The following is a 123256-nucleotide window of genomic DNA, read 5'->3' as shown; positions in this document are numbered from 1 at the left end:
ATAAAATGGGCAAAGTTGGAATCACTGAACCCAACAGTGAGCTGTACGTTGGAAATTCCCAAATCGGATGCAGTTGTGCCCTGTGCCGATGGCTCGGAAGTGCGGTAGCCAGTGTCACTGTGAGCACACTGCGTCGTGCCCGGGGGGAAACAACAGCCGTCAAAAAATACGTAGCGGTGCTGTGACCTGTAAGGGCAGAACCAAAACTTTGTTTTTGTCCTGAGATGCTCGAAACTATATCGGGAAACGTCTTTAATCCTGTGAAAACGCGAGGGAAGGCAGGGTGAGAGAATTTCTTTTCTCTTGTTGCGGAGTGACCTCGTCTGGCAGAGGCCTGGAATGGTGGTGGGCTGCCCTGGGACCCCTGCCCGTGCGTCGCAGCGGGCCCCTGGGGCCTGGAGGTGTTGGAAGCTGTGATGGAAGGTGTGATCCTCCTGTCTTTTGTGGTTTTGCAGTTCTTCTATGTCCGTATTTTCGCGGCAGCCAGATGCTATTGCAACACCGGTGGTGTTTTCTTGTTTGCCGCCCGGCGAATAGGGAGGGAGACGGAGGCAAGAGGGAGGGAAAATTGTTTAAAAAAATCACCCTTCTGTGCAAATGTCCTGATGGTTATTCTTTAACCACGTATTACTGATTCTGGCGGTAAACTCGAGGGGCTCCAGGCACCACCCAGGGGTTCTGGCCCCTGGTTTGGGAAGAATGAGCACAAGAGGGCACCATCCACACGACAGTCCGACCAGTATGAGCTCTGTGTTGGGCCGGGGAGAGGATCACGGACCAGTTATCTTTGAGTTGTCTTCTAACTGTGAAGGAGTCGAAATAACTCTTTAAAATGGCATATTTGGGAGGGTTCCGGACTCATTAGCTGCATTCGTTTCATTAACGGTGGGATTGTAAGGATGAAAATGCCGCAAAATAAGTAGCACGTTCTTCTATCTGTAACAGCGCTCAAAGAACTGGAGGTGATCAAAAAAATCACTTTGGTTTCACAAAGTAAAATATACACAGTTTGCACAATGCTTCATCTGTAACCCCTGTCCTTACAACCATTAGGAGTTATCAATAACAGGTAATTATCTTCCCCTTCGTTAGGGAACTCCGACAGAAGGCTGCCTTCTAAAAATATTTCCCGCTTCCCAATTCCCTTCAGGAGAAGTTACAGCCTGACTCGTCAGCCTGTTGTGGTTTTCCGAGCGCACGGGGTGGGTGTGATGGATTCTGAGAACTCCGAGCTGGTGAGAGCCGATTTCCAGCGGGATTCTGGCAGCTGAGCTCATCAAACTCGGGAAGTTTGGAATTTTAAAGAATGTCATGTGTCTTCGTCTGTAGTCTCAGAGATACTCTCTCTCCTGCGTGATGGGAAGTGCAGGATGGAGCAGCCGGAAGCGAGGTTCTACTTTTTGGAGGCTGGCAGACAGATGGCACTTGGTCCAGCGTCCTCTCCTCCTGCCAGCGGAGAGGCTCGCCACCAGCAAGCGCTGCTTTAGGGAACAAGCCGGGCAGTGTGCGGTGCCTGAAAGGCCTTATTCATGGAGCAGCCTGGAGGAGCATGGACGACATCGTCTGGTATGCGTTAGCTTTGTGAAATTACTGCTCCAAATTCCTTACACACACACACACACACACACACACAAAGTAAGTCGCTTTTCTAAATGAACTGGCCACAAGGTTGAGTTGCTGGTCTGTCGCGTTCGGGACTCGCGCGCTGCTGAGGCCACCGGCACAATGTTTTGGGGAGTGTGTTCTTGATAGTCTGGTGAAAATATGATGCTACATCAGAATTTGCCTCTTAGGCAGTGAAAATTCAGCCTCCCTGGATCCCCCCCAAGCGATTGGGGGATGCTTTATTTGTGGCACAGTCCTTCTGTATTAATGGGGGCCCCATCAAATTCCTGGGTGCACGTGATAAAAATCCCCTGGGGGGCTGTCTGGCCAAAAACCACTTGGGTAATCTGCTGAGCACTGCTCTGCTCACTGAGGCGATAGTAAATGCAGCAAAATCTTTTTTCACAGATATCTTTCAGGTTCTTAGTAACTTCTACAAACAGCATTTCGTTTTAGGAGTCCAAAACCTTCACAGCAGTACTTTTCTCTCCAAGGTGTTCGCTTGTTTTCATCTCCTGCCCCCAGCCCCGCTTTCTTTCCTGGTCTTACATATCCATAGAAAAGTAGAGCTGGTCTTGTGGGAATTGCTCTAGTACCGGAGATTCTGGGGTTTGATGATTTGTTTTCATTTTTCTTTTCCAAGCCAAAACATTCTGCATTTATCACAGTTTGTTTCAAGTTTCTTTGTAATTTCTTTACCATCATCCACCTTACTGTGTTTTCTGGCCAACACTCTTCTCATCCTACTACATTTACTAAATATAGAGGATGATTTCTTGAATTTACTCGATTTATAAGTAATAATAGTAATTAATGACATTTTTTGGGCTGGAGTAACCCCTGTAGGTCGCAGTGAAGGATCAGTCCTGTAGGTAACTGGTTCCATAAGGCAGCTGTATGCTCAACTGGTTCAGTCACTGCAACGGGGTGTCCCCAGGAGACCTGTAGCCACTTTCCTATCATATTTCCAAGCTCTCTGGTGCAGGGGCTAATTATTGGGAAAATGGAGCTGTGGCTGGAGTAACGTTGTACCGTGGTTAATTGTAGCAATTCCTGACCTGCGGTTGCTCTAAATTAGACGGGAGCCAGTCCCCACGGCACAGCGCGGCTGCGGCTCGAAATCTGGGCCATAACACGCGTGTGCTAAAATCGGATAATCAGAATCATACGCGTAGGGACCGCTGGTTTCTGGGAGGTGTTTCTCCTCTCCCGTGGCTGGGAACAGCGTTCCAAAAATGAGTGCGTCTCGTGAGCCGTGTGTTGCTTTGCAGCATTAAGCAAGAACTGATTCTGGCAGCAGGATGCGAGGCCGGACGCTGAACGACGACGCAGTAATGGAAATACTTTATGGAAAAGGATTACACGTGCTGCTCTCCGGCACAGCTCGAGGGATCAGGTTAATTATCGGCCTCTGTTGAGAAGTGCCACATGCTGAGTTATCAATCTGTCGTTCTGGGTAGCCGGGGTTTGGAGCGTCAGCGCTGTTTCCTGTTGTACCCGGGAGTTTCTTGGCAGCGCCTTATTCTCCTCCCAGTTGGGACTTACGACACCTGTTTCATCCACTCTAATGACGCCCCAGTTCGGGGCTGTACGGCTGCAGGCCATGGCTATTGGTTCTCGCTGAATTGACTTGCTTTCTCCCGCAGTCCTGAGGCCAGGACAGCGGCGTTCGTACAAAAAGAACAACGTATTTGTGCAGGAACGGAGCACGCAAACAGAATCCCAAAAACTGGGTCAAAAAGGGTTCGGTTCCGTGAGTGTGATGAACTTCTTGCAGAATCCTTTCTCAAACCGTCTGGCACCCCTCTCCCCTCCTCCTCCTCCTCCCCTCTGCTTTCATGTTTTCCAGGGATGCGAAAACTCGGGTGTGTGAACAACCAGAAATGGCTGCAGTTGTAGTCAACAGTCACAAAACTTTTGTTAGTGTGAAGTTGAGGTTCACAAATACACCAATTCCTTCAAGTTCAAGGCTGTATTTAGCACGAATCCAGCAGTGCCAACAGTTTTCTCGCCAGTCTGTGACCGTAAACAAACCCGTTTTCATTCACTCTGTCTTTAAGAGCAGCAAAAACTGGAGATAGTCGCTCGGCGTGGCCCGTGCAGCCCCATCCCCGCGTCCGTTGTGAAGAGGAAGAAACATTTTTCAGGAGATGTCCTTGAATCTGGCTCTTCCTTTCTCCTTTGTCCACTAGCGTCCACATTTAATTAATTTCCCAGGCGTGTCGCAAAGTCCATCTGTTTTCTACGGGCTCTTGGGAGAGCGGCGTATCAAAGTGAGCGTTGCCGGTTTTCACCATGGCGTTAGGGCTGTTGCCCTGGCGTCGTGTGAACGCAGGGTGATTCTCATGGTTGTTTGGGACACGCAGCGGTCAAACCCCTCTGAGCTTTAAGGGAAAGCGTGATTCTGGGGCTTTGTGGAAGGCACAAGAGGCAAAAAGCGTTCTGACAAAACAATCAGATTTCTTTTTAAACCCCATATTATCCTTGGAACCTGACTTGAGATTTTTGAACTTTTAAGGCTTTTTGGGGCTGTTCAGCCTGGAGAAGAGAAGGCTCCGGGGTGATCTTATAGCAGCTTTCCAGTACTTAAAGGGGGCCTACAGGAAAGCTGGAGAGGGACTTTTTACAAGGGTGTGTAGTGACTGGACAAGGGGCAATGGATTTAAACTGGAAGAGGGGAGATTTCGATGGGATCTAAGGAAGAAATTCTTCCCTCTGAGGGTGGTGAGGCACTGGGACAGGTTGCCCAGAGAAGCTGTGGCTGCCCCATCCCTGGCAGTGTTCCAGGCCAGGTTGGATGAGGCTTTGAGCAACCTGGTGTAGTGGAGGGTGTCCCTGCCCATGGCAGGGGGGTTGGAACTACGTGATCTTTGAGGTCCCTTCCAACCCAAAGGGTTCCATGATTCTATGATTCTATGATTCATTGTATCCCAGTACATTTCCTGTGGGTCCCACAGCAGGAGCAAAGCTTGGCACGTTGCAACGTTTATCGCTCACTAAGACTGGTTCTGGGGTTTGAGGCAGAGCTGTCGTTTTGCTGTTATTTAAGAAGGTGACATTTACTGAATGCTTTCCAACCGGTTAAGAAAGATTGTTCCTGTCCAGAGGAGCTCCCAAAATTAGGAGTATAATCTCTTTTACAAAAGCACTTTCCTGTTCTCCCTGCTTCTGGGCAGAGGGGGAATGCAGTTGGAGGTGGCTGCTGCTCACTTGGGTCAAACCTGTGTTTTGACCCCACACCAGTATGTTCACACCTGTGGACAGGTGACTTTCAAACCTACATTGACAGCAAACGTTTTAAAGAAAGCATGCGTAATGAAAAGTAGAAAAATCACCTGCTCACAGTACTGGGATCGTTCTTTTTGTGTATTTCCATTGTTGTTTTTGGGATAGTCACAAAATCAACGTTCCCTTCTGACAGGAGAGGCCGACTGTCTCTCAGTGACAGTCCTGGCTGGAGCGAGGAAGTGTGAAAGACAGAGAGAAGGAGAAAGGAGAGAGGAAAACAGGAATAGATCAGGAAAACTCAGTTCTAAGTCTCTAAGCCTTACACAGGTGTCATTTGCAAAACTTTAGTTTTTATCGTGTAAACACACTGTTGTAAAATACTTCATTAAAAAGAAAATTTGAAAAAGGAGGAGAAAAAAATGAGCGATACAAAAATGCATATCTCTGCTTAAAATCAAACCCATGAAATACTGTCACCTAGACCTTAGAATCTGTGTGGCCAGCATATATTCCAACGCAAAACCTGTCTCGGAGCTGCAGACAGGACATACCTAACAAAAACCAGCTGGAACTGTGATACCATCATAAGAGGGCAGAGCAAGACAACTTTTCATTCACCTTCCCATAAACTCCATGCAGGAAGGGCAAAGAGCAGATGGATGGCAAAGTTTTCCGTGCTAAAATACGTTCCTGTAACCCCCCCGGAAGGCACAGGATGGGCTTCAGACTGAGCAAGTTTTCAGCCTGATATAATTTTGCCCACAAGCAGTGGGACCACAGCGACGTTACTCTGCGCTGGGTCACTTCATCCTTACGCCCTGGGAGCGTCGGGCGAGGGAAGAGTATGGTCAGGGCGGCTCAGGCTTCCAGTTCAGCACAGCGCTGCGTGCACGGAGCCTGCTTCTGCTGGGGCGGGAGGATGAGGAGTGACAGCAGGGACTGGCTGGGTCTCACGCCCTGAGTAACATCCGACACGGGAAATTTATAATGTGCCAGTCTTGGCCCGGCTGAGCTGCGGCTACCAGAGCTGTGCCGGAGCGGCCGTGGGCTAATAAGGCAATGGCATGCGTTCTGTTGACGGCTGCGTCGGGAGCACTCCATACTTAGTCACGGTCAGACCAGATCGTTCTCAGCTCTCCTTTATCTCACAGAACATTCTTCATGTCTTATTCCTGCGTGCGCGGTCACAAATGATGCCAGGCGTGCTGCTTTTAGAAGGGCTCTTCCCACTTTTCTTAGGCATCTCCCAGCTCTTGATCCTATCCGATCCATTTGTTCCGGAGGCACCATCAGCTTCTTTAAGGACTGAGAAAAATAGTTTCTAACGATTTATGTATGAACCTTGGGCATGTGAAACACGGGTTTAGTTTCCATGAATTCTCGTCCTCTGTAACAGACCGCGTGCGGGATTGCATGCAGGACACACCAGCTTATCCCCTCCGAGGTGAGACATCTTTAATCCAAGGCTCTCTCTAATACCGAGGGAATGAGATTGACCCTCCTAGAGCCACAGAAGGAAGTCTCGATGTAAGCATGATAGAAGAGGCAACACATAGAGGCAGACATACCATCCTCAGAGAATTGGAAATAAATACTGAGATCGGCTTATTAACCAGAAATATTGGTGCATTGTCAGCTTAACGATAACCAGTTTCTTTGGAGGCATCGTAGCTAAAGAGGGTAATATATCTGTGATGCAATCCAGTTATATCCGATTTTTTTTGTTCGAAAGTTGATACCAAAACCTACTGATGGGACACAGAGATTGAATTAACAGAGAACTAATCAAATCAAATGAATAAAAAATGAAAATTATTTTTCTTTTTAAAAAGTGAGTCAAAAAGAACAACTCAAAATTGAGGAAATGGAAATGCTTCAGCTCAGCATTTCTGGCAGCATCCCATAAATGACCAAAAAAAAGAGAAGGCAAACTTGCCAGAAGGCAAGAGAGGAACTGCAACAGAAAGAGGAGGAAACAAACCAACAAACCTACATTGCAGCACGCAAGAACTTACTCAAACTATGCAAATGTGTTTTAAAACGAGAAATCCGGCACAAAAGGCCTGAATGACAAGTGCCCTGTGAGATGTAAAATGCTCTGTGCAAGTTGTGGCTCACTAGGAATATTAAAAGCAGATAGGTAGAAAAATGAAAAGCAGTTTTGTTAAGTGTAGGAAGAAATCGGAGGTAGAAAATGCGAGAAATCAGTGGTTTGAGTCTGACAGAGCTCGGTGTTTGCGTGACGATAAAACGCTGCTGGCAGGGAAGCGGCTGCTGGTTTGATGTGGCTGGCACCGTGCCGTCGGTGAGACACACCGGTCTCACTGTCGAGAAAGAAAACTCCGGCTTGTTTAGAGGCACGGCTGTGATATCAGCAATGGCAAAGGTAGAGTTTTCCTAAATAACGTGACTCCAGCTGCTGCAGATTTCCCACTAAAAGTCGCAAGACTTCAGATAGTGCTGACAACACATCGGTGGCGTAGCTGAGAAGGAATCCAGCTTTCCTGATCTGTTCCTGATCCCTGCTGCTGCCTCCCAAGAAACCGTATCTTTTCTTTCCTCTGACTTGCTTCTCAGAAACCTGGAAGGAAAACTCCAGGAGGAGTAGCCCTTCCGTTTCCTTCTGGTGTCATTTCCTTACATCTCCAGTAATATAAATAATCTTGTAAGTGATATAAAACATTTCCAAAAAACATACGTCGAAAGCATGAAGCACTCGAGATCCTCTGCCCAAACAAACTCCTTCCTTCCCTCCCTCTCCCCATTTCGGTGAGCGCTCAGGCAGCCTCGTCATTTGGATAATGAGAGGGTGCCAGATGGCTGGAAATATGTTCACAATCCTTCTTACCCAGTTCCCTTCTCTCTGGCACCCTCCTTGCTCTACCCTGTCGCAAGCACCTGGTCTGCTCCGATTTGAAGAGTCTCCCTTCTACTCTCTTGATCTAAGTCGGCACCTCTAGTTTTTATTTTCCCTTTTAATGAAACAGGAAGTTCTTCGGGACCGTTTTGTACCAGGTAATTCTTCCTCACAATCACCTTCACCACGGCTTAATGAATAACGTGTCTCCTCCTGTCCCGCAGCCATTCCTGTACATGAGCATCCACCCCCTTTTTGCAGGAACTGCTGTCGTTGAGCATATGAAGATCCAGATCACCCGCAGTGAACCGCAAGGGCAGAGCAGCTCCTTCCTATTTTGAGAGCAGAGATGTCATGCTCGCCCTTTGCCGAGGGGCAAACGGCACAGGAATGAGGTGATTCATCCCAAGCCATGCACTGAGGAACTGCCGGAGTCAGCATTTGAGCGACAGTGGTCCCTCTGCCCGGCCTCTGCGCCTCATGGTCACTGAATTGCACTTTTGTATCGGAAGGTGACTCTGATCCTAGTATTTCATAGCTCAGGACTGCCCAAGTCTTGGGGTTTCAGCCCATAAGATGACTTCCTGTTTATTCTCCCACACCTCTGCTGTTGGAGGGGACCCAAAACCCCGAGCAGCCCTAGGAAAGCTGGATCGGGAGCACGCCCGCCTGCGGACTGTAAGTCACGACAGCCACCTTGGTCAACCAGGTCAACCAAGCAGCAGAGTGGGGCCAGCACCAGGCAGAGGAGAGGCTGGTGCCACGCAGCTGCCAACCCAACAGCTCGGGAGGCCAGAGCCACGCTTACCCCTGGAAACCAGTGCAGGGTGGGCTTCTGGGGAAGCAGAACTGGTAGCCGTGAAGCACAGAGGCCTGCTGCCTCGTGCTGCCCTGCTTTATTAAATATAATTTATTATATGTTTATTAAGGTTCAGCTGAAATGACAAGAATTTCTGTATGATGAGAGTTTCATGTGACCAAGTATCTTCCTTTTTGCCTCTGAATTCATGAAGATTGTTCTTAAAAACAATTATATCATGATTTAAGTTGGGCGATTTTTCTTTGTGATGGAAACAGTTCTAAACTGCTAAGCAGCAAGAAAAGGGTGGAAAACTGTACAGGAGGCACTGCAAAAGGGGAAGTTGGTTTTAAGGCATCTTAAAATACAAACAGTGACGTTCCTAAAACTAAACAAGGTCACAAGCTGGCTGAGGGTCTGAGGAAAGCTACAACAGCAAAAAATTTTGGGTCACTAGAAGGGGGACTGGATTGTCAGGGGAAAACCGTTGAGAGATGACGCATGTATGTTTTTTTAGTTTTTTTAAAGGCACCCACTTGAGCTGTCACCCACATTTTGTGTAACAAGGCATTGTCAACTCCATTCCATGCAGCAGCCGCTCCACTTCGCTGAAGAAGTGGGAGAGGCTGGCCCCTGCTCTCTGGTCTGTTTGGTTCCCCTCTTAAAGAGTTCAAGTCTAATCCTTGTGGTAGGAGCTCGTGACCACATTGATGAGTGGGCACCCATGGTGTTCTTCTTCCCTACCTTTGCTAACGATTCCAAGGAAAACCTTCCCCAGCTCTACAACTCAGATTCTCCCCTAATAAAAAGTAATCTTTTCTACTCTTTTACTCATAAAAAAGTCAACGTTTAGTCACATAATTCATATGAAAATCTTAGATAAGTACAACATCTTATGCTGAAATTGTACTAGGAATTATGCTGGTTTGTCTACGTTTTCCCATGGTTTGCTGTTCCTTTCGGTGGTAGTGCACTCCAGGGCCAGGTGACAGCCATCTGGATGGATTCTTTGGTTCTGTGAAGCAGATTTGAGTTGACAAACATTATTGAATTACCCATGCACACCGGAAGAGAATGCTGTCTTTGGTTAAAAAATGGATTATAAGAAAATAAGACTTCCGTATGAAAAGTGCAAAGGGTCAGCGACAGGGTGACGAAGGCTCACCAAACGAGATGGGCAGGTCAATAGACACTGGTGGGAGTAACTCCAGAGACAGGCCCACAAAGAGATAAGAAAGCAGGAATCATGGGAAAGATACACCAGCGATAGTGAAGGGCAAATCAGCAGCTGTTTGTAATTAATCTGGGAGTCCCCAAAAGTCGGCGCGATGCCGAGTTGCACGCAGAAACATTGTGTTGTGGAACGAGCTGCTGAGTCTTGTCCACCTCAAGTCTGATCACGTCTTTCTTTTTCGTTCCTGTCCCGGGAAGCAAGAGGGCAGATTTAGATCAGATCTAAGGAAGAAATTCTTCCCTCTGAGGGTGGTGAGGCACTGGGACAGGTTGCCCAGAGAAGCTGTGGCTGCCCCATCCCTGGAAGTGTTCCAGGCCAGGCTGGATGGGGCTTGGAGCAACCTGGTGTAGTGGAGGGTGTCCCTGCCCATGGCAGGGGTGTTGGCACTGGATGATCTTTGAGGTCCCTTCCAACCCAAACCATTCCAGGATTTTGTGATTCTGTGGTTGGTGTTCTGGTGTGGCCCAGGAGATATGACAAACCAACTGGTTGGTCCAGTCACACATGAGTTTGTTGAGGAGAGCCAGCGTCTGCTGCAGGACGGGCAGTGGTGTCGAAAAGCTGCCTGGTCTCATTCCAGGCTGCGATCCCCGCGGCGATCAATAAGCAGAGTTCGTACCCGATGACAGGTCTCTGTTCAAGACTACATTTCTGGAGAAATTAACTTTGCTGTTACATAACAGCTGAGGAGGCTGCTGCTACAAACCATTATTTTCCCGGCAGCGTGCAGCCAGGTTTATCCGTGACTTTGCCTCTTGCTGACTGGCTGGTGGGTTAACTCTTCGCTGCGAGTAGGGAGGAAGCAGATGGCAGAAGGCGAATTTGCTTAGCTTGCTTGAACGAGGAGGCAGATAAACTGATTTTCCTTATGATATATTTGACATACAGAGGCCAAATGCTATATGTACGAGCCGGGCTTCTTGTTTACAGAACTCTACCATTTTGCTTTCCTGCCAAGAGATATCAACCTTAAAAAGTGACCCTGTGACCTAGGCAGGATCAGAAAGCAAGTGGCCAAGAGCAGGCATTCAAACCATGTTTTTCCAAGAACCTGCATGATTTTGAACGCCGTCTCCTGATTTCTGGGAAGCATGACTCCCAGATTGGACTGCAAAAAAAGGTAGACAGTGCTGAGATTATATATAGCAGCAAGTGGGTTGGAAGGAAGAACGCTTGGCTCACAGGAAGTGGGAGGCTGTTCTGAAGAAATCAAATGACTTCTCTTGCAGCATAAACAGTAATGAAACCAGGCTCGCCTCCCAGCTGCTGGCTCTAACCTTTAGGCAATGCTGCTTCTCCATCTTGTATGTCCAGGCTCTCTCAGCACTCTGCATCGTCAGCATTTTCATAGAATCATAGAATCCTGGAATGGTTTGGGTTGGAAGGGACCTCAAAGATCAGCCAGTTCCAACCCCCCTGCCATGGGCAGGGACACCTTCCACTACACCAGGTTGCTCCAAGCCTCATCCAACCTGGCCTTGAACACTTCCAGGGATGGGGCAGCCACAGCTTCTCTGGGCAACCTGTGCCAGTGCCTCACCACCCTCAAAGGGAAAAATCTCTTCCTTATATCTAATCTAAATCTGCCCTCTTTCAGTTTAAAGCCATTGCCCCTTGTCCTATCACTACATGCCCTTGTAAAAAGTCCCTCTCCATCTTTCCTGTAGGGCCCCTTTAAGTACTGGAAGGCTGCAATAAGATCACCCCGGAGCCTTCTCTTCTCCAGGCTGAACAGCCCCAATTCTCTCAGCCTGTCTCCATAGCAGAGGTGCTCCAGCCCTCGGATCATCTTCGTGGCCTCCTCTGGCCCCGCTCCGGTAGCTCCATGTCCTTCTTGTGTTGGGAAGTTGTCCTTCTTGTTGTCCTTCTTGTGTTGTGTTTTCCTCCCTGCTGAGACTTGTCTGGGCATCACAACAATAGTCACGAAAGAAGGAAAGCCCCTGCCACTGGCCTGCGAGGGTTAGGTTTGGTGTGCTCTGTTTGATTCCTTGCTCTCTGCTCTTCCTCCCTGCTCACACACAAAACATCCATGGCTTGGGGAGCAAGCTGACTCACCAAGCACACTGAGGCACGCAGGATCCCGTGTGTTCCAGAGGGCTGAGGCCACCCTGAAGGACACAGCCTGCCCAGAGGGTATCCTGTTTTAAAGGATCCAAGACATCTGATCGGCTAGCCAAGGGGAGTATCTTTAGGGTGATGCTGTATGATCACATGGCTGTGAAGGACAGGAGGACAAAGCCATTAGGCAGGTTCCCAAGTTCTCAATTGTGTCTGCCTCACCACCTCGCTCAGATATGTGCTTATTGTGTCCCTCAGGCCACTGTATCTCCGCACCCCACGAGCCATCTCACGAGGAATCTCAAGGGAAGTCACAGTCCTGTGGCTTCCACTCACAGCACCCATCGTCACCCTCACGCTGATTTTCTTCCAGTCGATCAAGACCCCTTGCTGGTTCTCTTAGGCTTGTGCGATTGGCAGGCACAGAGCACAAGTTGAGCAGATTTTTGCAGAAAAAGGTTAAAGATAGTGCTCTTCAGGCTCTCCATGGGTGGAAAGCATCATTCTGCCACCTGATAGCCAAAGGCTGCCTGCATCCTTCAAAATAATAATTGCCTTCTAGGGCATTTGCATTTTTCCTCTTTAGATAGTTACGCTGTGTGTTTGCCATGACTAAGTCCATCTGTTGAGAGTTTAGTCCTTTAAATAATTATGTCCCCGTCTCTGCTGGCTAGTTCCAGTTAATGCCAGTCCTTTGCATCCTGTTCAATATCAGAGTGTGAGCCACCAATTCTTACAGCTCTGAATAATGCTCTCTGTCTGCCTGCCGTGCGTGTATGAACTCTTTATTCGAACCACAGAGCTAGGAAATGTCTCCGTTCTGCCAGCCTGAAGGGAAGGGGTTTGGGAGAAGCCGTAATCATTCATACGCATCACTCCCAAGCCACCAGTGTCATGAGGGTCTGATCTCCAGCACTTTGAACTCTGGCTTGTCTGACCTCTCCCAAACATTCCAAAAAGCTGCAAAGATTATTTTTATTTTTAAAACTGTCTACCCTCTGAGCAGGGAAGAGTTGTTGCAAAACAGGGCAAATCAGAGCAGAAGAGTTGTTTAAAACATTAAAAATTAATGCAGAGAAAGCTCACTGTGGTTTTCAGTCCCTCAGGTACATTTTACAAAGTCAAACAACACGGATATGTCTGAAAATACACCAGATGATTTGCCATTCTTTTGCCGTGCTGATAGAAACATTTCCGAAAAGTATAACTCACAGCTGCAATTTTCAACCTTTTCCATCCCAGATGTCATGTTAAAGAGCAGACGTGTCAAAACACCACCTCTGACCTCACACGGAGGGAAGGGATGCCCGTGCCAGCGTGGAGGGATGCTCCGAGACTTATTAGGAACTCCCACGAACAGCTCTTCCAGTTAACGGGCTGTGCCTTAACGCGAACGTGTCGTGCATCCCCTGCTTCTTTATCAATCCCACCGCATCCTTTTGTAGGAGGATTATTATCTTCAGACAGACAGGGGAAACTGGGACACAGAGATCCAATTTCTTGGGCATAGTTGCCAAGGAATTAATAACGGAGAAGCTGCTGGCTCTGGGCTGTGTTCCTGGGGCTTGGTTTCACCCCAGTGGACCGGAAGCATTTTGGAAATGCCGACTGCTCCGTGCTTGCTGCACAATTCGCACCGTGCGATCCAGTTCCTGAAAATAAACACTTGATGGCAGGAGCTGGGCTTCCAGGTTTGTCAATACATCTCTTGTTACAGCTTCCACTCGCCCTTTTAGCATCTGCTGTTCCTGAATCACTTGGGATATATAAAAGTATACACATAAAATATATGTTTACATGGATGCATATATAGATCTGCTTTTCCTTCCCTAATGTGATCGTCTATCCCAGCTGCCATTTCCTGGCAGTCAGAGGAGGACCGCTTTGGTTTGTGCTCCAAAAGAAATGTGAAAAAGAGATGCAGAAACCCCAGGATTCTCCCAGATCCTCTCCAGGGAATAAAAGAAGAGAAGGAATCTGAGAAAGGGAAGAGTGGGGAAACACGGGAGTCTGTCTGACATGTGCCATGGATATCAAGCATCCAGAAGTCAAAATCAAAGCCCGGGAGTTGCCCGCAGCTGGCTTCAGCTTCCCGCGATCCTCTGCTTTTGCCAAAACTCAGACAGGACAGGCGTCTCCCGGAGCTTTGGCACGTGGAGATGGCCAAAGGTGACGTTAGCAGAGTGAGGGACTCTGTGCTCAGCGGTGTTGCCCAGCGGTTCTGATGCCTCTGCCTTTGCTGGGGGGTTCTCCTCCACCTGCACCTCCTGCAACACAGCTGGGAAGTTCAAAACCAACAAAGCCTTAGCCAGGACTCAGGCAGACGGCAGGGACGGGAGCAGAGTCCACGGAGCGGGCGGCTCGGCCGGGGACGCTCAGCGGCTGTGGCCTGATGTCATTCAGGATGGGCAAAGAGAGGATTATCCCAACCGGTAACACGGCACCGTGTGGTGCGCTGCCACGGGAGCGATTTCCCCGGAGATGAAGGAAACTGCGAGACAAAACTGACAGCCAAAGATTTCACATGGAAAGAGACAAATGAAAGTGGATGAGTCTGTAAAAAGGCTGCATTAAGTTGCCAAAGAGCCGTAATTCCTCCTTCAAGAGAGTCCATCTGGCACAGACTCAGTGCAAAGACGGCAATCGGAACGAAAAAGCAATATGTAACAAATAAAAATGAGGAGATGGAGGGATTGAGAGCAATTAATATGAGTTAGTTTTATAAAGTGCGTGAAATGCAGAAGGAAAAAAGGCAAGTTAAGACAGAAACCCCTGGCTGTCAGTTTTAAGGACAAAATAAGGTCTATTTAAAATGGTATTTAGAGGAAAGAAATCCCAGTAACAGTCCAGGACTTTTACTAGATGGAGGCACTGACAGGCTTCATAATTATGCAGAAAAAGCCAGAAATTTTGAATAAATACTTCTCCTTGGAGTTCAGAAAGAATCAAGAATGACATGCCAGAATCATACAACGATGATGTGCTGTTTTCCAGTTCATTAGTAACGGATAGCAGCAAGTAGGAAAAATTGTTTAAAACATCCAGTCTACAAAGCTTACACAAAGTGTCCCCAAAGAGGAGACCTTTGGCCAGTGAATATTAACTGTTAAATATGGGGATTTGGGGACGTTTTTAGAATGAAAAATACCTGTTCTGCCCTAATATTTGGAAAAGATCAAGCGGAATTGCCCCGGCGAGGCTTAACGAGCCTTAACGAGCCCAGAGCCCTGGCAGTAATTGAGGCAGCAGAAATTCCTAAACCTGGAGGCCAAGAATGTGGGAAGATTTGATGATTCGTAACAGCAATTCCGCAAGTGACAGGAATCTTCCTGCTTTGGGTTCCAAGGTGTCTCTTCAGGCGGCCAAATTTGGGAAGCAGAGCCTCACGCTTCCCTCTAAAGCGTCTTGTCGTGATCTGGTTTGGATTTAAGACACCGAACTGATGGGCTTTGGGTCTCCTCCAGAGCAGCAATTCCTGCGTTCCTATTAATTAGCGCTGTAATTAGCGCTGTAATTTGCTCTCAGATGAGGGGTGCTCTGTCTCGGGAGAGCTGGGGCTGCGTACCGGCTCTTACCTGCAGAATAATTCATCCTGTTAGAGCTTATAAAGGGATTAAACATCCCGTGGATGGTCTGGCTGACTGGCAGCTCGTTTGGAAGGTGTAGAGAGACTGCAGGAAGGGTAGGGCTGTTGGTAACACCGTCCCCTTTCAGCCTCCAGAGTCCTTCCTGCTCTCTGCCCACAGTGCACCCCCCCGATTGTGCAGCACACCCGAGGGCTTCAGGGTGGCAGCTCGGTCAGATCTGGTTTTAGCTCCTGCGGCAGTGCTGAGGTCGTGGGTAGAAATGGGTTGTGAGTGAGGTTTGGTTTGCCGTTACTTATACAAGAAGGACACGGAGCTGCTGGAGCGGGGCCAGAGGAGGCCACAGAGATGATGCGAGGGCTGGAGCACCTCTGCTATGGAGACAGGCTGGGAGAGTTGGGGCTGTTCAGCCTGGAGAAGAGAAGGCTCCGGGGAGACCTTCCAGCACCTTCTAGTACCTAAAGGGGCTACAGGAAAGCTGGAGAGGGGCCTTGGACAAGGGCATGTAGTGACAGGACACGGGGCAATGGATTTAAACTGAAAGAGGGGAGATTTAGATTAGATCTAAGGAAGAAATTCTTCCCTCTGAGGGTGGTGAGGCACTGGCACAGGTTGCCCAGAGAAGCTGTGGCTGCCCCATCCCTGGAAGTGTTCCAGGCCAGGCTGGATGGGGCTTGGAGCAACCTGGTGTAGTGGAGGGTGTCCCTGCCCATGGTGGGGGGGTTGGAACTGGATGATCTCTGAGGTCCCTTCCAACCCAAACCATTATGTGATTCTATGATTCTACTTATCCAGGAGTTTTTCTTTGCTGTCTTCGGAGTGATTCCGTGGTGTGGTCACTCGCCTAAAGGTTTGAGCCTTTTCTTTGCCATTAATTTTCGTGACGTTACACACTTCGTACCCCAGAAGTGACACAGCAGAATCTTACATTGTCATTATCATTCAAAAGCCTTTTCTGAGCACTGGACTCTTTTTTGAGAGACTGGATTTAAAACGTTCAGTGGTTCTCTTAGCTTTTATGGCATTCCTTTCCTGGACACTCATTTCCATACGGACACACATTATCGCTTAACTGCTGTCTGTCGTGGCTGTGAGCTGCTGTATTAAGTTCTGCCTCTGCTCTCTTTCTTTTGCATGACAAAAAAAAGACACTGTGTAAAAATAAATAAGGCTGCGCAGCATTATTCCTAGATGGAATAACGAACCTGCCTGCTTTTTCACGTGGAAATATTAGTAAAAATGTGGATCCTAACCCAATCGCCACTTTCAATCACCTGTGATGGAATGAAACCCTCAAGCTCGCTACTAAAAACTGAGCCCAGTAATGGCAAAATAATCAGATTAATTAGTTCTGCTTTGTGTATGATACTGTTTCCTTCTCAGGAGGCCTAATTCAGGAAAGCGCTTAAGCCCGTGATGAATTAAGCATCTGTTCCAATATTGTGTTGAACAGGGAAGTTTCCCTGAACTGGTGTCCGTAAGTACGAGATCTTTTTCTTGAGGTGAATGATTAGAGATACAAATGTATGTCCAAGGTGAGTGTTTATGAATAAAAGCCCTCTATACATTGATTAAGTGGGATTATTATTAACATCAGTTACAATTAATTAATTACAGAATCAACATTAGGAATTGGGCGTAATAAATTATCCAATCCATCTGTCTGGCCCAATGGTTAGGGCTGGAAGGGACCTTCAAAGGTCATCTAGTCCAACCCCCCTGCAAGGAACAGGGACATCTCCAACTAGATCAGGTTGCTCAGGGCCTCGTCCAACCTGGCCTTGAACGTCTCCAGGGATGGAGCATCCACCACCTCTCTGGGCAACCTGATGGGGATGTTGATGTCATTGAGAGTTTCCGGTAGGATACAGGAAAGAGTTCCCAGAGCATAAATGCTAATCATTCCTTTTCCAGCTTTCTTTTCAACTCCGGTCTCAGGTATTGATATTTGAAGGCCTTTTCTTCTTTCTTTCTCAGATATTAATCTCAGGGACAAGTGTCTCTGATGCTGAGTGTTTGTAGGTGTAATCCCGAAACTCCTGAATCCACAGCTGCGGGATTTCTGGCTTCCATCGGTCCGTATGGTCACGAGAGGGAAGTGCTAAACGAGCCCTTCTCGGGCAGTTTCGTTAATGGTTCATAGTGGTGTTCCCAGCAGGACTCACGTAGGTTCCGGAGGGGACTGCAGCCTGCTTGGCTGTACGTACCCTGCCGTACACCTTCCTGGGCTGAGAGTGTGCGGAAATGCCGGTGGAAGACCGGACACGCACACTGCCGGGCACTGTACGGCGTATCACAAAAGAAGAATTCCTTCCTAAAGAGACAGAACCACACACAAATATTCACACACACGTATTCCAGGGATACGTTAACAGGCCATCACTGCACACCGGAACATCTGACATATAATAAGACTGAGTTTTTTCCTTTTTTTTTTTTTTCTTTTTTTTTTTTTAGGGAAGTGGGTCTGTTCTTGCTGAGCTTTAATTTGAAAAACTGGTTGGAACTTGTTAAGTCAATAATTATTCTTGTGAATATAGGTCAAACCATTTTCTATTTTTTTCCTGCCCCTCTTGGGACTCGGAAGAAAATTTCAATACTCCAGTACTCCAAGGATAGAAGCACCGTGCTTTCCGTTAGTAAGAGACAACTCTCAATAACAAAGCAGAAAGACTTGAGGGATTCGAGATAAATGTACTCCCAGATGCTTAAGGAGGTTTTCCTATAGAGCAACTTCCTCAAAGCAGAAAATTTGCAGAAATAAAACTGTCTTCTCAATACACTTCAGTTTTCAAAACAGTCTGTGGTTCTCACAACATTTACTGAATAATGGAGTGTTATGATAAGCGAGTTCAGCGTAAGTGCACTCCGTGCTGCCGGAGCTTTACTCCACGGCACATCGCTGCCCATTTACATGCACTTAACAGGCAGCAAATCCCCGGCACTTGTCTGAGCAGGGAATTTACAGGATCTCAACGTTCATAACCTCGTTGTCAACAGCCCCGCTGCGATCAATGGAAAGACGGGCAAAGAATCATAGAATCATAGAATCATAGAATGGTTTGGGTTGGAAGAGACCTCAAAGATCAGCCAGTTCCAACCCCCCCTGCTATGGGCAGGGACACCTTCCACTACACCAGGTTGCTCCAAGCCCCATCCAACCTGGCCTGGAACACTTCCAGGGATGGGGCAGCCACAGCTTCTCTGGGCAACCTGGCCCAGTGCCTCACCACCCTCAGAGGGAAGAATTTCTTCCTTAGATCCCATTGAAATCTCCCCTCTTCCAGTTTAAATCCATTGCCCCTTGTCCTATCACTACATGCCCGTGTCCAAAGCCCCTCTCCAGCTTTCCTGTAGCCCCTTTAGGCACTGGGAGGTGCTGGAAGGTCTCCCTGGAGCCTTCTCTTCTCCAGGCTGAACAGCCCCAACTCTCCCAGCCTGTCTCCAGAGCAGAGGTGCTCCAGCCCTCGGATCATCTCCGTGGCCTCCTCTGGACCTGCTCCAGCAGCTCCATGTCCTTTTTGTGTTGGGGTTGCATCTCCAGAGGGACATTTTATTTCCAAAGTTCACCAGTCAACATCAAACTAATTGCCCCACGGGGGTAAAATTGATGAGTTGTGCACGCAAGCTCTGTTGTAGCTGCGGGCCACCCTCTGCTCCCCAGTCTAAATGACTGGGTGTTCATCTACAGCTGCTGGTGCAGTGTCCAGAAAAAAATTCACCCAGCTCCGATAACACATGGGGTGCGTTTGAATGCCACTGGCTGTATTCTAAGTACATGCTGAACATATTATTCAACCATATTTTACCATCACAGCTGGGATATCAGAGGGCCTGTAGTTTTCCACCTTCTGCAGACCTCCAGAAATAGACCTTGCCTTATATTTTGATGGCATTTGCTGTATTAGTGGAAAAAAAGCAACAAGAAACTTCTGCAGTTTCCTTCATCAGTAACTCCAAGAAATACCTCTGCGCAGCGGGAACTATCAGCTGTGTCAGAAAACTGTATTTATCCACCCACCTCACCCGACGGAGAACCCTCTGGAATGAGTCACAACTGTTCATGCTCCGCTCTGGGGTTTGGGGGCTTTTCTTTTTTTTCCCCTTAATGTAGTGGAAGGCTCCAAGACTGGGAACTGCTGGAGGAATATGACTTTAGGGTCAGGAACTGGTCTGCAGGGCAGGGCACCCTTTGCACCCCGAAATGTGCTCCTGAGGGCAGATTTGCTTCTCTCGGTGCCAGTTTTCCGAAGCAGTTCAGCTGCAGGCTGATGCACGGCTCTCTGTTGTTGTGAGGGTTCTCGTTTGGTTTCAAACCTCTTTTCCCAGACCATCCCATACGGATAACACCCCAGGGATTTCCCTGGTGTCTCTCCTTTATATCCTAAGAAAGAGAGAAGAGGGATGGAGAAGGGATTTGCTTGTTTTTGAGGCGAGGAGGGGGAAACAACCAAAAAAAGCTGCTTGTGCTCAGCTGCTGGGCTGGGTGGGTGCATGGGTGCCTGCACGCACCCGGAGTTCCTCGCGCTGCTTCTCCTTTTTTGGCTGGGAGCTGGAGCGTGCCGGGGGTTGGCTGCGGAGAGGGAGCAGGCAGTGGAGCTGGAGGAGGAGGATCAGGCGGAGAGGGTGGGGGGAAGAGAACTCGCAGCCCGCGGAGTGGCAGCTGACAAGCAAAGCGAAACGACGCTCACATGCTCGTCAAGCAAATTGCAGCTATTTTTATAGGAGACATTTTCCCTACGTCTTAACTGAGAACCCAGGGCCCAGTGCGATCTCCCTGAAACGTAACAAAAACACCTCTTCTCAACCTCCTTCTCCCCGTATCACGGGTGTTTTCAAGGCACAGTTGTGCGGAGTTGTGCCTAAGCAAGATTTCTTGGCCATTCCCAAGCTTCCGAATGGTTCTTTTCTGTGCTGCTCTGCCAGGGAGCTCTTTATTCTAATAATGACACAATTTTTTGTCCCCAGAGCCGATAATTGACACACTGGACAATACAGCCAGCCTGTTCTGGGGATGGCAGGCTTGTTGCTCCTCTGTTGGCCAAGCACACCCTCGTCGTGCAGTGTTATTCCCGCATGGATAGACCCACAAAACCGGTGTGCGATGCACAAAGCAGTGTCTGTGCTCTCTTTGGCTTTGGAGCTCCATTAGGGTTCATTGCGACGTGCCAGTGTCTTTGGAAGTGCCATCAAAGGCAGGGGACCGGTGAAGGGGCTGGCAGGGAGGGAGCAGAGAAATAGAGGTGGAAAAAATTAGCAAAGGGTGAGGAGGGGTGATGAGATGCAAGAACGAGGACAGGAAGGGGAGCCGAGGCTGGTTCTGGAATGGTGAGATTGCCTTGGAAATAGAGACCAGAATAAATGTCCAGAAAGAGATCCTTTTGGAAGCTGAGTGATTTATAGGGCAGGAAGAGGGGAACCAGAGGTGAGAATCCCGAAAAGCTAGAGCCATCAACAGGCAAAAATTGACTCTTTAAAGCTCTTCTCAGAGGGTTTGTAGTTTCTGTTGTTTCCCTAGTCCAGCAGAGACAGCCGTCAGTTATTTCGCAGATCACTGCTTCTGCTTTTCTAAGTTCAACACAGAGCCTTGGAAAACGAGAGAGCTCGCTCTTCAGCTCATTCCAGACTATCTCGAGGCAGGAAGCACAGGAAAATCTGTCCAGCCTGTTTTTCAGACTCCTGAAATACCTTGGAACACCATTGGAATTTCTGAGGGCTTATCCAAACGAGTCCTGAACGCAGCACTTCTGAAGGTTTTCCTATCACAAAGCACCAGGCGGCTTTTTGGTGCAGCTGGTGACCGAACGGCGACGAACCTGTTGCGAACACATTTGTTCTGTGCTTGGTTTTGACCCACAAATTGTTTGTAGTGATAAAAGACCTGGCAGTTCGTGTGGTGGAGCGTGGTTCTTGCTGCCAAACTCGCTGCTGGTGTCTCACAGCTCGGGGTCTGCCAGGTACAGGAGGTCCTGGAGCGGGGAGAGGCCATGGTGCGACACGGAGAATGGTGAACAGACCTATGTGTGTATATATGCATCTGCCTGCTTATCTATCAAATATTTTTGCAGTATCTGAACTTCCCTGGGGAGAAAAATTCCCTGCGGAGACCTCCTTCTTCATCAGAGTCTGAATTATTACAACAGACAGCTCAGACTGAGCGTGTCTGAGATAAAAAAAAATATGGGAACAAGTTTATACGGCTGGTTATTTATCGTGACGTGGCCTCGTTGCTTAAGCAGAACGTGTGTTTATAACTCTGGACTTTTCCTGTAGGTGTGATTTGTAACCTCTAACAGGATCTGTAAATCTGCAGCAGGGTTAATAAAACCAGGCTCAGGTTCAAACATGGAGAGGCAGGGTTTGCAAATCCGTCGGTGGGGGTGGGAATCCTGCAGGCCAGCTCCGACAGCTGGTGAATGTTTTTATTCTCCATCTGATTTTTAAGAGAGCGATTTTTTGAAACCGGTCCGTGAGACTTGGCACGTGCAGGTGAGGTTGTTGAAATATGAACCAGGGAATAGGACATTTCTTAGGCTTTTAGAGCAAGACTAGAAATTGTGGAAACCATGGAAGAGTTTAATTAATTTTTGTGTATTTTAGATCTATTTTTCCAATCTGTTCTTCCTATCTCACCTTGGACCACTGCTGTAAAACCAGCCTGTACGCTTGCTTTCTGCAAACTACCCGTGGCTGTTGAAGAGGTCACAGAGAACAAACCTTGTCCTTTGTGACCAGCAGATTTTATTGACACCAGTAAAGAGAAATATCCTTCCACAGAATCATGCTAAGGTACGAAGCTCGGATTCAAGCCCAGGTGATTGAATCTGATATGGGAATTGGTGAGTGAAAACATCTGACAAACACAGAACCCCCAGCTCGGAGCCGTACGGTGCGCGCCGCGCTCTCGATGAGTTTGCACGGCCAATGCCTCCCATCCTGCCTGGCCAGGACACGTCGGAGTGTTACTTAAACCCTCTGTGAGCCTGAGGAGGGGTCTTTTACAGCATTAGATACCTCTGTGACACTGATCAGGCTTTGATCAGTAGGCTTTGACAGGAGGCTTTGTACAGTAACGTGGAAGCGAGAGGAACTCACTCCCTTCTTCCAGCCTAAACCAGCTTTTGGTTAATGGCAAAGGTCTGGGGAGCAGATATTCAGGGTCCCAGCTGAGCTGTTGGCTGCTGTCTACCCTCTGGTAACCTCCCGTGTCATCTGCCCCTCTTCTCCCAGTCCCCAAAACTCTTTAGACACTTCAGGGACCTGAAAGGCAGGGCAGGGTGGCTTGGGCCGACCAGGTCCCGCAGCATTGCCAGCTGTTTGTGACCTTTCAGCTGTTTTGCTGGTTTTCAGCACGAAACAAAGCTCAGGCTGGCTTTTTTTTTTTAAAGTTTCAGCTCATAACAGCACGGCAATAGGCTCTCTGAAACACGGGGAGAGTCACTGGGGAGACCAGCATCTTCTTGGTGCCACCTGGGTTGCAAGAGGTCACGCGTGATTCTCAAGTGGTTCAGTACTTGTAAAATTGAAGTGAACAGTGCCACGCACACGGGTTTGTGCTGCTGCCATCCCTCTCACTGGGTCAGCAGCGTGGCCTTTCCTTTGCAGGAGACTTTTTGTGGAGCAATCCTCTTCATCAGCATGAAAAAGTGCTTGATGTTGGCCCTGGAGACATCACTTGGTTCTAGCTATGCAAAACCCATTAAGAAAGAACGTCTTTTTTTTTTTTTTAATTTTCCTTTAATTTAAAAAATTCTTTTCATCACAGCCTTAAAATCAATCAAAATAAACAGAGCTGCAGCAGACTGGAACAATGTCCTGGAGTCCGTACATATGGAAGTTTTAATTTACATAAAAATCAGTGCAGATTTTTTTCCAAAACAACCCATTCCATTCCCCCTGCTCCCAAATCCCCTTTTTAAGAAAAGGAGAACCTGAAATACAAGTCAAAGAGGAGAAGATCAAGCAACAATAAAATCAATATCATGTTTGTAAATATTCTTTTGAGCAGTTGCAGCACAAAATAGCACCTTCCAAGCCCCTTTGTTCAATGCATGTGGAATCCAAGGCTTTCCCAGGAGTTTAAATGAATTAGGGACATGACACGATGTTTTGCTGATGGACAAGAATCATCTCCTCTGGCTTTTAGCTGTTAATGGAAAGAAATCACTACCTGTAGAGGGTGATTTATTCATTCCCAGATAAAATACTTCAGATCTGCCGGAGACACCGTTTCTGGAAGGAAGCAGAATGACTAAAGGCAGGCAGAATAAATCCCTTCCTGGTTGACCTGACTTCCAATGGCATTTGTGTTCCTAAACCGTTTAGGCGTTCTCGGAGAAAGGAGGGACCCAAGCCCTGACATTCCCTTCCAGCTTTTTTGAAAACTCTCGTTTTTCTCTGACTCGTTAGGGGCTAAACCCACGTGGCTCGTTAGACGTGAGAATTCATAAAGTTCAGGGTCAGATCGCCATACACTGTCTTGGTTTGCAAACAATTTGATTCCTTTGATTGTTGGATACAGAAAAGGGAAAGAGGAGAATGTTCCTTTCTCACACAGCAGAGCAGACATCGAGGTTAATCTCGGGGAATTCTGATTAAATGGGTTTCGAACCGTTCTCTAATATCTACGCTTCCTTGTGCTTTGAAGTTCTGATCAGCCACTCCTGGAGCTGGTCTCTGCTGGGTGATGAATCAAAGCTCAGTGCAGAGGATCTGTGGATTTCCAAGTCAAATGGGCGACCGAACGCTGCCGTCGGTGAGCCCAACCGCCCGGCACAGCTGGGATTGCCGGGCAGCGCTGTGGCAGCCCGGTGAGCTTCTCGGCACGGGTTGCAAGTGTCGTAGCATCCTTCAGCTGTCTCCTCTATCTCCGTGCACGTATTCCTACAAGTTTCATGGTTGATAGAAGTCAAAGCAGCTCTGTGGACGCCGTTCAGGGCTGTTAATTATGGGGCCTCACAGACCAGCTGCTTCTTACGGGCGGGAGCTTTCGGTGTTTTGACGAGGAGTGGGCTGGCAGATCATAGAATCATAGAATCACAGAATGGTTTGGATTGGAAGGGATCATCTTGTTCCAACCCCCCTGCCATGGGCAGGGACACCCTCCACTACACCAGGTTGCCCAAAGCCTCATCCAACCTGGCCTTGAACACTTTCAGCACATCTCTGATCCGCCTGCGCTGTACAAACCTTCCAGCAAATAACTAAAACTCCTGAGTCCCTGAGATCCTTTGCTTTTTCCAGAAGGCCAGGAACTGGCCTGGGGTATGGAATGGACCGGGCTGTGACACAAAGCCCTCGTCCTCCAGCATCACACCCACCCTCTTGCAGCACGGAGAAGGAATCTGCAGGCTCTGCCACAGGAGCCAGATCCAGTCAAATGCTTAAACACATGCTCAGATCTATCGTATCGGCGGAGGAGGTGAGAACCTGGGACTTCCATGGAGCAGGAGCACCCTGAACTTCACCCGTCCGCGCACAGGCCCCGGGATGCTTGGAGTGGCCTTTCAGCCACAGCCAGCTTTCTGCCCCTCCTGCACTCCACTCGCTCTCTTTAACAGGAAAGAGATGTAATGATGGTGGGAACAGCGTTCCTCCCTTCCCTCTCCCATCCTTCCTTCAACCAGCACATGCACTCCTTGACCAAGCTCAGCTCAGTCTCCTAGAGCACACTTCTCCAGGGTGTTGCCTGCTTGTTTTTTAAAGACATGTATAACTTTTAAAGACATCTAAACCCTCTCGTTTCCCACCCCATCACCCCCATTTTTGCCCCATTTACATCATAGTCACTGTTCGGTCCTTCCCAAGGTCTTTTGTTCACTACGGGTTGTCGCAGCTCGGATACAAATAGCTCCCAGGCCTCTGGAAACCACTTATTATTTATTCCAAGAGGAGGACAGGGGTACCTAGGCTTCTTCCCAGCTTTGCCCATTGAAATTCAGTGCCAGTTTGGTGGGTAGGGAGGGGCAGGTGGGTTGGATTGTTGATGTCTTCTGCTCCCGGGGCCCAGACGCAGAGGTGAGGTGAAATTCCCAGAAATACGGAGCCTTCACGTTTTCTAGGACAGACAGGGCCTTGAGGGAGAGGGGGAGAAAGGCTGATGCCATGTCAGTGGGATAATTACGGAAGCTAAATTAGGAGAAAGTTTCCTTTCAGGGGGCTTTCAGTATTTTTGGGTTTTTTTGAGGGATAGGAGAGCTGTGAACTGTTTCCCTACAACGAAATCGAGGAAAGTTGTTTCCTATTGAAAAAACAGGTGGAACCCCCCACTCTGTTCTCTAGACCCTGAACACTGGAGCATCTTTGGAAACCAGGAGCTGCTGAACTGCGAACGCGAACTGAGATGGAAACGATGGAGAGTGCGGAGGAGAGGAGCGAAGGGGCAGTTGTCTTCCTTCTCACTGATGCCCATGGGACGTGTTTGAGGGGACCAGTTCCACAAGAATCCAGGTTCCTCCAAGACCCAATGTGCTGCTCAGCTGGTGGATTCCCCAGGGGAAGACTGAGGAGGAGGAAGGAGCAGCTCTGAGTGCTCCGAGTGGATTTGCCATTTCATTGTTAATGTTTTTCATTGTAAACGTTTGCACAATACTGCGGATGACAGCTGAAAGGGAAGAAAGTCAGGAATCACAATGAAAGGCTTTTGGAAATGCCCCTGAAGGAGAAGTTGGGAATGATTTTCTGGGATAGAAGCAGTCTGGAAATTTCCTTTGTGAAAGGGAGTTTCAACACCTTAATCCCGGATTTCTGTTTTGGGCAGCCCCCACCTGCCCCCGGCACACCGAGAGCTCAAAGCACAGTCAGCACTTCCACGATACCGATTCCCATTTTACATTTAGAGCTGTTCTCGCACCATCTACTTCAGGCTCTCCGATTTATGTGTCAACTCTTCAGTTTACAGGGAATTGAGGCTTCTCATTCTCATCCTTTCAATGACACCAAACACGGGTGCTGCAAACGGACTCGGTCGGTGAGCCCTGACCCCCCCTCCCTATCGCAGATGCCCGTTCCCTTGGGAGCCAACCTGGCAGCTCCGGCATCTGCGGCCGCGCCGCGCTCCGCACCGCCAAGGCCACCCGCCTGCCCTTTGCCGAGCGTGGTCCTTGGAGGACGGGCTTTCCTCGGCACCGAGATTCCCTCCAGGCGCAGGCACGCGGTGCGTGAAGCAGAAAGGGATCTGGCTCTTCAAATACTCCAGCTGCTTTTATAAAAAATGATTTGCTGGTGTTTAAGCACCAGACAGGCATGAATGTGAAATACAAAACCTCTCAGCTTCCAGGTGGACTCTGCCCTTCATCCTGTTGCGTGGAGACCAAAAAAACTCTTCAATTTTGTTTTGCTCACATCTTGCCATCTGATCTTCCTGAAAAATCGCTGCCCAGTGCCCAGAGCAATTCTGAGGGGCTTTTTGGGCAAAACCAGCAATGCTCCGTGCGCGTTCAGAAGCTGAGATTACTGCTACAGCTCGAGTTCAGTGTCCTGGAGACGACCGGGAGGTTATCTCAGGTTGCAAAGTGCCGTCTTCCCGTAGATCTGCTGGAGCGAAGCTCAAATTTTCTGCGCTTGATTTTCTGGGTCGTGGGGGAAGTGAGGTGAACGGCTGCCTCGGGACTGTCTGAATTATGCCGGAGGCACCGAGGAGGAGGCAGCCACACGCCGGGCCTTGGAGAACAGCAGAACCTCATTCTTGCTGTTGCGATGCACTTGAGTGTTCAGGCATGTTTTCTATTCGAGTGGCTTGCCTGATAAAGCTCATCATTCCGAAGGAAGATCCCTTTTTATCGTAGCATCCTAAATTCCTCCCATCCCCTGGGCCAAGAACCCCCCGGGGCAGTGGCGTGCTGGACTTGGAAGAAGATTCCCACCGCAGCCCACCCTCCCTGGTGTGAATTATTTTTATTATTGCAGTTGTAAGGGTTTTTTTTTTAAAAAAAAGGAAAATTTGTACTCAGTCCTTTCAAATGTGGTTCAGTAAGAGAAAACAAGGATGAGAATCGCGGGGTGTTCAGTGCCTTCCTTGGCCATTTATGTGGCATGTTTTCCCTACGCGTGCCGTTCTCGCTCGTAATTGGCTTTTTGTCTTCTCTAATTCCAGAAGTGGGATTGACAGAGGGGAGAACTTTGCAAAATTTCAAATAAATAAAAAAAAGGCTACAAAAAGGGCAGAATTATAGCCCATTTGGGAGAAGGGGAGAGAGATCTTTCCATCCTTTCTGCTTGTGCAATATCTAGAGCCAGAGGTTCCTAACGTAGGAATGAGTTTATAGATATATAGATATTTAGATATAGATATTTATAGATATTCCTACGCGGTATCTAATAACACACAGGACCCTCTGCTCTGGCTCTGGGTCTCTTAGTCACAACCTGGTAACATACGGTGCTTGGTGGCACGGAGCCTGAGCCCGGGGTCAATGTTTTCCCAGCTTGGCAACCAGACCTGGCTGTGCCTGGCATTTCTGCCTTGTGCGGAATTCCACAATTGGAGTTTAATTTTGTTTTGAATGAAAACAGTGTCCAGATTGCCTGTGGAGTCAGGCTTCTTGAAGGGGGGCAGTTGGTAAAACAAAATGGTTTCTTTTGACTTGGAGAGATTTTTAAGGAAAAATTCACATTTTGTGTAATACAAAAATATTCCCAAGTGAAAAATATACGGTTTCTACTCTGAAGTTTTTTCTTCCTGAGTTATTCCTTTTCCCTGGAATGATCAGACATGATGCTTTCTAACAGGGAACATAAACTGAAAGAAAGTTTCCAATCGATTTTGGAAATAGTAAATCTTCACAAGATCCTACTCAGCAGCAGTGGGCTGAGGTGGGGAGAAGGGAGGGAGAAGCCGACGTACGGATCAGAACTGGGACTTTGTGTTGTACAGTTGGAAAAATTATCCTGGAAAAAGTATCCAGGTACTTGCACTGGCTTGAGGCACTCTGAGACCTAAAGACGACAACGTTGTGTCCAGGCATCTGGGGCTTACCAGATGGGATTCACTTCCATCATCTTGTGGAGGCAGCAGTGAAATAAGATGCGCTTGGTTACCTGTCTAACAAAAAAAGTCACTTGGGTGACTGCTCAACGTTCCATCCCTGCCTCCAGCACTGTTTCGACCCCGTTAATATAATTTTTATATTGCCTCGTTGCTTAAGAAAGACTTGAGAGCATTTCATGACCCCGGTGCAGTCAGGATCAGGTGTATTTTCATGCTTACATTTTGACATCAGTCATAACACACGTCCGTCCCCATCGAGTGCCATTCAAACCCCCAGGTTTTCAGACAGGCTTTCTTATTTTGAAAACAAGGCTAATTTTAATGCTGAATGTCACATCTGGAAAATATTTGCATATTTTTTTTATTCTCTTGACCAAAGAGCTGGATGGGAAGGGTTTCATCAGAGTGGCTCACATGTGTTCTTTTTTAATCTTTTTTAGGGATTCTGTTTTTTCCTCTGAGGCATCCAAACAGATCCTCCGAGTGATAGAAAAGTTAAGAAAAAAAATATTGAAAAGAACAAAAATACTGGAAGGGTGACATGTATACCCCCGGCCAGCTGTAGCACGCAGCTCTGTGACAAGAGCTTGGGTGGGTGAGCGATGCCTTCCCAAAATTGTCATTTTAGAGCAGGCAAAGAGCTGTGCCAGAGTCGGGAGCAAGCAACAGATTGTTGCAAGGGCCACATCTGAAGTTTGTAAATAATAAGATCTTCAGGAACCTAATGCCAACAGTAATAATTCTAACAGGAAAGTGGGAGAAGGACTAATTAAAAAAAACCAGAAATGCTTTCCTTGCAGCGCTGGCAACTCTACATCAGCAACACGGGCCGGAGGAGTAAAGCTGACCAGACACAAGTGACAGTAACCAATCTCCTCTCCAAGGGAGGTCAACCATTACAAGAAAATAGACAACACCAACCGCGACCAGGAAATAACTCTGTTGGCTTTAATATTTTCATGGATTATTTGCAATGTAGGTAAAGGAATTAGGTTTCCTTTTAAAAATAAAAAGTAACAGTTGGGTGTTACCACACCGGTGTACTTCAAGCCCTGTGAGACATCTTAACATCCTCCTTTCTTGTCTTTCTGCTTAAAGGCATGAAAACTGAGCCACCTATTTAGCAAAGTGCTTGGCATCACCAAGATGAGGGTACTGAGCTCCCTTACAGGCTCAGCTTTCGGTTCAGTCGGCCTGATTCTGATCCCAGCGGAACAACACGGACTATCCGTTGCGGACAGAGACCGAGCCCGTGCATGCGTGAGAGAACAGAATCAAACCCACCAAAGCTACTTTTGGCTCTTGCTTTCCAGCTGCCACCTGTACGCAACCCTGATTTTTCCATTTCCCCTCAGCTCAAAGAAAAGGAAAAAAAAAAAAGGAAATGAAAATGGAAAAGCCAGAAAACAATCCCCCCCCCCTCCCCAACAACCCATAGGGGTTAGATTCAAGGCTTTGATCCTCTATTTGCACAGAAAGGAAGACATAGAGCTGCCAGCTCCCGTCGCACAGGGCCAAGGGGGTGCTGCAAAGCATCGCCGGACAGACGGGATCGTTGGAACACGGATTGCATACCTGTTGCCCTCCTTCTGGAGGGGGACATGTGTACCACAGAATAACAGCTGCCGACCCCAGGAGTTCACAAAAGGGACCCGTGCCAGGACAGAACCCCGCGAGCCGCAGTCCAGCGAGCGCCTCGGACGGCTCGCGTAAAACTTGAGGTCAGCCTGAACTTCCGAGCATCTTCAAGACAGTTCCTGGATAACGGGGGACTTCCAAGCATTGGCTGGGACGGACAACTTTTTTTTTTTTTTTCTTTTGTCATTTATTTCCAAGAGGACAGTGAGGGAACAAGACGAGACTCTTGGTCAAGGAGCTGTAACGCAGGACACAGCTCGGACGGTAGAGCAGCAAAGCCAGGGCTTATACAGCGCAAGAGCATCTGTCCCCATCGTTACGCACGTGCTGCTCCAGGCATGCGGGGGCATTTTCTAGGAACTGGTGGTTTCTTCCGTCCTCCAAGCACAACAGAAGTTGGGGGCCTGCGGTGCAAAGGGTGCTCTTTGAAAAAGGAGGTATAAACTGTAACTGCATTTATTGGAACACGGGGTTGTTTCGTCAGGGGCTATGATGGAGGAAAGGAAGGGTTCAAGCTTTGAGGAGCAAATTCGGGTGAGAACAGGCACCTTGTCACTCTTTCGAACACTGTAAATAATAATAATTAAAAAAAAAGACCAAATGGGCCGCCCTCCCCTGTCCCTCCCTCCCCATCCCAAGGCTTGCCTTCACATCATGCTCTTCCTGTACTGAGACTGTGAGCTCTGTTTGGGTTTTGAGTCCGACTGCTGCAGTTCGAACTGTTTGTACAGGTCCCTCAACTCCTTGATCTCCTGCAGCACCCTCTTGGCTTGGCTCCAGGTGGAGGAAGCCTCCCCCAGCAGCCTCTCAGATTCCTGCAGGATCCTTTCAGAGTCCGACTTGGAAAATGATGAGGAAGAAGAGGTGGTGGTGGTGGTGGTGATGGTGCTGGTGTTGGAATCCTTGGTCTTTCTCTTGCCTTCCCCGTAGCCCTTCACCTCCGTCAGCAGTTCCTGAGTTTTTTCCAGTTTCAGTGCAACCAGTTCTTGTATCCGGGACAGCTGCTCCGGTTCTGCGGAGGCAAACTGAGCCTCCAGCCCCCTCCTCAGCACCGCCCGGTGCGTGGAAGAGTCCCTTCGAGACAGAATTTCTTCCATGGAGGCACATTTATTCTTTTCTGAGTGCGAGAGCTTTTTAGGGACCTGCGGCGTGTACATGGTCCCTTTGTCAAAGGAGTCATTGCGCTGCCCAGATCTGTCCCATGAGGTCACCTCCCGTCTCGGGAGGCTCCCTGTCCGGCCTTTCTCTGACGACTTGACGTTCTCTGAATCCGACCGGCGCCGTCCAGCAGTAAGATGTGCCACTGACTTATCCAGATCCACCCGGAAACTCTCTTCGCAGGTGCTGTGATCCTCTGGAGAGGCGTCTTCCTCTTGGATCAGGTCGAGTGTCAGCATGCCATCAGAGGTTGAGGTAGATGCCTCAAGAAACAGGTAAAGAAGAGCCATATTGTCACAGGAACAGAATCATAGAATCACAGAATCCTGGAATAGTTTGGGTTGGAAGGGACCTCAAAGATCAGCCAGTTCCACCCCCCCTGCCATGGGCAGGGACACCCTCCACTACACCAGGTTGCTCCAAGCCCCATCCAACCTGGCCTGGAACACTGCCAGGGATGGGGCAGCCACAGCTTCTCTGGGCAATCTGTTCCAGTGCCTCACCACCCTCAGAGGGAAGAATTTCTTTCTTATATCTCATCTAAATCTCCCCTCTTCCAGTTTAAAGCCATTGCCCCTTGTCCCATCACCACATACCCTTGTACAAAGTCCCTCTCCAGCTTTCCTGTAGGCCACCTTCAGATACTGGAAGACTGCTATAAGATCACCCTGGAGAGGCATGGCTGCACGCTACTTCTCAGTGTCTCTCAGACACTCTTATACCTGCGCTGGGATGCAAAGACGGACCAGGAACACCAGCAAGTGTGACCTAGTGACAGAGCCGCAGATACACTGGGCTCATGGTTCCAGCTGAGATGCAGATCAGCTGAACGGCCTTGGACGAGCCGCCTGCACTAACCCGGGACTGCGTTCCCTGGCTGTGTGGCTATTCTCCCTCAGCAACCTGAAGGAGCATTTCATTCCCAGCATCAGGAAAATGGATGTCAGTGATGGCAAGCTACCACTTTGCGAAAGAGTTTGCACAATGCCATGGTCTACAAGACCCGATGACCCAGGACAGCCCTGAGCCTTATGACAATTTTCAGTTCAGGCCAGAGCTCAAACACCAGGTCCTCTGGAATTTACTTATAAATGAAGGGAATTTTACCTAAACTGGTGTCTGGAATTTTTTATACGTACCACAGCCATCAGATGTCCCCGCGTTGGAGGGCGTCGGGAGTGCTGTATTTTCGCTCTGTCGCGTGTTGGGTGGGCGAGGTAGCTGTCCTCTTCGACAGTAACCTAAAGGGCGACAAAGGCTAGCGAATGTCTGGGAGCACAGGAAATACGAGCCATTCCTAGATTCTGTAGCTGTCATCAACCAGATGCACTGTGGCAGATCATTTATTCCTCCAGGATTCCCTTTCTCTTGTGACCTGGCCACATAGAATCACAGAACGGGTTGGAAGGGACCTCAAAGACCATCCAGTTCCAAACCTCCTGCCACGGGCAGGGACACCCTCCACTGCACCAGGCTGCTCCAAGCCCCATCCAACCTGGCCTGGAACACTTCCAGGGATGGGGCATCCACAGCTTCTCTGGGCAACCTGTCCCAGTGCCTCAGCACCCTCAGAGGGAAAAATTTCTTCCTTAGATCCCATCGAAATCTCCCCTCTTCCAGTTTAAAGCCATTGCCCCGTGTCCTGTCACTACACACCCTTGTAAAAAGGTACTTCAAAGGTACTTCAAGCTCCTTTGCAAACACGAGCACACTGCATGATCACCCAGGAGCAGCAGATGGGAGGAAAGACTCCCCAAAGCCCTGGGAAACCATCCCAAACGTAGTCCCACTGTCCCGAGGCAAGGCTGGGCTCCGAAGTGAGGGCATCTCACCGGGGTGGGTGGGACCAAGCCTTGGCAGCTGCCCCTGGCCATGGCTTTGCAATCAGGGCTGCTGGGAGGATCAGACTACCCCAGACCTTCGGAAAAGCCCACCCTGTAGTGTTGGTGGCTGCATTTGAGTGAAATCCATAAAACCCCAACGGCTTTGCACTCCTTCTAAATAGGAAACGGAGCGGGCAGGAGGGGCTGCTGTCCCCAGCAGTCTAAAATCTTCACCTAGGATTAAAGTGGAGAGGATGGAGCCCCGGTCCAGCCCTCAGCATCCCGCTCACCTCGTCTAAGATGCGGTTTTTAGCACGTGTGATTGCAGAGTTGAGGGCATTAATCCAGGACTCTTTCTCTTCTGGACTCACAGCCAGGAAGATCAGATTTGGTGCCTACAAAAGAGGGAATTCAGGTCAGTGCCAGTGACTAAACTCATACAGAGATGCTTTCACGCTGTCCCTGCCCACAGAAGAGCTACACAGCCCGTACATCTGTCTCGCCTTGGTGGGAAAACGCAAAGCAGCCCCGATCCTGCCGTCCTGCAGAACGGCACTGCCGTGCCGCACGCGGCACCTGCCCTTGCCGCTTCTTGGCAGCCCCTTGCGAAGCAAACCACGACCGCTCACAGCACCCAGCTTTCCAAACCAAAGCTCTGTGCCGTATTTACTCCCTCGTGGCTGCAGTTCCTCCTTCCCCCTCTTTGTCTTCCCACACACCATCCTAGATTTTGCCCTCATCCAACGATGACACAGCCTCTCGGTGCATCTGCTGCTCACGTGCAATTTATCTGGTGCCACCTCAAGATTTGGAGAGTCTGTTGGACACGCTGCTACAGCAGGTACCCACAGAAGGAGACGGATTTTCCATACTTTGATATATGTCAGATGCACGCTGAGGACAGAGCAGTTCTGAAAATATGACCTGTACAGGGGATCCAGGATCTTTAGGGTTTTTTTTAAGTTAGATACTCAGCAGAAATGAGTTTGAGCCTCCACAGAGTTCTGTTCGATTGCTCAGGGCGCTTGGGGACAGCGCAGCCGCTTCCCATTTTCCCCTTCTCTTCCCATTCCACATGTCGCAGCGTTACACAATCCTGATGGAAGCGTGGGGCGGGCACGCTTGGGCTACAGAAACAAGTCGGAATGGAGAGTGCAAACCCAGCTCACGTGCCTGGCTGTGGGTGGGCGCATTTGTGCCAGGGACAGCTCCCAGTTAGAGACCGGCTCTCTTTCTGCAGTGGCAACCGAGACCTCGTGGAAGGTCCTGCTCTTAGGTAGCCGTGCCCTTTAGCGTTCCTCTGGGCAGACAGTACTCCTGGGACAGATTCCTGTGCAGCTCTTTGGATGCTGCCCAAATCTGGGCAGCAAAGCCACGGATGATCAGCATCCTTCCCTCCCTCCTGCTGCGAATAAACCAGTGCCATCAGCTGAACCACAGCTGCCAGGCGTGGCGGCTGGAAAACGCCTTTGTCCTTGCTCCTGGCAAACGTTCCCATCCCTCCCTTTCCCAAAGTCAGGGCACCCTCAGGTAAACGGATCCGGAGCTAAGTGCTCCGTCATATTTACTTGGTATTCCAGAGGCTCGAGCCCTCTCCCAGCAGAAATACTGCTTCTCCCTCCACCCCTCACTGTTGCTGTTGGTCCTGATGCGCTAAATGGACATTTTTATGTTTAAAACTCCGAGACACAATCTGGACCCGTGCACGACTCAGCCTGCCCAGTTTCACCCCCAATTACTACGTCAAGCAGCTTCCTCGGGCCGACCACGCGCTCGGAGCAAAGCGTACCGTGTTTCCAGGCTGTCTGGAGTGGGCGAGGGTGAATTTGCTGTGGTTCTTTTTGCTTCTGCTTTTGGACTTCCTGAGCTCTTCGCATTTCTCGTAATCACTCAGGTCAAACATTTCCTGTATGTTTTTTTCATCTTTTACCTGCAAAAAAAAAAAACCACCCAAAAATAAAATGACAGCCTTGCAGATGTCGGACGGAGAGGCAGTACCGGGGCTCCTGCTCCAGACCAGGAGTGTTGCTGGTGCTCTCCGTGGTCACTGAAACATTGGGCAAGAGTCTTCCACCTTCAGACACAAATGCAGTAATAAATTAGCTGAGGAGCACTACACTTGGGTTTTTGGGGGAGAAGCAGAGATTTTCAAAAGGATAGTTTTGACTTGAGTCTCTTCTGGAATGAGGGGGGACATATTTAGAAGGATAATTTGAAAATCACAGTCTCCTGGGTTAATTCCTGCTTTGCTATGGATTCCTTCAGGACTTAACTGCCTCTCCCACCCCCGAAATGATGGGGGCTGGGCTGAACTGACAGGCAGGTGTGATCAGACGCCGCGTTTATGCCTGTGGACCCCTAAACCGAACAGGATTTACTCCAGCAGCAATGCGAGGACCCTGTCTGCTTAGGAGGAGGTCCGTGCGGAGGCAGGAGATGCTGGGAGGAGGTGGACTTTCATCTGCTGACTAAGAGGGGCAATCGTCTTAGTGCTTGTTGCTTTTCTGCAGACAGCACAACAAAAGTTTGAGGGATAAAGATTAGCACTTCCTATTTTTACCCCGGTGGTATTACCGCAGCCTGTGCTGACAGCTGAGCTGGGGGGTGGATGGAGCACATCCAGTCCCAGATAACTGACACGATGCCTGTGCTGCTCTCCCCCGCTGCTGAGCCTTATCCCTTGGGAAGGGGCTTCGGGCAGAATTCATCCAGGCACCGGTGACTGCCCAGATCACGGGTTTTGTTTTGGCAGCTGCTCACCAGGCTCTCACTGCTGGGGAGGTGGCTGGGCCCCCCGAGACCTTCAGCAGCAGGGGAGATTCACAGAAGGCAGATTTCGATTAGATCTAAGGAAGAAATTTTTACAATGAGGGTGGGGAGGCACTAGACCAGGTTGCCCAGAGAAGCTGTGGCTGCCCCATCCCTGGCAGTGTTCCAGGCCAGGTTGGATGGGGCTTGGAGCAGCCTGGTGTAGTGGAGGGTGTCCCTGCCCATGGCAGGGGGGTTGGAACTGGATGGTCTTGAAGGTCCCTTCCAACCCAGACCGTTCCAGGATTCTATGATTCTGTAAGAAAGGAGTGCAGGGCTTGGCCTTCACTGGCAGAAGCACTTGGTTGTCCTTTAGAGAGTCATTGAGTGGCCACTTTGCAGTTTTTACAAGATCTCACTTTTCCCAGGTCTATTCCCAACGCTTTTTTGTCTGAGCCATAGTGCTGGACTAGCCATATCCAGGCACCCGGCTACAGACAATTATTGCAGAGGCTTAAATGACAGAGGTGACTCGCTCAGGGTCTCGAAGGCTGTGGCTGAGCAGGGGGAAGCCAGGATTCTTGATACTGTCCCGTGGGAGATGGACCCCTGACTTGGAGCAAAGGAGAGAACGCACAGCCTGTCTTCTGCCTGGTCCCCTTCGGTGTGGCATGGCCATCCTTCTCATCACTACCTGTAATGTCCCCTGCAGCAGGGCAGCTCTGCCCTTTCCATGGTAACCACGAGGAATGTAGGTAACTGGGATGGGAGAGAACTCGGGTTCGCACATCCGCTAAGGACAGACCTGTAACAGGCTCAAATCCACGTCAATCTGCTCAGTCCGACTGCGGCGGGGCCGCGGCAGGCTGGGATCCGCAGTGGGGTTTGAGCAACTCAGGTGCCGGAAAGGCAGACGGTGATGAGGTCTTAGCTCTTGGATTTCTTGAGAGGACTCCACTCCGTGTAATATGTTTCTGCCCTAGTTTTGGGAAGCACTGAAGGAATTCCCCGTGATTTTTTCAATAGATTTTAAACAAAGAGGCTGACTGAAACGCTGTAACTGGCTTTTTAACCCCAGACACAGATAAACTGACCATCTGGCCTTGCATAATGACTGCAGTTCCCCTTCTCTCCTTTTTCCTTCTATCCCCCGAGGTTGTCTCAGGAACTGGGAGGCAGACACTGCACACAGCTACTCCTGAAGCCCCAGAAGCTATTGCTTATTTCTGCTCGTAACAACAGCCACCGTGTAGGGGCTATTATCAACAGATAATGTCGATCTATATATCCTCCCCGTGCGTTTCTAATCGGCTTTTATCTCTTCCCAGTACCATCCTACAATCCACCTCTTTCGAAGAATCTTGGCTGGATTCAGCCCTATTCGTTTGCAGCAGGAAAAGCTGATCCCCCCTGAGCCCCCAGCTGTGACACAGCGGCTGAGGCACAGGTCCTTGCTCCAGATGTTTGCTCATGTAGGTCACTGGGACTTCCCCAGCCCTGCCCTCCTTTCCCAGGCACGCGGAGCCTGCGCTGTGAACCCGTGGGAGCTGGGACTTGGGATGTCTCGCCTGTAGGAACATCTACAGGAGGCTGCAGCAAGGACGGGTGTAATCAGTTCAGATAAACACCCCTGGGGTGTAGCAAGTCCTTTAAAAGAGCTGGGCTGACGAGAGCCAGGGCTCTCCCACCGCGCTCGGCTCCCCGCGGCACGCGGAGCAGACCCTGCCGCGCAGACGGCGCATCGCTTCCAGCAAAGCGCCGTGTGTGCGCGTAGATGAGTTACGTAACGCTTGAGAACTGAGGATAAACAACGTCTATTTGCATTAGCAGGATGATGTTGGGGCCCGTTTCTATGTTTTGGACAAAGGGGGCAGCTCTTGTCTCAGGAGGGGCTTTGCCGAGCGGTGTCCCCCCTCTCCCTCGCACTGAGACGTGCGAAGGCAGCAGCCGAGCAAAATAACGGAGCGCTCAGTGTGTAAACAGTGAAACGGGAGAGAAGGAAGGTGAAAGGCAAACTTCAAAAGTACCAGCCAGCTCTTTTGGCCTTTGTGGGAGGCTCCTGAGGCCAAAAAGAGGGAGAGGGTGGGCATGAGTTATGGAACAGAGCAACCTCAGAGGCGGGAGAGGGTGAGGATAGTCAGGCAGCCCATCCTCTGTTAAAAAAACCCACAAAAAAACAACAAAAAAGCAACCCCTAAAGACCCACAAAGCTGCTGGAACCACACGGTCAGCGAAGCCTAAATCCCAGTCACCTGCACCGCTGGGAGGTGGGGGACAAACCCGCAGGGTCTCCGTCCTCCTCCGACTGCCCGGCTTCGCACAGCTGCCCGTGCGCAGCTGGGGCTCTGCAGACGTCGGTATTTTTTGGATCCTTCTGGTTTCACTTCCCTTTCTTAAGGTCTCCCGCGCCGCAGTTTGAGGCTGGGAGGAATCGGGGACCACTGGGCTTAATGCGCCGGGGAGGGATCGGCCGGATGGTTGATTCTGGCAAAACCATTCCCAGCTGGGAGGTGGCCAGCAGGTCTTTCCTTCCTCGCAGCTGCTGAGTGCCTGGCACGCAGCGAGCCGACGGGTCCCAGAGCCTCGTGGGCAGGTGGGTCCCGCGCTCCTTGCCCTGCAGGGAAGCTCTGGATTGAAAGGATTAAGGAAAATAAATCCCAGCAATTGCTGCCGTGGCTGTCTGCTGGCTCTGCTATCCATATCGTACCTGCTCTAGGCAGACAAAACCATTTCTTGTCCTGTGACTCCTCCCCACGCTCCCAGAAACGCTTCCAGACAGTAGGCCAGGCAAGGGAAGGGAAACTGAGGCACGGAGAACGAAGGTGAGGTGTCCCCCATCACCCAAGACACAGCCTGGTCCCTACGGCAGAGCATGTTTGCTCCTGGAGCCATTAGACCAGACAGTCCCCGTGCCCCCAACGGCAGCTGCTGCTGCAGCCACCGGCTAATCTGGGCCCGCGGTCGGCGGCGAGATGTGACATTGCTCCGGTGGAAGGAGGGCAGCCGCATTCCGCACGCCTCTCGCCCCCGCAGCTGCTGCCCCGGCAGGGTCAGCCCGAAGGGAACCAGCCACGACGGCGCTCCCCGTGCCTGCGGGACGTGGCCATCCCAAGGGCACGTGGTGGGTCAGGACGTCAGCCGTGGTACCCCAAGTACCTTCTCACGAGGGCTTGTCAGGCTTATTTCTAGCTTTGCAGCTACTCATAGAATCATGGAATCATGGAATCATGGGAACATAGAATCATGGAATCATAGAATCATGGAATGGTTTGGGTTGGAAGGGACCTCAAAGATCAGCCAGTTCCAACCCCCTGCCATGAGCAGGGACACCCTCCACTACACCAGGTTGCTCAAAGCCTCATCCAACCTGGCCTTGAACACTTCCAGGGATGCTTCCAAGGGTCTATTTTTTCCTGCACGGATGCTCCTTCACAGCATTCTGGTGATGGGAGGATCCCTGATGTGGTTTACACCAACTGCCCGTTGGGTGTCTTGTTGACGGAGAGTTAAAATTTCCTCCCTCATCGAGTCGTCGCCTGCAGGAGCTTTGAACCTCCCCGGTTCAGATCGGGGCTGTGCTCTGGGGCCAAACCAGGCGCAAGGCGGAAGGGCAGTCGCCGTCACCAGGCGAAGTTCTGTGGTTTTCCTGCATTTGTTTGGTGGAGATTTGCCTGAGCGGTTCCCTGTTGAGATGTGACACGCTCCAAGCAGATGCGGAAGGGGCAGAAAATCACAAGACACCGAGAGTGACATATCCACGAGACACTCAAGAGGTCACAACGCCGCTCAGGGTGCAACAAGAAACCCACAGATTCTCAGTAAACATCTAAACACAGGGGCAGCATCAGCCGGCGTGTTCCCCTCTTGAGCTGAGATGAAAGTTTCACTTCCTCAAGCCGAGCAGTTCTACCACCCAGCAAGGGACGGACATTTCGGCAGAGCTGAGCTAAATTCAGGCTGCCACTGAGACACGGATCCACGTGTGTCCAACACCGGCTCCGGCCGTGCTGGGATGCAGCAGGGGACTGGCAGGTGACGGGGGAGACCTGAGTTTCGTGTCCTGTCCTGGCTCCTTGTTCTCCTCAGCTCCCCGGCTGCACCAGGGAGGTAACGGTGCAGTTCTGGTCCACAAGGGAACTTGGAGAAGGAATAGAGGGAGCACTGGGAGAGCTTCAGGTATTACAGTAACAGAGACCTGCGAAATGCTGTGGACAGGGATAGAATCATAGAATCATAGAATGGTCAGGGCTGGAAGGGACCTTCAAAGGTCATCTACTCCAACCCCCCTGCAAGGAACAGGGCTATCTCCAACTAGATCAGGTTGCTCAGGGCCTCGTCCAACCTGGCCTTGAATGTCTCCAGGGATGGAGCATCCACCACCTCTCTGGGCAACCTGTTCCAGTGTTCTACAACTCTCATGGTAAAAAATTTTTCCTAATATTCAACCTGAATCTACCTCCCTCTATTTTAAAACCATTACCCCTTGTCCTATCACAACTGGCCCTCCTGAACAGCCTCTCCCCATCTTTCTTGTAGGCCCCCTCGAGGTACTGGAAGACCAGATAAACCAGCCCATGTGCAGCGGGACACTGCAGATGCTGCACTTCTTCCTGCTTCAGGACCAGCTAAAGTGCACGTGTGGAGAGAACAGGGATACGGATTCCGGCGTGTTTGCGCAGTCACCGGCACAGCAGGACCCTGGTTTCGGCCAGAGCCTCTGGACCTCAGCGGAACGGAAATGGCAGTGCTCCCAGAGATTGCCTCCCGTCGCACACCTGCATCCGCGGTGGGAAGCTGCACCACGAACTCGGCAGCTCAAGGGCATGAGCTGCGTCTGGATCGCTGCCCCGAGCTGCCGATGGGATGGCGGCAGGACCTTCTATCTACTCCAGTCCCTCGCCACAACGAGCCATCAGCCGAGGCTACCAGAGACACAGGTCTCGCAGAACCCATGGCACAGCTCCAGTTAACACCTCGTACGTGTCGAACACAACGGACACCAACATATTTTCTCGCCTACCAACCGCAGAGACGACAGAGAGGCACAAACCGTGGCCGCCCCGCGCGCGCGGAGGCATTCACCGCGGCACGAAGCGCCGTCGCGGCACCGAGCGCGTCAACGGCACCGGCGCAGAAACACCAGAAACACGCATGAACCACGCGTGGGAACTCCAGGCACTGCTTCGGATGCACACACACACATCCCCCCGACCCTTCCAGGCAGAGAGGGAGCGGGGCCATGTTTGACGGTGATGGGGAGGAAGAACAAACTACTTTTCAAGTGCTCTTGTGCTAATTGAGGCGACGCTCGTGGTGGCAAACAAGAAAAGGCTTAAGGAAGCCCCGAGAAGTGTTTCCATGTTGCCATCTCGTCGTCACAGAGCCCGGTCGTGCTGTCTGGATGCAGCCCTGGGCTTCCCGGCAGGAAGGGGCAGGAGCCTGGCTGTGTCTGCGCACGTCCGACAGCTATTCCGACGGCTATTCCGACAGCTATTCCCCCGTGCAAAGCAATAACAAAGCTGTGCTAGAAACAAGAGAACAATTCCCAGAAATTTGCAGGGGGAGGAAGGGAACCGGCGCGGAGGGGAGCAAGGGGAAGGAACGCCAAAACGATACCAGGAAGGTCTTCTGCTCCGCTCACTGCAGCACATCTCGGCTGCGTGTTCCTGCCCTGACCGCTTGTCCTGGCTGAGGACCAAGTGCTGAATAATGAAGGTTTTTTTTTTTTCCAGAAGTTGGCAGAGTTCGGCGGGCAGTGGGGGTGCGGATCTCTGTGCCGGCTCGGAGCCGCCGGCTGAGCGCGGGCTGGACACCGCGGCTGCCAGTTGGTGCACGGTTGGGAGAGCAAAAGGTCGTAGGTGTTAGAGCAGGTTTCACAGCTTCCAAAGGTTCGTGCCCTGATAGAAGAACGTAACTCAAAATCCCTCTTTGCATTTTCCAGGTATATCAGCTGGTCGGAGAAAATAGATTTCCTCTCCTTCCAGACTTGGCTTCTGCCAGGGAGAAAGCCCAGGCGTCCGTCAGGCGTCCACATCTTCTCTCAACCAGAATAAATCAATCAGGGCTGGTTTCTAACCTGCAAGCCCAGGTCCTGGGTGAGCAACTGAAAAAGCACAGAGATTCCCGGCAGGAATCGATGTGGATATTGATGGGATTTTGGTCGGCTGGCTCTGCCTGTGGGAATTAGCCTTTTGGAACCTCTCCGTTCAGCCTCCAGACCGGTGCTCAGCTCCGAGAACTCTACTGCTCCACGTTGCCTTCGTGCAACATCATCACCGGCCCGGAGCTGACGTCTTTCCCAAAGGATCCCACAATTCCCCCTTCCCAGGCACCTTGTGCCTTAGAGACGTGAATATTATTAGCCCTGCTCTCCAGATGGAGAAATTCAGGCAAAAGTAAATAAATGTCTGGTTTGAATTCATTTAGTGAGTGCGTGGCAGAGCTGAGGACAGCATCCAGGAGTCCTGGGATTTAACCCTTTCTTCTGCAGCGCTCGGAGCTGCCGGGGAGAGGCCGGGAGTCCTGCTTCACCCGCTAAACAACCCGCCTGCTCTTCTAGAGCAGCCTCTGAGCTTGAGAGGAGCTGACAAGAAACCCCAAGGTTAATATGAGAGTTAACTCCAAATCCACGTTGCTCCGATGGCTTTGATGGAGCAAAAATAATTTATAGCAGAGGAGGACTTTGATCTTTTGCTGAAACAGACAGTTGAGTCTCCTCTCCCATCACCGCGGAAATGGGGCTGAGATTCAACCTGTCCAGGGGCCGCTTCCACTAGAGGTTTCCATTCCGGGTCTCCACTATTTAATTCTCTCTCCGGCTGCATCCAGCACCTGCCCCATCAGCCGCAGGGATTCGGAAGTGGAGAGGGATTTCTCCGGAGCATCGAAGAGCTTCTCACGCAACTCATCAGCACAACCCAGCAGTGGCTTCATTTTCTCCACCGGGCATAATCTGGTGTGCGAAAAAACAAAAGCGGCTCCGTCCTGTTCTGCTTGACAAATCCCAATTTATTAAGCCGTTTGCAGGAGCTGCAGGCACCTGCTGCCAGGAAAGTGGGTGCACAGAGGGAGCCTCGTGCTCCAGGATCTGAGACAAGCGTTGAGACCTCATCTCGGATCTCGCTGGCATGTCAAGGCCTGGCTTTGCTAAGGGACAACGGTCCGGTCAGCACCGGAAACCCGCGCCGTGCGTGAAAAGACCCGTCTGTCTTTGTGCAGAAAGCCCTGGAGCCGCAGGAGCGACGGGCAGCCACGCCGAACGCGCGCCCACGACCGTGCTCGCCCGGAGCGTGCCGCGCCACGTGCCAGCTGGCTGGAGCCACCTCGAATGCTGAGATTCCCGGAGATGCCGGACCCGGTGACACAGGATTCCTCATTCCCGAGCCACGTCGGTGCACGCACACGCAGCCAGACGTTACCTCTAACCACATTTCGACACAACTGCGGATTCTTCCATATAAAGACATCGGCAGCCACCACTGCCTGTTATTTATGGGTTTTCACGCACGTATTTGGACACGTGGAGCCACAGATGCCCTTCCACGTGCATCACTTGGGGTTTCCCCCGTAAAAAAATACACGCGTGTTCCCTGCCACAAAGGCTCCTTGTTGAGAACTGGCACCCACGTGGCCCCTCGGTCGGCCGTGTCCCTGCTCCGGGCTCGGGGCACGCAGGTGGTAGGGAGGCAGCTGGGCGTATTCGGGAGGAGGGCACGGACACAGACATCTTTTTCCTGCACCAGTGTTGATTCCCGTATGGATACGTTCTCTCCGGCGCAGGCTTTCCCGCTCCTTAGCCAAGGAGAGCCTTTTGCTGCCAGTTTATTCTCTAGGGTTCAAATGGTTTGGGTATCGGAGAGAGACGATCCCTCGTTAGGAGCGTGGGCATCACGGTTTATCTGTCACAGGTGCTTCCAGAGGCTGCTCGGGGCTTAGGAGCACTGGAGAGCTCTCTGGAAGTGCCCTTTTCTCCGTGCCCTTTCCTTCTCCCTGGCCAAGGCACTCTGTGTGGGCAGAACGTGTCTCGGGGGCGCAGGGGGGGCAGTCAGGGCTCCCGTCCCGCCTGCGGAGACACGATGGGGACAGTCCCTCTTCTGCCTTCGCTTCAGCAGGGCCGAATTTCTCCCCCTGCCCACCCACACGACTCCTTGCCCCACTGACTGGCGGCGAGACAGACCCCGAAAAGTTCCCGTGTCTGTCTCCAAGTCCCCCCAAACCCCCGGCACAACCTCCCCGCGCACTCGGCTGTGAATCTCGGCGTTATCCGGTCCCATCGCCGGTGCTGCGCCTTCACACCTGCACAAACCACCCGCCAACACCGTTAAGTGTCTCCAACCCACAGTGAATTTACCATCACGGAGCTGCCCAGTCTGGCTTATTCCCAATCCCTTCCCAGCAGTTCCAGCTGTGCTGGCACAGCCAACGCAGTCTGATCCCAGCAGGCAGCTCCCCTATCATTTGGACTTGGTCACAGTTGCTTCTTTTCCAGGTCCTGGCTCAAAAAATACGAGCTCCAGGTCCATCCCCGTTAACTGGGCTTAAGCATATGGTTCTGCTCAAGCACGTGCTTCAGTGCTGCCCTGAATCGGGGCCCCAGTGCAGAAAAGCAGTTGACCCAAACTGGTAGAACACAAGGCAGCAGGTAAAATCCTTCCAACCATGTCTGTCTGTCTGGCAGTTTCCAAACTCTGATCTGTGGCCTCAGAGGTACGAGAGCTGCTTGTAAGAGTCATGCAAGACAAGCCTGCGTGGCCGCTGGGAAATGTGGAAGGACCACAACTAAAAGGAGATTCGTGCCACGCGCTGGGCACCTCTCAAATCCATCCTTCCACCTGACTTTCTCCATCCATAAAGGTACCTATAGATCCATCACAGCTTTAGTGTCTCATTACCACCAGTGTTGTCCATAATCTTGCTCTTCGTGCCTCTGTACTCTCACCCCCCACCCTGCAGACAACATTTACTCCCCGTGCCCGTGCTGGAGCAGCCAAGAGATCAATGGGAACGAGCTGTGAAATGCCAACACGCAGCTGAGCGTGACCTGGGCCGTCACTCTGCTTTTAGGCTATTTCTGTGTTCTAATAACCCCTGAGCCACCCGCGCTTTGCCATGCCCCGGGATTCAATTAGCCTCTAAATCAAATTACACCCAGCGCTCTGGACCCTGTTATCTCTCCAGATCCTAAACGGATGAAGCTGAGCCAGGTAACCACGCAGCCGAGCACCAGCCCGCCCCGCAACGCCCGTCAGGGAATCATCTGGGGGAGGAAACCCACTGAGACGCAGACCCAGCTCCGTATTTTTACCCCAAACACCCCGTCCTAACACCAACCCGACTCCAAACAGCCCCCGCGCCTCTTCTCGTGGGCACATCTCCCGTTGGTGCCGGCGATGAGTTTTTAAGGGGTGATGGGAGGGAGGAGGGCTGTTGCCTGGGGATTTCTTCCTGATGAATTTATCGAGACAAAAAAAACCTAAACGGGGAGGCTGCGGAAGGAGAGCCGGATCCCAGGACAGCCGGATCGCAGCCTGCGACGCTCGGCCCGGTGGTCACATCCAATTAAGTCTCATGTGAACACTCCATCAAACCCCAAACCTCAGCCCGTGTCGAGCGGAGACGAGGGGGCACATTTTACAACAAGGTGCTGAATCCGTGGTTAAATTTCCCCCTCGTCCTCTTGCGGGGTGGTTCAGGGGGGTAAAAAAAAATACCAGAGAGAAAAGACCCATAAATGGCTCAATTCCTGTTCCCAAACAGAGCGGTGCAGCAGCCGGGAACGAGACCGCTGTCGGACTTAATGCCGGAAGACGGGCACAGAAGGAAGCCGCCGTTGCCGTTTCACCACGCCGGAAAGAAGGATGAAGGTTTTAACTCTCCCTAAGTGAATCCTTTCACGTGTCCAGCACTGGGAAAATGTCTCCCAGCTCAGAGCTGGCTGGGAGAGCCGCTGTCGGAGCCGACACACCGACCCAGGCCAGGCTTCCCCGGTACCGAGTTGGGCAGAGGAGAAGCCCCCGGAGAAACCTCCGATGGAGGGGCGATGGCTGGGCAGGGGCTGGGGAAGGGCTGGGGAAGGGCTGGGGCTGCTGGCGGGCGCTTTTCATATGCAAAAGGGAGGAAGAGGGGGATGGGAAAGGGAAATGAAAGCGATCCTACCTCCTTCTCCGAGATGTAAAGCTGATCGCCCTTCAAAACCACGTAACGGTTTTTCCAGATTTCCCTAAAAATGCCTTTCCCGCAGAATTTCCGCACCCAGCCGACCTTCTCCGGCTGCGCAGATTGCTGGTTCCCATCCTGCTGCCCCTGACACAAAGAGAGAGGGAAGAAAACGGGGGGGGGAAAAACCGTATTATTCTCGGGTTTACGCTCCTCTCCTCTCCCCCTCCCTCTTTGCCCAACTTTCGCCTCCCCCTCCCTCCGGCCCCTCTCTCCTCCGGCGCCGCGGCCGCTTCGCCTCCTTCCCCGGGCACCGATTTTCCGACGGGAAGCAACAATAACACGGAGGGGACGAGGCCGGAATCGCGGGCAGGGTTTGCGCTCCGTGCGTTATATAAGACGGGCTGCTATGTGTTCTGCTCGCCTCCCACGACGCGCGTTCGCCCGTGGAAAAAGGACCAGGAGAGTGTTGGGGAGAATTTAAACCAGCTGATGTTTTTTTATTTTTCTTTTCCCGGCAGTGAAAATTGCAATTTTTAAGCTTTTTAATGAACAATTCATCCACGAGGCGAAACCCACGCACGGGTTTTGGTTTAAGATTTCTCCGCAGACGGCGACGAGCTCTCCGAGCACGGCGGGCACACACGGAACGGCACGGAGCAGACGCGGAGCGACGGGCGGACGATGTCTCCGTGTTTTATCGTTTCCGTGCCATCAAAAATGAAAACTGCCTGCCCACAGCGCTCCGCACCCAACGGCCAACGGTATCTCCCGGCGAATTCGAGAGGAAGGAGAGGAGAGACGGGGGCTGGGGTCGGTTTTGTTTTGATCTGGTTGGGGTTTTTTTGGGGGTTGTGGTTTTTTAGGGGGGAGGGGAGCAGAGGCAAAACGAACAACTGGAAATCGAAAAGCAAGACCCCCCCCATCCTCCCCAAAACATCCGGGAGCCTCCCCCCCACCCCACCGCGCCCCAAAGAAGAACCGATTCGACTCACCCTTTTTGCAGAATTATTTTTTTTCATCCTTCCTTGGTGTGCGCTGCGCCGGACGGAGATTGGGGAAGGGGCGGGGGGAGAGATCGGAGAGGGGCTCCCGGCGGCCTCCTCTTGGGGGGAGCGTGGCTGGGAAAGAGCCCAGGCTCTTCCTCCCTCTCCGCCTTCGCCCTTTGCAGATCACAGAAGCTCTCTGGTTACATGAAGACCAACCCGCCTCTGTAATACATCCTCAGCCGCACCGACACCGCATCCCCCCCCGCCAACCGCCACCGCCACCACCATCCCAGAGCTCTCGTGGGCTCGCACTGGGCCGGCCGGGGCTCCCGAGCTCCATCTATAGCCGTGCGCCGATGACGTCTGGAGTTCACAATAGAGGGCGAATCGCAGCCCACCAGGGTTTTTCTTCTTCTTCTTCTTTGTTTCTGACTCGCTGCTGATGCGAGCGGCTGGATGCGTGGCGAGGCCGGGGGGGGACACACGGACACGGCGCCGGGAGCACACGGCATGTTGTCAGATGGCTGTCCCCCTCCCCACATCCCCGTGTCCGAGCCACGTTCCCGGCTGTGGCACGGGTCACCGCCAAACTTCCCGGGCGATGGAAAAGCGGCCAGGTGGCACCGGGAGGGTTTTCTGCCAAGGTTTAGGATAAACAAAAGCGGGGAGGGGATTCCCTGGGGAGGGGGCCGGGGGAGAAGGGGTCGCGTCCCGGCAGCCGGGTGCTGGGAGCCGGGAATCCCACGGGAAAACAACAGTGAGATTCAGAGCACAACTTCCCAACAGTGAGGAGGTGCTCAGCTTCTTAAAAACCACCTTTTTCTGCTAATTTGGTTCCCCCCCACACGTCCCCCGAGTCCAGAACTATCCGAGCGTGGGACCGAGGGCACCGGCTGCGTCTGTAGATCAGAGGGATGTGTGAGAAAGAGAGGAACATGGAGAAAGGAGCAAATAGTTCTGTTCAGAATGAGATAAAGAGAGATTGATCAGTCATTGATCGATTGATCGGTTGTTTTACAGTGAAAACCTCCCGTCCCGTCTCCAGCCTGGCACACACCGGCACTGCCGATGGCAGAGGGCGTTTGAACCCGAGTGCTTTGGCACTAACGCCTCGAGAACACCGACGGGGCACTCGCGCGGCCCCCGTCGGTTTTTGAAACATTCTGTGCCCGCCGGAGGCACACGCAGGGGCTGAGCGCTCGGATTGAGGAATATTTTCGGAGGTTTTGTGAGTGAGGGGCTGGTGGGTTCGCAGCTTTCCGTGTTTGAGCGCTGGCGTTTCTGCGGCGCTCCCCGTCCGTGTCGGGATGCTCCGAGTACCTGGGACGGTGCAACGAGTCACCATCTAAACCAAACCCACCCTCTGAGACAGCGATTGCCTCTTCCTTCGGTGCCGGTGCAGCCCCGCGCTCCGGGGGGCCCAGAACTGGGAGTTGCCATCTTTGTGCCTCAGTTTCCCCTTTTATACCATGATGACATGAGTTTTTTTTCATGCTTTAGTATCACTTCCCATATTCTCGCCAGTAAATTCAGCGGTGTCAGGTGCTGCTCTGTTCCGTTTGGGAGGCACTGGGTCAGGTGGAGCCGGTGGAGCCGGGAAGAACCACGGTGACGGCACGTGTCCCGGGAGGCCCCGCAGTGACACCCACCCTGGGGGCTGGATTCCGGCACGTGGGCCAGGCTGGAGGAGCGGGTGAGGCGTGATGGCAGAGGGACGGTGACCAGCCATGCTCCCCGGAGCAGAAGTTGCCCGTCTAAAGCCCGCGGTGCGGTTTGCGGGGTCTTGGATGTGCCAATTGATTTCGTTAACGTTTTGCCTCCCAACCGGATTTGTTATTCCTCGTGTCCTGTTTTCCAGGTCCTGCGGAGCACCCCAGCTGGCTCGGTGCTGGGAGCAGTGGGACGACTCTGACATACCCTTTGGATCGGTGAGGGTCCACTCTCCTCCCAAACGGGCTCCACAAAGATGAGGAACGTGGTAGCCGAGCAGCACCGGGGTGGCCAAGGAGGGTCTTTAGCCACGCAGGAGCCCTCCAGGCGCCAGCCCGGGTTTCCCCGGGCATGGATGGCCCTTTGCACGGGCTCTCCCGCCGCGCGAATGAGCATCCGCGGCCCTCGTGCCTCGTGCCAGGGAAGTCGCCGTGTAACCGCGCCGGGTGCCGCACCGGCACACACGTCCCAGGAGGGGGAAGTCGGCTCCACTGGAAATCCTTGGGCTGTTTTGGAAAACACAAGAGGCTCGAACAGCAGCACGACAGTGAGTCAGTTTGTAAAGGATGTGACCAGTGATTCAGATCTGGAAACATCAACAATTTACATGGAAGGAAGGGAGATAGGAGGGAGTCCAGCTCCGATTTCCGTGCTTGAAACAGGCAGTCACACTCCCAGTGACGGCACCGACCCCCGGACCTCGCTCACGCCAGAGTCACTGGGCTGGGGAAGGGGCTGGGAGGGGCTGGGGGTGGCTGTTGGTGGCACGTGAAGTTGTCTGTATGGCTGTGCAGCTCCCTCGTCCCGTCCCCATCCCCTGATTGTCCTGTGATTTGCATTCCCAGTTACCCCAGTAAACGTGGCCTCGTGCCCACAGACACGAACGGCCTCCGGTGAAATCGGTGGATCTCGCACACCGGAACAGCCAGTGGGAGAACTGAGTCTGTTATTAGCCGCCAGTTAACTCAGTCCCCAGTTTAACAACCTTTGTGCAGACTCTATTCTGGGACGGTTTGTTTTCCCAGTTCGCATTTCCAGTACGGGTGTGTTTTTGATCGCGGTTGCAGGACACACCAAAAGCACCCGAGAAATAACACCGCAGGGAAAAGCAACGTGCGGCCCAGAGCCGGGAGCACCCACCGGTGCTCAGGAACGCTGCAACCAGAGATGTTCAGATGAGAACGTCACAAAACTCCGGCCATCGCTTCTTTGGTACCTCCTGGCGGTGGCTCTGAACTGGTTGCCGGTCCCGGTGCTCGGTGCTGGACGTTGGGAAGCGCAGCGTTGAATTTCCAGCAGCCCTCGCCGTGCTCCAGGACTGCTCCGTGCTGCGTGAACCGGCCTGAAGTCTCCACCTTTTGCTTTGTAAGGCTGTGAGCTGAGAAACTGGTTCCATAAAGGCTCTTGTGCTACTCCACCCGCCCAAAGGGCTTCGAATCTGGGCACGAGGAGCTGCCAGCAGGGGCAGGGGAACGCGGGAGGGTCTCCATGGAAGCACGGATCTCGGTGGCGGGCGCAGGGATGCTCCACACATCTGCTGGTGTAAAGGACCATGAGCAGCGGAGAAGCCGGAGCCCCGGGGGGTGCATCATCCTCCACGGGGGGGACATGAGCCGGGGGCTGAGCTCCGACATCGCATTCCACTCGCTCGCAGCTCCGGGTCTTTTCTCTACGGGAGCAGGGAACGACAGACTTGCAGGGAATGGGTAACATCAGGGCTTTGAATTCTGTTACAGGGAGCACAAAAATACCGTTGTTTTTAAGAGGGGAGAGGGTGTGAGAGGGAGGGAAAGGACCTTGAAAACGTGGGGGCGATGAGAAGAGAATCTCTCCAAAGTTACGTGTGTGTCCTCCAACATCCCGCTGCTCTGCTCAGCCCTGATGTTGCAGTTTTGCTCCCGGATGATGTGTTGATCCATAATAAACAGTTACCAAAATATCTTCGTGCTGCAAAAGCAGAACAACAAACACTCTCAGTTTATTTATGGATTTAACACCATCACCACCACCACCACCACCCCCCCCCCCCCCGCACCACCATAATTTTGCCTCTGGATATTAAGTGTGAAACTGCTGCTTAGAAGATGAATTGAGTTTAATTAGGACATGTGGTTTTTCTTGGCTCTGAAGATAATTACAGCACTATTATCTGGGAAAGGGATCTGCTCGACGGGAGAATTTACCCCTCTGGAAAGGATGGGGCCAGGGGACTGCCCAGGTTTCCCGTAAGGGCCATGACTCCGCTCTCCTCTCTTCCCTACAAAGCTCTCTCAGGGTCTGGTGGCCCAGGTGGGCAGCAAGATCCGAGTCACCCGCTGTAGAGGGACTCACTCATTCCCAGCCCCATTCTCAGCACCTTAAAATTCACTGTATGGGACAAGGGGAGGGTGGGAAATACTGGAGAGAGGCTCCTGGGCAGAGAAGCACTCGAGGGATGTAATTCTGAGCAGGTCAGGCTGTGTCCGTGTCCTGATGAAGTACCTTAAATCCTACAGGGACTCCCAGAACCAGAACGGGAGCTGGGGCCGGAGCTGGAGCTGGAGCCGGAGCTGAAACCTCCCTCTGACCCATGGTCTGCAGGAGGAGATCTCAGACCTTCACAGACTTTGAGCCAAACTCATCTGGAGATCAGGTTGGCTTAGGCTTGGCGTGAGCTGAGGCATAGGCAAAGAAATTTGGACCACTGGGAACCTGGGGCAAGGGCAAGTTCAAAGTGCCTGCCCCATCCCTGGCAGTGTTCCAGGCCAGGTTGGATGAGGCTTGGAACAACCTGGTGTAGTGGAGGGTGTCCCTGCCCATGGCAGGGGGTTGGGATTGGATGGTCTTTGAGGTCCCTTCCAACCCAACCCATTCCAGGATTCTATTCTGTGATAACCAGGGCCACCAACCAGCACTTTGGTCAGCACGGAACGGATGAAACAAGAACAAAATCCCTCATTTCCGAGCTGTCTTAAATGCCTTCAGCTGCAAAGAAAGGAAAAGCTGGAAACAAACAGGATTTTTTATTTCACACCTCTCAAAAAGTTTTGCTATTTTCTAACTGAAAAGTTTCTCCTGAGTTTTGATACTGAAAAAACAACGAACCCCCCCCAAGAATCCAGCAAAACATGTTTGTGAAGTGTCTCCATGCCACCACACTTGGATTTTTCTCTAAAAAAGCAGCTTTGGTGCAAAAACTTCACTTTGCTCCAGTCTCAGTGCCAGGCAGAGGTCTCACCTCCCTGTTTCTGCAAACTTCTCATCCCCTCCTCCACGTAACAGCAACTCGCGCTTCGTATTCCAGCACTGGGGTATGGAAAACAGTGAGGGGACACCATTCCATCGGCATTCCCTTGTCATTCCTGCTCCTGGAACGGACTGAAGCTGTGGCCAAAAGCAGAAATTACAAAGCTCTTCCCATTTTGCCCGGAGCCCGGCGATTGCCCCATACATCTCCAGCTGCAGAAGCATCGGTCACCCATGCCAAGGAAAGAAGGGAGGGTGGAATGACCCAGACTCTCCCCATTTTGCCCCGTGAGTGCCGGAACAAGACGAGCGGAGCCACGGAAAGCCGCGGCTCAGCCGAGCGATAAAGGCATCGGCCTCGCCGAGACTTTTCCCACCTCCTACCACGGGCCCTGCTGTTTCCTTTTCAGCTCACTGATTTATCCATGAGAAAATGCCCTGGGAAACTGATTCTTTAGTGGGGGACACACTTTTGTTCATGAAGCCCTAAACCAGAGTCATCATAGACCTTTCCTTCCTTCCCAAGACGTCAGAGGAAGGCCCCCGGGAGCTGCTTCTCCTCTCCCCCCATCCCGGGAGTTACGTGGCCTCCAGAAGGCAAATGAACAACCCCACGTGGACTGTGGGCTAAAATTATCTCCAGTCTGATCTGGTGCATCCACTGGCATGGCAGAAAGCTCCGAAAGAAAAGACGGAGCAAAATCCAGCCGCTGAAAATGGAAGCGAGGCCAATTTTAGCTCCAGCGTCTGCTTAAAAAGGAAAAAAAGCGAAATCCCGGGAGGACGGGGAGCCTGGGAGGGGTGTTTTTAAACAAAGATTGGGCACATTTTTAACGCGCGCTTCAGCTGAGCGGAGCTATAAATGAGCTGGAGAAACCACTGAGGATTCCTCGGGCTCGTCTCACGCGGTCCAGGGTGGGTTTGGAGCTCTGCACGATCCCAAAGCCCCAATTCCCTGGTCATTGCACAGGGAACGGGTCTCGCTTCGGAAAGGTCGATGCGACATCACACGTAGGAGTCTCTTCATCCACCACTTAACCCAGTACCAGGAGTGGAACCTGTTAGGAAAAGCCCGCTGGCTACATAAACCCACCCCCTCGCTCCGTGGGGTACCCGTCTCCTGCCTCCGGCAGCAGCGGCGAGCCCACCCCGGCAGCCCACTGCCCGCGACGGCAGCGCCGCGGGGCACCGGTCCGAGGGAGGAGAGGAGCGCGATGGCTCGGCTTCCCAGCGGCGAGGACGAAGGCGATGGACTGGAAACCACGCCAGACCCCCATCCTTTCCCAAACAATGCCCGCCGCTCCCGAGTCAGAGAGGAAACGCTCCCGAAGGATGCGGCGTGGGAGCTCTGCCCCACGCCTGACCCCATTGTTCTCGAGAACCCTGGAGCAGCTCCGCGGCGCCCAAACCATCAATCCTGCAACACGGCAGGGAGGTTTTGGGATGGACACGTGCCCGGGCTCGGAGTGACCTTGCTTCAGGGAACTGAGCCAGAGAAACGAGTGTGGATTCCAGTCCTTCCCATCCGCAGCAGCTCCGCAGGGCGGAAGGTTCGGTCCGATTTCATTATGGAAAGCAAGAGATAAGGGGAAAACTTGCTCACTGGTAGCGGGCGTTCGCAGAAGCCAGGTGTGACTCTTAACCTGTGCTGCTTTTCACAGTTCCTGTACCTAAAATAAAAGGAAATTGGGAAAAAAAATCCTCTTGAAGGTGCGGACAGCCTGTGTTCCTCTCCTGGATGCCCGCACCCTCGCAGGAGGCAGGAGCTGGGAGCACAGCTCCCACCCGAGCTCGCGTGCCCAGGAGGATGCCAACCACCCTCCTCTGCTCCCAGATCTGCTCCACAATTACAATTCTCCTGTTTCTTTTCGAATCCAACATGTTTTATTACTGCCAGGATTATTTGTATTGTTTAAAAAAACAATCTCAACACTTTTCCGGTTCACAACACGGGAGCAACAACCGGGGCACGGAGCTGTGTTTGGTTCAAGGTAAAGAGAAGTTCATAAAGATTCAGAACGTAGTTACACCTCAGCGGCACCAGGAAAGGGATACTGGGAATCATTTAACAGACAAGAGGTTCGGTCAAAACGGGTTATTTAATGGGACTCAAAATATACAGACAACTGAGCGGAGCAAAGGGCTGCTGGTGCCCATCAGCTTCGCCTTCCAGAGACGCACACGGAAGTCTGGGCCAGGATCGTTGGACGCTCAGTGGGGATCACGCCACGTGTTTCCACAGACCAGCTACGAGCACAGCTTCCCCGCAGGCTGGCAGAGCTGCAGAGACCCAGTGCTTCCGTCGTGACAGTCGTCCCGGGCTCTCCTGCACTCCGCAATTCCAATTACGCAGCCGTGTCCCATTCGGAGCTGTGTTTGGGAGAAGACAATTGAGGGTGCTGCAGTTTGGGGCACGTCCTGGTCCATCAGGGTAGATGCCAACTCCAGCGTTTTCACTGCTCCTCGTGCCCGTTGAGGTTCCTGGCATGGATGGGGGAAGCTACGGCAGCAGCGCAGTGTGGGAACGTCCAGTTCTGCCCCAAAGCCGTACAGTCGGGTCGTGGAAGCTCCGGATGGGCGAGACAGCGGCTTCTCCAAGATTTACCGTCTGCTGCTTGACCTTGGCATAACTTGAGAGCTCTCGGTGCTCCGGCCGCGGAACCCCGAAGCTGTCACTTCCTCGAGGAAGCTGCCGAGCAAAGTTCAGGTTAGCAGAGACAAGGGCCAACTTTTCCCCCTGCAGCCAGACAGTAACCCCCCGGTCGGGCTTCAAACCTTCCAACAAACCCAACGAGTGCTCTACACCCCCCGAGCTACGCAAACATCTCTCTTCCCCCCTGGTGTCAGCAGGATGGAGGGACAGAGTCACTCCTCCGTAAGTGGTGACGGTGCCAAAGAGGTGAGGACATGCCCACAACAGCGTGTGATCCAACAACAAACCCCACCCGGAACAGGGATCCTGGTCCCAGCGGTGATGCTGCTTCTCCTCCCCCTGGTGCTCATGTCAAACCCAGCAGCTCCCTCCCCAGGGAGGCAGCGAGGAAGCGACAGGGACTGAGGGTCCCTGAAGGAGACGCTCAGATCAGGACTTGTCTCCTCCAACGAAAAGCAGCACCCCGAGAGCTGCCGTCGGGGCGAACCGCGTCCCTCCGCAGCCGAGGGGCGGCAGCGGGTGGAGGGATCCCCCTCCGACTGACCCACTCCTCCAGCTGCTGGCAAGGGAAAATGGGGGGGCACCACCTCAGACTGGGACAGCTGCAGTTAGGAGATGGTGAGCCAAGAGGAAATAAGCAGGTGGCAGCCTTGGAGAATGGCATGCACCATCCCTGGAAGTGTTCCAGGCCAGGCTGGATGAGGCTTGGAGCAACCTGGTGTAGTGGGGGGTGTCCCTGCCCATGGCAGAGGGTTGGAACTGGCTGATCTCTGAGGTCCCTTCCAACCCAAACCATTTTATGATTCTATCATTCTATAATGCTCCTGTTTTCCAGTGACAGATCCTCCCACCAGCCAGGATGAATTCAGGGAGGGAGAGCACAGCACAGAGCTACTGGAGTGCAACGACCTGCCCTGGGGACCGAAATCTGGAGTACTGAAATCTGGAGCATCCAGCACGGATCACCAGGTCAGCATCTTCCCTTAACGTGGCCGTTCATCCTTAAAGGCTCCACCCCACCCCGGAGGTCCGGTCTCTCCCCGTGCCATGGACAGGAAGGCTCCCGAAACGAGGGCAGCAGCTCCTCGTGGGCTCAGCTCACATCTGGCCCGCGCCGGCAGCACCGCGCGCCTTTCGGCGACACAGCCGGGACGGCCGGCGTTCCGGCTTGGTTCTCCGCTCACTCTCAGCCTTCCTGGGCAGATGATAAGGCAGGAAGAGGCCGGGTGGAAACCTCCTGCTGAGGCACCCGTGACATTTCACAGCCCCTGGAGCAGCCGGGGACACTCCTCAGCCTCATCCCAGCAGCCGGACCCTCCCCTCCTACTTCCAGCCTGTTCAGATCACACTCCAATCCGGATCATGAGCCACGTGGAAACCTCTGGGCATTAACCACCCATTCAGCCAGACCTCAAGAAAGTTTTAACCCAGTAAAGCGCTTCAGCACACACTCAGCTTCATCCCAGTCCCTCTGTGTGATTTTCCAGGGAAACTTAAGGGATTTGGGGGGCCAGACCCCAATTTGAGGGTCAATTTGAGACTTAAGTTCCAGTTTGCACTGTAAAGTCAAGCGAACGGCTCAACGCACGCCCGAGCAACGATTCCGCACAGAAAAAACGAAAGGCAGCACATTCAGGGACACGTTGGAAGAGGCGAGCCGCTTCTCGAGGAATAAATTGTCAGTTGGAGGCAGGGGGGTTGGAACTGGCTGATCTTTGAGGTCCCTTCCAACCCAAACCGCTCTGGGACTCTGTAAGAGAGATGATCTCCACCTTGATGAAGGCACAGTCACCAGGCACTCTTCCAAGTTTTATCCCTAAACACGCCGCGGCGTTTCAGTTTCCGCAGCAGCGGGACGGGCGCGCGGCCCACCGAGGGGAGCACCAGACCGGGACCGAAGCTCGGAGCTGCTCCCAGTGTCAGCAGCGCCGCCGCTCCCCACCTCCGGATTTCACGGGATTGCCCCTGTCCGGAGCACCCACCGACCAGACCGTCGTCTCCGGGGTGCCGAGGCAGCTCCCGAGCAGCCGCTACGACGCAAACACCAGAGCCTCTGTTGTTTGTCACACCCAGTGTGACACCCCCGTGCTCCCAGTATGAGAAGTCTCTGAGGCCGAAGGAGCCGTCACGACCGCCCGCTCCGGGCCACTGGTGTCACCCCATCACCGTTTCTTGCTCTCTGCGGTTCGGAGGCAGCCGAACACTCCGCAAAAAAACCCCAGCAACGCTCCCACGTACGATGCAAGGAGGGGACGTTACCAGGAGGATGGTTTCTCTGCGACCAGTTTCTAGGTTGACTCATCCCTTCAATGTGCTGCTCGAGTTATCTGAACATTAATGCTTTGGGAAAAAAAAAAAATTCAAAGGAAAAGATAAAGGAAGAAAACCCAGGATATACCATGAAGCCTACAAAAAACGTGATTTCCCCTAAAACAGGTCTACGATAGGTCTACCTGCCAAGGCTGTGGATCGTGAGGGTTTAAAAAAAATAGGAATTAAAAAATAAAACCTCATGGAAATGCCTGCACCGATTCCCAGAGCTCAAGGCGGCACCGATTAGAAACGTGCCCTCTGGGAGGGCGGCAGCCCGCGGCACGGGAGGCTCCAGGAGCATCGCCGGCGCTCCGGCCGTTCCGCTCCGCGACGGCCGCCGGAGCTGTCCCTCCTCCGGTTTTATTTTTAGGCACTAGAGTCAGGCAGGCCGAGTTCTTCGCAGGGAACGACTCGCTTTTATTCAGAGAATCATAGAATGGTCAGGGCTGGAAGGGACCTTCAAAGGTCATCTAGTCCAACCCCCCTGCAAGGAACAGGGACATCTCCAACTAGATCAGGTTGCTCAGGGCCTCGTCCAACCTGGCCTTGAACGTCTCCAGGGATGGAGCATCCACCACCTCTCTGGGCAACCTGTTCCAGTGTTCTACAACTCTCATGGTAAAAAATTTTTTCCTAATATCCAACCTGAATCTACCTCCCTCTATTTTAAAACCATTACCCCTTGTCCTATCACAACTGGCCCTCCTGAACAGCCTCTCCCCATCTTTCCTGTAGGCCCCCTTGAGGTACTGGAAGACCGCTATAAGGTCACCCCGGAGCCTCCTCGTCTCCAGGCTGAACAGCCCCAACTCTCTCAGCCTGTCCTCATAGGAAAGGTGCTCCTTATTTTTGAAGGAGACTCCTGTTTATTTGCTATCCGGAGAGAAAGGTGCTGTGGTTATGCCCCAGGGAGGTGCTGGAAGTGGGCAGCGTGGCCACCTCCGCGCATCTCCTGCAGCCAAACCCTGACCCGTGGCACAGGGGAGAGCTGGACCCCCAAACCGCCCCGCGCTGCTGCTGCTTCCCAGGACCCCGAGGATCCTGCGAGAAGCGGAGCGAGCACCATCCAGCTCCGGCTGGAAAACCCTCTGCTCCGAGAGCAAAGGGAGAATCCGAACCCGCCTCTCCGCTCTGCTCCAAACCCTCCCTCCGTAGTCAGGAGGAACCACGGCTGGTCCAACACCCCTCCCGTGGGCGCAGGTATCCGGTGACCGGGCGCCGCCGGCTCCGCACACCGCGGCCGCGTTCGGCACAACCGGGCTGTGGCCGTGACCGGGTAAGTGGGTCAGGACAGACATCCCGTGGATTAGTCACAGCAGGTTTGTGCTTACCCTGTGCCCTGGGCGAGTCAGCCTCACGCACCAGATGTTCCTCCTGGTCCCGGTCTTCCATTTTTAGCTGATTATTGATCATTTTTTAACCCGTTCTCCTCCCAGCTCAGCCAGATTTCCTCCAGATCCACTTGCCTGCACAGGAAAAGAAGGGAGCTGGCTGCCCGTGGGACTGGGGGTAATGCCAGCAGCACGGGATCAGCTCCATCACTTTGAGTTTCTCCAGGAAGAGGGGGAAGCCAGAGCCACCTTCCATCCGTCAGCCCGGAGAAGGGGAACAGTCAGGAGGCCGTCAGCCGCCCCGGCTGCTCCGACTTCTCCAACTCGAAGCCCGGTTGTGCCGTTCTTTGCTTCTCTCTCCCTGCCCCGACGCCCGACACATCTTCTGCATTCCGGTACGAGCACACAACCCTCCACAAAGATCTTGGAAGTGTTTTGGAGAACATAGAATTTATAGGACAAGGGGTAATGGTTTTAAAATAGAGGGAGGTAGATTCAGGTTGGATATTAGGAAAAAATTTTTTACCATGAGAGTTGTAGAACACTGGAACAGGTTGCCCAGAGAGGTGGTGGATGCTCCATCCCTGGAGACGTTCAAGGCCAGGTTGGACGAGGCCCTGAGCAACCTGATCTAGTTGGAGATGTCCCTGTTCCTTGCAGGGGGGTTGGACTAGATGACCTTTGAAGGTCCCTTCCAGCCCTGACCATTCTATGATTCTATGATTGGAGAGCAGCTGAAACCCCTCCAGTTTGGCCCAAATTTACCTGGTTCCCGCAGGGAATTACAGATGTTGCTACGGTCCTTTGAGAAATGGCACCAAGTCACGAAAGAAATCTCCCTAGAAACATAATTTAAATACGTTTTGCATATGTATTTTTTAAAGAATCTATGATTAATAATCCTCAGCCTTTCAGCTGCCGAAATCTCAACAGTAAGAGGCAGCTGATCTGGTTTGATTAGAAAAACACTGAGAATTCCTTGACAACAACAGATTTTTTTTTCCACCCTGCTGGTGTTTCTCAAAGCCTTCACCACCTCCGTCTGCCCTCCCAGACTCAACGGCGCGAGGCTCGCCTGTCAACGGGAACGGAGGCAAAAAAAGGGAAGAATTCCGTAAACTGAGATGGGATCCACAGCAAAACTGAGCATGCACCACCAGAGAGATGTTCTCATCCCTGGATTTCTGCGTTTCTCTGGCTTTCAGCACTTGATTTTGCAGCACCTCCGCGGCTTTGATGCGGTTTTTTGTCACAACCCCTGGTCGCAGCCGGGAAGGGGAGACGGAAGCCGCGTTCCCAACGCCGTCACTGACCGACCTGCCCGTGGGTCACGTCGGGAAAGAGGCCGAGGAACAGATGCACTACCTGGATTTGTCTGTTAGGGGTAAAGGAAGGCAAGAAACAAACATTTTCTTGTACCTTGTACAGCCACGGGGATTTTTCAAACAGGGGAACAAATTCCAAGAGCAGAACCTGTCAGCTCCTGTAGCCTGATTTATTGATAAGGAATCCCTTAGGCTACATGCCTTATTTCAGGATGTCAGCACTGTTATTAGATTCCTGCTCCTATTTTGCATCTATAGGGCTACAAATCCCTAAAGATCAACAGGGACAGATTCTCCTTAACTTGAGAGATTCTCCTTGTGCAGCACAAGGAAACTTTCAACAGGAGTGGGACCCTCTTTGCAAACGCAGAACGTTGTATTTTCCATCCCTACACTGAGTATTTTCATCCCTACATGATTTTCCATCCCTATACTGAGTATTTTCATCCCTACACTGAGTATTTCCATCCCTATACTGAGTATTTTCCATCCCTACACAGTATTTTCATCTCTACACTGAGTATTTTCATCCCTACACTATTTTCCATCCCTATACTGAATATTTTCATCCCTACAGAGTATTTCCATCCCTACACTGAGTATTTTCATCTCTACACGATTTTCCATCCCTATACTGAGTATTTTCATCCCTACACTGAGTATTTTCATCCCTACACTGAGTATTTCCATCCCTATACTGAGTATTTTCCATCCCTACACAATATTTTCATCTCTACACTGAGTATTTTCATCCCTACATTGAGTATTTTCATCTCTACACTGAGTATTTTCATCCCTACACTATTTTCCATTCCTACACTGAGTATTTTCATCCCTACGCTATTTTCCATCCCTATACTGAGTATTTTCATCCCTACACTGAGTATTTTCCATCCCCACACTGAGTATTTTTCACCCCCCACTTTAAAGCACAACAAGGACAACGCAGACGGTCTCTTAACCGGATCAGCTTCCCACAAATATCCAGCTGTGAGGACACAACCAGCTCCAGAGGCGTGTGTGCCTCCTGCTTCGTAAAAAAAAGCAGAACGGATCTCCCTGAAGCCACCCCCACCCCAGCAAGACAGATGTTGATCACAATTTACGTCGGGCGGGTAAGAACAATGAAAGCCCCGGATTACCGTGTTACGTGGGCCGCTCGGCGCACTAATACCCAAATCTCCGTGTTTTTTGTGCCATGCCAACCCTAATCCAGCAGAAATTGGCAAAGCTCCGTGAAAGGAAGGCCAGAGGCTTACTGGAGGAGGCAGGACACAACCAAACGTGGGTTTCCTCACGTGAGACAGCTCGGGGTGTTTGGGGAGGTGTCTGTGATCCTCAGGCACTTGGCTGGAATTGCGGTTGACGCGCGGCGGAGGGGAAACGTCTTCGTTTCTCAGGTGTCCCGAGCGAGTCGGCTTCCCTGCGTGCAGAGCTGAGCACGGTCTTCCCTTGAAAAGTGAGATTCCTGCCTCAGAAGCTCTGATTTTTTATCATCATTATTAACGTGGCTTCTCATCCTTAAGGAAATCTTACTGAAGCCACGAGGGAAAAGGCAAATCATTTTGGGCAGAGCTGTTTCTAGAACGGGACCCTCGACACTCCTCATCCCGGAGCTCCCAGGCAGGACCTCGTAGCAGTCAGCCCTTAAAAAGCAACAGCCTTTTTTTTTGTGTGTTTTTTTTTTTTTTTAAATCTTTTTTTTTTTTTTTCCCCCCAGTTCATTCTTTGAAATGCAAATTTTGATACAGTATCCTCCTTTTTCAGTAAATAATTCAGCGACTGCGCCAAACGGCCGTGGCGGCGGGATAACGTTACTCGTTACGGCGCAAATGGAAGAAGCGGAGCCCGACGACGCGGCTGCAAATCCTGAACGTTACAACAGAAGGGAGGGATGGTCCCTGCTCAGAGACCTTCTGGTGCGTAGAGACCCAGGAGAAAGTTGCCCAACGCCACCTCACATGCCAGCAGCAGAACTGGGACAGGAGCCTAAACCCACGTTTGATACTGGTGGCAGGTGTCAAGTCAGCCTCAAACCAGTAGATTAAGGGGTTCCAGTGGCTGAATATCAAGCAGGGTTTTTTTTTGTGTCCTTGCAAGATGACAATTTCATAGAATCATAGAATGGTTAGGGCTGGAAGGGACCTTCAAAGGTCATCTAGTCCAACCCCCCTGCAAGGAACAGGGACATCTCCAACTAGATCAGGTTGCTCAGGGCCTCATCCAACCTGGCCTTGAACGTCTCCAGGGATGGAGCATCCACCACCTCTCTCGGCAACCTGTTCCACTGTTCTACAACTCTCATGGTAAAAAATTTTTTCCTAATATCCTTAACTCCTTTCTTTTTATCAGTCAAAAAGCAGCTCCTGTGCCCGCTGATCTCTTTCCCTGACTGTTTCCAGGCTTGGCTAAAACAGGATTTAGTTCAAAGGCTACTTTGTGAAGCAGAAGGTTGAGGAAGCCGGGTAATTTGGGCAGGGATCGGTCGATATGTGGGCTAATACAGACTTGCCTTTGTAACCCAGATCATAAAAGCAATTTGCTTCTGGGCTGGCATCAGCTCGGGAGCTTCCCAATCATCTGACACCAAGCTAAAGCAGGGGGGGCCCAATTTCAGAGCGGGCACTGTGAATTTGGAGGGTTTGGGCATCTTCTCTGAGCGAGTGGTGACAGCACCCGCTGGATTTCCTAGCGAGAGACTCGCCACTGCTTCTGCACAGGCAGCTCTGGAGCCTGAAGATCCCCTCCCAGGCACGAAAAGGAAGGGCAAAAGTGCAGGAAAAGTGCAGGAATTTTATAAATATCACACTGGCCTCCGATGCAGCAGCAGCACACGCGTAGATCCAAAACACCAAGCCATTTCTGAGCCCACCTGTCAGTAACTGAGACCGGCGCAGTGCTCGACAGCTGTATTTCTGACACACGCCGTTGTGTTTGCTGAGGCACCTGAAGCTGTCACCTCCGAAAATTTCACCCCAAACGTTGAGAAACGTTAACTTTTCCTTCCTGCTGCAGGACTGTACTGGGTTCACGTTTCTACACGGCAACGCCGGAGCTCTCCCTCCATCCCAGCTCAGAGCAGGGTCCTCCCCTGGAGCTCAGAGCAGCTGCTGGAAAACGCCAGGGACTCTCCCAGGACTTACATTTCAGCACACTTCCTGCTGCGACACATGGGAGAGACGTGGGTCACCTGTCACATTCCTGCCGTTACCCTCCTTCCGACCCGATAACCGGTCGGCTCCCGGCCCCGTCACTACGAACGGGGACGGAACGGGGCGGTGGAGCGGAGAAAAGCCCCTGATGGAAGAACTCACGCTCCTTCACTCGGATAGCAACAAGCCATGCCGATGGGAAACAATCCTGAGGAACAATCCTCAATGATCCTCAACAATCCCTCCCAATCCTCAATGGTCTCCGTTTTCACCTGTGCTGATACTCAGGTGCGTAATTTAAGGTTCAGGAAACATGATTTGCATTTATAAACCAGACTTTCCATAGGAAATAAACCAGGCGTTCCGTATCGACAGGAATTTTTGGCCAGCCACGGCAGAGCAGTTGCTGGTTTCTTTCTGCACAAGACTCTAAATCCCAACTGAGACCCTTCGGAACGGCTCGCTCGGCTCAGCGCAGGGGATGGGAAATGCCGCCAGCATTTCCCGACATGAGCCCCTCCGGCTCCGGCAATCAGCTGCTGGAACCCCCCCTGACAGCGACCCGGGAAACCAGTGACGTTCCGCGTGGCCGGCGCTGCTCGGTCCCTGGAGGGATTAATCCCTCAACAAATGTCTGTCCTCCCAGGAAAGGCAACTCAGAGCATACAGCAAACCAATGAGGAGAGAATTTCCAGGGAGAAATGGAAAAGCCCCAGCCAATGCTCAGCAGGCTCGTGGGCGGCGGCGAACTCGGTTCTAATCATAGGTACGTTGGCTTCACCGCTATCACAAGCAGCTGCTCCAGATTTCAACGGGAGCAACGAGCCCACAGTCAGGTTTGGATTCCTGCGTGCTGCACCGGCTTCTCGTTCATATTCCAGCAGGAAAAACTACACACAGCTGCTTCCCTGCCCTGGAACCCAGTAAAACGCACAATAAACCTTCAGCTTGGGAATACGTCCCGCGGCCGTAACGCGCAGAGCTGGGCTTGGGCCGTTTACACACATTTCTGGGGTTTTACTGCGCCAAGAAGGTCCCTCGGGCGACGCAAATTCAGGCTGCCGTCAGCAGCTCCGCGTGCGCGGAAGCCACGGGACGGGATCCGGTTATTACCTTCTGGTGTTGTGGATGGTGGTCCCGCCGAGGACGACGCGGACCCCCGGGTTGGTGCGGTTCAGGTTATAGACGGCCAGCGCCTCTTCGTAAGTCGCCCCTCCGATGATGAACACGATGATGTCTTGGGGCCTGCAATAACGAGGCAAATGTTGGGATGGGATCGGACAACACACAGGGATAAATCCCGAACAACGATCCCGATGATTCCTCTCCCCAGACCATGTCTCATTCCCGCGACACGCCGGGCTCAAGACTGACAAAAACATCAAAAAAGGGATTTTTAACGGGCGTTCAATCCCTTTTAAGACATTGTCTCTCCTCAACATTTACGCAACGTGCCGACGGTCCTGGAAAGCCTCCTGAGCACCACCCACGCGCTGCATCCCCGTGGGGCTCCACCGTGACACGCGCGCCAACGTTCAACGCACGAGCGCGACGCCGCTGCGGCTGTTCAATCCGGATCGACTCCGGAGCCGAACGAGGCCAGCGGTGGTGCTCCAGGCCCCTCGGGCTCGGCCGGAAGGGCTGGTTGATTACAGAACCACTGGGATTTGTAGAGAAGTTTCCCTCTGAGGTTACACTCCCGAGCCAGCCTGGAAACACGGGATGCTATAGAGAAGTACGATGAGGAAAGGGGGGAAAAGGAGGAAAGCGCCTTCATCGGACAACACACGGACGCAGCCATGTGCCCGGCATGTTCTGCGTTCACAGGAAGGCTGCACCCTCCCCAGTCACTCAGGTTTCCCACCCTCAGGGATGGCAGAAGGTGCTTGCAGCCCCTAAATCAGCTCCCATCTACAAGCTGAGAGAGCGATTTCCGCCCAATCTCCAGTGAAAAGGTGTGGATCACGTCCCGTCACTCGTCTGCCCGAGTCCGAGCGGTCGCGTCTCAACACAATTCGCTTTCTGTTGCAGTCTCAAAACTCATGGAATCCTGGAACGGTTTGGGTTGGAAGGGACCTCAAAGACCATCCAGTTCCAACCCCCTGCCATGGGCAGGGACACCCTCCACTACACCAGGTTGCCCAAAGCCCCATCCAGCCTGGTCTGGAACACTTCCTGGAACCCGGCTGTTCCCATCCTTTTGGCTGAGAGACAAGGCTGTGGAGAAGGGAGGGAGGCGCCAACTCCCTTTTCTGACATCCAGCTTCTCTCTTCCTTCAGCTGGAGGGCGGAACCAAACCCTTCTCACGCTCCCCCAAATCAATTATTTGCACGTTCTTTGCAGCAGGATTCTCAGGGGCAGGTTCCTGTACCTTTTTCCAGAAATATTTAAACCTAAGTGAAACACAGCTCAGGAAAACGTAAGCGGGAAGTGAAAAAGAGAAGATAAAGGTTAGAAGACCGTTTGTTTCCGGTCAGCTCCAACCAACACCAGGTCAGGGATGCTGGGATGCAGCTCCTGCTGTTCTGCACATCTCATTTCAGAGCTACCCCAAACTGCATCTCATCAGCCTCTCGGCCGAGAGCTGCTTTCAAGGACAGGGAGGAGAACGTTTCCGTTGCTGGGGGCCTCGATATTCCACACTTACTAAAACCACCCATCCACCCTACCCCAATTCCACCATTTTCTTTCAAAGGGAGAATCTGGAGCAGGGCAGATTTTTTTTTTTTTTTTTGCTCTACCAGGGACATACACAAACAAATTGTCTCCTGTATGAGTGTAATTCTTTCTTCTTCATAAATAAAGTGATTAACGTCCCCTGCTGTCAGCCTGGCACGGAATTTGGATGCTTCCCTGCTACAAAATCCATTTTTGCTTCCATCAGATGGATGGAAACACCACAGGGCAGGGCTGGGGAGGAAGAGCAGCGTGCGTGTGCATCTCGAAGGGCGCCAGACACGAACGCTTCTGCCCTTCCCACCCCCTGGACGCTGCCCAACCTCAGCCCCCAACTCTGCTTCTCTCCTGCTCCAAATGAGTCTGTGGTTTTCCAATAATCCGCAGCGTGCGAAGGGAACGACGATTATTCCAACGCTGCAGGTAGAACACGTTCCACCAGGGCAGAAGAGTCAGAGAATCGCTGTGACGGCCCCGTCACGGATCACCCAAAGGAAGCGAAGCAACGGGAGGCTGTTCTCCTCAAAGGAGACCACCACGAGAAGGAACAAGGAACACCCCACCAGCAGGCTGCGGAAGCTTAGCTGAATTTTTGGGAAGGAAACTGCGGTAGCAAAGAAAGGAGCGATTTGTACGGAACGCCGCCGGGGGACGCGTCGTCTTCTCCCTAACGATTCAGTGCCCTCACGCTGAGGCCTGGATTTACCTTTCATGACTTCACTGACAAGAGATCAGCTTATCTCCAGCAAAGTCAGCTAGAAGCAGCCAGCCAGAGTTCCCTTCCATCACAGTTATTAGCCGCGTTCAGCAAGATCCCGTTCTCACCAGGAATAGCAACTGGCTGCGACGGGAGCGCTTGCGGTTGGACTATTTTTGGTACTCTGCAAATAAACGCCAGATGGCACGGAGTGAAGTCAGGGGCCACGCTGAAATCCGTCATGTGGACATCCTGACAGCCTGGTGCCACGGCTTTATCCTTTACCTGAGCCCTGACAACGGGAACGGCACGTCCTGGCCAGCAAGAAAAGACAACAGCGTTTCAGTCTTCCCAGCCCTCTCCAGGGCACCCACCTGAGATACAAAATCGAGATGTTTCTCTGCCAGGACTAAAGTTTGTTCATCTACAGGCAGACAGGAAAGCACGTGGCAGTGCCAGGAGGAGCAGGTATGCTTCAGTTCCAAGCTCTGCCCTGAAAGGCCCCACGTACCTGTCACGGAGCGTGTTGGGACCCAGGTAGGGGTACTGGCTGTCCTTGAGTTTTCCTTTGATGAGCTGATCCAGCGTTTCTTGAAGGAGAGGCTGGTGCTGCGTATACACGTTCTCAACACCCTACGGTGCAAGAGAAGCTCTCGTTACGAATCAATGCAGCGAGGCAGCAAGCTAAGAGAGATCAGCAAAGGCACGGAAAAGGAGCATCATCCCATGGATACATCAAGTGGTAACCTCTGAGGTCCAGGGAGTCTTTTCAGCAACTGACTCCCGTTGTCTTCAAGGAGAATTATGCCTCAAAAGCCCAGTGTGCTTACTATAAACCTCTGAAATCCACGACACGTGGCATTGCACGAGTCCTGCCCCGTGACTGTAATTTTGACTAAACCCATCATTATTCCAGCCGTGGCAGACCCATACCTTCAGTCCTTTGAGGAACTGTTTGGTGATGGCTACAGCATCCTTGGGACCAAACAGGTCACTGCCCCGCACCCGTTTCCCTCCGTACTCCACGACTGCAGACACCAGCTGTACAGAGAGAGGCAAAACCAGAATCCTATTAACCTGGGAGACCAGCTTCCAGGCAGTTTTTGCCCCCTTAGGCTCGATGGAGGTACTGGAATGATGACCAAGAAGTCAGGGAGATCGATCCCAAGCAGATGATGCAGCACAGAGAGGGACAAGGGGGAAGAGGAGGAGCATTCCCCACATCCACCACCAAGTCAGGCTGCCCTGACACTGCCTGCATAAGGAGAGAGCCTTTCCTTTCCATAGTCTGCTGCAGTGATGGCACATCTTCCATACAACGTGACATCCTCCTGCTTCTCCACCTCCTCTCCAGCTGCTCACTACATTTGCCAAGCTCTGCCACCCTCTCCCTCCCAGCCAAGCTCCTTTTACAGGCTCCAGAAGTCCTTTGCTGCAACTGCTGCCTATTCAGCAGGAGCTGGGGGATAAAAGGGTGGGGAGGGAGAGGGGAAGGAGAAGGGAAGCATGCTCCAGGTCCCGTTTACACGCCACACGCCCATCCTAGCAGACTCCTGGCACACCTGCCATCTCTGCTGTATTCAATCCTTCATAATATCACTGATTTTAGAAATGGAAACGAATTAGCTTTGCCTTTTAAAGTAACACCTGCAGGCCCCCTTCCCCGCCAGCCCAATTCAACAAAAAACCATCCAGCTGGCAAGCTTTACGCCGATTCACGACGATTTTCCACCTCCGTGCCCTCCTGTCCCACTCCCTCACCCAGCTGAAGGAGCGACGCTGCCGTTACCTTCCGGTATTTCTCCGGCACGCCGCGGTTCCTGAGGTCTGCCAGCAGCCCGGGGAGGCTGTTGCTGCTGTGCCGCTCGTAGTGCAGGGCGTAAAGCATCACCAGCCGGGCGGCGTCCAGCTCCGTCACCTTGGGGTTCTGCAGGAGACGCCGGACGTTCTGCAGCAAGACAGGGGAGCAGCGTTGGTGGAACGGCCTCCGGAGGACGTTACATCAGACACGCACCAAACCCACCGCCTGGCAGCAGAACCGCGCGCCGGAGGGGCGCCGGAGAGCTGAGCTGTGCCACAAGCAGCAGAGCTTCTCACGTGCTCTGCGGCCAGATGGACTGGACCACGACGGAGCACGAGGTGCTTTCGGGTCTTTTCATGAAGCTGAGAATTCATAACCCGAGCCTGTTGTCCGTTCCTAACTCTCCGTAACGCGCTGCGGGGTGAGCTGAGGTCACCGTGTGCCCCCCAAAAGGGGAACATCACCGGGCACCTACAGAAACCTTGAACCTCTCTCCTTCCCTTTCCAGCTTCCCGGCCCAGAGCTTCCATTGCAATACTGACTGTCAGGAAAAACCGAGCTGGGACAACTGCACAAATCCTGTTTTTCTTTTGGAAGGTGCAGGGCAGAAGCATTTATGTCTCGGATAACCTTCGGGTGTGAGAAGTGGAGGTGCAAGTGTCAGGCGCTTGGAAGGAAAGGAGGAAAGGAATTCAAGCATGGAAAGGAAAAGAAAGATTTCAGCACTGGAGGTAAACACAGAAATCTACAGTTTTTCCTTCTAACACCCAGGTTGTTACTTTTTCTGCTGAAGAGAACACGGTGCCATGAACAGAAGGGGTGTGTGCCCCAAAGAGGCTGCCTGGCAAAGCACAGACTCTACCCAAAAAGTTTCAGCACCCCCAGTGCACACCATCAACCCCCCAGGGACTGCAGGCAGGATGTAACTGCTTGTTTAAGTTGACAATTGGCCAGGCAAGTGCTGCTCCTTCTCGTCACGACAAAAAGGACTTATTTCCTCTCTGCAACCTCTCCGTCGCCGCGTCGAGTCGCCGAGTTGAGATAACGGAGTTACTGGAACAAACACCAGACCAACGCTGGGAGCTCAGGCGAGCAGTGGGAGCGAGAAGCTTCTTCACTCCCAGCTTTGAGGTGGATCTCCAAGAACAGCAGCTGGGAGAACGTTGTGAGACTGTTGTGATTTACCCCGCTGGCTCAGCTGTGTTTGCTGTCATCTGCTGGGCCGACGCAGACCAGTTACAAAAATACAGGATCAAATCCTGCCTTCGAGGAGGATCGCCAGGAGTTTTACCACTAACCTTGGAAAGGTCAGGAATTCACCTGAGAGGGAAAGGACAGAGTCCCGCGGAGACGTCTGCCCGCACGATTTTCGATCCCGTGCCGGCGGGGGGAAGCGGGAAGCGCGTAAAACAGAAAAGCTATTGTCCATCTGAGGAGATGGGATTCCAAACCTCCCATTCATCTCTCCAGGCTCATGTACTATGTCAGGATTAATAAGAGACCAGGGGAAGAATCACCAAAATGTACTGTACTCCGGGGCCCTGGGCCACCGGAGAAATGAACAATCGCCGAAGTTACATCAGCGGGAGAACAATTCTGCCTTTATTTCCTGCACTGGCTCATTCTTCATTGTTTCTGCGCCCTTGCCCCTTCTCTGCCGTTGGGAGACTGCAGCAGGGAACAGCCTGGGGCAGTGCAGCTAAAGAGACATGATCAACCATGTAGGAAGACACCAGTTCCGTGGTTTTGCATTTATTTCCTGGCTGCTACGTGTTTTCCAGTCGGTCTCAGTTGTTGGAACTACAACGCAGCCCTTCAGGCACGTGGCTGTAAGCAAACTGCAGGCAGCTGGGATGTTTCCAAAACTGCAGAAATACCTAATTAGTGCAGACTGAGGCCTGAATTAGCTCCGAGGTGAGCTCCAGCAGCCGCCGTGCCACGAGGGTGCGACGCTCGGTGGGAGCCGCGTCTCCGTGCGCCGCCCAGCTCTGCTAACCATAGAGCTGGTAACGTGACTGCCTCATCACCAGAAGTTCAGGTCATCCCCTTCTTCAATGGATCTGAGATCACTTACTAAAAAGCCGACCGACACGTTCCAAAACGGCCTCCGATGCCAAGCACCCAAGTTTCAACTCTTGACTGTGTGAACATCAGAAACAAACAGATCCCAGGCACGACGGGCTGACGGATCAGAACCCAAATATTGGATTTTTAAAGCTTGATCTAGGAACAACGACGGGGCAGGAGAACCTCAGAGGCTGCTTTCTGCAAACACATTTCACGGCTACGCTCCCGCTCCAATACTCAGCCACCCAGATCCCACCACACACGAGCTACCGAATCCCACCCCTACGCTCCCCAATCCCTGCAGCTGAGATGCCTTCAGCAGGCCCACCCCGATCCGCAGCAGCTCGGGATCTGGTGACACATTCCAGTACTTGAAGAGTCTAATATTATCCCCCAGCCACCCACTCGGAGCACGGAACAACAGAGGCAAAGAAGAGATGTGTTCCAAATCTGCCGAGGACGCGTATCGTTATTTTCTAGTCAAGCTGCTTCTCCAGCGTTGCATAAAGGAGTCTGTTACGTGGTGTAACTTCTACCTCAGCTACAAAAAATTAAGGAATTGGGTTTTTTAACGCTGAGTCGCTGGTTGAGCTCTGCTATAACACTGTCACACCCAACAATACTGGTATTTTCTCCGAGCAGTCAGCAGCCACCATTCATCACCGCTGACGTGCTGTCAGACACCAGGGCAGGTCATGGAATCCAACGAGCCAACACGGGGTCAAAACCTCAGCCTATGCTCAGCTCTAACAGAAGTCTCTGTTAGGCTTTTCCAGTCCTCTTTGCCAAAGAAATCTTTTCTCTAAGAGGCTTTCCACTGTTTTTTATCTAAAAAACAAAAAAAACAAGGTAAAAGCCACCACCTCAATGAACAATCTGGTTTAGACAGCTTCATGGATTCCATTTCTTCTTCTCCCTGACAAATACAAGAAGCTTCTGCACAGGGGTCCAAGTTTTTGGGTTTTTTCACCGGTGCCTGCCCCGGCAGCTTGCCAGAAGCCGAAGGAATGTTGTGTTGTGAAATGTAAAGACAGACTTTGCAAAGATGCTTCTCAAGCCAGTTATTAACTATGATTCATCCCCATCTGAACCGAACGGGGAGGAGAGTAATTCTAACACCCAACGTCCCAACCCTGCAGGATAACTCCCACTGACTTCCAGTATCAAACCTCCATCGCAGGGGTGCTACGGGATCAAACCAGCTAAGATTCAGACACAGGATGGAGGTCGGGTTTTGAGCCCGAGGTACCTGGAGAGCACTGGAATGGTCATTCTGGCAAGCCAGTTCCTGCTCCACTTCAGACACCTCCAGCAGGTTCCGCTCACCGACCAGTCGAGACAGCTCTCCCACCACCGTCACGTGCTTCGACACCGTGCCTGACATCTTCTTGAACTGCGGGTAATTCTCCACGAACGCCTGCAACGGGGAAACCAAAGCAACCGGTTCTTGGAAAGAAAAGCAAGAGACAGCAGAGATGTGCAACCGGCGATAAACCGCACAAACGAATCTGCAGCAACACAAGGAAGACCAGCGCGGGTGTAGGGATGGTCAGGGACCTCAACCCCAGAGCCCACAGGATTTCTCCAATTACAAGGAGATTTCTGGAAGGGATGTACTTTTTATTTACTCTTAAAATCAAGGGATCCAGAAAGTATCTCCAAAGACATCACCAGGATTCTTTCAACGTTGAGCAGTGACTGAATCAACACCCTGTGCTCTCAGCTCAAGTGACCCAGCTCAGACACAAAGTCCACAGAGCCATCTCCGAGTAAGCCAAGTTCTTAAACCCAAGTTTTCCAACTCAATCGTGGGGCTTCGGGACTCCAGCGAGCTCTGAGCAGCAGCTTAGAGAGCAGTCAGAACAAACAAGCTTGGAGACCACGCTGCAGCGCTGCAGAACGGCCTGTCGAAGCCTTCACAGAAGAACCATGGTAACGAAAACAGTGCAAAAAGGAGGTTCCCACCCCCCAAAACTAACAGGCCACAGAGACGCGAACCGTTGGTACCGGCAGTGTGGATGGTCGGTGGACAGACACCGGTGATCTGCACTGTCCTGCAATGGATGGGATTTAGAAAGTCCAGTCGGTCACGTGCGGATCATCTGTACCTTCATATCTGCTATGGATTCCAGCTTCTGCTGCTCCTTCGGTTTCCTCCTCTGGAAATCTTCCATAAGATTCTTGATGTTACTGCCGATCTCTGCGAAGTTCAGGTACATGTTCTGCACGGGACAAGACAGGGACGTGAGAAAACGCCGTCCCAACGCGAGTCTTGATGCAACTGGAGCAAGGTGGCATCGAGGGCACAAAACACCGAGTGCCACTGGACATCGTCGCCCTGAGACCCAGGCTTGAGCAAGCAGCTCTGCCACTGGGCTGGGTTTTACTTCAAACTATAAAATGGACACGTCATTTCATGCCAGATACCACCTGCGTTACACACTGACTTTCACCACCTGCACAGGCTGCATGGTCCCTCACCACCCCAGTGCTCAAAGTCACTGGGAAGTTCCTTTCACATAGAATCATAGAATGGTCAGGGCTGGAAGGGACCTTCAAAGGTCATCTAGTCCAACCCCCCTGCAAGGAACAGGGACATCTCCAACTAGATCAGGTTGCTCAGGGCCTCATCCAACCTGGCCTTGAACGTCTCCAGGGATGCAGCATCCACCACCTCTCACATGGCAAAACAAAGAATGGAACTGATCCCCAAACCCAGCTGCTCCTGAAGGTCCCCACCGAGACACCTACGTTGGCGTAGAACTCATCGTTCTCGGCAGACAGGACCACTTCTCGGAGATCTTTGCTTATCCCCGGCACGCGGGAGAGGTCGATGCGGTTGTTGTTAATCCCCAGCAGTTCGTGAACCATCGCCTGGTACGTCCACTAACAACGAGGGTGGAAGAGAAAAGCCAACAAGAACCTTCGTAAGACAACAAACAGCACCGGAGAATTCATGGATGTCGGGCTGGACTCAAACAAAGCCAGATGATATTCCTCTGGACCCAAAGTCTGTGTCCCTCAAACCTGTGCCAGAAGGATACTGTAAGAAATAAATGTTACTTCTGATATAATCAGAGGGGCATCCCATCCCATGGGTGTGAACCCAAAGGAAAAGCACCCTCCATTCCAGGGTGCTCTCTGCCGGCACGTTCAAACAATGCGATGCTCCAAGAGCAACAGGGATTAATATTCCTGTGGAAAGAGGAATTCCTGCTCTGTTTGCCACCGTTGTCTCCCCTCCCCTGCTGTGAAGGGACACGTATTTTTGGCTGCAGAGGTTCCACAGCCACAAACTGTACAATTTCCTACACGCTCCTGTGCTTCTTCGGCAGCGGCAGGAGCGTGTGTCTCTGCACATCACTGAGTTACTATATTTATCCCGGGAAGACTAATGTTAATCTAGAGAGAAAACTGGAAGCTGATCAGAGCACCGACATGCCCGATGCTCCAATCACAGAATCCTGGAATGGTTTGGGTTGGAAGGGACCTCAAAGATGATCCAGTTCCAACCCCCTGCCGTGGGCAGGGACACCCTCCACTACACCAGGTTGCTCAAAGCCCCATCCAACCTGGCCTGGAACACTGCCAGGGATGGGGCAGCCACAGCTTCTCTGGGCAACCTGTGCCAGTGCCTCACCACCCTCAGAGGGAAGAATTTCTTCCTTAGATCCCATCGAAATCTCCCCTCTTCCAGTTTAAATCCATTGCCCCTTGTCCTGTTACTACACGCCCTTGTCCAAAGCCCCTCTCCAGCTTTCCTGTAGCCCCTTTAGGCACTGGGAGGTGCTGGAAGGTCTCCCTGGAGCCTTCTCTTCTCCAGGCTGAACAGCCCCAACTCTCCCAGCCTGTGAATCTCTTCTGGATAGAAAATCTCCACGTAGCAGATAACGCTTTCGGTGCCCTGCGCTGAGCACAGTCCTTAACCCTACAAACCACGCGTGAGCTGGGCTTCTGACTGCCAGAAAACACAAGTATCACCAGTAGCTCCCACACCACCAGCCTCACAGAAGCACTGGCTGCTGCTGAGGTAGCCCGGCCGCAGCTCCAGCTGCTGCCTGACCACCAGACCAGCCTGTGTCTAAGCATACCCCCCAGAAATGAATGGAGACAAAGAGATTCTGCCAGAATCTGCAGCACAGTGGAGAAAAAAAAATATCCCAGTAGCTCCATGGTAAATACTGCGGCTCATCGATACCGCAGAGGGAGAAATGCACCGGCGTGGGGCGCTCGGTACGTGTGCTGCTGAGCCGCCCGCACAAATCAACCCTGGGAACGGGCACTGCCAGCACACCGGGGCTCCAAAGGCAAAGTGTGTCTTGCAGAAGCGCCAGGGCCTGGTTCTCCAGGATGCTGGTACATCCACGCACACAATCCCTGCTCAGCTGTCGGAAAAACCGGGCCACGAGATGAAAGAGGGATTTCAAAAAGAACACGGGGACGGGGGGGAGCCTGCTATGGCCACGGGGCTCCGGGCGCTTCCAGAACTCACACTCCTGTCTCAGCCCTTGCACAACCACGAGGTGACTCACCTGGTTCAGAAGCGGCGTGATGGCATCGTCAGACCGGTCCAGAATGAGAAGCAGAGGAGGAACCTCCGTGCGCCGAAAGTCAAACAGCTCATACTCTTTAGTGATGACTTGCTGTCGAGAAAAGGAACAAAAGCCACTTGATCCCGTGTACCCCTGGAAAAGTTTCCTCCTAGTCTGGGTACAGGTGAAATAAAAGCGAAGAGCTGGTGAAAAATAAGTTGTGCTGCTGCCTTCGTCGACGCTGCTAATGAAGAAATAACACCTGCTCGCAAAAGGCACCGGGTACCTGCTGAACTTTCTGACTGTCAGAAAATATAAGTATCACCAGTAGCTTTTTGTGACACTCATGAGAAATATGGTTCTTCGCCTGCTCCTCGGTTGGCAGCAGGTGGAGGTGAGGGATGGGACGTGCCCGAGGCCGGGCAGGGCAGGCGAATGGCACAACTTACACGCCTCGGCTGAGAAAGGGCATTTCCCTCAAACGGGTCGCTACGTCCAAAGAGGAAACAAAATCTAAAGCACGCTGCCAAACTGATCTCACACGGCTGCGGGTTCTCACCGCACCTTCACGCATTCAGCGAGCCTCTTGGCGGGCTCGGAAGAGAGCTGGTACCGGATCATGGGGCATTTCTTCAGAGACAGGAGCAGAGCAGTCAGCCCTTGAGTCGTCCTGGACAGCTGAGCCGGATCCCAGTTGCGACCCTGGAAGGAAAAGCTGCATCTCGCACGGACGCACCATCCCCAGACTCTTCCTCGCATCAACTCTTACTTCTAAGTCTTAAAGTCCCACAGTAAGCTCTGGTTTGACTGGAGGAGCAGCCACACCAGAGGCTACAATCCAGATTTCCCCATATCCCTCTCCATGCCAACTCATCAGGATCAGCTCTCCCCTTAGCAGACTGCCTGCTGGGCAACCCACCCCCACAGCCGGCTTGTGGTGGCCACTGGTCTCTCTACTAGCCATAAAACAAGGCCCTGGAGGAGCATCAGCTTTTTCCGTACCTGGCAGCAGCCCAAGAGGTTGAGAGAAAAGACGTGCGGGTTCACCGCGATGTAATCGCCGTAGAACTCCTGCCAGGAGGTGAAAGCAAATAGTTACGTGTTTGCCCACCCTCACCCGGCCCACCATGGCATCCTGAGCAGCTCCCAGGCTCCCTGACTCCGGCCGTTCCTCCCTCCTCCGTGCCGAACCTCTCAAATCCCCGCCCGCGTTCTTGGGGCGCGTTGCTCTTCGTCAACGCCACCGACACGCGGCAGCCGCGCGACACGCGGACGGCAGAACCAGCAGCGGCTCCGGCAACCGGAGGGCAGGGAGATCCGGGGGGAACAGGAGTTTCTTTAATTTTTTAACTCCACGTGTACATTCAGCTTCTCCTCCATCCCAGACTGTTGCACGGTGGTGCTGATACTGTCCAAGAACTAGGGAGCTCCTCCCATCACCACATCCGAGCTCGTACGTCCGCTTTGCTGGTGCTTTTGGATTAGGAGATCTATTTAAAATACCCAAAAGTCACCTGAACTTCAGCCACGACCTCCTGTTCATCAGCCTCCGCCAAACTCTTGACATCACTCTTGCTGATCACGTTACTGAAATCTGAAAGGAAACAACAGTGAAAGAACAGTCCGACTCCGCGTCTCCGCCAACGGAGATCTTCCAGTAGCAGTACCAGATCTTCCCCCGGAGCAGATTGCAGCAGATCCCACCTCACGCCTGGGATTCTTACACAGACGTTATAATCCAGAAGTGACCTCACACGGATACTCTGAGCTAATCCTCTGGCCAACCTTCTGCCTCTTGGTGCCAATACCCAGCACGTGATGGTCAGCGATGGATTAAACACCCCGCGGACGCGGCGGTGGCTCCCTCCTGTCCTCCCCTCCGGCCCAAACAAGCAACGCCGCGCAGAGCCCACTCGGAGCCAGCAGGTTCATACGTGTAAAAGACACGCAACATCACACGGCTGAACCCACATCTCGCCGGGGCTCCGCGGCGTCGCTGTGCACCACCACCCTTTCCAAACCAGTGGTCCCTCCGGCAGCCCGGCTCCGCGGCGCTGCGTTCCTGCAGAACGGCAATGACATCTAGAGGCCGACTTCGGCCAGCTTCCCAGAACCTCCCCGCGTCACACCTGTGCCAAACTCCAACACAAACCCGACTGGAGTTATTCTGCTTCGTTTCCAAAACTACAAAACATTCTGTGGCACGAGCAGGACGCGTGAGGAACGCCAGAAGATGCCGTGCAGCAAGTCCGCCCTAATCCTCTCTCGGAATTATTTACCTTCAAGATTTGGGCCAGTCTCTCATCCCGTGCATCTCAATTTTCCTTACAACTTACCCCCCAAGCCTTAGCCTTCTTTTATCTTTACGAAGCAACGTGAAGCTTTAAAATCCCAGAAATTTTCAAGGATAAGGCATATCGGAGGAATGTGGATTTACGGTGGTGCTTTGTGAAGGTCTCTTACGAGTTGCTTTGGTTTAATTGTTTTATCTTATAGGTAGGTACCCTCTGCTAAAAGAGTTTGGTGATCTAAAGGGCACAAAAACTAGAATTCCCACATTCTCAGTGTTTCCAAAGGTCGGGCAGCGGGAGCAGACACAGCGTCTCCCATCCCTGGTTCCTACCCAACATCAGGTTGGTCTCCGACGGGACTCACGGGACAGACCGGGACATACTCACAAATGAAATAGATGCTGTACTTCGGCCTCCGCAGCTCCTGAATGAGGAACTCCACGTTCTCCTGGACAAGAACAGCACCGGGGAGAGCAGGTTTTAAAAAATGTCGAAGAATAAAGGTATGGGGTGAGCTGTGCGCCCATCGTGGTCCCTCATAGAATCCTGGAATGGTTTGGGTTGGAAGGGACCTCAAAGATCAGCCAGTTCCAACCCCCCACCATGGGCAGGGACACCCTCCACTACACCAGGTTGCTCCAAGCCTCATCCAACCTGGCCTTGAACACTTCCAGGGACGGGGCAGCCACAGCTTCTCTGGGCAACCTGGCCCAGTGCCTCACCACCCCCAGAGGGAAGAATTTCTTCCTCAGATCCCATCAAAATTTCCCCTCTTTCAGTTCAAAGCCATCGCCCCGCGTCCTGGCACTCCATGCCCGTGTCCAAAGCCCCTCTCCAGCTTTCCTGTAGCCCCTTTAGGCACTGGGAGGTGCTGGAAGGTCTCCCCAGAGCCTTCTCTTCTCCAGGCTGAACAGCCCCAACTCTCCCAGCCTGTCTCCAGAGCAGAGGTGCTCCAGCCCTCGCATCATCTCCGTGGCCTCCTCTGGCCCCGCTCCAGCAGCTCCATGTCCTTCTGCTGTTGGGAACCTACAGCGTTCGCACGACCCTCCCGCTACCTCGGGGGGGTGGGGTGGGGTGGGGTGGGATGGGATGGGATGGGATGGGATGGGATGGGATGGGATGGGATGACCCGGGGCGGGGGGCGCAGCGGGGCGCCCACCTTGGTGGGCCGCAGGAAGCAGATGGCCTTCAGGTGCTTCATCACCTCCCGGTTGGCGGAGTCGAGGCGCTCGAAGAGGTACACCTCCTTCTGCAGGATCTCGGACTGCGTGTACACCATGCTCACGATCCCGGTCTGCGGCAGGAACACGGCGGCGCCCATCACCGTGGCGCTCGGGCCTCGCTCCGCGCCCCGCCGAGGACGCCCGGCCCAGCGGCGGCCCTCACCCCCGCGCCGCTCACCGTCTCCCGGTCCATGAGGAGCACCTTCATGCCCGGCCCGCTGTCCTCGATCATCTTGGACACGTACTGCTTGACGGCCAGCACCGCGTTCATCCCGCCGCCGCTCCGCGCCGCTCCGCCCGGCCCGCTTCCGCTCCGCCGCCGCGGGGCACGCTGGGAGTTGTAGTCCGCCGGCCGCTCCGCCCGGGGGGCGGAGCGCGGCGCCAGACTCCAGCTCCCAGCCTGCCCCGCGGCACGCCCCGCCCGGCCGCGCAAGCGGGTCCGCGCTGCGGCTCTGCGGGGCGATGGCGCGGGGGGGGGGCGGCAGCGCCCTGGGCCGCGCACGGTCCCCCCGACCCCCGGGGCGGCCCTGCAGCCGCCCGGGCCCCTCGCAGGGGCCTGGGGGAGACCCGCGCTGGGGGACGGGGGTGGAAACGTCCTGGGAGGGGGAGCGCAGTGCGAGACGAAACCCACCTGTGTCCCCCCCGGGCCCCAAACCCCCCACCAGGCCCCAGACACCCCGCGCCTGCCCCCCACCAGGCCCACCCCCCCCCTTCTGCCCCCACCAGGCCCCCCACCCACCCCTTGCCCCCCATCGGGCCCCAAACTCCCCCCCCGCCCCCCACCAGGCTCCCCACCCACCCCCTGCCCCCACCGGGTCCCCCACCCACCGTCTCCCCCCCACACACCAGGCCCCAAACCCCAATCCCCGCCCCCCACCAGACCCCAAACCCACCCCTTGCCCCCCATCGGGCCCCAAACTCCCCCCCCGCCCCCCACCAGGCCCCCCACCCACCCCCTGCCGCCACCGGGCCCCAAACCCACTCTCTCCCCCCCCCCCAGGCCCCAGACCCCCCCTCCCCTCAGGCCGCCCACCCCCCGAAGCAGCAGGACGGTGCCCGGTGCCCGCTGTCACCACCCTGGCTGTCAGTCCGGTTTCCAACAGGGAGAAGGTAAAAAAGGTGCATTAAAAAATACCATTTCTGTATCGTGCGTAATAAAGAAACGGGGTGATTAATTCCCACCAGGAATTTATCACCGAAACAGCTCACCGAGCCGGGGCCCAGCTCTGGGCGCGGGGAGGTGGGCACAGTGCCCAGGTGAGGTGTGGGCACGTCCTGGGGGCAAACATGGGCACTTCCTGGGGCAAACGTGGGAACATCCTGGGGGCAAATGTGGGCACGTCCTGGGGCAAATGTGGGCATGTCCTGGGGGCAAACATGGGCACATCGTGGGGGCAAACGTGGGCACATCGTGGGGGCAAACGTGGGCACGTCCTGGGCGCAGACCTGCGCCCACGGAGCCCGGCTCGGCTGCAGGTGGGATGAGGCTGCAGCCCCCTGCCCTGGCACGGCTGTTTCTCATCCGGGCACATTCCAGAGGCCGTGCCCTGTGCCCGCTGCCCAGCTGGGCTTCCAAAAGCACATCAAACCCGTAATAATCAGTGTCTGTAAAAGAACCACAGCAGTGCCAGGGGGTTGGGGGGCAGACGGAGGGAGGGCACGACGCTCCCGTGGCGCTGCTCCCCCTCCGCATCGCTGGTTTTCGGGACGGGGAGCGCAGCGGTTGAGCCTCATGGGCTAACTGGTGTGACTGGAGCCGGTATCTGTTTCGGTAACCTTTAACTGAGCGGGGCTCCGCGCTCTTTATTCTGATTCCGGAGCGTGACGATTTTGGAAAAGGGCTGTCACGTTGATAAAAATGTAATCATCGAACGCGCGTGTTTCGCACGGAAAACGGCGAGCAGGCGGCGAGGAAAAATGAAAACGATTTGCAAATCCCCGAAATTCCTTTTGATAAAAGCTGACACCAGGGAACTCTCCCGTGCTTCTCGTCCAGCTTGTGTTCTGCTCGATTTACGTTTAATATACACCCAACCCCATCACGGAAATGGGGACACAGCTTCAAATTTTTATATTTAATAGGAAAAATGTCCATGAAATCTCTGCCTTTCCAGGCAGCAGCCAGTCTCCTGGAGACAGTGACAGCCCCTCGGCGACACGCAGGCTGCTCAACTTTCTTCACGCCGTGGTGTCACGGAGTTGTTCCGACGTGTCGTACTTGCCCTGGCTGCATTAAGCTGAATTTAACTAATATTTTCTCTCCTTTACCTTTCTAGCGAGGAAATGGGATGAGATTTAGAAATTTCAGCTGCTGCAGGGAAAACGCAGGCGTAGTCACGTGAGATGCCGCGGCGATTCCTTCGCCTGATGGTTAACAAATTTTGGGTGCGTTCCAAGGTGTTTTTAGGGTGGCTACATCTGCATCTTTTGTTATTTAAACTACTTAGGCTTGAGTTGTAAAATGTTTGTTTTCATTTCTTTAGTTTTAGGGAAAAAAAAACACGTGAAAAGCATTGGCACCCCATGCCAAATATCATTTAATTATCCGTTCTCATTAAAGCACTGGAATTGGAGAAGCTTGTAGCAGCTTAGAGGAAAAAAACAATTCAACATAAACAGCCCCAACGTGCAACCTCTGGGGAAAGCCACAAAGGACCAGTGGTGTTCAAAACCTGCTTTTACTGGTGCCTGAGCTGCTGCAGCACTGGCAGAGGGCGCCTGCGGAGCGGAGGAGAAGCAGCCGTGTGCCCGCTGGGCGCTTTCCCGGTTTGAGGAAAACACTGCCCACGCAGAATTCAACAGACTTCATTGGTCACGGCTGTTCTATTTGGAGGGATGATGCCGAGATGCAGCGATGTCCCAAAATACACCAAGTTGACTGGGAATATGATGTGTCCAGTGACTCAGGGCTCGTCCTCAGCATCCCGTGGCACAGAAGCTGCCGGGGAATTTCAAAGCAACGTCCGTGTCTCGCTGTTCCGTTTGCGGCGCCGCTCAAGGCGTGGGCATCGGAGCTGCTTTTCACCGGCTGTGGTGCCAAATGGGTAACAAGGGAATGACAAATGGGGTCAGTCACAAAATCATAGAATCATGGAACCATCTGGTTGGAAGAGACCCTCGAGATCATCGAGTCCAACCGTTCCCCCTGCGCTGTCAGGGTCCCTCAACCCTGTTCCTCAACACCAAATCCACACGGTTTTTAAACACCTCCAGGGATGGGGACTCCACCACCTCCCAGGGCAGCCCGTTCCAATACTTCACAACCCTCTCTGGAAAGAAATTTTTCCTGAGATCCAACCTCAGATGTAGCTGTAGAGAAGAGATCTCCTTGACATTCTGTATTCATGTGTCCGGGATGACTCTGTGGGCAGCTGCGATACGTGGGGCACCCGGTTCATGGAAGTCCCGTGGCTAAATCTCAGTATGTCTTGCCAGAGAGAGAGGTCTGGAGAAAAAGAACCTGGTCTTGAAGGTCGAGGGATCTTGTTGCTCTTCCTACGGGAAAACAATCCTACCACATGAGCCCAGGGCACAGGGTCTGAGCCCGGGGGCTGGAAGTGGCCGGAGGTGCCAGGGGAGTCTGGCCTGTGGAGCAGGAAGGTGCAGGAGAACCACTGCAGCCTTGGGCCAGGGTGCGCTGGCACGGGAGGGCTAACCCCAGCCTGTAAAGGAGACAAGGGAGTATTGCACAGCTGCTGCTTTCCCTCATCGTTAATCCTAGCGCCCAGGAACTTCTTCATCTTGGACAACCCACTGTTTTATAGAATCACAGAATCCTGGAATGGGTTGGGCTGGAAGGGACCTCAAAGATCAGCCAGTTCCAACCCCCCTGCCATGGGCAGGGACACCCTCCGCTACACCAGGTTGCTCCAAGCCCCATCCAACCTGGCCTTGAACACTTCCAGGGATGGGGCAGCCACAGCTTCTTTGGGCAACCTGTGCCAGTGCCTCAGCACCCTCAGAGGGAAGAATTTCTTCCTTAGATCCCATCGAAATCTCCCCTTTTCCAGTTTAAATCCATTGCCCCTTGTCCTGTCACTTCATGCCCGTAGATTTGTGGATTTAGATTTTTGGATTTAGATTTGTGCTTGTACCAAGGAACGCTTGGTAAATCAGAAGTTTGAAGTACAAGAATGTTACTTAGTTTGACTGAAATTTAGGGAATGCTCCTCCTGGAGAACGCCTGAGCAACGCTCGAGCAGCCTTCGCTCCCGCTAATCGCGGTGAGAACGGCAGTTGGGATTAGCTGCTGTTCCAGGAGGGACAGAGCTAAAAAGGGGCCGCACGAAACGGAGCCAGCGCGCCCTCGCCGCCAGATCGCTATTTTTAGAGGAATGGATAAATGGATAAATCCTGCCTTTCACTTCCAATTAAGCAACTCCCCCTTTCTTCACGGAGTGACCTACACGCTCGTTGTCTTAAGCTCTTGGATCACCAGCTGAGATCACAGTTTAAATTTCGTTTCGCTCTTCAAAACACTTTGGGTCTTCTTCCTACGGAGCGGTTGGAGGGCGGGAAGTTTTGCCTGCAGACTTTTGTACAGAACAAGGATTTGTGTGGTTTGAATGGTTCTGGATTTCTCTGGAAAAAATGCTATTCCAGGCACCTGGTTTTACTTCTCCTATTCCATCTGACTGGCACTTTACTTAGGGAGTTCTGGGGGTAATCAACGGGTAAAAGTGCTACTTGAGATGCGTAAGAATTCCAATGAAAAAAAAAATATTGATATTTAATTGCATCCTATTGTTTTCTGGCCTCGTTTAGATTTGAAATGATTTAGTGGCTGGAAAGTACTTATCGTTTAAGTATTTGTCCAGTTTCCTTGGAAATGCTTTTGTAATGATGTCAGTGATTATTTTTTTTTCAACTAAATAAGCCCAGAGTGTTGTCTCCTTCTTAAATACATCTTTGTAATTGTCCTTGAAGGAATACAAATGTCTTTTTGTGCCTTTGCTATTTTTCTGTTGCAAGAGATTTGACTAAATGAATTCCAAATCAGAAGTATAATGCAAGAATTATTCTGTTAAAATTCTAACATTAAGAGTCTGCTATCAAAAAGGATTCAGAATTCATGGAATTACCGGGGTGTAAATTACGTCCACATTCAACGTGTAAAATAGATACAAAAAGATCCCAAGTTCTATTTTTTGTTGTTGAAACCTTTTATTACATCAAAAGCTGCATCTCCCTCGTAATTTCCAATTAATTTTTTCCTACTCAATTATCTCTCATTAGTGAACACAAGTAACTCCGTTGAACTGCCCTGGGAACAATTTCTGCATCTCTTGAGCCAACCTGGAGTGAGGCTTGTGGTTTCCTGTTGGCCTTGGAAAATGAGCACCCTTCATTACGTGGAACGGTTTACTTCACCTCATTATTTTTTCATCATCTTATTGTGCTTCCCCTTTTAACACTGAGAAGCAGGAAAAAGAAAAGCAAAGCAGCAAAGGTCCTCTTGGATCCCGAACCTTTGGGATCCGCTTTCTTTTGGAAACTGCATGTACGTGTCAATTATGTTGAGTTAATTAGCTGCTCTGTGAGGTTTGGGGGAAAAGTTGAGGGATTTTTAAGGCCTGAAAAGCTCTTTCAGAACCCAATAGCTGAGGCCTGAAGAATCATAGAATCATAGAATCATAGAATGGTCAGGGCTGGAAGGGACCTTCAAAGGTCATCTAGTCCAACCCCCCTGCAAGGAACAGGGACATCTCCAACTAGATCAGGTTGCTCAGGGCCTCATCCAACCTGGCCTTGAACGTCTCCAGGGATGGAGCATCCACCACCCCTCTGGGCAACCTGTTCCAGTGTTCTACCACTCTCATGGTAAAAAATTTTTTCCTAATATCCAACCTGAATCTACCTCCCTCTATTTTAAAACCATTACCCCTTGTCCTATCACAACAGGCCCTCCTGAACAGCCTCTCCCCATCTTTCTTGTAGGCCCCCTTGAGGTACTGGAAGACCGCTATAAGGTCACCCCGGAGCCTCCTCTTCTCCAGGCTGAACAGCCCCAACTCTTTCAGCCTGTCCAGTCTTCTGTTTCAGTCTTCTTCCCAAACCAGCCCAGAGCTCACCAGTCGAGTCCCAGTTAAGCTGAAAAGACTTTGTGCCTCCGATCGCCGTATTCCCTCGTCGTACGTTCCTCTTCACTAGTGAAATGATTCCTGTACAAAGCCCCGACCACGGCGGCCCCAGGCTCCCTTCTTCGGCGTCTTGGCGATGCCCACCATCTGCTCCTCCATCTTTATCCCCTTCTCCTCCAATCCCTGATCCTCTTTGTGGCACTCTTCTTATTTATCCTAACGTCCCCCGGCAAATCCAGGCCAGTCGTTGCGCTCGCTCGAGACCGCGCTTTAATCTTCCTTCGTATCCGTGATGTAAAGCTCCGTCACGGCGTTGGCTACGTTGGGCGTTAATTCCGCTGATGGCCGGCGCCCGAAGCTTCGGAAGGAAGGGAAAACTTGGATGTTTTGCCCGTTGCCTGAAGTTCTGGGTTCGTTTCTCGTTGCCGGAGGAGAAGAGGGTGGCTGTTGTGGAGCAGGCACTGGCTTCCGCGCCACCGAGTCGGTAACCTCGTAATAAATGAATATTTTATCTCACTTTCCACAGAAGGGACCGTAATATCCAATATCGGGAGATAAATGTGACTTGGAGCTTTAGTTCACCTCTGGTTTTAATTTGTTTTACGACGTTTTTTTAATTTCCAAAGCATTTAAAGCCAGACAGTCCACCCCAGCTGTCCCAAAATGAAGTGTTACAGTTCACGGGTGAGCCAAACGTATCCAAACAGACCCCAGTTGTCTCCGATTTACTTCTCCTTTGGGATTTTCCAAAGAAGAGGTCGTACCCCGGGGTGTGCTTGTTCCGGCAGAGCCAGATGTGGATCCGTTTGCAGCTTCTCCTTCAGTCCCAGCTTCTGCTCAGGCCCCCTGGGGAGACGCGGGCCTGGCCCGGGCTTGGCACAGCTCTTTGCATTAGCCAAGAGGGGCTCGAGGAGACCAGTGCCATGGTGGCACCAGCACCGACACGAAGCAAACGCTTGAGCCAGCCTTGGGAGCGGGCACGCCAAGTTGGCGAGCTCCAAATCTTGTGGACGCTCAGCTGAAGGGACACTAAGGACGTGGAAAAAGTTGAAGCCAGGGAGCCGCGGAACAGTTGTGGGGCAGCCTGGCAGCGGCTGCGGAGCGGCCGTGGGGCAGCCCGGCCGCGTCCGTGTCGCCGGGGCTGTCGCCATCACCGTGCCCACCGCGTGGGTTTGGATGGAAGAGCGGTACCAGCATTACTGGTGAAGGGTGCAGGAGCCTCGTACGTCTCCCCAGAGGGAAACTCGTTGCCAAAACCATTGCTCCCAGTTTGGGAATGGTTTAATGTAGAACTGGCAGAAAAGAGGCACGATTTGGCTTTTATTTAGCGCCGAGCCTGCCCGGCTGACCCCTTAGCAGCACGGGAGGAGGGTGACGCGAAGCCTCATGCCGTCGCTCTCCATCGCTTGGAAATCAGGAGCGCTCGGAAAGATCTCCGCTTCCAACAAACACTGCAGTGGGGAGGGGGGGGCCGCACCGCGACGCCGCGGCACAGACCGTTCTTTCTTTCCTGGACTTTTCTCGGCCCCCGCCGCGATAAACAATCCTTTTGTGCGAGACACAAACACCGCGAGGCCGCTGGCGGAGAACAAAGGCGGCGATTCAGCGTCGGGATCAGCTGAACGCGGCGCATGACGGGCCCCGCGCGCCGTTCCACCCGCCCGGGGGCTCGCCGCCGACCGCCGCCGGCCCCGGTGGCCCCCGGACTGCGGCTGCTGCTGCCAGCCGGGGCCCTTCCCCATCTTTCCTGAGGGAAAGGCTGAGTGGGAGAAGGACCAGAGCGGCAAATAGGCCCGGCTGGCACATCCCGACACCATCAGGAGTCTCGCCACACTGGCCACCGGCTCCTCCGGTTTGGCGTTGCGAGGACACGTCCTCCCGGCTCTGAGAAACAGCCGGCGCGGCAACGCCGGGGCACATTTTCCGCGTGCTTCGCCCGCGGCCGCGGGCACCCACGGCACAAGGAATGCCAAGCACTCGGCCCGGTGGACGCACTGTCCTGCCAGGCTCCGGTGCGAGCCGGCCCGCTCGGAATGCCGTGGGGCTGAGGGAGAGGCGGCTTTTCCTTGTCCAGGACAGGGGGATGGTGGGGCCACTCTGCCCCACGGCTCTCCCTGGCAGTGGGAACAACTCCCAGTGGGAATCAGCCTCGGGGGACCAGGCGTCTTCCCCTTGGCCTCCTGGATTCCAGAGGCGCTGGCCCCCACTGGGGTTATGGCCCCGTGCAGGCGGGTACTGGCCCCGTACGGGCCCCACAGAGGGCCACGAGCCCCATACTGGGGACACGGACCCCGTGCAAGAGGTACAGGCCCCACATAGGGTATACAGGCACCATGGGGTGGGGCTCAGGCCCCGCAGGGGGGTTCCAGGCCCCATAGGAGGGTTCCAGTCCCGTTTAGGCCCCATAGGGGTGTTCCAGGCCCCGTTTGGGCCCCATAGGGGTGTTCCAGGCCCCGTTTGGGCCCCTTACCGGGGGTTCAGGCCCCACAGGGGGTTCCCGGTCCTGTTCAGGCCCCATACTGGGGGTTCAGGCCCCACAGGGGGGTTCAGGCCCCGTTCAGGCCCCACACTGGGGGTCTGGGCCCCATTCAGGCCCCACACCAGAGGTTCAGGCCCCGTTCAGGCCCCACACCGGGGGTCTGGGCCCCATTCAGGCCCCACACCGGAGGTTCAGGCCCCACAGGGGGGGTTCAGGCCCCGTTCAGGCCCCATATCGGAGGTTTGGGCCCTGTTCAGGCCCCATAGTGGGGGTTCAGGCCCCACAGGGGGTTCCAGGCCCCATTCAGGCCCCACACTGGAGGTTCAGGCCCCGTCCAGGCCCCACACCGGGAGTTCAGGCCCCACAGGGGGGTTCAGGCCCTGTTCAGGCCCCACACTGGAGGTTCGGGCCCCACACTGGGGGTTCAGGCCCCGTTCAGGCCCCACACCGGAGGTTCGGGCCCCACACCGGGGGCTCAGGCCACGTTCAGGCCCCACACCGTAAGTTCGGGCCCCCCCGGCGGTTCAGCCCCGCGGCTACACGCGCCCGCCGCGCCCTGCCCGGCCCCGCCGCAGGGGGCGCTCTCTGCCCCGTCCCGCCCCGCGCAGGCGCCGTTGCGCCCCCCCCGCGCGGGGGGGCGGGCCCGGCCCCGCACGCCATTGGCTCAGCCCGGCGGGGCGGGGCGGGGCGGGGCGGGGCGGGGCCGCCGCGTGCGCCCGCCAAAGCGTTCCGGGCGGGAACGGGGGCGGCGCGGCGTTCCGGGCGGCGGCGGCGCGAGCTCCCCCCCCCCCCCCCCCCCGCCCCGCGCCTCCCCCCCCGCCGCCTCCCCCCGCCCCGGGTCCCCGTTCCCCCCTCCCGCCCCTCCGGGAGAGCGGCGGCGGCGGCGGCCGCAGCGCCATGGAGCCGCGCGCAGGTGAGGCCCGTCCGGCGCGGCGGGGTCGGGAAAGTTTTCGGCGGGGCCGGGCCTGGGGCGGCGGCGGCCTCGGGGCTCCCGGAGCGGCGGCGACGGGTCCTGTTCGGGTTACGGTGCTGTCTCAGGGAGCGGCGGGTCCCGGGGCTGTGCGCGGGTATCTCCCGGTCCCGGTTGGGCTCCCGGTCGCGGCCGCGGTGCCGAGAGTGAGGGGTCCCGGGACCGGTGGGTCCCGCCGCCTCCGGCCGAGGAGGGCGGCGGCGGTACCGGGAGCGGCCGCGCTGCCACCCGCGGTCGTGGCCGCCCCCCGCCGCCCCTCCCGGCACCGTTCCAGCCGTCGCAGCGCTCACCGGAGCGGAGGTTCCGGCGTCGCGGGGCCGATCCCGGTAATTTGGGCTCGCCCGGAGCCCCCGGGAGGATGGAGGTGGGGGGTGGGGTGGGGTGAGCCCGGTTGTGCCACCGGAGCGCCCGCGGCTGAGCCGGGACGGGTGTGAACTGGGACGGGGCGGTGGGTTATGGAAACATTCTCACGTGCCATGTTGTTTTTGGACCAAATAATTGGGATCCGGTAACTCTTCCTCCGGTGCAAACGCCATAGGATTTACGGTTCGCAGCCGGGGAAGCCCGGACGGCTTCTCGGCCCCATGTTCGAACCGGAGCCGGCTTTGCCGTCAGCCTCCATCCTCATGCCGGGGGCTTCGCCCCGGTGAAACGCCGTCGTCTGTTTCTCGTGCCCCCGTCGCGACGGCGTGAAGATCCACACGTAACCGTCGAGGCCGCGCTCGGGCTGGGGTCGCTCGGCCGAACCGCGGCGAGACACGAGCTGGAAAACAGCTCCGAGAGTTTCCCCGTCGTCGGAATCGCGGGAGGAAAGGGAGTTTCTCGTCCGGCTAATTACAGGTTGCCTCGGTGGCTCCGTAAAGCGTTCCTCGTGGGCGAGGAGGCCGGCGGTGACTCACCGGCTCGAGCGTCTCCGGCCATCCCATGCTTAAGGGAAACGTCTTTGCACCGGCGCTGCGCGGCGGGAGTCGCCTATGCCAGGAGCGCGGTAACGGGACGGATCCTCCCAGGAGGCGGCGATGGCTCCCGGTTACACCGGGAGAGCGCGGCTCATCCCTGCCGCGTTGCCTCTCCGCTTTCCCGTCTGTGAAACGTGCCGGCGCCACGCGACGAGTCGTTCCGCGACACTTTTTCGGCGTGCGTGCGTGGGGGATGATTTTCCACTTTTGGATCGCGGAGTTCGACGGAAAAGTCGAACTCAGTGGCCGGAATTCTCCGCGTCGGATCACTCGCAACATCAGGTTTCTTCTTCCCGACCCGGCTGCGCGGCGCCGGTCCTCGGCGAAGCCCGACGGCCGTCGCTCCCGGTCGTACGCCGCAGTCGGACTCGCCGGTTTGGGCTCGGCCACTCCTGACCCTGGAGGAGCAGCGACCTTCTCCGTGGCGGGCGAAGAGGGGGCTGGTGGTTGGACTTCAAAGCATCGTGGCAATTTTTAGTTTGGCAATTTTGGTTTTTTTTTCCTCATTTAAACAAAATAAAAATCCCCGTCGCGAGCCGTTACCCGCCGCAGCCAGAAAAACGCTCTTTTTCCCAGGAAATAACGAGGGATGTTCCGGATGGAAAATGTATTGGCAAAGCCACTGTGCAGCTGGTTTTTTTTGGGGGGGAAATGTGATGTTTAACTACTCGAAGGTGCATTTTCGCTTGCTGCAGGGATGACCAACGGAGGGGAGGCAGGAGGCGGTGCGGCCGCCGACGGCTTTTATGTTCCATGCCTCTGGAAGGGGCATCTGTCGAGGGACTCATTCCAAGCCCGCGAGTCGGAAGAGCCCGTTCCCGGCGCCGGGGCTTTCTCCAAAGGTGTCTGTAGGTGTGAGATGCGTTGGCTCCCGGCGTGCGAGCGGCGGGGATGAACCGTGCCGATCCCTGCCGAGAAGACAGGGAGGCAGGGGATGGAAAGAGGAGGTTTTGCACCCAACTGGTTAGGAGGATCGGGACCGTGGTCTTTCCAGTGCCCTGATTTCTGGTGGTTTAGGTTTCTGCCACGCGGTTGCAGCGGGATGTGGCGCTGGGGAAGTGCTGGGAGGGCGCTCGCCCCGTGTCTCGAGCTCCTCGGCCCCGACACCGCTTGACTTAAACTCTCAACTCATCACTTCAAATGACAGGGGGAAAAAAAAAAAAAAAAATAGATTTACCCAGCAGAAAAAGGGCTGGCTCCAAATTGGACGGGAGAAATTGCGTGGTTTATGGGGTGGCGAAATCTGCCGTGGTCTGGTGGGGGGGGGTGCTGGTTATGAGCATCCCGCACGCTCCGGCAGAACCGGGGTTTACACTGGAAATAGTAACACCCTGATTTCAGCAGGTGAACGTGTCTCCGAACGGAATTTCCTTCCGGGCAGCCGCTGGGAAAACTCTGTTGGGTTTAAATCCGTGCCCCGGGGTTGGCTAAAAGGGGAAGGGAGCCCCAGCCGGGCCGTTGATTATTAAATTAATTATACTGTAATTCCCGGGAGCGTAACGCCGCTCCGGGGACGGCACGGAGCGCTCGGCAGACGGTTTAACGGCTTCATCGAGCGGCGGCGGGAGGGGGAAGGATTTTGGGAAACTCGGCTTCGTGCCATCGATCCTTCACCTTCCGTTCCCGCCGCTGCCGTGATGTCCCGGTGATCAACGCAGCCCTGCGACGGGCGCCGTGCCCGCGGCCAAACGTCGCCCGTCGCGGGGGATCTGCGCCACCGGCTCTGCCGGCGTGTTGCTCAAACCCAAGTTTTAGAGTAATCCGGGTGTTAAAATTGCCACAGCTGGGCTTCAGCAAAGGGAAACGGGTGGCTGTAGCTCTGGAAAAGAATAATTTTTCGTTGAAAAGGGGTTAAGCGTTTGAAAATTGCCACGTTTTTCTAAATTTCTGCTGCAACTCTTGCTTAACCGCCGCTTTTCTCGCGCTCTGACTCGTGAGCCACGGCGTGTTTTTTTAAAGAACGTCTTTTCCCTGCTGGAAGAGCCCCGTTGCCGGGGACGCCGTGCCGGGAAGATGCCAAAACTCCGTGGGAGGCTCCCACGAGGCGGTCGATCCCCTTGGAACAGCAGCCGGTACGGAGCACGAGGCACCGCGGCCGCCGGCCCGACCGCGCGCCGCTCGCGCCATCCGTTCACCAAACATCCCTTTTTTGGCTTCATTTTTGGGCCAGCGACGCCTTTTCTTTGGGCTGCCAAGCTCACGAGTTGTCTTGCACCTTCCTTTTCACCAGGAATAACCATTTTGCTGCGTTTTAGCAGAGATTTGGTGACCACCTCTTTGATTATTCCCATCTGTTTGATTATTTTGCCGTCGGCGAAGCCGGAGCTGCCGCGATCCCCATCCCATCTTGTACAGCACCTCCCCGGAGCTTAACGACCGTCACGAAGGTATTAGGTCAGGTCGGGTCCGGCGCGGCGTCGCTAATCCCGGCACGGCGATTCGGCCGTCCTGGCGCCCGTTAGGTAACGCGCCGCCGGCGGCTCAGGGCCGCGGCGGCCCCAAGCTGGTGGGAAGGAGGAGAAAGCCAAGAACGTCCCTGGAGGACCTTTGGATCATGGTTTGGTGGGATCTGGGCCACACCAGTAGCTGGTGCGGGCTGGGAGCTGTCGCGGTGAGGTTTGTGTGGCGGCACCGATGTGCCCGTCTCGCCGCCGGGTCGCACCACGAACCTGCCGTCGGGGCAGCCGCGGTTCGCTCCGGCGTTAAGAGCCAAGAGTTGCTCATTGGAGGTTTTTTGAGTGGATTTTGGGGTGGTTTTTTTTGGTTTCAAAGTTCAATCTATTTCGGCTCACGGGAGCATCCGTCGGCGCGAGGCGGTGGAGGTGACCGGCCAAGGGCGTGCGCTGACTCTGCGCCGCCGGCACCGGAGCCCGGACATCCCGGCTCGGGCTCCTGCCCCTGTCAAAAAAAAAAAAAAATAATCCATCACGTGGTGAATCTGGGGAAGAAACGTCACGTTTTGTGCTCCTGAAATATTTCTGGAAATAGCTTTTATTGAAACGCAGCGCAGGCTGCCGCCGACGCAGGAGCTCCAGGTCGTGTTTAATGCTTCGTTTTGACATTAGCCCTCAAAAAAATATATTTTTTTATTATTATTTTTTCCAAAGTGCGTGTTGCCAACGCGATTGAAATCTTAACAAAATGAGAAAATTGAAGTTGGGATCCTGGAACTCACAGTCCATCTTTCCCGTCCCGCAGGCTGTATTCGTTCCCGGCGGAATGCTGCTTTAGTCCGGTGTGCTTAGTGATTAGTTTTTGTTTATTTTAATTTTTCTTCCCCCCTTTATGCCCTGGAAGACCTGAGTGCTGAAGCCCAGGTATATGGAATTATTTTTACCTTCCTTCCTTTTTATTTCATCCTTTGGTCCCTTTATTTTTTTTTTTTAATTAGCCTGGCAGCGTTCGGGCTGGGAGCGCGGTCCCGCAGTTTCCCAAATCCAACACGGACGACTGGGATGCTCCGCCTCTCTCCGGCGGCGCTTCCAGGGAGTTTCTACCCAAACCTGGCGAATTTTTTAATTTTTGGCGTTGTGTTATCCCGCTGAGAGGACGCAGGAAGCGAGGGGCCGCGGGTCGCTTCGCTTCGGGGTGGTTTATTGGTTTTTTTTTTTTCCATTTTCAATGCACGAAAATCAAGTGTTTTAATTTTGGTCCGCGGAGGTTTCGCGGCGATGAACCAAACCCGGCGTTTCACCGCCCAAAAGGATGAAGTTCTGGATTAGCCGTAGGTGGAGGCATCTTTACGGATGCACGGCTTTCACTCTCTTTTTTCCTTTTTTTTTTTTTTCTTTTATTTTATTTTATGGGTGTGGTAACCGGGCAAGAAACACTGTTTGTATAAGGATCAACCTTCTCCTAGTGCCGAGCTCGCCGTGACTCACAGCGCGGTGTCGTCTCACCGCGGCCTTGGCTCCGTTGGAAACGCCGCGCTCCGGCCCCGGTGCGAGCCCGGGGAGGGGAAGAACATGGTGATGTATCCCTAAAAATCCCAGGCAGGAGCAGCAGAGAACCCTGTAGGTAACACCATAAAATCCCACGTGTCACCGGCGGGTGGGGAGCCGGCGAAATCCGGAGCGTCGCGGTGGAAGACGCCGTTCTTGGTGTTTTTTCATCCATTGACACCACTGATGGTGTGAATTTGTGGTATGGATTGGTTGGTGTCTGCCTCTCCGACGTCCTGGGGATGGGGATGGGGATTGGATGGGATGGGGATGGGGATGGGGATGGGGATGGGGATGGGGATGGGGATGGGATGGGGATGGGATGGGATGGGGATGGGGATGGGGATGGGATGGGGATGGGGATGGGGATGGGATGGGGATGGGATGGGGATGGGATGGGGATGGGATGGGATGGGATGGGATGGGATGGGATGGGATGGTCCCGCTCAATCCGCCCTTTCTCCATCGCGCTCCGTTAGCGAACGGCCGCCCGCCGCCCCCGCGCCGTGCCGTTGCCGTGCCCGAATCTTAAGAAAAGAGATTTATTTTATGATTATTTTTAGTAACCAGGCTGGGAAACGCACCTACCCGGCCCCGACTGTTTCGAATCGGCAGACACGCGGGGCAAAGGGAGTATTTAAAGGCTCTGGGAGATGAAAGTCCTTTCGGTTGCTGATGTCTTTTATGATGTTGACTTAGAGAGTCTAAAAACCGGCGAGGTTGCGCCCGGGCTTTTGACGCAAAAGGAAACGTTTTCCTCGGGCTGAAAGTGTCAAGTTTCCTAATATAGTTTCGGTGGCCACGTCCTGCTGCCAGGAGCGAGCAGGAAGCGGATGCCCGAGGGCTGGAGGAGGACACCTGCTCCGGGCTTTCGCCTACGGACCGAGGCCGCGCTCAAGGTCTTGCGCCGATGGTCTGAGCGCGGCTCCGCGGTGCGTGCCGGGGGCTGTTGGTGCAGCACCAGCGTGGGCACTTCTTTGAGACCAGTTGAAAAAGAAAAAAAAAAGCAAAACACAAGGTTTAGTTTCTTTTTCTGTTTCTACTCAACCTCCTTTCGTGCCAGAACCGAAGGTTTCGCGCTCTGCGGTTGGTTTTGCCAAGATTGGCTTCCAGAAACCGGGGCGGTCTCGTTGTAAAAACAAGCAGAATGGTGAAAGCTCCTGAATTATTTCTAATCCAGAAGGTTTTTCCGGGGGATGTTGAGCCGTACGGTTGTAAATCGGCGTTTTCTGCGCTTTCCTCTCCTGTTTGCGCGCAACTCTTAGAGCAGCCGGTGCGGTGCCGGGCAGAAACTTGGGAAGAGTGTTTTGGGAGCAGAGCTCAGTACGTCACCGTAAGGTGACCCGGGATGGTTAATCCAGTGTTGAGTCTGGTGTGAAACCTTGTATTATTTGCAAAAAAAAAAAAAAGGTTTTCTCGTAGAGGAGTCATCTCCTTCGTTAGCCAACGCCAATGTCTCGCTCTCTCCGCACGACGGCGTGTTCGGGCACGACAGCGGCGATGAGCTCCGTCGTCCTTTCTGGCCAGGACAGTAAATAAAACCAACTCAAACCACCCAGTGAAGCGATCATCTTGGACCCGTTCGCGGGTGGTTCTGCGGATCTGCCCTCCCGAGATCCCGGCGCAGACCAGGAGAAGGGCTGGGAGCTCCGGAACCATTTCCCTTCTCTTCTCCTCGATTGGATCAACACCCTGTGGCTTTTACATCTTGGAAACATCTCAACGGGGGGGAAGTAATTCGTTAATAACCTTTTAGCTTCGTTTCGAGCCTGCGTTACTCAAGCCCGGTGCAGTCGGAACGATGGCGTACCTTGAGTTCCCTTGAGTTTGTCGAAATCTTTAAAAATCCAAGGAGAGAAGAGCCGTTAAAACGGAATGAACACGCTTCTGAACGTGGCCTTTGGAGACAGGACCACTGTTGGGTTGGAGTTCAGGCTCATTTACGAGCTTGTTGGCGGGGAGGAGCGGGGCGCCCTTGCCGCTCGCCTCCTGCTGGGGTGGAAGTTCAGCCTGCGGTTGGCTTCGCCGCGGTGCCGGAGGTCGTTATTCCCACCGATCTCCCCGGAGCGTGGTCGGTGTGAGCCCTCCCTTTGGGTCACGATGGCCATGGGTGCTTAAATCACGTTAATTTGGCTGGATGGTCGCACCCAGGGAGTTGCGGTCAACGGCTCCGTGTCCCAGTGGAGACCAGTGCCGAGGGGCGTTCCTCAGGGGTCAGTGCTGCCGCCGACACCGGGACAAGGTTTGTTTTCTCTTGAACTTTTTCCTCTTTGGACTCTTCTACCTTCTTTGGTTCACTCCATGTTTTAAATTCAACTTCCTCGCGCTGCCTTGTGCTTTGGTTTCGACTTTGTCTCCCTTGGAGTTTGCCATTTCTTTCCACCGAAACGCTGGGAAGCTGCAAAAATCCATCGTCAGAAGGACTAATAAATTCTTACGGTTTCGAAATCTTTGACCGAAAGTAGTTGGGATGAAAATCTTCCGGGAATTTAACGCTCTACGGTTTCTAGCGGGGCCCAACTTCTCGTAGCCAACCGCGATGAGATGGATGATCTTCAACGGTGATGGTTTATCCGAGCGTCCAACTTCCCGCCGGCCCGGAGGCTCCGCAGTGAGACCCAAGGAGACGGGATAACGCAGTTGCCAAACGGCGAATTTGGAAAGCCCTCATGGTGTCATTGCCTCCTACTCTGCGAAGAAAATCAGGATTACAACGAAGGCAAACCAGCGCTTCGATCCAACGGTTTATTCCCTTGAAAATTGATTTTTTTTCTGTATTTTAAGGTAGAGCTGAGCGGGAGGGAGTGGGGATAAACACGCCGCGTCCGTCCCTCTCCTCTCTCCTGTTTGTTTGCAGGGAGGTGGTGGGAACAGGAGAACTTCTGCCCATCAGAAATCTGGAGCCGTGGCCAGGTGTATATTTTGCACCGTTTTTTCCCCAAAAGACGCCGGGTGCTGCAGTTATTCAAATAAAAATTTATTTTATTTTTTTTTCCCCCCGTATCTCACAGTGAAAGAGATTTTCGTCTTCCCCACTCGTCTATTCCCATCCTCTATGCAAATTTTTGGGGAAACCTCCTTCACGTGAGGCCAAACGGAGATGCAAATCCTCCGGATTTACAGCGCTGAGCTGCCTTTGCGCCCCCGAGGCGCGAGATCCGTATCACATTTTGCAAATAAAGGTGTTTTAATATCTTTTTTTTTTTGGAGTGGTTTGGGTTTGGGATTTTTTTTATCTAAACCACAGCGCCGGAAGCCCTTTCCGGTGCATTAGTTGCCTTTTTTTTTCTTGATTCTTGGATAAAATATTGAATATATAATGCCAAGACACACCTATGTATCACCTTTAGGGTCGCTCATCGTAGGCGACGGTTTCGGTCCCGGAAAACCGGAGCAGCCGTTACCCCAAAATGCAATTAAAGGAAATAACACCGATTTTTCCAAAACTTTACGTTAGTGGCTGCCGTTGGAATTAACCAAGAAATATCTTGGGAGCGTCTGCTGGGAGGAAAAGAAAAGGAATTCAGGGATAGCGGCATCTTATGGTTGGACTTGATGATCTCTAAGGTCTTTTCCAACCTAGAAATCTATGAAATCTTCCGAAGCGCCTTCCGTTGGCATTTCTGGGTGTTTCATTTGGGGAATCCTCCTAATTAAAGTCTTTGCAAATGAAGATAATTGGGTTTTGGCTCTTCCCGCTGCTGGAAGAGGGAAATTCCGGCACGAGAGCGGGAATGGCAGCGCTCTTGAAATTCAGCCTTAAACAGCGAAAGCTTTGGGTGTGCAGAGCGTTGAGTTTGGGATTTTGTGTTATTTTTTTTCCCCTGGAATAGCTTAAAATGTAAATATTTGGGAAGTAGCACTTCTGTGTCGAGTACTGATCGCGGAGCGTTTCTCAGATAGCTTAACGAAAGGGATGATCAAATAATGGGAAAATCCCCCAAGGTGGGATGCGATGGTTTTCTTGAGTATTTCGGATTTGCGGCGAAGCCGCGTGATAAAAATCTCACAAAAACCGCTCGGCTAAACGTGCAAATTCCTCCCCAAAAAATCTGTAAACGGGGCGTTTTCCATCAGGAGCTTTGGCTCCGCAGCGCGTGAGCCGAACTCAAAAAAGAGTTTTGCCCATCTTTAGGGATTATCCCCCAAAAGAGACTTTTTTTTTAAGGCATTGGGGAATTTTGCCCATCTTTAGGGACGTTCCTCCGCTATTTTCGATTTAACTTGGTTTTTTTCACCCTTTTGCCCCTTTTTGTCTCATTCTGATGAAAAACCGACACCCTGGGGGGCTTTTTGGGGTGAAATTCCGGCGACGCCGGCCGCCACGCGGCCGTTGGCTGGAGAGGAGCTGTTGGGTTCTTCGGGAAGATTAAATCCCGGCTGTTGGTTTAATTTCCTTAATTCCTGCTGCCTTCTCCTCCAAATATCGCAGAGGTGGTAGAAACGATGGGTTTTTAGTCCTAAATATGGGATTTTTTAGCCCGTTTCTCTTCACGGCGCGACAGGAAAGCTCATTTATGGATTATATCCGCGTCGGAAGGAGTCGTGGTGGCATCTACCCGCCTACAAGTATCCGTGCGGTGATGGGGGGTGTTTGGGTGGTCTTGGCACCTGTAGTGTTGGAAGAACTCCCCAAGACTCCCCATCTTTAGGGATTATCCCCAAAAGAGACTTTTTTTTTTAAGGCATTGGGGAGTTTTGCCCATCTTTAGCAATAATCCTGAAAATAGACTTTTTTTTAAGGCACTGGGGAGTTTTGCCCATCTTTAGGAATAATCCTGAGAAGAGATTGGGGAGTTTTGCCCATTTTTAGGGATTATCCTGAAAATAGACTTTTTTTGAAGGCATTGGAGAGTTTTGCCCATTTTTAGGGATTATCCTGAAAAGAGATTTGGGAGTTTTGCCCATCTTTAGGGATTATCCTGAAAAGAGATTGGGGAGTTTTGCCCATCTTTAAGAATAATCCTGAAAATAGACTTTTTTTCAGGCACTGGGGAGTTTTGCCCATTTTTAGGGATTATCCCCAAAAGACACTGGGGAGTTTTGCCCATCTTTAGGAATAATCCTGAAAATAGACTTTTTTTTCAGGCACTGGGGAGTTTTGCCCATCTTTAGGGATTATCCCCAAAAGAGACCTTTTTTTGAAGGCATTGGGAAGTTTTGCCCATCTTTAGGACTAATCCCCTGAAACAACTTTTTTTTGAGGCATCAGGAAAACAAACAGGTTTGTTCATTTTCCATAAAACCCCAAAATTTCCTCCCCCGCTCTCAGTGCCCCACCACCTCCCTCCATCAGCCTTACAGATATTTTTTTCCCCTCTTCTTCACGTGCCGCATTTTCAGCTCAGGATGATTTATTTTTATTCTTTTTTTTTTTTTTTTTTTTCCCCCCAGCACTTTCTCTTCCTCGACAGCAGAATTTTTATCATAACCCTTTAACTGCCAAAAAAAAAAAAAAAAAAAAATTTTATTAAAAGAAATTATTAAATAAATAAATAAATAAATAAATAAATAAAACCCAGCGGAGCGTTTTTGCCCGGTCCGAGCTCCCGCGGCCGCGCGCTGCCCTCCGAGGAATGCAGAAAATCCGGAATTTGAACGCCCAGCAAGAGCACGCACCTCTCTGAATCTTAAAACCTGCTAAAATTTAAAATTTATGCAATTTATCTTTTGAAGGGGCTGCTTTTGCTCCCTTCTGGGAAAGAGATCCGCACTGATGCGTTTATTTTTTTCTGCCAGAAGAGGAAATGGTTATTTTTATTTATTTTTTTTTTGGTCCGAAAGGGTTTTTTTTGTTTTGTTTTGCATAGGCAACGTTTATTAATTGCAATAATTTTGGTCTTGCTTTGAGTTCCCTTGTGCATCACTAAGAATTTGGGCAGAGAACCCCCTGCCCGGGGGGTGCTGAGCTCCCCCCAAACCCACATGAGAAACTTTCTGCCTTCTCGCCGTTACCAAATAAACTCATTTATTCTCAGAGCTACTTATTCATGGATTTTTGGAAAGAAAAGCTCCTTCCAAATGAGAATTAGTGGGGTTTTTTGGTTGGTTGGTTGAGTTTTTTTTCCCTGAATTTGGTCCGCCCGTCCTGAGCAGCGTTGTCACAGCCCCTTGGCGCGCGGGGACAAAGCAGCCAAATTGAAATTTATTAATTTTTATTATCGATGAATTAATCAGCACAATTTTTTGCAGAATCGGGGCGGGGGGGAGGTTTATTTTTCCTCCCTCGGGGGATGCCGAGGCACCTGCCATCGGATCGTTCCTGACCAGCTGAATTATTTCACCCCCTGTAACGCGAACCCCGCGCCGGCCGTCTCGTTCCGTAGGTTGACGCCGAGGTGCCGATCCCGCCGCCGGGAGGAATCCATGAGCGCACGACCTCGGCTATGGACATCGTCCTGTCGGATTTTGTTCGCTCAACGGGAGCGGAGCCGGGACTGGCCAGAGACCTCCTGGAAGGTAAATAAACTGGGGAATCAAGTTGGTGGTTGATGAGGCGGGGGGGGACTGGTAGGGGGGGGAAAAGGGGTTGCAAGAGGGGTGGGGGCTGCTGGTGGGCGCTGGGCGCGATGCCAGGGGTGTTGACGTCGTGCCCGTGGCGGTGAAATTCTGCCCGGGTTCCTTGTTCCGCGGCCGTCGGGTACCGGGTTTCCGAGGTCGGGAAGGAGGAGGGCGCCTGGACTGGGAGAGCCCGGTCCCTGCCTGCGTCCTCGCCGCGCGCCGCCACCGGCCAAACTTCGGGATTTCTGGTTTTTTAAAGAAAAACTGGGAGAAATGGGGAACGTGGGAAAAGGAGAGGAGAAATAGGAAATAGGAGAGAAATAGGAAATAGGAGAGAATCATGAAATAAATAGGAAATAAATAAGATGAGAAATAGGAAATAGGAGGGATGAAATAAATAGGAAATAAATAAGATGAGAAATAGGAAACAGGAGAGAATCATGAAATAAATAAGAGGAGAAATAGGAAATAGGAGGGATGAAATAAATAGGAAATAAATAAGATGAGAAATAGGAAACAGGAGAGAAACATGAAATAAATAGGAAATAAATAAGATGAGAAATAGGAAATAGGAGAGATGAAATAAATAGGAAATAAATGAGAAATAGGAAATAGGAGAGATGAAATAAATAGGAAATAAATAAGAGGAGAAATAGGAAATAGGAGAGATGAAATAAATAGGAAATAAATAAGATGAGAAATAGGAAATAGAGATGAAATAAATAGGAAATAAATAAGATGAGAAATAGGAAACAGGAGAGAAACATGAAATAAATAGGAAATAAATAAGATGAGAAATAGGAAATAGGAGAGATGAAATAAATAGGAAATAAATAAGATGAGAAATAGGAAATAGGAGAGATGAAATAAATAGGAAGTAAATAAGAGGAGAAATAGGAAAGATGACAGGAGGAGAAGGAACGGCCACGGGGCCAAGGCCGCCTGTGTTTTGGAAGCCGTGCAGGGGTGATTACGTGGCCAAACCCGCGCTTTTACTGGTTTACCTTGTTCTGCTTGTGCAGGGGGGTTGATCAGGTCCACATCCATTGTGGTTTTGTCGGTGCCGGTGACCTCTCCCGGCGGAGCACCTCCCGGCTCCGGAGGCTCCTCCTGAACAGGCTCCGTTGGCTGGAGGTGCTGGAGATGCTCGGGATTGGAACACGGGCATCACCTTCGCTTTTTAATGGGCGAGGTGGCTCTCGAAAGCTTCGTGGCACCACGCTGGTGCTCTCCTTATGTTTCATAAGTGTGTGTATTTGTCCTAAAATACAGCGTAATGTTGGGTTTCTTCAAAACTCCATCATTAGTGGTCGTATTTAGTCGAAGTAGTAGTGACAGGACAGGGGGCGATGGCTTTAAACTGGAAGAGGGGAGATTTCGATGGGATCTGAGGAAGAAATTCTTCCCTCTGAGGGTGGTGAGGCACTGGCACAGGTTGCCCAGAGAAGCTGTGGCTGCCCCATCCCTGGAAGTGTTCCAGGCCAGGTTGGATGAGGCTTTGGGCAACCTGGTGTCGTGGAAGGTGTCCCTGCCCATGGCAGGGGGTTGGAACTGGGTGATCTTTGAGGTCCCTTCCAACCCAAACCATTCCATGATTCTGTGATTCCATGAAGGCTACAGGTAGTTTTATTTTTTCACCCTTTACTTACAGCGATGGGAAGGGTCAAGGAAGAAGGATACCAGGTCTTGATTTTAGGGCTGTAACTTCTGTTGCCTTTGGGTCAACGCTGGCAGAAGGACGGTGATGAAATAGCGGCGCGTGCCGTAACGCTGGAGGACAGAAACGTCGAGCAAGAAGCACCTTTGGACCTAATTAACTCATCTGTAATTATAACACCAGACCCTACTCGCTGCAGTTCTTCCCTTTTCTTGTATAATACAGGTCGGGTTTGTTGTTGCTTGAACCCAGGACCAGCTGTTGCTCCTCCAGCAGCCGCCCCGGCTGCTGCCACTGCGGATTCTCCAGCAGAAATTAATTCAAAACCCTGAAATCGTTGCTAAAATCTGCAGTTTTGGGCAGTTTTTTCACCCGTTCGCCTCCAGCTCTCCTCGAGTTCTTAGAGCCGAGCGTCGTCTCGGCGTCAGCCTGACGAGTCGTGGGTTTTGCGGCGCGTTTATGTTCTGGTTTCTGGGTTTTCTTTCTTTCACGTCAGCATTTCTAATATTATCATTTTGGAAGAAATATTTAGGCTCATGATAAAAAGCGGACGTTCCTTCCAACTCTCCGTCTCCCGCTCGGCGCGTGGAGCGGATTCATTTTGCCAGCAGTAGGTTTTCAGCTCATGTCACCGAGTCGCTGCTGTTTCTCCTGCAGCTTCGGTGGAGCTGACGACTCCAGGGGTTGAAATGAGGGAAAACACAGAGATTTTTTTTCTTTTTTGGGTCGATATCAGCAAAAGCAAGCGGATAAACCAGGTGCATGAAGCGAATTATTCAAATGCGAAGGTTGAGGGTGACGCGAGCGATTTTCAGTTTTCTGTCGGCGCTTTGAGTTCCATGTGTGCGTTGAGCGAAGTTGCAATATGGTGGTGATGGTGGGGCTGGTCAACGGTTGGGACTGGTCAACGGTTGGGGCTGGTCAATGATTAGGGCTGGTCAACGGTTGGGACTGGTCAACGGTTGGGGCTGGTCAATGATTAGGGCTGGTCAACGGTTGGGACTGGTCAACGGTTGGGGCTGGTCAATGATTAGGGCTGGTCAACGGTTGGGACTGGTCAACGGTTGGGGCTGGTCAATGATTAGGGCTGGTCAACGGTTGGGACTGGTCAACGGTTGGGGCTGGTCAATGATTAGGGCTGGTCAACGGTTGGGACTGGTCAACGGTTGGGGCTGGTCAATGATTAGGGCTGGTCAACGGTTGGGACTGGTCAACGGCGGGGCTGGTCAATGGCTGGGGCTGGTAAACAGCTGGGGCTGGTCAACAGGGAGGCTGGTCAACGGTGGGCTTCTCAACAATGGGCGTCTCAATGAAGATCTTCTCTGGCTCCAGTGGAAACCTGTCCCCTAGACCATGAAGCATCACGGCTGCAGGACTCGAGGAGAAGGGACCATAGGAATTGGGAAAATTATTGAGGTTCTTGCTCTTCCAAATCGTCCTGCATTCCAGCAACAAGAGCTGGAGCTCCAGCTGTGTCTGTGGTTGGACTTCTGGCTCGTGGTGTCCCCAAGGGACAAAAGTTTTTGCTGCTGGAGGAGGGAAACCTCCCTTTTATCTTCCGAGCACCAGCGAAACCTCCTCTGCACAGAAGTTTCCCCCAGCTCCTCTAAAAAAAATCACCGAGTCCATCAGACAGACCTTTTCCAGGTGCTTGCAGGTAACCAGGATGTCTCATGATACTGGGATTCGAGTCCTTTCGGCTGCCATCATTTCACATTGAGTTCCCAAAATTTATTCGTCTTTTTTTCTTTTTTTTTTATTTCCAATTTCCCCTTGACTCAAAAAATAAACCTTAAAATAACTTTCCGCTTGGAGTCGATCATTAAATGCTGCAAACTACATCTCCTGAAGGAATTTAAATGCTTGGGAAGTGTGGTTCCTGTAGGGAATTAGACAGAATGACTTCTTTTGTTGTCCACGAGCTGTCGTGTAAACCGGTTGACTCGCCGATTCGAGCCCCTCTGTTAACACTGTTCATAAAAATGGGTTTATGTAGATGCTGGTGGATGTGGCACAGCCTGACCTTCCACTTCGCTTTCCTAAAGGCAAAATTGTGTTGATTTTACCCCAATCCCGTGCTCTGTGCTCAGTGGATGCTGTTGTGGTGACCCTGCCCTTCTTCGTTTCATAGCCAGGATTGTTCTTCTGGCAACGTCGTGTCTCGGACTAGATAGAAGGAAGAAATTTCCTACGTTAAGGGTGGTGAAACACTGGAACAGGTTGCCTGGAGAGGTGGTAGATGCCCCATCCCTGGAAATATTCAAGGTCAGGTTGGACAAGGCTTTGAGCAACCTGATCTAGTGGAAGGTGTCCCTGTCCGTGGCAGGAGGTTGGACTAGATGGTCTTTAAAGGTCCCATCCAACCCAAACCCTTCTGTGATTTTTGTGATTCTATGAAAATTTAGGTCTCGGGGCCCTTTGTGAAGGTTTTGCAGATGTCCAGCAGCCAAGAGCAGTAGCTCCCTCTGAGCTCTGGATCCATCTGCGTGCGTGAGGTGTGACCATCCAGTAGACCTGTGCCAGGAGAGCCGACGCTCTCTGGGCGCTCCAGGGTTGGGGTCACATCTCATCCAGAACCGCGAATCCCGGCCAGAAACACAGCGCCCAGCTGGATGGGTGGTGCTGGACCCTTCTTTCTTCTAGCCCGCCGTCGCGCTTTGCGATGAACCGTGTCGTTTTAGTTTCTGACGTGGATGTTTGACTTTGATTTCTTCCTCATGGGATGGTGACCACTGTCGATATCTTCCCATCCAGGCAAGAACTGGGATCTGAGCGCAGCCCTGAGCGACTTCGAACAGCTCCGGCAAGTGCACGCCGGCAACCTCCCGCCTTCCTTCAACGAGGGACGCAACTACAAACCCCCCGAAAAAGAGGCAGCGCGGCCCGGGCGACCGCCGCTCCAACGGCAGGATGATATCGTCCAAGGTCAGCGCCCTAAAAACCCTACGGATCAATTAAACCGGAAATATTGACGCGGCGATTTGATAAACGCCGAGGTTGGCTCCTGCGCCGTTGGGTTGGGTTGGGTTGGGTTGGGTTGGGTTGGATTGGGTTGGGTTGGGTTGGGTTGGATTGGATTGGGTTGGGTTGGGTTGGAGTGGGTTTTTTTTTTGACATTTTCCTTTTTATCCTCAGAAAAACGCCTGTCCCGAGGCATTTCCCACGCCAGCTCCACCATCGTCTCCCTGGCCCGTTCCCACGTCTCCAGCAACGGCAGCAGCGAGCACCTGCTGGAGATGCCCATCTGCACCTTCCAGCTGCCCGACCTCACCGTCTACACCGAGGACTTCCGCAGCTTCATCGAGCGGGACCTCATCGAGCAGTCGATGCTGGTGGCACTGGAACAAGCTGGTGAGTGCCTTTTTTTGTTGGTTTTTCCCCCTTTTTTTCCACGCTCGCACGGTGACGTTTTTCCAGCGGCGCTGACGGGAGCGAGGCTGAGGCCGCGGAGAAGCCGGCGCGGCGCGAGGACGCGTGTCCGACGGGGGTTATTGTTATTCCATCCCTTTTTATGGCGCGGTGGGAGAGTTGGGGAAGAGTCTGCTCCGATTTTCCGTGCGGAAAATAAACCGGGGGGGTGTTGTCATCGCTCGCACCGCTCAAAAAACCCAAAAAAGTGGCATTATTTCACCCCCCCTGAGCATCCCTGTGCCAGGCACCGACCCGTCAGCCTGGCTGGGAGACTGGGAGGAAGGGAATTCCCACGTAACAGCGCTGCTGGCGGATAATCGGAAGTTTTCCGATGGATGATGCGTTTTTACGCGCTGCTGCGACGCGGGAAAACTCATCCGCCGCCTTCGTGGTTGCCTGGAGAGGAACCACCCTACGAGCGCAGCTGGATTCGCTTCCCAATGTGCTCTTTCCCTTCCGGAACGGTCACTGGGTGAACTGGGAATCAGGTTTAGCTGCTCAACGAACGGGACCTGAGAAAATGGGATCTGTGTCGCTAGGACATCTCATGGGTGGGATGGGATGGGGGCAGGAGGGCTCCGGGCAAGATTCCAGGAGCTTTTCCACCTCTCCTTTGTCTCTCTCGCCGATGCACTGTACCTGGAGAATTATTCCTTCGGGGATAATTTATATTCCGAAGGGCAAATTTTCGCCCTCTCCTGCTGGAGCGTCGCTGTAATAAATATTCTCATGTTTTGGAAATGAACACTCGATCCCGGCGATCCCGTTACCGCGGCGTCGGCGGGGTTGTTCCCGGCGTGCTGAGACGGCGTCAACCTTAAATAATTGATTTTGGGAAAAAAAAACGACGTCCTCTTGGAGAGCTTTTGGTCCTCTGAGCCGTGGGGAAAGGTCGGAATTCGGCACGTGCCGCAGCCTTCGCGGGCGCTGCGGCAGACCGAAGCGGGTTGGAGCCTTCCTCTGCGTTTGGAAGATGCCAAGTGGTTTTTCTCGTTGCACAAGCAGAGGAGTGGTTGGTGGTGCCTCACCCCAGGCTATTTGGGGAACAAAAAAAAAAGGAAAAATTCAGGAAGAACTGGAAGAAACCCTTGGGTTTGGTGGCTTTGCCGTGGCTCCGGGGTCAGGCTTTGTCCCTGAGTCAGAGATAAGGTGCCCAACGTGCCATCAAAAGTCCTCCAGTGTTCCCAGTGAGAAAACTTCTGCTTTGGACGAATATTTAATGGCCATCTGTAGGTGGAGTGGTTGAAAAGTGCTGAGCTAAGGGATCTGTGTTCACGGATCCGTGTTCTCGCGGCGCTGCGGGAAGGACAGCGGAGGAACAGCGACCACGTTCCTCCTTCTTGGGCCATGAACGTCTGGCAGCGGGCGATCAAAGCCGTTGGGTGCCGTGGTCATGCATCACGAGAGGCTTTTCAGGCCAGGGTTAGCCCGGGCACGATCCAGGGCACGTGCCTACACCGTACCCCGCTCCGTCTTACCCACCGGGCATCCGACTCGCGAATGTTTTCGTCCGTAAGTCATCGGCCGGACTGGTTCCCGTGGCAGGAGAGGTGACCTTGTGCCTGGGTCCTCCTTGGCTTCGAAGGGTGAGGAGATCCTGTCCAGGAGTTGGGTGCTGGGCTCTGCTGGCGACACTGGACCGCCGCTGCCGTGCCTTCGGCCCCTCCGCTGTCATCGAAGAGCGGGATGCTGAGCCTGCGCCGCGGAGGGAGGTGGCCGTGTTTTCCGCAGGTGTGTTCATGGAAGAGACAAGCTCTGGATTGGGAAGAAACCCGACAGATGAATTATCTCATTTGTAGAGAGGTGAAATGAGCTTGGTTCAGCGTAAGTGCTGCTTTTTTCTGGCTGCTCTCCTGTTTTGGTGACTGAGAGAAGAAGAAATGATGGTGTTTACCAAATATACACCTTTTGTGTGCAGGTTCTTGACCTCTGCTGGGACAAACAGATGTTCTGTGATGGGGTTACAGCCTCGGTGGTTAAGGGAAGAGCAATGGACATCATCTACTTGGACTTGTGCAAAGCATTTGACACTGTCCCACATGACATCCTTGTCCCTGAATCAGAGAGACACGGATTTGGTGGGCTCTCGCAGCCCAGAGAGCCAACTGTGCCCTGGGCTGCACCCAGAGCAGCGTGGGCAGCAGGTCAGGGAGGGGGTTCTGCCCCTCTGCTCTGGTCTCCTGAGACCCCACCTGGAATACTGTGTTCAGCTCTGGGGTCCCCAGCACAAGAAGGACATGGAGCTGCTGGAGCAGGTCCAGAGGAGGCCACAGGGATGATGCAAGGGCTGGAGCACCTCTGCTCTGGAGACAGGCTGGGAGAGTTGGGGCTGTTCAGCCTGGAGGAGAGAAGGCTCCGGGGAGACCTTCCAGCACCTCCCAGTGCCTAAAGGGGCTACAGGAAAGCTGGAGAGGGGCTTTGGACACGGGTGTGGAGTGCCAGGACACGGGGCGATGGCTTTGAACTGAAAGAGGGGAGATTTTGATGGGATCTAAGGAAGAAATTCTTCCCTCTGAGGGTGGTGAGGCACTGGCACAGGCTGCCCAGAGAAGCTGTGGCTGCCCCATCCCTGGCAGTGTTCCAGGCCAGGTTGGATGAGGCTTTGAGCAACCTGGTGTAGTGGAAGGTGTCCCTGCCCATGGCAGGGGGGTTGGAACTGGATGATGTTGGAGGTCCCTTCCAACCCAAACCATTCCAGAATTCTGTGAAAACTGGACCCTGTAGGAGTCACGGTGCTGGATGCAGAGGAAGCCTCTGGATGCCGGTGGGTGACTTCGGATGCGCAGAAGAGCCGTCGCCAACCTCGCCGCTGGAGCAGTGGTTGTGGGGAAGATCCCTCGTGCTCTTGAACGCGGTTCTTGCCCTTGTAGAGCTTTCGGGGTGGCCCTAACAACCACGTGCAGCCAAATATGTTGTTTTAAATCCTCATAAGGGGCCTCTTGACCCTTCACGCGACCTCCGAAGCGCCGACCGGAGACGCAACCACCCCTCACCCCTTCTCCGGCCGCTGAAAGGAGCCGTGAGTTCTCCAGGAGCGACACGAAACAGGTTGAAAAAAACCCACAAACGCCTCCAGTAGCGTCCCAGTTTCAGGAGACGCCGTTCTGCCACTCGGTTCACCCGCTGGCCCCGTGCCACGCGGCCCCGGGCTGCGTCCTGAGCGTTCCGCCGCTCCGACGGGTTCCCTTCCCCGCCCCGAGAGGAGGAATCGCCCGCCTGGCGCTGCGGGTGGCTCTGCCTCGTGCCTTTTCCTACGTTTATCGGGATTTACAAACACCTCTCGGGATTTTTAGCTCCTTCTACAGCTGCTCTTGCTGACGTCGTGCAAACAATTCCAAGAAATCTGCCCTCGTGAGACCTCACCTGGAGTACGGCATCCAGTTCTGGAGCCCCCAACGTAAGAAGGACATGGACCAGTTGGAGAGGGTCCAGAGGAGGGCCACGAAGATGATCCGAGGGCTGGAGGACCTTTCCTATGAGGACAGGCTGAGAGAGTTGGGGCTGTTCAGCCTGGAGAAGAGGAGGCTCCGGGGTGACCTTATAGCGGTCTTCCAGTACCTCAAGGGGGCCTACAAGAAAGATGGGGAGGGGCTGTTCAGGAGGGCCTGTTGTGATAGGACAAGGGGTAATGGTTTTAAAATAGAGGGAGGTAGATTCAGGTTGGATATTAGGAAAAAATTTTTTGCCATGAGAGTTGTAGAACACTGGAACAGGTTGCCCAGAGAGGTGGTGGATGCTCCATCCCTGGAGACGTTCAAGGCCAGGTTGGACGAGGCCCTGAGCAACCTGATCTAGTTGGAGATATCCCTGTTCCTTGCAGGGGGGTTGGACTAGATGACCTTTGAAGGTCCCTTCCAGCCCTGACCATTCTATGATTCTATGAAATCTTGTGTTTGAGAGCCGGGGGTCCCCGGTCAGGACCGCTCTCCGGAGCAGGGAGAGGTTAGAACCGCTGGGAAGGGGCCACTTTTCACCGAAACCAACTTCAAACTCGACTCGTCGGGAGCCTGGACGGCACCTTCCAGCCAAAAAAACCCACCAGTTGCACGGCGCCCGCTGCGGAAAAGCCACCGGCACACGTCGCAGCCGCGGCAGCGCCTGGTTCAAGGTCACGGCCGAGCGCGGCGCGGGCTGGGGGTGAAGTTCAAAGTCCTGATTTCAGCCCGACGTCGTTTCCTCGGTCAATATTTAACCTCGTGCTCGGCTGCGCCGCCTCCGTTTGGGGTTTTTTTCCCTCTCAGCTTCTATTTTTAGACCCTCCGGAATTGCTGCGAGCGCCTCGTCGGCCCCAAATCCGCTCTTTTTAAGCGTTTCCGCGGGAAAGCCGCCGCGCTCAGCAAAAGTCCCGGAAGACGGTACCTAAACTGGTGAGCAAGGAAAAAATCCATCCAGGGATGGATTAAACAGGAGCCACTCGGTTCCCAGAAGAAAGGAAAAGCAATTATGGGCTGGAAAAGTTGTCGGGCACCATTTGGGATGGGCAGTTGGTGGGTTTTGGGGGATTTTAAAAGAAGTAGGGATGGGGGGACAGGTGGAGAGGAGGGAACGCTGCTCTGGCTTCAAGTCCTGGCTGGGTTTTATTCTAATTTAATTCTAATTTATGCGATCTTCCGTTCAGCCTGGCTGATTCCGTGCATCCCTGCAGCTCCAGTCTCCCGTTTTCCTGCCGCAACTCCTTCCTCATCCTCCTCCCTTGGATGTTCCCCTGCAAATCAAGCACGTTTCCCTCCTCTCCAGCATTCCTTTGCCTTGTTTTGAAGGGAAGAGCACGTAACAGGGACCCGTTTCCACCCTCTCGGATCTTCCCGCAGGTCGCCTGAACTGGTGGGCGAACGTGGATCCCAGTTGCCAAAGGCTCCTTCCACTGGCCACCACCGGCGACGGCAACTGCCTGCTGCACGCCGCCTCCCTGGGTAAGAGCTTCGTCGCGTTCACGCGGAGCGACGGAACGAACCGCTTCGCTTCCGACCCCGGCACGGGCCGTGTTCCCGCTCCGGGGGGAGCGCTCCGGAATGTCCTTCGGGAACAGGACGAGGGTTTCCCGTCCGTTCAGAAGGGATGGAAGGAAACAGGCTCCCTTCGGCGAGTTTCCCCGGGGTTTTGAAGGAAAACGGTGAAATAACGGAGCCGCCGCTTCCCTCCTCTTGCACGTCGACGTTTCCAGAGCCGAGTTTGACACGCCGCCGCGCAAAACTCCCCCTTCAAACCTCCTTGGATCTTGGCATTTCTCTGCCTCAGTTTCCCCATTTCCCCGTTTCCCTCCCCGGCTTCGTGGCAGGACCTCAGCAGACCGACGGGGCGATGCCGGGTGCTGCTAATCCTTTGCTGTTCCTTTTTTTTTTTTATTTTTCCATCCCCTCCCCGTGCAGGTATGTGGGGGTTCCACGACCGGGATCTGATGCTCCGTAAATCCCTTTACACCCTGATGGATAAAGGTGCGGAGAGGGAAGCCCTGAAGCGCCGGTGGCGTTGGCAGCAAACGCAGCAGAACAAGGAGGTAGGACCCCATCCCTGTGCCAACGGGAATGCCGGGAGAAGGCATCCCGGGGGGTTGGGAGGTGTTTCCTATCGCGATAAAACCCCGTCGGGAGTTTTGGGCGACTCTTTGGCTTCGCCGGTGCGCGGCTGTGCCGCGTGTCGGTGCGAGCTACGGCAAAATGCTCGTTGCTGTCGGTGTCTCCGGCGATGCCGATGGGCACGGAGAGAATTCCGCTGCCGAGAAAGGAAATTTGTGAATGTACCACGGGAAAGGGCTTTTTAACGCCGTGCCAGGGGGCACCGTGGGTGCCCCCCCCACCCCATCACCACGCTGGCTTTGGCCAGGTGGAAAGTTACCAAATGCCAGCGCGGGCGTCAACTCAAGGTGGGTTTTTTTTTTGGGAACGGAGTAAACTTGTATTTCCACCCGACGCCGGAGGGTGTTGTTTACTCTCCAACTTCCCTTTTTATTTTTGGAAGGGCACAAAGATTCCTATCATGCCAGTTTGGGAAAAAAAGAGCTGATTTTCCTCTTTGAAGCAGAGCAGTTAATAAATAACCGGAGGTTTTCCTGCGATTTCGAAGTTGGGTTTATGCATCTCGTTAAACCACGCGCTCCGGAATTAGCCGTCGGCGCAGGACCCCGGGACTTTGCGGATCGTAAAAAGACTCAGAAGCGCTCGGGGTGTGGGATGCGGTGGGGTGGTCGTGGTCCTCAGCACGAGCCGAAGGGTCTTGGGGGTGGGTGGGGGACACGTGGGTGCTGCAAGGGGCCGGGAATTGCTGACGCTGGAAGCGGAGGGTGATGAGCTCCCGCTTCCCGAACGAGCTCCGGAAGGAGCAGCCTGGGGTAGTGAGCGCCGCTCCGAATTTCCCAACCCGCTCCGGGCACCATATTCTCCTCCCGCCCTTTCCTTCGCCAGCTCTGGATCGGCGACGGAAGAATTGGTGTCGGTGACCTAACCGGGAGCGGCAAAACTTAATTAATGACCTTAATTAATGACCCTAATTAATGACCTTACTGAACCAGCGGGGAGCTGGAGGTGCCGTCGGTCGTTTCTGGCGGATGCTCGAAGGTTTTCTTGGCAGCTTTGAGGATTGGGATGTTGGGTTTGGATGCTGGAGCTTCGATTACGGAGCCGGGGTGAGGAGGAGGAGGAAGAGGAAGAGGAAGAGGCTGCTGCCCTTCTCGTTGCGTTTCTCAGCTCACAGCCTTCAACACTCTTCCAGTACCTCAAGGGGGCCTACAAGAAAGATGGGGAGAGGCTGTTCAGGAGGGCCAGTTGTGATAGGACAAGGGGTAATGGTTTTAAAATAGAGGGAGGTAGATTCAGGTTGGATATTAGGAAAAAATTTTTTGCCATGAGAGTTGTAGAACACTGGAACAGGTTGCCCAGAGAGGTGGTGGATGCTCCATCCCTGGAGATGTTCAAGGCCAGGTTGGACGAGGCCCTGAGCAACCTGATCTAGTTGGAGATGTCCCTGTTCCTTGCAGGGGGGTTGGACTAGATGACCTTTGAAGGTCCCTTCCAGCCCTGACCATTCTATGATTCTATGATTCTGTGAACACGGCAGGCTTGGGCATCACTTTTTGGCACAGTCTTGTGTTTTTAAGGTGTTTCTCCCCTCCCTTGGCACAGACGTGGTTTCTGGTGCCTTTCAGCTCCGGGGTTGCGTTGGAAACGATCTGAAAAGCTTCTGCCTTTGGGAGAAAAGGCGTAATTCCCGAATCTGACACTCGGGAATTGGCATAAAGTGGGATGGTGGTACCGAAGGCGACGTGTTCTGTAGAGGGACCAGCTCCGGGATGGCTCGAAGAACGTGGCAGCAGGAGAGGGCTGTGCCCTGGGGGGGTTTCCCTGGCGGTCCTGTCCCGGTGATCCCATCCCAGTGGTCCCATCTCGCCCAGTGCGATGGCAGAATGGCCATTTTACAATCCCAATGTAAGGAAACGTGGGTAAAACGTAGATCTGCCCTGTGTCGAAATGCCAAAGCGACCCTTGAATTAGATATTTCCGGGCACCGTGGATTAGAAAGCGATTAGGAAATAATTCCTTTGAAGATTTTGATTTTTTTTTTTAATATTTTTTTTTATTATTTGCTCTTTTCCCAGTCGGGGCTCGTTTACACGGAAGAAGAGTGGCAGAAGGAGTGGAACGAGCTGATCAAGCTGGCATCCAGCGAGCCTCGCGTGCACTACGGCACCAACGGGGGCGGCTGCGGAGGGTGCGTGGAGGGGAGCGAAGGAAATAACGAATTTAGGGGTAAAACATGGATCACAGGGAAGAGTGAGGGGGATATTATGGAAGTTTTCTTGCGTTCATCACGTCGATGGCTCCGAAACGAGAGGAGTGAGCGGAAGTTGAGGATTTCCGCAGCGTTCTCCGCATTCCAGGGAGGTTTTATGGCCGCAGCCGTCCCAAACACGCCCCAATTTTGGGCACTCTGTAGATAAGAGGCTCCCAGAAGTGCCAAGCAGCGACGCGGCACCTCCGGGATCCAACCCTTGTCTTAAAACGGGGCGTTTTGGGGGCTCCACGCCCACCATCTCAAATTTGAGGTCAAAATTAACCCCTGCTCAGCCGCTCCCCCCTCCCCGTGGGTGCCCGTCGGGACCTCGTCCCGTTTTCCGAAGCGACGGTGCCAACACATGGAGGGCGAAACCCAATTCCGTACTTTTTTCCCAAAGCGTGGAGAGCTCGGAAGAGCCGGTGTACGAGAGCCTGGAGGAATTCCACGTCTTCGTCCTCGCCCACGTCCTGAAGAGGCCGATCGTGGTGGTGGCGGACACGATGCTGCGGGACTCGGGGGGGGAAGGTGAGGATCCCGCTCTCTTTTTAAAGAAATTCCAGGGAATCCGGTGCGCTCACGCCGCGCGTTCCCGCTCCGCCGCGTGCTCGCGGGATCTTTCTTGCTCAACGAAGATGGATTCTTGGAGCAGAGCACGGAATGGCTGCGGGTGATTCCCATGGACAGTCCGATCCTTCACTATTTCAAAGAGCATCCACGTGATGTTTGGGTTTTGTTTTTTTTTTTTCATGTTTTTTTTGAATTTTCAACTTTTTTCGCCCTCAAACACGTGCGTCGAGATGGGAATTTCCGTTCCCTACTTTGTCGTATTTTCCACCAGCAGACTTCCTTTCCCAGCAGAAAAGATTCATCAATTACTGTTCAAATTTAAATTGTCTTGTGGAGGAGTGAAGGAGGGTTGGTGGTTTTTTATAGAAAAGGTTCGTTTTGCAGCTGCGTTCTTCCTGGTGTGACATAAATGTCTATTTTGGGTTGTGGGTTTGGTTGGGGTTTGGTTTTTTTTTTTTGGTGTCCCTCGAGCTGGCAGATAATTACAGGTGAAACCTCGAACGAAGCGAACAGCTCGTTCCGGGGCGGTTTCGGTATAAACAGCTCTTAACTCTTTAACCTGTGACAAAAATCCAACCACCTGATTTCTTTCCAGCCTTTGCCCCTATTCCCTTTGGAGGGATCTATCTTCCCTTGGAAGTCCCAGCCAACAAATGTCACCGGTCTCCATTGGTACTGGCTTACGACCAAGCCCATTTTTCTGCCCTGGTATCCATGGAGCAGAAGGAACCCACAAAAGATCAAGGTAGGTGGTTAATGTCTAGATCTAGGAGGAAAGTTTTGATGCTGAGGGTGGTGAGACAAGCTGGAACAAGTTGCCTGGAGAGGTGGTAGATGCCTCATCCCTGGAGACCTTCAAGGTCTGGTTGGACGGGGCGTTGAGCAACCTGATCTGGTGGAAGGGGGTTGGACTAGATGGTCTTTGAAGGTCCCTTCCAACCCAAATCCTTCTGTGAAGCTACGGACGGGGCGTTGAGCAACCTGATATGGTGGAAGGTGTCCCTGCTGGTGGCAGGGGGTTGGACTAGGTGGTCTTTGAAGGTCCCTTCCAACCCAAATCCTTCTGTGAAGCTACGGGCGGGGCGTTGAGCAACCTGATCTGGTGGAAGGTGTCCCTGCCCACAGCAAAGGGGGGGTCTACGTGATCTTTGAAGGTCCCTTCCAACCCAGACCACGCCAGGATGATGCCTTGGCAGTCGCGGTGCGATTTGACGTGACACCGGTTGCCACCAGCGCCGCCGTCGGTCGCGGTGGGCGCTCCGGGCTTGGCTGCCGCCGCGGGAGGTTTGTCCCGTCGGGCGTTCCGAGCGGTTTTCCTGTCCCTCCTGCAGCCGTGATCCCCCTGACGGACTCGGAGCACAAGCTGCTCCCCGTGCACTTCGCCGTGGACCCCGGGAAGGAGTGGCAGTGGGGGAAGGACGACAGTGACAACGTCAAGCTGGCCAGGTGGGTTGTCCGCGGAGCGGAGCGGTCACAGCCGGAGGGTTGGTCGCTCTGTCCCCGGCCGGGGAATTTCTCGTGTCTGGGTGAAAGTGGGGCTGGAAAACTGCTTTTTCCCTCTTACTTCCCTCTCTTCCGACACCCCGATTCCGGTACATTTTGGGTAGAGCCGTGACATCTCAAGAGCTTCGTTCCTACAAGGGAAGGAGATGGTTGCTCCAAATCCTGGAGCTTCAGGAGGGTCAGCTGTTGAATTCACACCGAAAAAGTGTATTTTTCCATTCCTCCATCCCCACTCGAAGATAAAGCGAAGCCCTCTGGACTCTGTCCCTCTGGTTTTACTGGAAAGAATATTTTTTTTTTTTTCCAGTGGAAAGAATATTTTATTTTTTGGCAAGTGGAAATTTTTGAGAAAACACCTCTGCTCTTCCCTGCAGTTGTTTTTGCCGAGAGGAGAATCATTCTGAAAGTGGCTCCGGTTAGATCCGCGACATCTGATTTGATTTGATTTGATTTTTTTGTACAAGCGAGACGATTCATCGAGTTTGTTTTAATTTGTAGGAAATTTGATTGTCACCGTTTGGGAATCTTATTGATTCATTTGGCTTGGAATGGAAAGGTTGGGGAAAAAAAAAATACATCACCAAACCGATTGAACATAAAAGATAACAGGGAAATAAGGGTGAATAGGGAGGAGGGAATCTCGGTTATTGGATGGAATTTGACTCCCAACTTTTTTTTTTTTTTCCCTCCGGTGGAACCGCAGCGTGACGCTGTCGCTGGAGGCGAAGCTGCACCTGCTGCACGGCTACATGAGCGTCAAGTGGGTCCCGCTGCCCTGCGACACGCAGGTACCGGCGCCGCCGCCGCCGCCGCCGCGCGCTCTTCTCTCCCGGGAATTGCGGCGCCCGCTCCGGCGGCGCGGCAGCGGGCACCGCTCCCCCCGCCGGCCGTGCCTCCGGGATGGCGGAGCGCTGCCCTGAGCGGCTAAACGGCGCGGGCTCTGCTCGTGCCCGTTTTCCCTCCAGCTTTTCCCTTTTTCCCTCCAGCTTTTCCCTTTTTCCCTCCAGCTTTTTCCCCTTTTCCCTCGAGCTTTCCCTTTTTCCCTCAAGCTTTTCCTTTTTCTCTCGAGCTTTCCCTTTTTCTCTCCCGCTTTCCCTTTTTCTCTCCTGCTTTCCCTTTTTCCCTCGAGCTTTTCCTTTTCTCTCCCGCTTTCCCTTTTTCCCTCAAGCTTTTTCCTTTTTCCCTCGAGCTTTTCCTTTTTCCCTCGAGCTTTTCCTTTTCCCCTCGAGCTTTTTCCCTTTTCTCCTGAGCTTTTCCCTTTTTCCCTCGAGATTTTTCCCTTTTCCCTCGAGCTTTTTCCCTTTTTCCCTTGAGCTTTCCCTTTTTCCCTCAAGCTTTTTCCCTTTTCCCTTGAGCTTTTTCCCTTTTTCCCTCAAGCTTTTCCCTTCTTCTCTCGAGCTTTTCCCTTTTCCCTTGAGCTTTTCCTTTTTCCCTCAAGCTTTTCCTTTTTCCCTCAAGCTTTTCCTTTTTCCCTTGAGCTTTTCCTTTTCCCCTCGAGCTTTTTCCCTTTTCTCTTGAGCTTTTCCCTTTTTCCCTCGAGCTTTTTCCCTTTTCCCTCGAGCTTTTTCCCTTTTTCCCTTGAGCTTTCCCTTTTTCCCTCAAGCTTTTTCCCTTTTCCCTTGAGCTTTTTCTGTTTTTCCCTCGAGCTTTTCCCTTCTTCTCTCGAGCTTTTCCCTTTTCCCTCGAGCTTTTCCTTTTTCCCTCAAGCTTTTCCTTTTTCCCTCAAGCTTTTCCTTTTTCCCTTGAGCTTTTCCCTTTTTCCCTCGAGCTTTTTCCCTTTTCCCTCGAGCTTTTTCCCTGAAGCTTTTTCCCTTTTCCCTCGAGCTTTTCCCTTCTTCTCTCAAGCTTTTTCCCTTTTCCCTTGAGCTTTTCCCTTTTCCCTTGAGCTTTTCCCTTTTCCCTTGAGCTTTTCCCTTTTTCCCTCAAGCTTTTCCTTTTTCCCTCGAACTTTTCCTTTTCCCTTGAGCTTTTCCTTTTCCCCTTGAACTTTTTCCCTTTTTCCCTTTTCTCTTGAGCTTTTTCCCTTTTTCCCTCGAACTTTTTCCCTTGAGCTTTTTCCCTTTTTCCCCTTGAGCTTTTTCCCTTTTTCCCTCAAGCTTTTTCCCTTTTCCCCTCGACCTTTTTCCCTTTCCCTTCGGCCCAAAAACTCCGAGTCAGGGACCCCCTAGAACTTCGACCTGGCCATTTCCTCCCTGAGGACCTTCTGGAACTTTGATGCAGCTGGTTTATTCCTCCCCAGGCGCCCTTGGCCCAGCCGGAATCCCCGACAGCCTCCGCGGGCGACGATGCCCGCTCAGCCGCCGAGTCGGGCGAGTCGGACAAGGAGTCGGTGTGCAGCAGCTCGGCGAGCAACGGCGGCGGCAGGGCGGGCAAGGAGAAGGAGAAGCCCAAGAAGGAGAAGGAGAAGGAGAAGGAGAAGGAGAAGGAGAAGGAGAAGAAGCGGGCGGATTCGGTGGCCAACAAGCTCGGCAGCTTCGGCAAGACGCTGGGCAGCAAGCTGAAGAAGAACATGGGCGGCTTGATGCACGGCAAAGCGGGCAAGGGCACGGCGAGCAACGGGCAGGGGGACACTTTGGAGAAGAAGAAAAAAGGTTCCTTGAAGTCGAGGAAAGGCAGCAAAGAAGAGTCTTCCCAAGTTGATTTGGCGGCTCCGGCGGAAAAAGCGTGCCCGGGGAAAGCAGCTCCCGAAAAACCGTCGGATCCCTCCAAATACGGCCACGACGTGCGGCTGAGCCTGAGCATCCTGCGGGCTGCCATGCAGGGCGAGCGCAAGTTCATCTTCGCCGGCCACCTCAAGACCAGTAACCGGCACCAGTACCAGGAGGAGATGATCCAGCGGTACCTGCTGGATGCCGAGGAGCGCTTCCTGGCCGAGCAGAAACAAAAGGAAGCGGAAAAGAAGGCGCTGGGAGCCGCCGCCAAGAAGCCGGAGCCGGAGCCGAACGCTCCCAAGGGCGAGGAGGCGATGCCAACGCTTGGCCCCGGGTACCCTCACCCCCCGCCGGCGTACGCCGGCCACGCGCCGGATCTGCCGGCGGGGGCCAAAATAACTTTTCCCTCCGGCTATTCCGGCGTTTTCACCTTTCCCAGACCCTCGGCGGTGAGCGGCACGGAGGGGCCGCGTCCCCCCGGCTCGCAGGACGGCCGGCGGTGGGTGGCCGGGGGTCCCTGCGGTGGTCACCCCCCTTACGCCACCTTCCCCCGGCACTGCGCCCAGCGCCCCAACCCACCTCCCCACTGCCCCCCGCACCCGGGGGGCATCTCCCCCACGGACACGGGCACCCATCCCGCCTTCCCGCTGGAGTGCGACGGTTCCGGTTGCCTCCCCCCGCACAGCAACGGCTACCGGGACCCCCCGGAGCGGGACGGCTCGCCCAAGGGACCACCACCACCGGCGGCGGCGGTGGCCGGAACGCGGTGCCGCGGCGTCTCCGCCGTGGTGGCACAGACCAAATGCAAACAGCCCAACTGCGCTTTTTACGGACATCCGGAAACCGGGAATTTCTGCTCCTGCTGTTACAAGGAGGAGATGAAACGCCGGGAGCGGGAGGGGCACCGGTTCTGAGCGCGCCGGGTGCCCCCCCCCACCCCGCTCCCGCCGGGACCCTCGGAAAATGGGGAATGCAATAATAGAGAATTAATTAATTTTTTTTTTTTTTTACCCCCTCCTGCGCCTCTCGCCGTCGGCGGAAGGAGGGAGCGGGTGTTCGGCCGGAGAAATGGGATTCGATGGGGTGGGGGTGGGAGAAAATCCAAGAAAATCCACCCCCCCCCCCTCCCCGAGACCCCACGAGAAGGGAGGGAGGAGGGGCAGGGTGGAAAATAATTGGAAAATTGGAGCAGGGGGGGGTCGGAATCTTCCAAACGATCCGATAAACCAGACCAAAGCTTTAAGGGGGGGCGGGGGGGTGGGGGGCAGCACCCCCCCCCGGGTCCCTCCGGCCGCACTCCGACGTCCCAAACTGCCCGGAGCGGGGATGGAACGCGCCGGTGGTTTCCCTCGGAACATCCCAGAACTTGGATTGGATTTGATTTTTTTTTTTTTAGGAAAAAAAAAAAAACCCAAACCACTGATTTTCTTTCATTTTATGTTTCTTTTTTGCCAGTACTGGGCGAAGCGCAGTTGGAATGGGATGTTACTGGGAGGGGGGGGGGTCGGTTGGACTCATCCCACCCCACGGAACGCCTCAACTCCCGGATTTTAGGAATAATGTCACTTTTTAAACTCATTTTTTTCCTTGGGGGTGGGAGAGAGGGGGTCCATCCCAGTGCTGGACTGGTTTTCAGGTTGTTGGTTGTTTTTTTCCCCACTGGGGGGTGGGAGGACACGGCGGGGGCAAAGAGTGAAACAGGGGGGAAAAACAAAAAAAAAAAAAACAAAATTTTTAAAAAAATGGTCCCGCTGCTGCCCCTTCCCACCGCCCGGATTCGGATTCAGATTCGGCTCCGGCGCTGCGACGTTTGCACAGATGTGTTTGGTTTCTCTTTTTAATCTTTTTTTTTTTTAATTTTATTTTTTTGGGTGGGTGGGTTTTTGGTCACTGCAGCTCCAGCCCGGGCTCGTGTTCGAGCGAGCGACGTTTCACCGCGGAAAATAAAATTCTACCAATGATGTAAAGCTTTACAACATTCCCTCTTTTTTTTTTAATTTTTTTTTTTTTCTCTTTTTTTCTTTTTTTTCTTTTTTAATTTTTTTCGGTTTTACTTTTTTATTTTAAATTTTTTCATTTTTCGGGTTTTTTTTATTTTTATTTTTCCATTTTTTCGTTTTTAATTTTTCATTTTTATTTTTTATTTTGAATTTTTTATTTTTCATTTTTAAATTTTTCATTTTTATTTTTATCTTTATGTTTAATTTCTTTCATTTTTATTTTTTATTTTTAATTTTTTCTTTTTTATTTTTCCCAATTTTCATTTTTTCTATTTTTCCCAATTTTCATTTTTTCTTTTTTATTTTTCCCAATTTTCATTTTTTCTTTTTTATTTTTTCCAATTTTCATTTTTTCTTTTTTATTTTTCCCAATTTTCATTTTTTCTTTTTTATTTTTTCCAATTTTCATTTTTTCTTTTTTATTTTTCCCAATTTTCATTTTTTCTTTTTTATTTTTCCCAATTTTCATTTTTTCTTTTTTATTTTTCCCAATTTTCATTTTTTCTTTTTTATTTTTCCCAATTTTCATTTTTTCTTTTTTATTTTTTCCAATTTTATTTTTTCTTTTTTATTTTTTCCAATTTTTTTCTTTTTTATTTTTCCCATTTTTAATTTTTCTTTTTTATTTTTCCCAATTTTCTTTTTTTCTTTTTTATTTTTTCCAATTTTCATTTTTTCTCTTTTTTTTTTTGTCATTTTTTTCCCCATTGTAATTTTTTTTCATTTTAAATTTTTTTATTATTATTTTATTTTCTTTTTCAGAACTGTGCAATCCCTTCCCACACCCATCCCGCCCGGCATAAAGGGCCAAGAGACCCGGGCAGCGGAGGCGGAAGCTGGAGAATCACCAAAACCCTTATTCTCCCCAAAATCCCCCACCGCTCGCTGCGAACCTACAAATTTTTACCAATTTCCCTTTTTTTTACCTTAAACCCCCCCAAATTAAGGCTTTTTCCGGAGGAGAAGCGGCTTTTCCTGACGGATTCGGAGCTGCGTGTCGACGATCCCGAGTATCCCGGCGGGGGTTTAATTCCCATTGATTAATTTGATTTATTTTTTGATTTCTGCACTTAATTCCTGCGGTTTCTACAGTTCGTTTTTCCCAGTTTCTGCCGTTAATTTTCCCATTTTCTCCAGTTAACTTTCCCAGTTTCTGCCGTTCGTTTTAGCCATTTCTGCCGTTAATTTTCCCAAAATCGGAGCTTTATTTGGATTTCGGGAAACCCGCCGGCCTGGGGCTGGGACCGTTCCTGGGTTTGGGTTTGCTTTGGCGTTTGGATTTTATTTTTTTTAAATCCAAATAGAAATTTCGAAAAAAAAAAATCAATTTTAACTGCATGAAAAAAAATTTTCAAAGAATTTTGGGGGTTTTTGCCCACGAAGGGCAGAGTCGTGGCCGTCCCCGGTCGCGCCGAACCGGCCGCGTTTCTTCCCAACCACGGAGGATTTTTATTTTTTTTGTTTCCTTTTCCACAAAACTGATTATATTTCATTTTCTTTGGGAATTTTGGACGGGACCATAAAATACCGGTGATGTTGATGGCCCGGTGGCCTCTCCCACCCCCATTTCCCAACCGCCACACGCCGAACCCGGCGCCCGTCGGCTCTTTTCGGCGCGGAGGAATTCGATATTTTCCCGACATCGATTAAATTTTGATTTTCGAAACCGGGGAGGGGAAGCGCCTCGTGCTCCGAAGCACTTTTTGGGGACAAAAAGCCCCAAACCTGCCCCCAGGAGGGTTGGTTTTTTTTTTTTTCCAGGGATGGGATGGGAGGAGGAGGAGGCTGCGACTTCATCCCCAGGGCTGACACTAAGTGCACTTATCGGCGGCGGTGCGGAACCGGCTTTTGTCCCGCGGGAAGTGACCTGACTTAATTCTGCAATTGTTTAGTCACAAACGATTTTTAAATTCTTAATAATTAAATATTAGGTTGGTGATTTATTTTATTTTCTTTTTTATTTTTTATTATTTTTATTTTTATTTTGATATTTTTATTTTTATTTTTTAATTTCATTTTATTTTGGTTTTATTTTGATTTTATTTTGGTTTGTTTCTTTTTTATTTTGCTTTGATTATTTTGATTTTTTATTTTATTTTGATTTTTAATTTTATTTTGATTTTTTATTTTATTTTGATTTTTTATTTTACTTTGATTTTTTTATTTTGATTTTTTTATTTTGATTTTTATTTTATTTTGATTTTTTATTTTATTTTGATTTTTTTATTTTGATTTTTTTATTTTGATTTTTTATTTTATTTTGATTTTTTATTTTATTTTGATTTTTTATTTTACTTTTTTGTTTTATTTTGATTTTTTATTTTGATTTTTTATTTTGATTTTTTATTTTACTTTGATTTTTTGTTTTATTTTGATTTTTTTATTTTGATTTTTTATTTTATTTTGATTTTTTTTATTTTGATTTTTTATTTTTATTTTTTATTTTATTTTATTGTTATTTTATTGTTATTTTATATTTTGATTTTATTTTGATTTGGGTTTTAATTTTTTTATTTTGATTTGATATTTTTGATTTTTTTTTTTTCTTTCACTTTGATTTGGTTTTATTTTTTTTCTTTTCTTTTCGATTCCTTTAATTTTTAACTTATTTTTCTTTCCTTCTTCTCTTCCCTTCCCTTTCCTTTTTCACCTCCTCGCGAGCTCCGCCGGCACGTCGCACTCGGGCTGTACCCGCGTCCCCCTTCCGCTGCCGTCGCTTCCCTGACAATAAACGACGTTCCGCTAACGAAGCGCCGCGCCGCGGCCGAGCCTCTTTCCTGCCCTTCTCCCGGGGGGGGCCGCCTGTCCCAGTCCTTCATCCCCCAAATCCTTCATCCCCCAAATCCTTCATCCCCCAAATCCTTCATCCCCCAAATTTCTCATCCCCCAAATCCTTCATCCCCCAAATCCTTCATCCCCCAAATTTCTCATCCCCCAAATCCTTCATCCCCCAAATCCTTCATCCCCCAAATTTCTCATCCCCCAAATTTCTCATCCCCCAATCCTTCATCCCCCAAATCCTTCATCCCCCAAATTTCTCATCCCCCAAATCCTTCATCCCCAAATTTCTCATCCCCCAAATTTCTCATCCCCCCAAATTTCTCATCCCCCAAATCCTTCATCCCCCAAATTTCTCATCCCCCAAATTTCTCATCCCCCAAATCCTTCATCCCCCAAATCCTTCATCCCCCAAATTTCTCATCCCCCAAATCCTTCATCCCCCAAATCCTTCATCCCCCAAATTTCTCATCCCTCAAATCCTTCATCCCCCAAATTTCTCATCCCCCAAATTTCTCATCCCCCAAATCCTTCATCCCCCAAATCCTTCATCCCCCAAATTTCTCATCCCCCAAATCCTTCATCCCCCAAATCTTCGGCCCCCACATTCTTAATCCCCCACATCAAATTATTGGGATTTTGCCACCGCCGCGGAGCTCAGCGTCCCCTTCCTTGGGTTTTGGGGCGGATTTCCTTCCATTTAGGCACCAACTTCAGGTTTTCATGTAAAAAAATGACATTTTTCAGGGATTTTTTTTAAGAACCATTTCCCTGGCGCCATTCGAGCAGCTTCTTCCACCAATTTAAACCCCGAGCGGGGCGTAAAGATTAAAATTCCCATTTCTTGGTGCCGCGGGGCCCTTCGGATGCCGAAGATCCCGAGGGTTTTCTTTTTTTCCGTCGTGGGTGCCCGGTGCCAGGTGGGTGCCCGGTGCCATGACGGTGCCCGGTGCCACGTCGGTGCCCAGCGCCTTTGCCGGCGGATTTTTCCCTCGGTTTTCCAGGGTGGCCCCGGCTGACCCCCGCGCTGGCACAGCCGCTCTTCCCTCTTTTTGGAGAGCGGCCACTGGCTTTAAAGCCTCCGAGGAAATTCCTCTTCTCTGCCAAACGCCGGAGCCAAAAACCACCGGGATGTTCCGCCGCCGGATTTTTCCTGATGGAATAAAACAGGGGTGCATGATCTGCAGCCACCAAAGCTGCCCCCCCCAAAAAAAAAAGAAAATCTACACCTAAAATAAGATTATTCAATTTTTTTTTAGCTGGACGGTGGGTTCTGACGGTGCCGGTTTCCCTTGTGCCAGGTTGATCCCACCCCGTGCCGGCACCGGCATCTTGGCAAGAGGAGCTGAGCCGAAGGGTGGTGGATTTTTGGGGTCTCCAGGGGGGGGTTATGGCAGTGGGAGGGTGGCAAAGGTGGTCCCAGGGCCACCATCCATCCACCTGCTCCGGGAGGGGCCGTGGCCAGCGGGAACGCGGCCGGTTTGGCCACGGTGCCAGGGTTTTTCCGGCGTTGGGAGGAGAAGGCCGCGCTTCGGCGATGAGTCACGGAGAAGCCGGTTCCTCCCCGGTGGAACCGTGTCCCGGGGAGCGGCCGGGGACGGGCTGGGGGGGCCCGAAGGGGCTGGGGGTGTCGTGGCCACGTGTGGCGACCCGCGGCTGGTGGGGTGTCCCTGATGGGGCATGGGGGGCTGGATGCACCCCCTCCAGCACCCTGCATCCCTTTTGGGGTGCCAGGGGCTGTACACACCCCCTCCAGCACCCTACTTTTGGGGTGCGGGGGGCTGTTTGCACCCTCTCCAGCACCCTCTGCCCTTTTTGGGGTGCAGGGGGCTATATGCACCCCCTTCAGCACTGTCCATCCCTTCTGGGGTGTGTGGGGCTGTATGGACCCCCTCCAGCACCCTCCATCCCTTTTGGGGTGCTGTACACACCTCACCCCGCACCCTCCATCACTTTTGGGGTGCCAGGGGGATCTGTGCACCCGCTCCAGCACCCTACAACCCTTTTGGGATGCAAGGGGCTGTACAGCCCTCACCCAGCACCCTACTTTCGGGGGGTGGGGGGCCGTACACCCCCTCCAGCACCCTCTATCCCTTTTGAGGTGCTGGGGGGTCTATGCACCCCGTCC

At 52.6% G+C, this 123256-nt stretch overlaps 3 protein-coding genes across 3 annotated transcripts; 1 reads left to right on the top strand and 2 right to left on the bottom strand.

Annotated features, from left to right (window-relative positions):
• Nucleotides 1-30638: 30638 nt before the first annotated feature.
• PLEKHO1 (pleckstrin homology domain containing O1) lies at nucleotides 30639-46897 on the bottom strand. Its single transcript, XM_086628411.1, has 6 exons — nucleotides 46871-46897; nucleotides 45876-46022; nucleotides 34762-34902; nucleotides 33263-33367; nucleotides 32289-32390; nucleotides 30639-31412 (listed from the first exon to the last, which is right to left on the bottom strand). Exons 1-6 carry the CDS (start codon nucleotides 46895-46897, stop codon nucleotides 30639-30641), a joined length of 1296 nt encoding a protein of 431 aa, XP_086484537.1.
• Nucleotides 46898-53886: 6989 nt separating this feature from the next.
• VPS45 (vacuolar protein sorting 45 homolog) lies at nucleotides 53887-78132 on the bottom strand. The gene is made up of 15 exons (XM_086628307.1): nucleotides 78040-78132; nucleotides 77798-77932; nucleotides 77026-77086; nucleotides 75862-75941; nucleotides 75350-75418; nucleotides 74912-75049; nucleotides 74348-74458; nucleotides 72567-72701; nucleotides 71924-72037; nucleotides 71065-71232; nucleotides 67737-67895; nucleotides 66881-66988; nucleotides 66459-66580; nucleotides 63687-63818; nucleotides 53887-54488 (listed from the first exon to the last, which is right to left on the bottom strand). Exons 1-15 carry the CDS (start codon nucleotides 78130-78132, stop codon nucleotides 54401-54403), a joined length of 1713 nt encoding a protein of 570 aa, XP_086484433.1. The 3' UTR covers nucleotides 53887-54400.
• A 9176-nt stretch (nucleotides 78133-87308) lies between these two features.
• OTUD7B (OTU deubiquitinase 7B) lies at nucleotides 87309-117264 on the top strand. Its single transcript, XM_086628212.1, has 12 exons — nucleotides 87309-87333; nucleotides 98617-98749; nucleotides 103203-103373; nucleotides 103584-103799; nucleotides 108671-108772; nucleotides 109229-109356; nucleotides 111451-111563; nucleotides 112027-112154; nucleotides 112792-112941; nucleotides 113528-113642; nucleotides 114403-114487; nucleotides 115939-117264. Exons 2-12 carry the CDS (start codon nucleotides 98677-98679, stop codon nucleotides 117262-117264), a joined length of 2607 nt encoding a protein of 868 aa, XP_086484338.1. The 5' UTR covers nucleotides 87309-87333; nucleotides 98617-98676.
• The last annotated feature ends 5992 nt before the right edge of the window (nucleotides 117265-123256 follow it).

This window comes from Tauraco erythrolophus, chromosome 30, assembly GCF_009769465.1.
Source record: "Tauraco erythrolophus isolate bTauEry1 chromosome 30, bTauEry1.pri, whole genome shotgun sequence".
NCBI lineage: Eukaryota > Metazoa > Chordata > Aves > Musophagiformes > Musophagidae > Tauraco > Tauraco erythrolophus.
Note: the sequence above shows the minus strand (reverse complement) of the source record. Positions and strands in the feature narration are given on the sequence as shown.

Excerpts from the sequence above, each read along its gene's own strand:
- PLEKHO1 (XM_086628411.1), bottom strand. The coding sequence starts at position 46,897 with ATGAAAAAAAATAATTCTGCAAAAAGG. Across the intron at positions 33,368-34,761 it reads CCAGACAGCCTGGAAACACG|GCACCAAATCTGATCTTCCT; the intron begins GTACGCTTTGCT and ends CCTCTTTTGTAG. Across the intron at positions 31,413-32,288 it reads GGGGACATCTGATGGCTGTG|GCATCTACCTCAACCTCTGA; the intron begins GTACGTATAAAA and ends CTGTTTCTTGAG.
- VPS45 (XM_086628307.1), bottom strand. The coding sequence starts at position 78,132 with ATGAACGCGGTGCTGGCCGTCAAGCAGTACGTGTCCAAGATGATCGAG. Across the intron at positions 77,087-77,797 it reads GCTTCCTGCGGCCCACCAAG|GAGAACGTGGAGTTCCTCAT; the intron begins GTGGGCGCCCCG and ends GTTCTTGTCCAG. Across the intron at positions 71,233-71,923 it reads AATCCATAGCAGATATGAAG|GCGTTCGTGGAGAATTACCC; the intron begins GTACAGATGATC and ends TCCCCGTTGCAG.
- OTUD7B (XM_086628212.1), top strand. The coding sequence starts at position 98,677 with ATGGACATCGTCCTGTCGGATTTTGTTCGCTCAACGGGAGCGGAGCCG. Across the intron at positions 103,374-103,583 it reads GCAGGATGATATCGTCCAAG|AAAAACGCCTGTCCCGAGGC; the intron begins GTCAGCGCCCTA and ends TTTTATCCTCAG. Across the intron at positions 109,357-111,450 it reads AAACGCAGCAGAACAAGGAG|TCGGGGCTCGTTTACACGGA; the intron begins GTAGGACCCCAT and ends CTCTTTTCCCAG.